This window comes from Vicugna pacos, unplaced genomic scaffold, assembly GCF_048564905.1.
Source record: "Vicugna pacos unplaced genomic scaffold, VicPac4 scaffold_20, whole genome shotgun sequence".
Taxonomy (NCBI): domain Eukaryota; kingdom Metazoa; phylum Chordata; class Mammalia; order Artiodactyla; family Camelidae; genus Vicugna; species Vicugna pacos.
Window position 1 is genome coordinate 16,629,056 of NW_027328741.1, and position 144,179 is coordinate 16,773,234.

Below are 144,179 nucleotides of genomic sequence, written 5' to 3' on the forward strand. Positions count from 1 at the left end.
ACTTGCCCAGTCCTGTTGAAGTCGACATTATGGGAGACACAAAGAGAAGCTGGCCGAAAATATGGCTGCACGGATTGAGGAGAGATGCGAACACATTGATGATAGATGTTCTGCTACAATAGAGAATACTGGCCTGGAGACAGCTGTAGAGGATAGCAGGCTCGAAAGGCATTCATGAGACATATTGAACCTCGCTGATACTAGCAGAAACATACGGAGGGCCACCGAGGACTGGAGGAAGTTCCTCAATTCTCTGCTCCAAGAACGGGTCCAAGATCCCTGACGACTAAAGAGAAGAGATGGCAGAGATGATAAAAACGCTCATGTTCTTGAAAGAGGTCAGATAATCCACACGACCCAAGGGGCAATTCCAAGCCATTCAGATCAAAGTGCACCAAGCCCAGGTAAGCCTTTTCCAAGGTTTGGGCCTAGCTATCAAGCACTTGCTCTTCCCTCCCCACCACTCAGGCATCCATTTTGAGGGATCAGTACCTGAGCTGCAATGAAGACAGTAAGAGAAGAGCAAGCCCCTCCTAGAATCAGAGTTCCTCTAGCTTCATCCTCTGTGAACAACAGGGAACCCCATAAAGGTCAAATACTCTCGTATGAAATAGATAGGAATTGAATACATACCTCCCACAAAGAAACGATGGCCTTCCACTAGATTCAGCAAATGCTGGGTTTATGTCTTCTCTGGGGTGAAGGGAGTGTGGTAAGTGAAAGGAATCTTTGACTGAACTTGAATCTGTATTAGGCCTCCGTTTTTCAAGACAGTCTAGGTAAATATTAGAAATCAGATAGTGAACTGAACTGTAAAAGTCGTCAGTGACATGAAAGACACAGCTTATGTGGACCGTCTTTCAATTGAGTCAAGACCCCGGGGGCAATCTATCATGGGGGTGCAGACTTGGTTGCATTCAAGTGCCTTACCCAACAGGATCGGATGATTAAGCGTTCTCATCACTGATAGAAGAACACCTGGTTCTCAGTAGCCTAGCATAGCTGCAGCAGGGTTCTCATAGCTATAATGCCTCTAGGTTCTTTGGATTCAAAGCTCAATGTATATATTTAGTTCGTTTCCTATTGTATTTTCCTTGAGAGGGATGTTACACCTTGAAATGCCAACATTGACCAGTAGGTGTCATCGGGAGTAAAGGGCACCACATGCACAAATGAATCCAAGCTTGGGGGTTATTTCATGTTTCCATTAGTTATTTCATGGTTCCTGTTGGTTTCGGAGGCTTCAACAGTAAAGAGTTGACATGACCCCTTTAACAGTTTGGACTGCTAGTTTGCATTCTTTCTGTCTATGTTTTCCTTAGAGCTAACAAAATGTTACCGAAATTGACAAGTCTGGCTTCTAGGTCGATTTAGTATGTTTCAGAAACTAACTTCATTTTCGTATAACTCCCAAAACATTTCTATAAATTCTATTAAATTTTTAAAGACTGCAAATGAGATATCAACACAATGTCAAAACTGGATTCTTCGGACAATCCCTCCCACCACGGCTGTATAGAAACAAAGAGATAAAAAAAAATCACATTTCTGTGAAATGTATCTGGAAAGTGTTGATTCATCGATGCCCAGTTGACAGAGAAGCAGTGCAACCTGCGCTCACTCGCTCCCATGAACACAGCAATGGAAACATCCACTCACCCAGCCCTTGGCACAGGACACTTGCCGAAGAGAGGTCTGTTACTTCCAAAGACAGGATGAGGCCTCAGAACACCTGGAAGCAGGAGAAGGAAAAGCAGGGAATGGATACCAGTGCATGGTCTGAGCCCTGTTGATGGAGCAGTAAAGGTGAAACTCTCTTTAACTTGGACGCACACTCTCAAGCGGACAGGAGACATGGGACTGAAGGTGATGCGCTGAGTGTTAGAAGAGTGCACAGCAGATGCTTGGCTGACAGAACTCAAAGAATCCAGTGCAAAGTATCCCCACAGTTGATTCTGAGACCAAGCTCCGAGCTGCCAAATTTGAGGTAGCAGAGGCAGCGTTCAGGGAGGGTTAGGGCTACGGATGATGGCACACGCTGAGTCTCAGGGATCTGGAGTGCGTTGTGGGATGTGGTGGGTCCTATCAAGAGAGCAAACCGACCTGGGACCACAATGAGCAAGCAACCACCCTGGCGCGCGCAGTTGAATTTATCGATATGTCCCATGGCCACACCCAGTGCATCTGCAGGACCAGAGACCAATTTGGCATTTTGCCAATAGAGCATGTGTGGGGCTGAATCAGAGATATTGTGCATCGGGTCTGAGGGATCCAGGGGGCCTTGGGTTTGAATTCAGAATGAAAAGCCTTAGGATCTGCTACATTCATAACCTGGGCTGTGATTATGGTTTGGTTTGAGGCACAGGATGTGCAACAGCTCTGTGGTTGCCTTCGTGCACCCGTGCCACAAGGATGAGAGGACAAGGAAGTGTGGTCCAAGACCACAGCGTGAGAAGAGGAAGGATTTCCTTCAGTTTATCTCTCAAAAGCGGATGCTACATTTTGGATGGCACCGGCACGGTTCGGCAGCGAGGACACCAAGTTCGGGCTGCGGGATCATTCCAGCAGGCCCTGATGTGTGACATCCATAGATATGCTTCCACTGGTGTTTCTGTAGACAGAGAAGCTCTTGGAAGAACTGGTTTCAGTGGGACATTCCCGTGGCACTACAAAGCACAAGCTCACTCACACTCTGCTCTTCTGGAAACACTCCAAAATAACATAGAGTAGAATGCAGAGCTGAGAACCTTTAGAAGCTCCATTTCCACCAGAGGAAGTGTCCTGTGCTCTTTCAGATTTGTGAGATAAGCGTAATCAAATGGAGGTTATCTTATTCGAAATAGTATGGGGGGTTCATCACAACAAAGGCAACACCAGCAATTGGAGATAGACCAGACAACACACACAGGAACAAGACATGGCATCAATGTCTAGGAAAATTTCTCCTCACAGAAATCCCATGCAATTGTGTAGAGCCAAGAGTCTAAAATTTTCACTTAACCAAGCCCTAGAATTCTACATTAGATACCTGAAATTACCTGACCAGTAGAGATGAAGAAATACAGTAAAAGGAAAAGGAAGTACCATTTTCAGTTCCAAAGAGATTGAAGGCCCTAAAGATAAGCTTTCAGACAAGTAGACTGCAAAACGCTCTCCAGAGCAAGTATTGAAAATGGAGGTGAGGGAAACACTGAAGAACAACAGTGTCTCAGAATCACAAAAGGCAGAATACCAGAAAAGGGGAAGAGAAAGCCTAAAGACGAGCCAAATAATCTCAGAAAACTCAGTGGATGAGAAAATCTCAGGGCTAGCATTCCGTCCTAAGCAGACGAGATATTGCAGAGGGACGCGTGAATGACTTTGAAGACAGGGGAACAGAAATCCCTCGGTCAGAAGCACACATAGGAAAGCAAGTGCAAACCAATGAAAACATTGCTGTTGAATCCTGGTTGAAGACAAGGCATGAAAGACTAAAATTCGAAAGAGTCCCAGATGGAAAAGCAAGAGATAAAGAAACAAACAATGTTTGAAAAGTTATGTGTAGAAAAATCAGACTGAAACTTGCTGAAAGCCAAGATAGAATCATCTATGCGAATTCAGGAAGTACACAGCGTCCAAAAGAGGTGGAATCCCAATAGACTTAGCAGCAGCTGTATGATCCAAATCAACAAAGTTCATGAGCATCCCAGTGATTTAAAATGCGCCTGGAGGAAAGCAACATAGTCACAAGAGAACCTCCAGAGGGGTTTCAGCTGCTATATCAGCAGCAATATTGCAGGAAAGGGAGAAGTGCCAGGACATAGACCATAGCTTGAATGGCAAAATGCTGCCATCTAGGGTAGCCTATGCCACATGACCACCATTTCTAATAACAGCAGAGCTAGAGAATGCCACAGGCCTACAAATCTTAAAAGAATTCAGCAGTTCGAAACTTATCCTAAAAGAAAGTTTGAGAATTCTCCCCTGAAGGGATAAGCAGCAAGATTGAATGGAAAGAAGAAAACCCTTATTGGAAATGCAAGAAGAGCATGAGTGGAAAAGAAGAAATAAGAAGAACGCAAGGAGGACATCAAAACCCTAAAGATGGGAGAGGGAAGCAGGAAATCATAGGGGATTGGAAGCACTATCTTAAGGGAGTCAGCTTATATGACTCTCTGTTGGAAGCAAACGGAGAGATGCATGGCCTGACGTGTTTGCAAAGCAAACGAGAAGCAGACCAAGAAAGAATCAAACAAACAAACAACACAAAAAGGGTAGGGTAACATGAATATTCAAAAGAAATTACTCAAGGTGATGTCAAGGATCATTCAGTACGCATCGACCCAGTATCGCGGCTTGAATGTACTCAGCACACCTGTATTCGGAAATCAGAGGCGTGCATTTATATTCGTAAATATTGATTCATATGAGCATATCGTGACCTAACCCAAATGCCGATTTGGAATCCAATGGATTCCTAGTCCGTGATAGAGACTTGCAAGTCTTCCAACAGGATGAATGAATGCCATATTTTACACTACGTCGAGAAGAAATGGCACAAGCCTATAACAAGGAAAAGTAGCTCCGCAAAAGTGTACTAAGATCAAAAGAATCAGGCAGTAAAGTGCACATTGGGGATTGTATCATTCCTAGGAATTTCAGCCCACTTGAAACAAATGGATAGATGTCCCGTGAATGCGGGTGTTTCAGCAGAAATCAACCGACGGCTATGTATTGCGGGTGTGCCCATATTACAGGAACAATAGTTTCCCTTAGGGGGTCTCTGTGTACTGTGAACTGTTAGAAAGTTTAAAGACGTGTGAAACATTCAACTGAAAATGGACACACTTCCCTCCGTTGCTACAGTGCATACAGATCTGAACAAAAGGAAAGAGGGAAGAACAAAGGCCCATGGGACGCTAGTGGGTAGAATCACATTTACCTTAGGAACCTCTCGTCGGATGCAGCCCCTCCCCCAACACTGACAAGATGCAGCAGCCATTGGGGATGGCAGTTAGCGGTTGGATTCCAGGTGGAATGTTGGTGTGTACCGCGAGGCTTGTTGTGGCTGGTGGATCCTAGGTAACCGGGCAGAGTTCTGTGGGTGGATCAGTGCGATGGAGGGGCTGCCGCCCTCTGTGGAGCTTGGCTTAGGTCTTTGGTCCGGGAAGCTGTGTCAGTTCGAGATACTGCTGCTGCCCAAAGACCTGAGTTCACGGGTCAGTTTCCAGAACCTGAAAGGGCAGACAGTGGAAGATCTGCCTGTCTTCAGCTTACTGGAGAGGCTCCGAGGCCCTTTCAGACTTGCCCAGTCCTGTTGAAGTCGACATTATGGGAGACACAAAGAGAAGCTGGCCGAAAATATGGCTGCACGGATTGAGGAGAGATGCGAACACATTGATGATAGATGTTCTGCTACAATAGAGAATACTGGCCTGGAGACAGCTGTAGAGGATAGCAGGCTCGAAAGGCATTCATGAGACATATTGAACCTCGCTGATACTAGCAGAAACATACGGAGGGCCACCGAGGACTGGAGGAAGTTCCTCAATTCTCTGCTCCAAGAACGGGTCCAAGATCCCTGACGACTAAAGAGAAGAGATGGCAGAGATGATAAAAACGCTCATGTTCTTGAAAGAGGTCAGATAATCCACACGACCCAAGGGGCAATTCCAAGCCATTCAGATCAAAGTGCACCAAGCCCAGGTAAGCCTTTTCCAAGGTTTGGGCCGAGCTATCAAGCACTTGCTCTTCCCTCCCCACCACTCAGGCATCCATTTTGAGGGATCAGTACCTGAGCTGCAATGAAGACAGTAAGAGAAGAGCAAGCCCCTCCTAGAATCAGAGTTCCTCTAGCTTCATCCTCTGTGAACAACAGGGAACCCCATAAAGGTCAAATACTCTCGTATGAAATAGATAGGAATTGAATACATACCTCCCACAAAGAAACGATGGCCTTCCACTAGATTCAGCAAATGCTGGGTTTATGTCTTCTCTGGGGTGAAGGGAGTGTGGTAAGTGAAAGGAATCTTTGACTGAACTTGAATCTGTATTAGGCCTCCGTTTTTCAAGACAGTCTAGGTAAATATTAGAAATCAGATAGTGAACTGAACTGTAAAAGTCGTCAGTGACATGAAAGACACAGCTTATGTGGACCGTCTTTCAATTGAGTCAAGACCCCGGGGGCAATCTATCATGGGGGTGCAGACTTGGTTGCATTCAAGTGCCTTACCCAACAGGATCGGATGATTAAGCGTTCTCATCACTGATAGAAGAACACCTGGTTCTCAGTAGCCTAGCATAGCTGCAGCAGGGTTCTCATAGCTATAATGCCTCTAGGTTCTTTGGATTCAAAGCTCAATGTATATATTTAGTTCGTTTCCTATTGTATTTTCCTTGAGAGGGATGTTACACCTTGAAATGCCAACATTGACCAGTAGGTGTCATCGGGAGTAAAGGGCACCACATGCACAAATGAATCCAAGCTTGGGGGTTATTTCATGTTTCCATTAGTTATTTCATGGTTCCTGTTGGTTTCGGAGGCTTCAACAGTAAAGAGTTGACATGACCCCTTTAACAGTTTGGACTGCTAGTTTGCATTCTTTCTGTCTATGTTTTCCTTAGAGCTAACAAAATGTTACCGAAATTGACAAGTCTGGCTTCTAGGTCGATTTAGTATGTTTCAGAAACTAACTTCATTTTCGTATAACTCCCAAAACATTTCTATAAATTCTATTAAATTTTTAAAGACTGCAAATGAGATATCAACACAATGTCAAAACTGGATTCTTCGGACAATCCCTCCCACCACGGCTGTATAGAAACAAAGAGATAAAAAAAAATCACATTTCTGTGAAATGTATCTGGAAAGTGTTGATTCATCGATGCCCAGTTGACAGAGAAGCAGTGCAACCTGCGCTCACTCGCTCCCATGAACACAGCAATGGAAACATCCACTCACCCAGCCCTTGGCACAGGACACTTGCCGAAGAGAGGTCTGTTACTTCCAAAGACAGGATGAGGCCTCAGAACACCTGGAAGCAGGAGAAGGAAAAGCAGGGAATGGATACCAGTGCATGGTCTGAGCCCTGTTGATGGAGCAGTAAAGGTGAAACTCTCTTTAACTTGGACGCACACTCTCAAGCGGACAGGAGACATGGGACTGAAGGTGATGCGCTGAGTGTTAGAAGAGTGCACAGCAGATGCTTGGCTGACAGAACTCAAAGAATCCAGTGCAAAGTATCCCCACAGTTGATTCTGAGACCAAGCTCCGAGCTGCCAAATTTGAGGTAGCAGAGGCAGCGTTCAGGGAGGGTTAGGGCTACGGATGATGGCACACGCTGAGTCTCAGGGATCTGGAGTGCGTTGTGGGATGTGGTGGGTCCTATCAAGAGAGCAAACCGACCTGGGACCACAATGAGCAAGCAACCACCCTGGCGCGCGCAGTTGAATTTATCGATATGTCCCATGGCCACACCCAGTGCATCTGCAGGACCAGAGACCAATTTGGCATTTTGCCAATAGAGCATGTGTGGGGCTGAATCAGAGATATTGTGCATCGGGTCTGAGGGATCCAGGGGGCCTTGGGTTTGAATTCAGAATGAAAAGCCTTAGGATCTGCTACATTCATAACCTGGGCTGTGATTATGGTTTGGTTTGAGGCACAGGATGTGCAACAGCTCTGTGGTTGCCTTCGTGCACCCGTGCCACAAGGATGAGAGGACAAGGAAGTGTGGTCCAAGACCACAGCGTGAGAAGAGGAAGGATTTCCTTCAGTTTATCTCTCAAAAGCGGATGCTACATTTTGGATGGCACCGGCACGGTTCGGCAGCGAGGACACCAAGTTCGGGCTGCGGGATCATTCCAGCAGGCCCTGATGTGTGACATCCATAGATATGCTTCCACTGGTGTTTCTGTAGACAGAGAAGCTCTTGGAAGAACTGGTTTCAGTGGGACATTCCCGTGGCACTACAAAGCACAAGCTCACTCACACTCTGCTCTTCTGGAAACACTCCAAAATAACATAGAGTAGAATGCAGAGCTGAGAACCTTTAGAAGCTCCATTTCCACCAGAGGAAGTGTCCTGTGCTCTTTCAGATTTGTGAGATAAGCGTAATCAAATGGAGGTTATCTTATTCGAAATAGTATGGGGGGTTCATCACAACAAAGGCAACACCAGCAATTGGAGATAGACCAGACAACACACACAGGAACAAGACATGGCATCAATGTCTAGGAAAATTTCTCCTCACAGAAATCCCATGCAATTGTGTAGAGCCAAGAGTCTAAAATTTTCACTTAACCAAGCCCTAGAATTCTACATTAGATACCTGAAATTACCTGACCAGTAGAGATGAAGAAATACAGTAAAAGGAAAAGGAAGTACCATTTTCAGTTCCAAAGAGATTGAAGGCCCTAAAGATAAGCTTTCAGACAAGTAGACTGCAAAACGCTCTCCAGAGCAAGTATTGAAAATGGAGGTGAGGGAAACACTGAAGAACAACAGTGTCTCAGAATCACAAAAGGCAGAATACCAGAAAAGGGGAAGAGAAAGCCTAAAGACGAGCCAAATAATCTCAGAAAACTCAGTGGATGAGAAAATCTCAGGGCTAGCATTCCGTCCTAAGCAGACGAGATATTGCAGAGGGACGCGTGAATGACTTTGAAGACAGGGGAACAGAAATCCCTCGGTCAGAAGCACACATAGGAAAGCAAGTGCAAACCAATGAAAACATTGCTGTTGAATCCTGGTTGAAGACAAGGCATGAAAGACTAAAATTCGAAAGAGTCCCAGATGGAAAAGCAAGAGATAAAGAAACAAACAATGTTTGAAAAGTTATGTGTAGAAAAATCAGACTGAAACTTGCTGAAAGCCAAGATAGAATCATCTATGCGAATTCAGGAAGTACACAGCGTCCAAAAGAGGTGGAATCCCAATAGACTTAGCAGCAGCTGTATGATCCAAATCAACAAAGTTCATGAGCATCCCAGTGATTTAAAATGCGCCTGGAGGAAAGCAACATAGTCACAAGAGAACCTCCAGAGGGGTTTCAGCTGCTATATCAGCAGCAATATTGCAGGAAAGGGAGAAGTGCCAGGACATAGACCATAGCTTGAATGGCAAAATGCTGCCATCTAGGGTAGCCTATGCCACATGACCACCATTTCTAATAACAGCAGAGCTAGAGAATGCCACAGGCCTACAAATCTTAAAAGAATTCAGCAGTTCGAAACTTATCCTAAAAGAAAGTTTGAGAATTCTCCCCTGAAGGGATAAGCAGCAAGATGAAATGGAAAGAAGAAAACCCTTATTGGAAATGCAAGAAGAGCATGAGTGGAAAAGAAGAAATAAGAAGAACGCAAGGAGGACATCAAAACCCTAAAGATGGGAGAGGGAAGCAGGAAATCATAGGGGATTGGAAGCACTATCTTAAGGGAGTCAGCTTATATGACTCTCTGTTGGAAGCAAACGGAGAGATGCATGGCCTGACGTGTTTGCAAAGCAAACGAGAAGCAGACCAAGAAAGAATCAAACAAACAAACAACACAAAAAGGGTAGGGTAACATGAATATTCAAAAGAAATTACTCAAGGTGATGTCAAGGATCATTCAGTACGCATCGACCCAGTATCGCGGCTTGAATGTACTCAGCACACCTGTATTCGGAAATCAGAGGCGTGCATTTATATTCGTAAATATTGATTCATATGAGCATATCGTGACCTAACCCAAATGCCGATTTGGAATCCAATGGATTCCTAGTCCGTGATAGAGACTTGCAAGTCTTCCAATAGGATGAATGAATGCCATATTTTACACTACGTCGAGAAGAAATGGCACAAGCCTATAACAAGGAAAAGTAGCTCCGCAAAAGTGTACTAAGATCAAAAGAGACAGGCAGTAAAGTGCACATTGGGGATTGTATCATTCCTAGGAATTTCAGCCCCCTTGAAACAAATGGATAGATGTCCCGTGAATGCGGGTGTTTCAGCAGAAATCAACCGACGGCTATGTATTGCGGGTGTGCCCATATTACAGGAACAATAGTTTCCCTTAGGGGGTCTCTGTGTACTGTGAAATGTTAGAAAGTTTAAAGACGTGTGAAACATTCAACTGAAAATGGACACACTTCCCTCCGTTGCTACAGTGCATACAGATCTGAACAAAAGGAAAGAGGGAAGAACAAAGGCCCATGGGACGCTAGTGGGTAAAATCACATTTACCTTAGGAACCTCTCGTCGGATGGAGCCCCTCCCCCAACACTGACAAGATGCAGCAGCCATTGGAGATGGCAGTTAGCGGTTGGATTCCAGGTGGAATGTTGGTGTGTACCGCGAGGCTTGTTGTGGCTGGAGGATCCTAGGTCACCGGGCAGAGTTCTGTGGGTGGATCAGTGCGATGGAGGGGCTGCCGCCCTCTGTGGAGCTTGGCTTAGGTCTTTGGTCCGGGAAGCTGTGTCAGTTCGAGACACTGCTGCTTCCCAAAGACCTGAGTTTACGGCTCAGTTTCCAGAACCTGAAAGGGCAGACAGTGGAAGATCTGCCTGTCTTCAGCTTACTGGAGAGGCTCCGAGGTCCTTTCAGACTTGCCCAGTCCTGTTGAAGTCGACTTTATGGGAGACACAAAGAGAAGCCGGCCGAAAATGTGGCTGCACGGATTGAGGAGAGATGCGAACACATTGATGAGAGATGTTCTGCTACAATAGAGAATACTGGCCTGGAGACAGCTGTAGAGGATAGCAGGCTCGAGAGGCATTCATGAGACATATTGAACCTCGCTGATACTAGCAGAAACCTACGGAGTGCCACCGTGGACTGCAGGAAGATTCTCAATTCTCTGCTCCAAGAACGGGTCCAAGATCCCTGACGTCTAAAGAGAAGAGATGGCAGAGATGATAAAAACGCTCATGTTCTTGAAAGAGGTCAGATAATCCACACGACCCAAGGGGCAATTAGAAGCCATTCAGATCAAAGTGCACCAAGCCCAGGTAAGCCTTTTCCCAGGTTTGGGCCTAGCTATGAAGCACTTGATCTTCCCTCCCCTCCACTCAGGCATCCATTTTGAGGGATCAGTACCTGAGCTGCAATGAAGCCAGTAAGAGAAGAGCAAGCACCTCCAAGAATCAGAGTTCCTCTAGCTTCATCCTCTGTGAACAACAGGGAACCCCATAAAGGTCAAACACTCTCGTATGAAATAGATAGGAATTGAATACTTAGCTCCCACAAAGAAACGATGGCCTTCCGCTAAATTCAGCAAATGCTGGGTTTATGTCTTCTCTGGGGTGAAGAGAGTGTGGTAAATGAGGGGAATCTTTGACTGAACTTGAATCTGTATTAGGCCTCCGTTTTTCAAGACAGTCTAGGTAAATATTAGAAGTCAGATAGTGAACTGAACTGTATAAGTCGCCAATGACATGAAAGACACAGCTTATGTGGACCGTCTTTCAATTGAGTCAAGCCCCCGGGGGCAATCTATCATGGGGGTGCAGACTTGGTTGCATTCAAGTGCTTTACCCAACAGGATCGGATGATTAATCGTTCTCATCACTGATAGAAGAACACCTGGTTCTCAGTAGCCTAGCATAGCTTCAGCAGGATTCTCATAGCTATAATACTTCTAGGTTCTTTGGATTCAAAGCTAAATGTATATATTTAGTTCGGTTCCTCTTGTATTTTCCTTGAGAGGGATGTTACACCTTGAAATGCCAACATTGACCAGTAGGTGTCATCGGGAGTAAAGGGCACCACATGCACAAGGGAATCCAAGCTTGGGGGTTATTTCATGTTTCCATTAGTTATTTCATGGTTCCTGTTGGTTTCGGAGGCTTCAACAGTAAAGAGCTAACATGAACCCTTTAACAATTCGGAATGCTAGTTTGCATTCTATCTGTCTATGTTTTCCTTAGAGCTGACAACATGTTACCGAAATTGACAAGTCTGGCTTCTAGGTCGATTTAGTATGTTTCAGAAACTAAATTCATTTTCGTATAACTCCCAAAACATTTCTATAAATTCTATTAAATTTTTAAAGACTGCAAATGAGATATCAACACAATGTCAAAACTGGAGTCTTCGGACAATCCCTCCCACCACGGCTGTATAGAAACAAAGAGATAAAAAAAAATCACATTTCTGTGAAATGCATCTGGAAAGTGTTGATTCATCGATGCCCAGTTGACAGAGAAGCAGTGCAACCTGCGCTCACTCGCTCCCATGAACACAGCAATGGAAACATCCACTCACCCAGCCCTTGGCACAGGACACTTGCTGAAGAGAGGTCTGTTACTTCCAAAGACAGGATGAGGCCTCAGAACACCTGGAAGCAGGAGAAGGAAAAGCAGGGAATGGATACCAGTGCATGGTCTGAGCCCTGTTGATGGAGCAGTAAAGGTGAAACTCTCTTTAACTTGGACGCACACTCTCAAGCGGACAGGAGACAAGGGACTGAAGGTGATGCGCTGAGTGTTAGAAGAGTGCACAGCAGATGCTTGGCTGACAGTACTCAAAGAATCCAGTGCAAAGTATCCCCACAGTTGATTCTGAGACCAAGCTCCGAGCTGCCAAATTTGAGGTAGCAGAGGCAGCGTTCAGGGAGGGATAGGGCTACGGATGTTGGCACACGCTGAGTCTCAGGGATCTGGTGTGCGTTGTGGGATGTGGTGGGTCCTATCAAGAGAGCAAACCGACCTGGGACCCCAATGAGCAAGCAACAACCCTGGCGCGCGCAGTTGAAATTATCGATATGTCCCATGGCCACACCCAGTGCATCTGCAGGACCAGAGACCAATTTGGCATTTTGCCAATAGAGCATGTGTGGGGCTGAATCAGAGATATTGTGCATCGGGTCTGAGGGATCCAGGGGGCCTTAGGTTTGAATTCAGAATGAAAAGCCTTAGGATCTGCTACATTCATAACCTGGGCTGTGATTATGGTTTGGTTTGAGGCACAGGATGTGCAACAGCTCTGTGGTTGCCTTCGTGCACCCGTGCCACAAGGATGAGAGGACAAGGAAGTGTGGTCCAAGACCACAGCGTGAGAAGAGGAAGGATTTCCTTCTGTTTATCTCTCAAAAGCGGATGCTACATTTTGGATGGCACCGGCACGGTTCGGCAGCGAGGACACCAAGTTCGGGCTGCGGGATCATTCCAGCAGGCCCTGATGTGTGACATCCATAGATATGCTTCCACTGGTGTTTCTGTAGACAGAGAAGCTCTTGGAAGAACTGGTTTCAGTGGGACATTCCCGTGACACTACAAAGCACAAGCGCACTCACACTCTGCTCTTCTGGAAACACTCCAAAAAAACATATAGTAGAATACAGAGCTGAGAACCTTTAGAAGCTCCATTTCCACCAGAGGAAGTGGTCTGTGCTCTTTCAGATTTGTGAGATAAGCGTAATCAAAATGAGGTTATCCTAATCGAATTAGTATGGGGGGTTCATCACAACAAAGGCAACACCAGCAATTGGAGTTAGACCAGAAAACACACACAGGAACTGGACATGGCATCAATGTCTAGGAAAATTTGTCCTCACAGAAATCCCATGCAATTGTGTAGAGCCAAGAGTCTAAAGTTTTCACTTAACCAAGCCCTAGAATTCTACATTAGATACCTGAAATTACCTGACCAGTAGAGATGAAGAAATACAGTAAAAGGAAAAGGAAGTACCATTTTCAGTTCCAAAGAGATTGAAGGCACTAAAGATAAGCTTTCAGACAACTAGACTGCAAAACGCTCTCCAGAGCAAGTATTGAAAATGGAGGTGAGGGAAACTCTGAAGAACAAAATTGTCTCAGAATCACAAAAGGCAGAATACCAGAAAAGGGGAAGAGAAAGCCTAAAGACGAGCCAAATAATCTCAGAAAACTCAGTGGATGAGAAAATATCAGGGCTAACATTCCGTCCTAAGCAGACGAGATATTGCAGAGGGACGCGTGAATGACTTTGAAGACAGGGGAACAGAAATCCCTCGGTCAGAAGCACACATAGGAAAGCAAGTGCAAACCAATGAAAACATTGCTGTTGAATCCTGGTTGAAGACAAGGCATGAAAGACTAAAATTCGAAAGAGTCCCAGATGGAAAAGCAAGAGATAAAGAAACAAACAATGTTTGAAAAGTGATGTGTAGAAAAATCAGACTGAAACTTGCTGAAAGCCAAGATAGAATCATCTATGCGAATTCAGGAAGTACACAGCGTCCAAAAGAGGTGGAATCCCAATAGACTTAGCAGCAGCTGTATGATCCAAATCAACAAAGTTCATGAGCATCCCAGTGATTTAAAATGCGCCTGGAGGAAAGCAGCATAGTCACAAGAGAACCTCCAGAGGGGTTTCAGCTGCTATCTCAGCAGCAATTTTGCAGGACAGGGAGGAGTGCCAGGACATAGACCATAGCTTGAATGGCAAAATGCTGCCATCTAGGGTAGCCTATGCCACATGACAACCATTTCTAATAACAGCAGAGCTAGAGAATGCCACAGGCCTGCAAATCTTAAAAGAATTCAGCAGTTCAAAACTTATCCTAAAAGAAAGGTTGAGAATTCTCCCCTGAAGGGATAAGCAGCAAGATGAAATGGAAAGAAGAAAACCCTTATTGGAAATGCAAGAAGAGCATGAGTGGAAAAAAGAAACAAGAAGAAGGCAAGGAGGACATCAAAACCCTAAGGATGGGAGAGGGAAGCAGGAAATCATAGGGGATTGGAAGCACTATCTTAAGGGAGTCAGCTTATATGACTCTCTGTTGGAAGCAAACGGAGAGATGCATGGCCTGACGTGTTTGCAAAGCAAACGAGAAGCAGACCAAGAAAGAATCAAACAAACAAACAACACAAAAAGGGTAGGGTAACATGAATATTCAAAAGAAATTACTCAAGGTGATGTCAAGGATCATTCAGTACGCATCGACCCAGTATCGCGGCTTGAATGTACTCAGCACACCTGTATTCGGAAATCAGAGGCGTGCATTTATATTCGTAAATATTGATTCATATGAGCATATCGTGACCTAACCCAAATGCCGATTTGGAATCCAATGGATTCCTAGTCCGTGATAGAGACTTGCAAGTCTTCCAACAGGATGAATGAATGCCATATTATACACTACGTCGAGAAGAAATGGCACAAGCCTATAACAAGGAAAAGTAGCTCCGCAAAAGTGTACTAAGATCAAAAGAGACAGGCAGTAAAGTGCACATTGGGGATTGTATCATTCCTAGGAATTTCAGCCCCCTTGAAACAAATGGATAGATGTCCCGTGAATGCGGGTGTTTCAGCAGAAATCAACCGACGGCTATGTATTGCGGGTGTGCCCATATTACAGGAACAATAGTTTCCCTTAGTGGGTCTCTGTGTACTGTGAACTGTTAGAAAGTTTAAAGACGTGTGAAACATTCAACTGAAAATGGACACACTTCCCTCCGTTGCTACAGTGCATACAGATCTGAACAAAAGGAAAGAGGGAAGAACAAAGGCCCATGGGACGCTAGTGGGTAGAATCACATTTACCTTAGGAACCTCTCGTCGGATGCAGCCCCTCCCCCAACACTGACAAGATGCAGCAGCCATTGGGGATGGCAGTTAGCGGTTGGATTCCAGGTGGAATGTTGGTGTGTACCGCGAGGCTTGTTGTGGCTGGTGGATCCTAGGTCACCGGGCAGAGTTCTGTGGGTGGATCAGTGCGATGGAGGGGCTGCCGCCCTCTGTGGAGCTTGGCTTAGGTCTTTGGTCCGGGAAGCTGTGTCAGTTCGAGATACTGCTGCTGCCCAAAGACCTGAGTTCACGGGTCAGTTTCCAGAACCTGAAAGGGCAGACAGTGGAAGATCTGCCTGTCTTCAGCTTACTGGAGAGGCTCCGAGGTCCTTTCAGACTTGCCCAGTCCTGTTGAAGTCGACTTTATGGGAGACACGAAGAGAAGCTGGCCGAAAACATGGCTGCACGGATTGAGGAGAGATGCGAACACATTGATGAGAGATGTTCTGCTACAATAGAGAATACTGGCCTGGAGACAGCTGTAGAGGATAGCAGGCTCGAAAGGCATTCATGAGACATATTGAACCTCGCTGATACTAGCAGAAACATACGGAGGGCCACCGTGGACTGGAGGAAGTTCCTCAATTCTCTGCTCCAAGAACGGGTCCAAGATCCCTGACGTCTAAAGAGAAGAGATGGCAGAGATGATAAAAACGCTCATGTTCTTGAAAGAGGTCAGATAATCCACACGACCCAAGGGGCAATTCCAAGCCATTCAGATCAAAGTGCACCAAGCCCAGGTAAGCCTTTTCCCAGGTTTGGGCCTAGCTATCAAGCACTTGCTCTTCCCTCCCCTCCACTCAGGCATCCATTTTGAGGGATCAGTACCTGAGCTGCAATGAAGCCAGTAAGAGATCAGCAAGCCCTTCCTAGAATCAGAGTTCCTCTAGCTTCATCCTTTGTGAACAACAGGGAACCCCATAAAGGTCTAATACTCTCGTATGAAATAGATAGGAATTGAATACTTAGCTCCCACAAAGAAACGATGGCCTTCCGCTAGATTCAGCAAATGCTGGTTTTATGTCTTCTCTGGGGTGAAGGGAGTGTGGTAAGTGAGGGGAATCTATGACTGAACTTGAATCTGTATTAGGCCTCCGTTTTTCAAGACAGTCTAGGTAAATATTAGAAGTCAGATAGTGAACGGAACAGTAAAAGTCGCCAATGACATGAAAGACACAGCTTATGTGGACCGTCTTTCAATTGAGTCAAGCCCCCGGGGGCAATCTATCATGGGGGTGCAGACTTGGTTGCATTCAAGTGCTTTACCCAACAGGATCGGATGATTAAGCGTTCTCATCACTGATAGAAGAACACCTGGTTCTCAGTAGCCTAGCATACCTGCAGCAGGGTTCTCATAGATATAATGCCTCTAGGTTCTTTGGATTCAAAGCTAAATGTATATATTTAGTTCGTTTCCTCTTGTATTTTCCTTGAGAGGGATGTTACACCTTGAAATGCCAACATTGACCAGTAGGTGTCATCGGGAGTAAAGGGCACCACATGCACAAGTGAATCCAAGCTTGGGGGTTATTTCATGTTTCCATTAGTTATTTCATGGTTCCTGTTGGTTTCGGAGGCTTCAACAGTAAAGAGTTGACATGACCCCTTTAACATTTCTGACTGCTAGTTTGCATTCTATCTGTCTATGTTTTCCTTAGAGCTGACAAAATGTTACCGAAATTGACAAGTCTGGATTCTAGGTCGATTTAGTATGTTTCAGAAACTAACGTCATTTTCGTATAACTCCCAAAACATTTATATCAATTCTATTAAGTTTTTAAAGACTGCAAATGAGATATCAACACAATGTCAAAACTGGAGTCTTCGGACAATCCCTCCCACCACGGCTGTATAGAAACAAAGAGATAAAAAAAAATCACATTTCTGTGAAATGTATCTGAAAAGTGTTGATTCATCGATGCCCAGTTGACAGAGAAACAGTGCAACCTGCGTTGACTCGCTCCCATGAACACAGCAATGGAAACATCCACTCACCCAGCCCTTGGCACAGGACACTTGCCGAAGAGAGGTCTGTAAATTCCAAAGACAGGATGAGGCCTCAGAACACCTGGAAGCAGGAGAAGGAAAAGCAGGGAATGGATACCAGTGCATGGTCTGAGCCCTGTTGATGGAGCAGTAAAGGTGAAACTCTCTTTAACTTGGACGCACACTCTCAAGCGGACAGGAGACATGGGACTGAAGGTGATGCGCTGAGTGTTAGAAGAGTGCACAGCAGATGCTTGGCTGACAGAACTCAAAGAATCCAGTGCAAAATATCCCCACAGTTGATTCTGAGACCAAGCTCCGAGCTGCCAAATTTGAGGTAGCAGAGGCAGCGTTCAGGGAGGGATAGGGCTATGGATGTTGGCACATGCTGAGTCTCAGGGATCTGGAGTGCGTTGTGGGATGTGGTGGGTCCTATCAAGAGAGCAAACCGACCTGGGACCCCAAAGAGCAAGCAACCACCCTGGCGCGCGCAGTTGAAATTATTGATATGTCCCATGGCCACACCCAGTGCATCTGCAGGACCAGAGACCAATTTGGCATTTTGCAAATAGAGCATGTGTGGGGCTGTATCAGAGATATTGTGCATCGGGTCTGAGGGATCCAGGGGGCCTTGGGTATGAATTCAGAATGAAAAGCCTTAGGATCTGCTACATTCATAACCTGGGCTGTGATTATGGTTTGGTTTGAGGCATAGGATGTCCAACATCTCTGTGGTTGCCTGCGTGCACCCATGCCACAAGGATGAGAGGACAAGGAAGTGTGGTCCAAGACCACAGCGTGAGAAGAGGAAGGATTTCCTTCAGTTTATCTCTCAAAAGCGGATGCTACATTTTGGATGGCACCGGCACGGTTCGGCAGCGAGGACAGCAAGTTCGGGCTGCGGGATCATTCCAGCAGGCCCTGATGTGTGACATCCATAGATATGCTTCCACTGGTGTTTCTATAGACAGAGAAGCTCTTGGAAGAACTGGTTTCAGTGGGACATTCCCGTGGCACTACAAAGCACAAGCGAACTCACACTCTGCTCCCTGGAAACACTCCAAAATAACATAGAGTATAATGCAGAGTTGAGAAACTTTAGAAGCTCCATTTCCACCAGAGGAAGTGTCCTGTGCTCTTTCAGAATTGTGAGATAAGCGTAATCAAAATGAGGTTATCCTAATCGAATTAGTATGGGGGGTTCATCACAACAAAGGCAACACCAGCAATTGGAGATAGACCAGACAACACACACAGGAACAGGACATGGCATCAATGTCTAGGAATATTTGTCCTCACAGAAATCCCATGCAATTGTGTAGAGCCAAGAGTCTAAAGTTTTCACTTAACCAAGCCCTAGAATTCTACATTAGATACCTGAAATTACCTGACCAGTAGAGATGAAGAAATACAGTAAAAGGAAAAGGAAGTACCATTTTCAGTTCCAAAGAGATTGAAGGCCCTAAAGATAAGCTTTCAGACAACTAGACTGCAAAACGCTCTCCAGAGCAAGTATTGAAAATGGAGGTGAGGGAAACACTGAAGAACAACAGTGTCTCAGAATCACAAAAGGCAGAATACCAGAAAAGGGGAAGAGAAAGCCTAAAGACGAGCCAAATAATCTCAGAAAACTCAGTGGATGAGAAAATATCAGGGCTAACATTCCGTCCTAAGCAGACGAGATATTGCAGAGGGACGCGTGAATGACTTTGAAGACAGGGGAACAGAAATCCCTCGGTCAGAAGCACACATAGGAAAGCAAGTGCAAACCAATGAAAACATTGCTGTTGAATCCTGGTTGAAGACAAGGCATGAAAGACTAAAATTCGAAAGAGTCCCAGATGGAAAAGCAAGAGATAAAGAAACAAACAATGTTTGAAAAGTTATGTGTAGAAAAATCAGACTGAAACTTGCTGAAAGCCAAGATAGAATCATCTAGGCGAATTCAGGAAGTACACAGCGTCCAAAAGAGGTGGAATCCCAATAGACTTAGCAGCAGCTGTATGATCCAAATCAACAAAGTTCATGAGCATCCCAGTGATTTAAAATGCGCCTGGAGGAAAGCAACATAGTCACAAGAGAACCTCCAGAGGGGTTTCAGCTGCTATCTCAGCAGCAATTTTGCAGGACAGGGAGGAGTGCCAGGACATAGACCATAGCTTGAATGGCAAAATGCTGCCATCTAGGGTAGCCTATGCCACATGACAACCATTTCTAATAACAGCAGAGCTAGAGAATGCCACAGGCCTGCAAATCTTAAAAGAATTCAGCAGTTCAAAACTTATCCTAAAAGAAAGGTTGAGAATTCTCCCCTGAAGGGATAAGCAGCAAGATGAAATGGAAAGAAGAAAACCCTTATTGGAAATGCAAGAAGAGCATGAGTGGAAAAAAGAAACAAGAAGAAGGCAAGGAGGACATCAAAACCCTAAGGATGGGAGAGGGAAGCAGGAAATCATAGGGGATTGGAAGCACTATCTTAAGGGAGTCAGCTTATATGACTCTCTGTTGGAAGCAAACGGAGAGATGCATGGCCTGACGTGTTTGCAAAGCAAACGAGAAGCAGACCAAGAAAGAATCAAACAAACAAACAACACAAAAAGGGTAGGGTAACATGAATATTCAAAAGAAATTACTCAAGGTGATGTCAAGGATCATTCAGTACGCATCGACCCAGTATCGCGGCTTGAATGTACTCAGCACACCTGTATTCGGAAATCAGAGGCGTGCATTTATATTCGTAAATATTGATTCATATGAGCATATCGTGACCTAACCCAAATGCCGATTTGGAATCCAATGGATTCCTAGTCCGTGATAGAGACTTGCAAGTCTTCCAACAGGATGAATGAATGCCATATTATACACTACGTCGAGAAGAAATGGCACAAGCCTATAACAAGGAAAAGTAGCTCCGCAAAAGTGTACTAAGATCAAAAGAGACAGGCAGTAAAGTGCACATTGGGGATTGTATCATTCCTAGGAATTTCAGCCCCCTTGAAACAAATGGATAGATGTCCCGTGAATGCGGGTGTTTCAGCAGAAATCAACCGACGGCTATGTATTGCGGGTGTGCCCGTATTACAGGAACAGTAGTTTCCCTTAGTGGGTCTCTGTGTACTGTGAACTTTTAGAAAGTTTAAAGACGTGTGAAACATTCAACTGAAAATGGACACACTTCCATCCGTTGCTACAGTGCATACAGATCTGAACAAAAGGAAAGAGGGAAGAACAAAGGCCCATGGGACGCTAGTGGGTAGAATCACATTTACCTTAGGAACCTCTCGTCGGATGCAGCCCCTCCCCCAACACTGACAAGATGCAGCAGCCATTGGGGATGGCAGTTAGCGGTTGGATTCCAGGTGGAATGTTGGTGTGTACCGCGAGGCTTGTTGTGGCTGGTGGATCCTAGGTCACCGGGCAGAGTTCTGTGGGTGGATCAGTGCGATGGAGGGGCTGCCGCCCTCTGTGGAGCTTGGCTTAGGTCTTTGGTCCGGGAAGCTGTGTCAGTTCGAGATACTGCTGCTGCCCAAAGACCTGAGTTCACGGGTCAGTTTCCAGAACCTGAAAGGGCAGACAGTGGAAGATCTGCCTGTCTTCAGCTTACTGGAGAGGCTCCGAGGTCCTTTCAGACTTGCCCAGTCCTGTTGAAGTCGACTTTATGGGAGACACGAAGAGAAGCTGGCCGAAAACATGGCTGCACGGATTGAGGAGAGATGCGAACACATTGATGAGAGATGTTCTGCTACAATAGAGAATACTGGCCTGGAGACAGCTGTAGAGGATAGCAGGCTTGAAAGGCATTCATGAGACATATTGAACCTCGCTGATACTAGCAGAAACCTACGGAGGGCCACCGTGGACTGGAGGAAGTTCCTCAATTCTCAGCTCCAAGAACGGGTCCAAGATCCCTGACGTCTAAAGAGAAGAGATGGCAGAGATGATAAAAACGCTCATGTTCTTGAAAGAGGTCAGATAATCCACACGACCCAAGGGGCAATTCCAAGCCATTCAGATCAAAGTGCACCAAGCCCAGGTAAGCCTTTACCCAGGTTTGGGCCTAGCTATCAAGCACTTGCTCTTCCCTCCCCTCCACTCAGGCATCCATTTTGAGGGATCAGTACCTGAGCTGCAATGAAGCCAGTAAGAGAAGAGCAAGCCCCTCCTAGAATCAGAGTTCCTCTAGCTTCATCCTCTGTGAACAACAGGGAACCCCATAAAGGTCAAATAATCTCGTATGAAATAGATAGGAATTGAATACTTAGCTCCCACAAAGAAACGATGGCCTTCCGCTAGATTCAGCAAATGCTGGGTTTATGTCCTCTCTGGGGTGAAGGGAGTGTGGTAAGTGAGGGGAATCTTTGACTGAACTTGAATCTGTATTAGGCCTCCGTTTTTCAAGACAGTCTAGGTAAATATTAGAAGTCAGATAGTGAACGGAACTGTAAAAGTCGCCAATGACATGAAAGACACAGCTTATGTGGACCGTCTTTCAATTGAGTCAAGCCCCCGGGGGCAAACTATCATGGGGGTGCAGACTTGGTTGCATTCAAGTGCTTTACCCAACATGATCGGATGATTAAGCGTTCTCATCACTGATAGAAGAACACCTGGTTCTCAGTAGCCTAGCATAGCTGCAGCAGGGTTCTCATACCTATAATGCCTCTAGGTTCTTTGGATTCAAAGCTAAATGTATATATTTAGTTCGTTTCCTCTTGTATTTTCCTTGAGAGGGATGTTACACCTTGAAATGGCAACATTGACCAGTAGGTGTCATCGGGAGTAAAGGGCACCACATGCACAAGGGAAACCAAGCTTGGGGGTTATTTCATGTTTCCATTAGTTATTTCATGGTTCCTGTTGGTTTCGGAGGCTTCAACAGTAAAGAGTTGACATGACCCCTTTAACAGTTCGGACTGCTTGTTTGCATTCTATCTGTCTATGTTTTCCTTAGAGCTGACAAAATGTTACCGAAATTGACAAGTCTGGCTTCTAGGTCGATTTAGTATGTTTCAGAAACTAACTTCATTTTCGTATAACTCCCAAAACATTTATATAAATTCTATTAAATTTTTAAAGACTGCAAATGGGATATCAACACAATGTCAAAACTGGAGTCTTCGGACAATCCCTCCCACCACGGCTGTATAGAAACAAAGGGATAAAAAAAAATCACATTTCTGTGAAATGTATCTGGAAAGTGTTGATTCATCGATGCCCAGTTGACAGAGAAGCAGTGCAACCTGCGCTCACTCGCTCCCATGAACATAGCAATGGAAACATCCACTCACCCAGCCATTGGCACAGGACACTTGCCGAAGAGAGGTCTGTTACTTCCAAAGACAGGATGAGGCCTCAGAACACCTGGAAGCAGGAGAAGGAAAAGCAGGGAATGGATACCAGTGCATGGTCTGAGCCCTGTTGATGGAGCAGTAAAGATGAAACTCTCTTTAACTTGGACGCACACTCACAAGCGGACAGGAGACATGGGATTGAAGGTGATGTGCTGAGTGTTAGAAGAGTGCACAGCAGATGCTTGGCTGACAGAACTCAAAGAATCCAGTGCAAAATATCCCCACAGTTGATTCTGAGACCAAGCTCCGAGCTGCCAAATTTGAGGTAGCAGAGGCAGCGTTCAGGGAGGGATAGGGCTATGGATGTTGGCACATGCTGAGTCTCAGGGATCTGGAGTGCGTTGTGGGATGTGGTGGGTCCTATCAAGAGAGCAAACCGACCTGGGACCCCAAAGAGCAAGCAACCACCCTGGCGCGCGCAGTTGAAATTATTGATATGTCCCATGGCCACACCCAGTGCATCTGCAGGACCAGAGACCAATTTGGCATTTTGCAAATAGAGCATGTGTGGGGCTGTATCAGAGATATTGTGCATCGGGTCTGAGGGATCCAGGGGGCCTTGGGTATGAATTCAGAATGAAAAGCCTTAGGATCTGCTACATTCATAACCTGGGCTGTGATTATGGTTTGGTTTGAGGCATAGGATGTCCAACATCTCTGTGGTTGCCTGCGTGCACCCATGCCACAAGGATGAGAGGACAAGGAAGTGTGGTCCAAGACCACAGCGTGAGAAGAGGAAGGATTTCCTTCAGTTTATCTCTCAAAAGCGGATGCTACATTTTGGATGGCACCGGCACGGTTCGGCAGCGAGGACACCAAGTTCGGGCTGCGGGATCATTCCAGCAGGCCCTGATGTGTGACATCCATAGATATGCTTCCACTGGTGTTTCTATAGACAGAGAAGCTCTTGGAAGAACTGGTTTCAGTGGGACATTCCCGTGGCACTACAAAGCACAAGCGAACTCACACTCTGCTCCCTGGAAACACTCCAAAATAACATAGAGTATAATGCAGAGCTGAGAAACTTTAGAAGCTCCATTTCCACCAGAGGAAGTGTCCTGTGCTCTTTCAGAATTGTGAGATAAGCGTAATCAAAATGAGGTTATCCTAATCGAATTAGTATGGGGGGTTCATCACAACAAAGGCAACACCAGCAATTGGAGATAGACCAGACAACACACACAGGAACAGGACATGGCATCAATGTCTAGGAATATTTGTCCTCACAGAAATCCCATGCAATTGTGTAGAGCCAAGAGTCAAAAGTTTTCACTTAACCAAGCCCTAGAATTCTACATTAGATACCTGAAATTACCTGACCAGTAGAGATGAAGAAATACAGTAAAAGGAAAAGGAAGTACCATTTTCAGTTCCAAAGAGATTGAAGGCCCTAAAGATAAGCTTTCAGACAACTAGACTGCAAAACGCTCTCCAGAGCAAGTATTGAAAATGGAGGTGAGGGAAACACTGAAGAACAACAGTGTCTCAGAATCACAAAAGGCAGAATACCAGAAAAGGGGAAGAGAAAGCCTAAAGACGAGCCAAATAATCTCAGAAAACTCAGTGGATGAGAAAATATCAGGGCTAACATTCCGTCCTAAGCAGACGAGATATTGCAGAGGGACGCGTGAATGACTTTGAAGACAGTGGAACAGAAATCCCTCGGTCAGAAGCACACATAGGAAAGCAAGTGCAAACCAATGAAAACATTGCTGTTGAATCCTGGTTGAAGACAAGGCATGAAAGACTAAAATTCGAAAGAGTCCCAGATGGAAAAGCAAGAGATAAAGAAACAAACAATGTTTGAAAAGTTATGTGTAGAAAAATCAGACTGAAACTTGCTGAAAGCCAAGATAGAATCATCTAGGCGAATTCAGGAAGTACACAGCGTCCAAAAGAGGTGGAATCCCAATAGACTTAGCAGCAGCTGTATGATCCAAATCAACAAAGTTCATGAGCATCCCAGTGATTTAAAATGCGCCTGGAGGAAAGCAACATAGTCACAAGAGAACCTCCAGAGGGGTTTCAGCTGCTATCTCAGCAGCAATTTTGCAGGACAGGGAGAAGTGCCAGGACATAGACAATAGCTTGAATGGCAAAATGCTGCCATCTAGGGTAGCCTATGCCACATGACAACCATTTCTAATAACAGCAGAGCTAGAGAATGCCACAGGCCTGCAAATCTTAAAAGAATTCAGCAGTTCAAAACTTATCCTAAAAGAAAGGTTGAGAATTCTCCCCTGAAGGGATAAGCAGCAAGATGAAATGGAAAGAAGAAAACCCTTATTGGAAATGCAAGAAGAGCATGAGTGGAAAAGAAGAAACAAGAAGAAGGCAAGGAGGACATCAAAACCCTAAGGATGGGAGAGGGAAGCAGGAAATCATAGGGGATTGGAAGCACTATCTTAAGGGAGTCAGCTTATATGACTCTCTGTTGGAAGCAAACGGAGAGATGCATGGCCTGACGTGTTTGCAAAGCAAACGAGAAGCAGACCAAGAAAGAATCAAACAAACAAACAACACAAAAAGGGTAGGGTAACATGAATATTCAAAAGAAATTACTCAAGGTGATGTCAAGGATCATTCAGTACGCATCGACCCAGTATCGCGGCTTGAATGTACTCAGCACACCTGTATTCGGAAATCAGAGGCGTGCATTTATATTCGTAAATATTGATTCATATGAGCATATCGTGACCTAACCCAAATGCCGATTTGGAATCCAATGGATTCCTAGTCCGTGATAGAGACTTGCAAGTCTTCCAACAGGATGAATGAATGCCATATTATACACTACGTCGAGAAGAAATGGCACAAGCCTATAACAAGGAAAAGTAGCTCCGCAAAAGTGTACTAAGATCAAAAGAGACAGGCAGTAAAGTGCACATTGGGGATTGTATCATTCCTAGGAATTTCAGCCCCCTTGAAACAAATGGATAGATGTCCCGTGAATGCGGGTGTTTCAGCAGAAATCAACCGACGGCTATGTATTGCGGGTGTGCCCATATTACAGGAACAATAGTTTCCCTTAGTGGGTCTCTGTGTATTGTGAACTGTTAGAAAGTTTAAAGACGTGTGAAACATTCAACTGAAAATGGACACACTTCCCTCCGTTGCTACAGTGCATACAGATCTGAACAAAAGGAAAGAGGGAAGAACAAAGGCCCATGGGACGCTAGTGGGTAGAATCACATTTACCTTAGGAACCTCTCGTCGGATGCAGCCCCTCCCCCAACACTGACAAGATGCAGCAGCCATTGGGGATGGCAGTTAGCGGTTGGATTCCAGGTGGAATGTTGGTGTGTACCGCGAGGCTTGTTGTGGCTGGTGGATCCTAGGTCACCGGGCAGAGTTCTGTGGGTGGATCAGTGCGATGGAGGGGCTGCCGCCCTCTGTGGAGCTTGGCTTAGGTCTTTGGTCCGGGAAGCTGTGTCAGTTCGAGATACTGCTGCTGCCCAAAGACCTGAGTTCACGGGTCAGTTTCCAGAACCTGAAAGGGCAGACAGTGGAAGATCTGCCTGTCTTCAGCTTACTAGAGAGGCTCCGAGGTCCTTTCAGACTTGCCCAGTCCTGTTGAAGTCGACTTTATGGGAGACACGAAGAGAAGCTGGCCGAAAACATGGCTGCACGGATTGAGGAGAGATGCGAACACATTGATGAGAGATGTTCTGCTACAATAGAGAATACTGGCCTGGAGACAGCTGTAGAGGATAGCAGGCTTGAAAGGCATTCATGAGACATATTGAACCTCGCTGATACTAGCAGAAACCTACGGAGGGCCACCGTGGACTTCAGGAAGTTCCTCAATTCTCTGCTCCAAGAACGGGTCCAAGATCCCTGACGACTAAAGAGAAGAGATGGCAGAGATGATAAAAACGCTCATGTTCTTGAAAGAGGTCAGATAATCCACACGACCCAAGGGGCAATTCCAAGCCATTCAGATCAAAGTGCACCAAGCCCAGGTAAGCCTTTACCCAGGTTTGGGCCTAGCTATCAAGCACTTGCTCTTCCCTCCCCTCCACTCAGGCATCCATTTTGAGGGATCAGTACCTGAGCTGCAATGAAGCCAGTAAGAGAAGAGCAAGCCCCTCCTAGAATCAGAGTTCCTCTAGCTTCATCCTCTGTGAACAACAGGGAACCCCATAAAGGTCAAATAATCTCGTATGAAATAGATAGGAATTGAATACTTAGCTCCCACAAAGAAACGATGGCCTTCCGCTAGATTCAGCAAATGCTGGGTTTATGTCCTCTCTGGGGTGAAGGGAGTGTGGTAAGTGAGGGGAATCTTTGACTGAACTTGAATCTGTATTAGGCCTCCGTTTTTCAAGACAGTCTAGGTAAATATTAGAAGTCAGATAGTGAACGGAACTGTAAAAGTCGCCAATGACATGAAATACACAGCTTATGTGGACCGTCTTTCAATTGAGTCAAGCCCCCGGGGGCAAACTATCATGGGGGTGCAGACTTGGTTGCATTCAAGTGCTTTACCCAACATGATCGGATGATTAAGCGTTCTCATCACTGATAGAAGAACACCTGGTTCTCAGTAGCCTAGCATAGCTGCAGCAGGGTTCTCATACCTATAATGCCTCTAGGTTCTTTGGATTCAAAGCTAAATGTATATATTTAGTTCGTTTCCTCTTGTATTTTCCTTGAGAGGGATGTTACACCTTGAAATGGCAACATTGACCAGTAGGTGTCATCGGGAGTAAAGGGCACCACATGCACAAGGGAAACCAAGCTTGGGGGTTATTTCATGTTTCCATTAGTTATTTCATGGTTCCTGTTGGTTTCGGAGGCTTCAACAGTAAAGAGTTGACATGACCCCTTTAACAGTTCGGACTGCTAGTTTGCATTCTATCTGTCTATGTTTTCCTTAGAGCTGACAAAATGTTACCGAAATTGACAAGTCTGGCTTCTAGGTCGATTTAGTATGTTTCAGAAACTAACTTCATTTTCGTATAACTCCCAAAACATTTATATAAATTCTATTAAATTTTTAAAGACTGCAAATGGGATATCAACACAATGTCAAAACTGGAGTCTTCGGACAATCCCTCCCACCACGGCTGTATAGAAACAAAGGGATAAAAAAAAATCACATTTCTGTGAAATGTATCTGGAAAGTGTTGATTCATCGATGCCCAGTTGACAGAGAAGCAGTGCAACCTGCGCTCACTCGCTCCCATGAACATAGCAATGGAAACATCCACTCACCCAGCCATTGGCACAGGACACTTGCCGAAGAGAGGTCTGTTACTTCCAAAGACAGGATGAGGCCTCAGAACACCTGGAAGCAGGAGAAGGAAAAGCAGGGAATGGATACCAGTGCATGGTCTGAGCCCTGTTGATGGAGCAGTAAAGATGAAACTCTCTTTAACTTGGACGCACACTCACAAGCGGACAGGAGACATGGGATTGAAGGTGATGTGCTGAGTGTTAGAAGAGTGCACAGCAGATGCTTGGCTGACAGAACTCAAAGAATCCAGTGCAAAATATCCCCACAGTTGATTCTGAGACCAAGCTCCGAGCTGCCAAATTTGAGGTAGCAGAGGCAGCGTTCAGGGAGGGATAGGGCTATGGATGTTGGCACATGCTGAGTCTCAGGGATCTGGAGTGCGTTGTGGGATGTGGTGGGTCCTATCAAGAGAGCAAACCGACCTGGGACCCCAAAGAGCAAGCAACCACCCTGGCGCGCGCAGTTGAAATTATTGATATGTCCCATGGCCACACCCAGTGCATCTGCAGGACCAGAGACCAATTTGGCATTTTGCAAATAGAGCATGTGTGGGGCTGTATCAGAGATATTGTGCATCGGGTCTGAGGGATCCAGGGGGCCTTGGGTATGAATTCAGAATGAAAAGCCTTAGGATCTGCTACATTCATAACCTGGGCTGTGATTATGGTTTGGTTTGAGGCATAGGATGTCCAACATCTCTGTGGTTGCCTGCGTGCACCCATGCCACAAGGATGAGAGGACAAGGAAGTGTGGTCCAAGACCACAGCGTGAGAAGAGGAAGGATTTCCTTCAGTTTATCTCTCAAAAGCGGATGCTACATTTTGGATGGCACCGGCACGGTTCGGCAGCGAGGACACCAAGTTCGGGCTGCGGGATCATTCCAGCAGGCCCTGATGTGTGACATCCATAGATATGCTTCCACTGGTGTTTCTATAGACAGAGAAGCTCTTGGAAGAACTGGTTTCAGTGGGACATTCCCGTGGCACTACAAAGCACAAGCGAACTCACACTCTGCTCCCTGGAAACACTCCAAAATAACATAGAGTATAATGCAGAGTTGAGAAATTTTAGAAGCTCCATTTCCACCAGAGGAAGTGTCCTGTGCTCTTTCAGAATTGTGAGATAAGCGTAATCAAAATGAGGTTATCCTAATCGAATTAGTATGGGGGGTTCATCACAACAAAGGCAACACCAGCAATTGGAGATAGACCAGACAACACACACAGGAACAGGACATGGCATCAATGTCTAGGAATATTTGTCCTCACAGAAATCCCATGCAATTGTGTAGAGCCAAGAGTCAAAAGTTTTCACTTAACCAAGCCCTAGAATTCTACATTAGATACCTGAAATTACCTGACCAGTAGAGATGAAGAAATACAGTAAAAGGAAAAGGAAGTACCATTTTCAGTTCCAAAGAGATTGAAGGCCCTAAAGATAAGCTTTCAGACAACTAGACTGCAAAACGCTCTCCAGAGCAAGTATTGAAAATGGAGGTGAGGGAAACACTGAAGAACAACAGTGTCTCAGAATCACAAAAGGCAGAATACCAGAAAAGGGGAAGAGAAAGCCTAAAGACGAGCCAAATAATCTCAGAAAACTCAGTGGATGAGAAAATATCAGGGCTAACATTCCGTCCTAAGCAGACGAGATATTGCAGAGGGACGCGTGAATGACTTTGAAGACAGGGGAACAGAAATCCCTCGGTCAGAAGCACACATAGGAAAGCAAGTGCAAACCAATGAAAACATTGCTGTTGAATCCTGGTTGAAGACAAGGCATGAAAGACTAAAATTCGAAAGAGTCCCAGATGGAAAAGCAAGAGATAAAGAAACAAACAATGTTTGAAAAGTTATGTGTAGAAAAATCAGACTGAAACTTGCTGAAAGCCAAGATAGAATCATCTATGCGAATTCAGGAAGTACACAGCGTCCAAAAGAGGTGGAATCCCAATAGACTTAGCAGCAGCTGTATGATCCAAATCAACAAAGTTCATGAGCATCCCAGTGATTTAAAATGAGCCTGGAGGAAAGCAACATAGTCACAAGAGAACCTCCAGAGGGGTTTCAGCTGCTATCTCAGCAGCAATTTTGCAGGACAGGGAGAAGTGCCAGGACATAGACAATAGCTTGAATGGCAAAATGCTGCCATCTAGGGTAGCCTATGCCACATGACAACCATTTCTAATAACAGCAGAGCTAGAGAATGCCACAGGCCTGCAAATCTTAAAAGAATTCAGCAGTTCAAAACTTATCCTAAAAGAAAGGTTGAGAATTCTCCCCTGAAGGGATAAGCAGCAAGATGAAATGGAAAGAAGAAAACCCTTATTGGAAATGCAAGAAGAGCATGAGTGGAAAAGAAGAAACAAGAAGAAGGCAAGGAGGACATCAAAACCCTAAGGATGGGAGAGGGAAGCAGGAAATCATAGGGGATTGGAAGCACTATCTTAAGGGAGTCAGCTTATATGACTCTCTGTTGGAAGCAAACGGAGAGATGCATGGCCTGACGTGTTTGCAAAGCAAACGAGAAGCAGACCAAGAAAGAATCAAACAAACAAACAACACAAAAAGGGTAGGGTAACATGAATATTCAAAAGAAATTACTCAAGGTGATGTCAAGGATCATTCAGTACGCATCGACCCAGTATCGCGGCTTGAATGTACTCAGCACACCTGTATTCGGAAATCAGAGGCGTGCATTTATATTCGTAAATATTGATTCATATGAGCATATCGTGACCTAACCCAAATGCCGATTTGGAATCCAATGGATTCCTAGTCCGTGATAGAGACTTGCAAGTCTTCCAACAGGATGAATGAATGCCATATTATACACTACGTCGAGAAGAAATGGCACAAGCCTATAACAAGGAAAAGTAGCTCCGCAAAAGTGTACTAAGATCAAAAGAGACAGGCAGTAAAGTGCACATTGGGGATTGTATCATTCCTAGGAATTTCAGCCCCCTTGAAACAAATGGATAGATGTCCCGTGAATGCGGGTGTTTCAGCAGAAATCAACCGACGGCTATGTATTGCGGGTGTGCCCATATTACAGGAACAATAGTTTCCCTTAGTGGGTCTCTGTGTATTGTGAACTGTTAGAAAGTTTAAAGACGTGTGAAACATTCAACTGAAAATGGACACACTTCCCTCCGTTGCTACAGTGCATACAGATCTGAACAAAAGGAAAGAGGGAAGAACAAAGGCCCATGGGACGCTAGTGGGTAGAATCACATTTACCTTAGGAACCTCTCGTCGGATGCAGCCCCTCCCCCAACACTGACAAGATGCAGCAGCCATTGGGGATGGCAGTTAGCGGTTGGATTCCAGGTGGAATGTTGGTGTGTACCGCGAGGCTTGTTGTGGCTGGTGGATCCTAGGTCACCGGGCAGAGTTCTGTGGGTGGATCAGTGCGATGGAGGGGCTGCCGCCCTCTGTGGAGCTTGGCTTAGGTCTTTGGTCCGGGAAGCTGTGTCAGTTCGAGATACTGCTGCTGCCCAAAGACCTGAGTTCACGGGTCAGTTTCCAGAACCTGAAAGGGCAGACAGTGGAAGATCTGCCTGTCTTCAGCTTACTAGAGAGGCTCCGAGGTCCTTTCAGACTTGCCCAGTCCTGTTGAAGTCGACTTTATGGGAGACACGAAGAGAAGCTGGCCGAAAACATGGCTGCACGGATTGAGGAGAGATGCGAACACATTGATGAGAGATGTTCTGCTACAATAGAGAATACTGGCCTGGAGACAGCTGTAGAGGATAGCAGGCTTGAAAGGCATTCATGAGACATATTGAACCTCGCTGATACTAGCAGAAACCTACGGAGGGCCACCGTGGACTGGAGGAAGTTCCTCAATTCTCTGCTCCAAGAACGGGTCCAAGATCCCTGACGTCTAAAGAGAAGAGATGGCAGAGATGATAAAAACGCTCATGTTCCTGAAAGAGGTCAGATAATCCACACGACCCAAGGGGCAATTCCAAGCCATTCAGATCAATGTGCACCAAGCCCAGGTAAGCCTTTACCCAGGTTTGGGCCTAGCTATCAAGCACTTGCTCTTCCCTCCCCTCCACTCAGGCATCCATTTTGAGGGATCAGTACCTGAGCTGCAATGAAGCCAGTAAGAGAAGAGCAAGCCCCTCCTAGAATCAGAGTTCCTCTAGCTTCATCCTCTGTGAACAACAGGGAAACCCATAAAGGTCAAATAATCTCGTATGAAATAGATAGGAATTGAATACTTAGCTCCCACAAAGAAACGATGGCCTTCCGCTAGATTCAGCAAATGCTGGGTTTATGTCCTCTCTGGGGTGAAGGGAGTGTGGTAAGTGAGGGGAATCTTTGACTGAACTTGAATCTGTATTAGGCCTCCGTTTTTCAAGACAGTCTAGGTAAATATTAGAAGTCAGATAGTGAACGGAACTGTAAAAGTCGCCAATGACATGAAAGACACAGCTTATGTGGACCGTCTTTCAATTGAGTCAAGCCCTCGGGGGCAAACTATCATGGGGGTGCAGACTTGGTTGCATTCAAGTGCTTTACCCAACATGATCGGATGATTAAGCGTTCTCATCACTGATAGAAGAACACCTGGTTCTCAGTAGCCTAGCATAGCTGCAGCAGGGTTCTCATACCTATAATGCCTCTAGGTTCTTTGGATTCAAAGCTAAATGTATATATTTAGTTCGTTTCCTCTTGTATTTTCCTTGAGAGGGATGTTACACCTTGAAATGGCAACATTGACCAGTAGGTGTCATCGGGAGTAAAGGGCACCACATGCACAAGGGAAACCAAGCTTGGGGGTTATTTCATGTTTCCATTAGTTATTTCATGGTTCCTGTTGGTTTCGGAGGCTTCAACAGTAAAGAGTTGACATGACCCCTTTAACAGTTCGGACTGCTAGTTTGCATTCTATCTGTCTATGTTTTCCTTAGAGCTGACAAAATGTTACCGAAATTGACAAGTCTGGCTTCTAGGTCGATTTAGTATGTTTCAGAAACTAACTTCATTTTCGTATAACTCCCAAAACATTTATATAAATTCTATTAAATTTTTAAAGACTGCAAATGGGATATCAACACAATGTCAAAACTGGAGTCTTCGGACAATCCCTCCCACCACGGCTGTATAGAAACAAAGGGATAAAAAAAATCACATTTCTGTGAAATGTATCTGGAAAGTGTTGATTCATCGATGCCCAGTTGACAGAGAAGCAGTGCAACCTGCGCTCACTCGCTCCCATGAACATAGCAATGGAAACTTCCACTCACCCAGCCATTGGCACAGGACACTTGCCGAAGAGAGGTCTGTTACTTCCAAAGACAGGATGAGGCCTCAGAACACCTGGAAGCAGGAGAAGGAAAAGCAGGGAATGGATACCAGTGCATGGTCTGAGCCCTGTTGATGGAGCAGTAAAGATGAAACTCTCTTTAACTTGGACGCACACTCACAAGCGGACAGGAGACATGGGATTGAAGGTGATGTGCTGAGTGTTAGAAGAGTGCACAGCAGATGCTTGGCTGACAGAACTCAAAGAATCCAGTGCAAAATATCCCCACAGTTGATTCTGAGACCAAGCTCCGAGCTGCCAAATTTGAGGAAGCAGAGGCAGCGTTCAGGGAGGGATAGGGCTACGGATGTTGGCACACGCTGAGTCTCAGGGATCTGGAGTGCGTTGTGGGATGTGGTGGGTCCTATCAAGAGAGCAAACCGACCTGGGACCCCAATGAGCAAGCAACCACCCTGGCGCACGCAGTTGAAATTATCGATATGTCCCATGGCCACACCCAGTGCATCTGCAGGACCAGAGACCAATTTGGCATTTTGCCAATAGAGCATGTGTGGGGCTGAATCAGAGATATTGTGCATCGGGTCTCAGGGATCCATGGGGCCTTGGGTTTGAATTCAAAATGAAAAGCCTTAGGATCTGCTACATTCATAACCTGGGCTGTGATTATGATTTGGTTTGAGGCACAGTATGTGCAACAGCTCTGTGGTTGCCTTCGTGCACCCGTGCCACAAGGATGAGAGGACAAGGAAGTGTGGTCCAAGACCACAGCGTGAGAAGAGGAAGGATTTCCTTCAGTTTATCTCTCAAAAGCCGTTGCTACATTTTGGATGGCACCAGCACGGTTCGGCAGCGAGGACACCAAGTTCGGGCTGTGGGATCATTCCAGCAGGCCCTGATGTGTGACATCCATAGATATGCTTCCACTGGTGTTTCTGTAGACAGAGAAGCTCTTGGAAGAACTGGTTTCAGTGGGACATTCCCGTGGCACTACAAAGCACAAGCGCACTCACACTCTGCTCTTCTGGAAACACTCCAAAATAACATAGAGTAGAATGCAGAGCTGAGAACCTTTAGAAGCTCCATTTCCACCAGAGGAAGTGTCCTGTGCTCTTTCAGATTTGTGAGATAAGCGTAATCAAAATGAGGTTATCCTAATCGAAATAGTATGGGGGGTTCATCACAACAAAGGCAACACCAGCAATTGGAGATAGACCAGACAACACACACAGGAACAGAATATGGCATCAATGTCTAGGAGAAATTGTCCTCACAGAAATCCCATGGAATTGCGTAGAGACAAGTGTCTAAAATTTTCACTTAACAAAGCCCTAGAAGTCTACATTAGATACCTGATATTACGTGATCAGTAGATTTGAAGAAGTACAGTAAAAGAAACAATAAGTACCATTTTCAGTTCCAAAGATATTGAAGGCCCAAAAGATAAGCTTTCAAACAACTAGACTGCAAAACGCTATCCAGACCAAGTGTTGAAAATGGAGGTCAGGAAATCACTGAAAAACAACAGAGTCTCAGAATCACAAAAGGCATAATACCAGAAAAGGGGGAAGATAATGTCTGAAGACGAGCCAAAGTATATCAGAAAACTCAATGGATGTGAATATATCAGGGCTAAAATTCAGTCCTTAGCAGACTAGATAATGCAGAGGGACGCGTGAATGACTTTGAAGACAGGGGAACAGAAATCCCTCGGTCAGAAGCAGACATAGGAAAGCAAGTGCAAACCAATGAAAACATTGGTGTTGAATCCTGGGTTAATACAGGGCATGAAAGACTAGAATTCATTAGAGTCCCAGATGGAAAAGCCAGAGATAAAGAAACAAAAAATGTCTGAGAACTTATCTGTAGGAATATCAGACTGAAACTTGCTGAAAGCCAAGAAAGAGTCATCTATGCAAATTCAGGAAGTACACAGCGTCCAAAGGAGGTGGAATCCCTATAGACCTACCAGCAGCGGTATGATTCAAATCAACAAAGTTCACGAATATCCCATTGATTTAAAATGCACCTGGAGGAAACAACATAGTCACAATGGAACCTCCAGAGAGGTTTCAGCTGATATCTCGGCAGCAATATTGCAGGACAGGGAGGAGTGCCAGGACATAATTCACATCCTGAATGGGAAAATGCTGCCATCTAGGGTAGCCTATGACACATGACCGCCATTTCTAATAACGGCAAAACTAGAGAATTCCACAGACCGGCAAATCTTAAAAGAATTCAGCAGTTCAAATCTTATCCTACAAAAATGGTTGAGAAATCTACCCTGAATAAAAAATCAGCAAGGTGAAGTGGAAAGAAGAGACCTTTATTGGAAATGCAAGAAGAGCTTGAGTAGCAAAGAAGAAACAAGAAGAATGCAAGGAGGACATCAAAACCCTAAAGTTGGGAGAGGGAAGCAGGAAATCATTGGTGATTGGAAGCACTATCTTAAGTGATTCAGCTTATATGACTCTCTGAAGCTAACCGAGAAATTCATGGCCTGATGTTTTTGCAAAACTAACGGTATGCAGACCAACAAAGATTCAAACAAACAAACAAACAAGCACCAACTGTGAAAGGAACCATGATTATTCAAAAGAAAATACTCAAGGTGATGTCAAGGATCATTCAGCACGCATCGACCCAGTATAGCGGCTTGCATGTACTCAACACACCTGTATTTGGAAATCAGAGGCGTGCATTCATATTCGTAAATATTGATTCTTAAGAGCATATCGTGACCTAACCCAAATGCCGATTTGGAAGAAAATAGTGTCCTAGTCCGTGATATAGACTTGCAAGTCTTCCAACAGGATGAATGAATGCCATATTCTTCCCTACGTAGAGAAGAAATGGCATAAGCCTATAACAAAAACAATTAGCTCTGCAATAGTGTACTAAGGGCAAAAAAGACAGACAGTAAAGTGCACATTGGGGTTGGTTTCATTTCTAGGAATTTCAGCCCCCATGAACCAAATGGATCCATGTCCTGAGGGTGCGGGTGTTTCAGCAGAAATCAACCGACGGATATGTGTTCCGGGTGTACGGATATTATAGGAACATAAGTTTCCTTTATTGGGTCTCTGTGTGCTGTGAACTGTTAGAAAGTTTAAAGACGTGTGAAACCATTAACTGAAAATGGACACACTTCCCTCCGTTGGTACTGTGCATACAGATCTGGACCAAAGAAAGAGGGAAGAAGAAAGGCCCATGGGATGCTAGTGGGTAGAATCACATTTACCTTAGGAACCTCTCGGATGCAGCCCCTCCCCCAACACTGACAAGATGCAGCAGCCATTGGGGATGGCAGTTATCTGTTGGATTCCAGGTGGAATATTGTTGTGTACCGCGAGGCTTGTTGTGGCTGGTGGATCCTAGGTAACCGGGCAGAGTTCTGTGGGTGGATCAGTGTGATGGAGGGTCTGCCTCCCTCTGTGGAGCTTGGCTTAAGTCTTTGGTCCGGGAAGCTGTGTAAGTTCGAGATACTGTTGCTGCCCTATGGCCTGTGTTCACGGGTCAGTTTCAGAAACTTTAAGAGCAAACAGTGGAAGAAATGCCTGTCATCTGCTCACTGGTGATTCTCCGAGGTACTTTCAGAATTGCCCAATCCTTTAGAATTTGACTTTATAGGAGACACGAAGTGAATCTGGCAGAAAAGATATCTGCACGGATTGAGGAGAGATGCGATCTCATTGATGAGATTTGTTTTGCTACAATGAATAATACTGGCATGGAAACAGCTGTAGAGAATACCAAGCTTGGAAGACATTCATGGACATATTGAGCCTCGTTGATATTGTCATTAACATGTGGAATGTGAACGTGCACTTGAGGAAGGTACTTAATTCTCTGCTCCAAGTACGTGTCCAAGATTTCTTCCATCCAAAACATAAGAGAAGATAGAAATGATAGAAGCTCTCATGTTCTTCGCAGATGTCTTGAAATTCCAAACGTTCCACTGGGCATTTACAAACCACTCAGACGACCAAGCACCAAGCCCTGCTAAGCCTTTTCCCAGGGTTGTTCCTTGCTCTCAAGCACTTGCTTTTCCCTCCCCTTCACTCAGTTATACATTTCAGAAAATCAGCCCTTGAACTGCATTGAAGCCAGTAGGAGCACAGGAAGACCCTCCTAGATTCAGAGTTCTTCCACCTTCACATTCTGTGCACAACAGTGAACTCCTCCATGGTCAACTACTCTGGACTAAAATAGGTTGGTTTGAATTCTTAGCTCACACTGTGAAATGATGACCTTCCCCCAGGTTCAGATCATGCTGGGGTTATATCTACTTTGGTGTGAACGGTGTTTTGTAAGTGAGTGGATTCTTTGCCTGAATTTGAATATTTATTTATCCTCAGTTTTTCAAAACAGTATTTGTAACTATTATAATTCTGTTATTGAAATGAAGTGTAATTGTTGGCATAGATATGTAGTGACACATTTTTTGTGGACCATTTTTCCCTTCAGGCATGTACCGGGTGCAAATATGTGGTTGCCATATTTGTCAGGTTTAATTGTGTTTCTCAACATAATTGGATGATTAAACATTCTCATCTTTCATAGAAGAGCACATGATTCTCAATAGCCTAGCAAAACTTTTGCAGTGTTCTCGTATCTATAATGTCTCTAAGTGCTATTGAAACCAAGCCTATATAAAAATACATTGTTTGGATTTCTTTGTGCTTTCCTAAATAGTAATGTTGCCCCTTGAATCACCAACATTGACCAGTATGTGCCATTATTAGGAAAGGGCACCACATGAACAATGGAAACCCATGGTTGTGGTTGTTAATGATTCTAAGAATTATTTCATTTTTTTTCTTAGTGTTGGAAGCACCAAGAGAAAAGTGTTGACCTGCCTCCTTCATGACTTTTGGCTGCTAATTTATATTTTCTGTGTATTTTTCTTATTTGGGTATTTCAAGCTGATACCTAAATATGGCAACTCTGTATTGTAGTTAGATTTAGTATATTTCTAAAATTATCTTTATTTTGATACACTTCCCATAGTATGTAATTCAATTCTGTTAACTATTTGAAAGTCTGCAATGGAGGTATGTACACATTGTCAGACTTGGAATCTTCGAAAACATCCTTCCACAATTGATATAGAGAAAAATATCTAAACAAGGATCAAGTGTCTGTGAGTTATGTCTAAATTGTGTTAATTTATCTATGCCAAACTGGCAGAGTACCAGTGCAAACTTCACTCACTCTCTCCCATATATACAGCAAGATAAACATCCACTCTCCCGGCCCTTGGCTCAGGATCCCTGCTGAATAATGGCCAAACATCTCTTACTTCAAAAGTCAGAAAGAATTCTCATGTAACCTGGAAAGAGTAGAAGGCAAAGTAGAGAATGGAAATCAGTACAGGTCCTGACCTTTGGTGAAGGAGCAGTAAAGGGGAAACTGTTTTACTGGGATGCACACTCTAAAGTGGACAGGTCATTTAAGATGGAAGACGATGCGCTGAGGGTTAAAAGAGTGCATAGTGGACGTTTGATTGACATAACTGAAAGCAATAATCACAAAATTTCTCTGCAATTGATTCCCAGACCAAGACTGCATCTGCCAATTTTGAGTTAGGAGTGCCTGTGGAATCTGTGTGTTAGGGGTGTGGCTGATGTCACAAATTTATTCCCAGGGGTTTGGAGATTGTTTTGGGCTGTGGTTGGTACTATCTAGAGAACAGATCTGCCTGGGTCCTCTCTTAATATTAAATCTGCTGGCATATGTGTTGTGGATTAGCTTAGTAACCCAGGGACTTTGTCACAGTCTTTTCACATCCACAGTATAATTGCTCATTTTCTCCATAAAGGAGAAATGGTCTCAATCAGAGCCATCTTTATCTGGTTTCTAGAATCCAGGGCAATTTAGTGTTGAAATAAGATTCTATAGCCAAAAGATCTGCAACTTTCATAGGCAGGATTGAAATTTCTTATTGTCCAGTGCAGAGGTTTTTGAAATGCTCCATGCTTGCCTTTGAGTTCCCATGCCTTATTGACAAAAGTTCTTGGAGCAGAGATCTGATGGAAAATAGGAGAATTTGAAGCCTTTCCATCAACCTTGCCTACCACATGCTAATGCAACTATAGTTGTGGTGCTGACCCAGTACTACACTAAGGACCCAATTGTGGCACTGCAGGATTGTTCCAGCAGGTTCTAATGCGTGACATCATTAGATTTGTTTCCACTTTTATTTTTGTTTGCAGAGAACCTGAGGGAACACACTATAAAATTTTGACTTTTCCGTGGCAACAGTGAGGACGAATGCACTTTCATGAGTGTGTATTGGAACAATTCCCTCTCCACATATCCAGCCTGCAGCCCAGAAACCATTTGGAAACCTCTATTCCAGCAAAAATTAGTAGTCCCAGCACTGTCAGAGCTATGATAAACATTTAACCAAAATGACACTCTGCTAACTTTACTAGAATAGGTTATATTCACCACAACAAAAACCGCAGTAGCAATCATAGATATAACAGGCAACAGACACAGAAGGAATGCATGGCATCATTACATACCAAAAACAATCCTCACAGCATTAAAACTAAATGTGCACAGAAATGATTTCACTTACAAAAGCCGTTCAACTCTATAATAGATAACTGGTAATCCTTAACCCATAGCGATAGAGAGATATAATAAAGTTAAAAGAACTATTCCAAATTTTCAAAAGACAGGAGTCTCCTGAAAGAACATCCAATGTATTAGACCCCCAAAATTTACTAGAACATGACTTGAAAAGGGAGGACATAAAACACTGAAGGAAATCTTGAGTCTATGAATACAAATGCAGGCTAGTATAAATGGAAAGAGAAACACTTTAGATGAGCCAAATATAATCAGAAAACTCAATGGTGAGAATAGCTAAGCTAAAGACAGTCCAAATCGGACTAGATAATGCACAGGAACAAATAAATGACTTAGAAAACAGGATAACCGCAATCACTCAGTCAGAACACGACATAGAAAAGCTAGTGAAAAGCAATGCAAGCAATGCAAATGAAATCTGGGATAAGAGAAAACATACCAGTGTATGACTCATAGGGATCCCACATGGAAAAGAATAAAGACAAATGGTTTGAAAAGGTATTTGAAGAAATCAGACTGAAATTTTCTTAAACCAAATATAGAACCGGCTATCTCAACACAACAAGCACAGAGCGTCCAAGCATAACGAACCCCAGTAGGCCTACAAAAATATATATTCTAATTTAAATGGCAAAAATTGATAATAAGGAAATGATTCTAATTGCACCAAAATAGAAACAAGTGTATTGCAAGAGAACTTTTTAATGTCTTCAGCTGATTTCTCAACAGATAGATTGGTATTTTTTTCTTCCCTCTTTCCTTTTGTGTTGATCTCTATTCCAAGAACTGATGAAAGGCAGATTCCTTCAGTCTAAACAAGATGAATGGGCAGAGATTCTAAAAGTGTTCAAGTTCTTGGAAGAGGTCATCAGAATCAACACATCTCAAGGGGCTTTTTCAGACAATACAAGAGACCATGCACCAAGCCCTGTTTATCCTTTTCCCAGGAGTGGGCCAATGTATTAAGACTTGCTGTTCCTTCACACTAAACCAGCCATGCAGGTATACCCTCAGTCTGCTACTGCAGGAGAATTAGATCCAGGTCCAATTTTACCAATACTGTAGGGAGAACCTGAGCCTGCTACTGCAGGAGACACAGCACTTTGTCCCATTTCACCAATCTTTCAAGGAGACCCTAAGCCTACTCCTGCTGGAGACTGAGAGCCGAATCACATTCCACCAGCTGCATAGGAAGACCATCATGCCTTCACTTGCAATGGATCCAGGAATGTGTCCAATTACACTAGCCTTGTAGGGAGACCTTGAGCCTGTTCCTGCAGGAGAAACAGATCTCTGTCATTTTCCACCATCCCTCCAGGAAGATGCAGGGCCTCCTCCTGCAGGAGACTCAGGAATTGGTCCAATTTCACCAGTCCTGCAGGAAGACTCTGAGCCAATTCCTGCAGGAGACCCAGGACTGGGTCCCATTCCATCAATCATGCACTAAGACCTTGAAGTGGGTCCAATTCCACTAGCCTTGCTGGGTGACCCACAAGCCTGATCCTGCAGGAAAATTAGAGATATGTCATATTCCAGAAGCCCTGCAGGAAGACTGAAAGCCTGCTTCTGCAGGAGACCCAGGAATAGGTCCAAATACGCCAGCCTTGCTGGGAGAGCACAAACCTGATCCTGCAGGTGATACACAGTGAGGTACAATTCCAACAGCCCTGCAGGGATATCCTGAGGCCACTTCGGCAGGAAACACATGACTGGGTCACATTCCAATACCCCAGAAGGGAGACCGTGAGCCTGCTACTCCAGGAAACCCAGAACTTAGTCCCATTCCACCAAACATGCAGTCAAACACTAAGACTGTATCTGCAGAAAACACAGTGCGGGTCACATAACACCAGCCCTGTAGTGAGACTACAAACCTGCTCCTGGGGGAGACCAAGCCATTCACAGAGAATATGAGCCAGCTCCTGCAGAAGAACAAGAGTTGTGTGACATTCTACCAGCTCTGCAGGTAATCCATAGGCTTGCTCCTGCAGGAGACAGACATCCCAGTCCAATTCCATCAGCCTCTCCAGGGAGAACCCCAGCCTCCTCCTGCAGGAGAGCCAGAACTAGATCCCATTCCACCAACCCTGCATGGAAACACTGAGCTTGCTCCTGCAGCATACCCACAGCCAAGTCATATTCAACAAACCCTCCAGGGAGACACTGAGCCTGCAATTGTAAGAGACCCAGGACTGGGACCAATTTCAACAGCTCTCCAGGGAATCCCTCACCTGCTCCCATAGGAGACTAAGAGCCATCAGTTCTGGTGGGGTCCCTGAGCCTGCATCTGCAAAAGAACCACAGGGTGGAGTCACATTCCACCAGCCCTGCAAAGAGAACAGAACCTGCTACTGCAGGAGACACAGGACTAGGTCCCATCCCACCAACCTTGCAGGGATACCCTGAGCCTTGGACCAAGGAATGGGACAAATTCTGCTAACCTTCTAGGGAGACCATGAGCTTCTCCTGCAAGAGAACCAGAGATGGGTCATATTACAGTATTCTTCCAGGAAGACCCAAGGCCTGCTCCTGCAGGAGATGCAAGAACAGGCCCAATTCCACCAGCCTGAAGGCAGAGTCCAAATCTGTTCTGGCAGGTGACCTAGAGAAGGGGCCCATTCCACCAGCCCTGCAGGGAGACTCTGAGCCTACTACTACAGGAGACCCAGGAATGGGTCCCACTAAACCAACCCTGAAGGGAGACACAGAATCTACACTTGCAGGAACCACAGAGCCAGGACACATTTAATCAGCCCTGTAGTGATCCCTGAGCTGGGACCAATTACACTATCCTTGCAAGGAGACTCTGTGCCTACTCCTGAAGCAGAACCAGTGATGGGTCATGTTCCAACAGCCCTGCAGGAAGACCTGGAGCTGCTTCTGCAGAAGACTCAGGACAGGGTCTGATTCCACCATCCCAGCAGTGAGAAAACTAGCCTGCTCCTGCAAGTGACCAAGGTCTGAGTCATATTCAACTAGCCATGCAGGAAGGACATAAGCCTGCTGTTGCAGGAAACTCAGAACCATGTGCCATTCCAGCAACACTGCAAGGAGACTCTGAGCCTGCCCCTGCAGGAAACAGAAACCCAGTCACATTCCACAAGCCCTACAGGGATACCAGAGCCTGCACATGCAGGAGACCCAGGCCTGGGACCAATTCTACCAACCCTGTGGAAAGACCCTGAATCAGCTCTAGCATTAGACTAAGAGCCATGTCACATTCCACCAGCCCTACAGGTAATTTATCAGCCTGCAACCTACACCTTCAAAAGACCCAAGAATTGGACCAATTCCAATGGCACTGCAGGGAGACCATGAGCCATGTCCAATTCCACTAGCCCTTCAGGAAGGTCCCAAGCCTACTCCTGCAGGAGAACCTGAGATTCGTCATGTTGCAACATGAGCCTGCTCCTCCAGGAGACCCAGGACTATGTCCCATCCACCAGCCCTGCAGGGAAACCCTGAGTCTGTCCCTTCAGGAGAACCACAACTGGGTCAAATTTCACTAGCAATGCAGGGAGACTTAGAGCCTACACCTTCAAGACACCCAAGAATTGCAACAATTCCAGCAGCACTGCAGGGACACCATTAGCCAGGTCCAATTCCACTAGCCCTGCATGTAGACCCCGAGCATGCTCCTGTAGGAGACCCAGCAATGGGTCTCATTCCACAAGGCTTGCAGGGAGAAACTCTTCCTGTTTCTGCAAGAGACCAACAGCTGAGTCACATTTCACCAGCCCTGAAGGGAGACCCCAGTCCTGCACCTGCAAAGGACCTAAGACTGGAACAAAATCGACTAGCCCTGTAGGGGGACCCTGAGCCTGCTTCTGAAAGAGAATCAGAGATGGGTCATATTCCAACAACCCAGCAGGGACAGTCCAAGCCTGCTCCTGCAGGAGTTATAGAGCAGGGTGAAATTGCAAAACCTTGCAGGGACACCCTGAATCTGCTGCTGCAGGAGAAAAATGATGGGGTCTCATTCCACAAGCATTACAAGGATACCCTGAGCCTGGTCTTGCATGAGATCCTGAGCTGGCTCCTTCAGGAGACCCAGGACTGTGTCCCATTCTAACAACCCTGCTGGGGAACCCGAGCCTGCACCTGCAAAACACACAGGACCGTGTCACATCCCACCAGCTTTGCAGACTGTAAGACTAGCCCTACAGGAGACCTAGAACCAGGTTACATTACCAGTCCTGCAGGGAGACCCTGAGCCTGATTTTGTAGCTCCCCCTGCACCTACACACATACTTCTATGAGACCCAGAGCCAATTCAGGCATCACCACCCCTACGGGCTGAGATGTCTCTGCAACCACCAACACTGTCATCTAATTCTAAGAATCAACCCACTCTCAGACCCGAACTTTACTTCCCTTCTCCTGGCATCATTTTTGTTTCTTTTTTCTGTCATTTCCTTGTTTTCTTTCATGTCATTTAGAGTACCATCTATTTTTATGTTTTAAGTTTACCATAATAAAATTTAGATGTTTTTCCATTTTAAATTGTGCAATTCAGGAGCATTAAGTGCATTCACAATGCTGTATAACCATCGTCACTGTCTAGTTTCAGACTGTTTCTTTCCTCAAAATAAAACCCCGTATCCAAAGCACACATTCTCTTTTCTCCCTCCCCCAACCCCTGACAAGCCCTAATCCTCTTTCTCTCTGTGTGTCTTTCCCTACACTGGATGTTCCCTATCAATGAAATCATACAAAAGATGGCTGTTTGTGTCTGCTCTCATATTTTAACAAGGGATTGGTGTTTTTTTTTTTACTTGAAGTAGCATTTTGGTTATTTCAAAGGGAAATCCAGGTGGATTAAATATGAGATATACAAAATGAATATTTTTAGAAACTATGTGCATAATCTCGAGATAGGCACTGCTATTCTATGTGTGAAACCAGAGCCAGGAGGGAGATGCTTAGCTCTTCCTGTGGCAAAACATAACCTAACAAAATAAAAAAAAATAATAATCAAAATCCATGAAAGACAAACCACAACATGGAAATATCATTTTTCATAACCTAAAGTCAGAGAAAGGTTTCACATCCCTGTGGTCCAAAAATATCTTGAAACACTGTGTTCTAAACAGAAACAGAACAAACACATGCAATTCCAACAAGAGGCAATGCAGGTGGCCAGTGTATATTAGAGATGCTCGACCTCTCAAGTGAGAATGCAAGATGTTCACACTTCGGAGACAGCATTGGTCAACATCACACTGGCAGGCCTTTAGCCTGGTGACAACCAGCTCTAGTGACAACATGAGGAGACAGAGGCCACAGTAGATCCCCTGGAGGGAAGAGTGAGCAGACTCTCCTCTCTGGGAGAACAGTATGCAGGATGCATCACAGTTCCACAAGTGCACCACTTTTCGAGCAGTGCTAATGCTTACCGTTGATCATACTAAAATTCTTGCACAATTGTTCAAAGATGTCTTTTCAAGGATGTTCATCACAGTCCTGTTTAAACTACTAGGGAAATGGAAGCAACACTAATGTTCATGGATAGGGGGTGGGATTCATCAGTTCTGGTTCAGATGGAGGAATGATTGTTGTGCAGCTGGAAAAATGAGTGCTAGGTCTTTACCTGATGTCAAGGAAGCCCTCAGTTTGGATGCCTGTTAATCCATCATCTACATCCAAGATGCCATCTCTATGACCACATATGTGTCAAATCATCATAGATGTAAATGAATCTTGTGGTGTGTGAGAGACAGAGGCAGAGAGAATGAGAGAGATAGAGACTGAGAGATGTTCACCAAACCATTAATGACGGTCACTTCTGGGAGTGGGATTTGCAAATCTCTGCACTTTTCCTTTAGGCAACATTTCAAGCGTTTATAATGTATCTATATTGCTTTACTAATTCTAAGGTATTAAAAGCATATGTTACTTGAGATTCATTCATATTTCATCTATAGAATAAAGTTTATTATTTTTATTTTAAAATATTTGTTACAAGTACAATCAGCATTTATGAGAGTAAAATGATAAATTCTAAAGAATTAAGAATCAGATAAAGAACAAAACTTTTTGGTGACTCAGACACAGGCCAGCTATTTGGCAGTAAATGGCAGGGTGGGACAGGTTTCTCCAGAAGGTTGTGTATGTTCTGAATCAGCATCCAATAGAGGCAAGGAAAAATTACAAGACATGTACGTTGAAAACTACAACAGCTTGTTAAGAGTAATTAAGAAAGACCTAGCACTATTTTAAAATTTGAAGGAGCCAAAATGGCAGAGTAGACAGACTCACAGCTTGACCTCTCCCACAAATACGCAAAGAATTACATCTACAAAAACATTGAATTGCACAGAAACCTCCTGAACTCTGGTAGAGTGTCTTTTATTTTGAAATACAGGAAGATTCTCACAAAATATGGTAAGGAATAAAAAGAGAAAAGAAAAATTCAGTGCAGAACTGATCCTGCAGGGAAAGAGTAGCATAGGAAGAAAGGCACACTCACACTGGGACACAACCTCTCTAGCTGGGAGATCAGCTAGGAAAGAAGCAGAGCTTCCAAGGTTTGGAGGAGACAGTGGCAACTGCATGGCAGGCAGAACTGGAGAAAACTGACACAGAGGGTCCCTGTGATGACCAGCCCTAGACATGAGCTAGAAGGGATGAGCCAGAACTGGCTACTGGAGTCAGTGAAGAGCCCAGGCAGAGGGCTGGGTCACACTGCAGACAGGCAGCCTCAGGAAACTAGAGGGCAGTGTGAGCTCTGGCTGTGTGTGTGTGTGTGGAACAGAACAGACTGAAACTCTCATAAAAAAGCACCGATGTTGGTATAATGGGGGAGGAATGAAACACAGCTGTGCCAAAGTCACTTTCTCCACTTGGCTCCATTGTTGGTGTGTTCTCATGAGAAGAGAAATGGGGCTTGGTGATAGGCAACACTTCTGCACAAAGGCAGAGCTGAATGTTGACTCCATACCCTGTGCCATTGCAACTTCACAGGCAGGAATGAGATTTGTTTACAGCCCCAGGCAGAGAGGGTGGATTTGCTGTATCTGGTCACTTTGTGGATCCACACCTCTGAGACTTACAGGCAGTGAGTGGAGTTCTGACTCAAGAAGGGTGGCCAGTGAGGGTATTTACAACAGGGTGGTGTATGGTTCCATATGTGGGTGCGGGATTAGGGTTTGAGCTGAACCTGTAGTGGACCACAAATTCATGTGTGTGACTGCACACTTGCTAAGGCAGGTCCAAGGGACTGACACTGCTGGATCTGCACTGATGTTTCCTGGGGCTCAGAACCTGAGGGGCACCAGAGTAGGTGGCTGACATTCCCATAGCTAAGGCAGGGATAAAGCCAACATCAACAAATTGTACTTTGTAAGTCTGCATAACAAGTGACAGGCAACACCACAGAGAGAACTCCCCAGTGAACATCTTCTGCCTATTCTTCTTCACAACTGAATTGCTCCAACCCTGCCTACTACATATCACAGCTCAGAAACGGGTCTAAAAGAAATACATAGAGCCAGAGAAATATAAGTAAAATAAAGAAGCCGAGGAACCACTTTCAATTAAAAGAACAAGAGAAATCCCCTGAAAGAACAATCAGTAAAATAGACTTTGATAGTCTACTAGACTTCAAAAAGGAAATGATCAACTCACTGAAAGAAATAAAAGAGACTATCAATAGAGACAGAAAACTTTAAAAAGAAAATTTAAACTATAAAGAAGAGCTAGTTAAAAATAGAAAATTCAACTACAGGCAATCAAAAGAAGACTAGATAATGCAGAGGAATGAATAAATGGCTTAGGAGACAAGATAAAAGAAATAACCCAAAAAGAACAGCAGACAGAAAAGTCAATAAAAACCAATTAAAGCAAGATAATATAAAGTGTGCCAGCCTATGCATAATGGTGAGTCCCAAAAGGAGAAGAAAGTGAAAGGGGGATTGAAAAGTTAGTTAAAGAAATCATGACTGAAAACTTTCCAAACCTTAAGAAGGAAAGAATTATCTAACTACAGGAGGCACACAGGGTCCCAAACAAGGAGAAACCAAACAGACCTACACCAAGACATATTATAGTTAAAATGGTTAAAGTAAAATAAAATATTCTAAAGGCAGTGAGAGAAAAACAAAGTGTTTGTTACAAGGGAGTCCCATAAGCATTCAGCAGATTTCACTACCTAAAATCTTCTGGCCAGAAGGGAGTGGCAAGATGTATTCAAAGTCCTGAATAAGAAAAAGGCTGCAAACTAGGATATTCTATCTAGAAAGACTATCCTTTAGAACAGAAAGAGAGAAAGATTTTCACAGACAAGCAAAAACTAAAAGAATTCAGCAGTACTAAATCTATGCTAAAAAACAATTTGAAAGTTCTAATCTAAATAAAAAATAAACAGGAAGCTATAGAAATTAAGAAACCATAATTGGAAATGCGATAAATACAGTGAGTTGCAAGGGAAAACATGAGGATATAAATAAGTCAGTAAGTCAATAAAGAAAACAAGAAGGCAAACAAGAAAGAGAGAATAGCAAAATCATGAAAGGTGGAAGAGGAGAGCAAGAGAATATATATTTTTTCTCTTTTTTTTCTTTTTTCTCTTTGTCTTCTTTCTTTTTAGGATGCACTTGAGCCCACATGACTATCAACTAAAACCAAACAGATGAAGTAAGGGGTTACCATACTTGAATGACAAGATAACCACAAATCAGAAGTATATAATAGAGTCATAAAACCCAAAAAGAAACCAAGCTAATAGAAAAGGAATTTATCGAACCACAAAAATAAAAATAATTAAAAGAAAGAAACAAATAATTACCAAAATCAACTGGAAAACAAATTTCAAAATAGCAATAAACCCACATCTATAAAATAGCTACTATAAATGTCAATGGACTAAATGTTCCAATCAAAAGAAAAAGAGTGAAGGAGGAGGAAAGATGGTGGAGTAAAAAAGATGCTCAGAGCTCACCCTCTCCCACAAATTCACCAAGAGTGACATCAACAGACACACCCACCACCCAGAACACCTGCTGAACTTTGACAGAATATTGGCTTCTTCAAAAGATAAAATTTTCCACAAATCTGGTGGGAGAACAGGAGAAAAGAAGAAAAAGGAAAATAGTTCTGGACCATTCCAATGGGGAGGGAGCTGCAAAGGAGGAATAGCATTAATACACTGGGTCTCTCCAACTCCATTGGCCAGTTCAGCAGGATGGAGATGGAACCTCACAGGCTCAGATCTGTATAGAATAGACTTTGACTGACAGAAATAAGTTAATGGGGCACAAAGGGTCCCAACGATCCCCAGCCCTAGATGCGAACCAGCAGGTGTGGGATGGGACAGGCTGTCTGAGTTGAGCAGAGGACTTGGGCTGACTCTACAGAGGAAAACTTGGGGGACTGCAATGTTCTGTGTGCCATGGCTGGGAGAGTATACAGAATAGCCTGGGTCCCCCATAAAATACAAAAAAAAAAAGGCAGAAAACACTGCTGGTGTGCCCTGGGGGGAAGGGGAGCCATAGCCTTTGTGTCCGCAGACCCACAGTGCCATTATTGGAGACTTCTTGGGAGAAGAGAGTCAAGGCTCAGCCATAGCCACCATATTTTCTGGTGCATGGTTCCCAGGTAGAGGAGGGGTCAAAACCCGAATCCCTACCTAGGGGCTCCACAACCTCATAGGTGGGACTGAGATTTGTTTACAGTCCCAAGAAGAAGGGACCATTACACACCGATGCCTCTCTGAGTTGGCTCTTCTAAGACAAATGCACAAGAAGCAGTGTTCTGGAACAGAGCAGGGGTGAGGGCTAGTGCAGCTGTTTCCTCTGAGTCCACCTACAAAGCATGGACCTAATGCGGCAGGGGAGCTACCTGCCAACTACCTTGCACAAGTGTGGTCCTGGGACCAGGCATCTGGTGGGGGGTGCAGACCACCCATTTACTGATGCTGGGACACAGACCAGGGGCACGACTAGACGGCCTCTGGAACCAGCAAGTGGAGTTTTCACAGCAGGATATGGGCAGGAGTGTGACAACCTGTGGAAAAAAAGGAGCTCCTGCTCAATAGCCAGGGCAGATTCAGGCCACCAGAACACCAGCCACACCACCAACAAAGGGGATAACAGGCAAAAGGCGTGGAAGGAAGACTTGGCAACCACCCATAGTTAAAAATAACCTTATGACAAAATTATTAAGAGTGTATATTCTTGCAGAAAGGCCAAGATAGTGGAGTAGAAGGATGCTTGTATCTTATCCTCTCCAATAAATTCACCAAGACTGACATTCACAGACACACCCATCCACTCAGGACATCTGCTGAACTTTGATAAAACATTGCCATCTTCAAAAGACAAAATGTGCCACCAATCTGGTAGGAGAAAAGGAAAAAAGAAGGAAGAAAATGCAAAATGGCTTGGGGTTGGTCCTTTGAAGAGGGAGCAGCAAAGGAGGGATAGTGCTGGTTGACTGGGTCTCCCTCTTTCCAATGGAGAGGTCAGCAGGATGGACAGGGAACCTCTGAGGCCCAGATGTGTACAGAACCACCCTTGACTGACAGAATTAAGTTAAATGGGCACAAAGTGTGACAACAACCCCCAAACCTAGAAGTGAATCAGGGATGGGAAGGGACAGGCTGCTGGATCCAGGCAGACTCTGGATGACTGTACATAGGTAACCCTGGGGGACTGCAGTGTGCTGTGGACATCTGCTTGGATTGTATACAGGTCAGAACAGCCTGGGCCTCCCATAAAATAAGAAAAAAAATAAAGCAAAGCAATATTGCTGGCTTGCCTGGGGGAAGGGGTGTTTCGTCCTTTGTTTCTGCTGACTCATGGCAACATAACTGGTGATTTCTCAGAATAAGAGAGATGAGGCTCAGCCACAGCCATCATACCCACCCAGGCAGACATGGGGTTGAAACCTGAATATGTACCTGGCAGTTCTGCAACCTCATAGGTGAGACTGAGACTTGTTTACATCCCCAGACATATAGGAAGTTTCTGTCCTGGTGCCTCTACGAACTCACACCTCTAAGACAAATGAACAAGGAGCAAAGTTCTGGCAAAGAGCAGGGACTAGGGCTGGTGTGGCCATTTGCCTCAAGCCCACCCACAGAGTGTGGAACAGATGTGGAGTGGGGAGTTGCACTGAATATGGGAGCAACCAACCCAACTATTGTGGAGGACTGCTGCACCTGGACACGGCATTGGGAAGGGGCACAACCTGCCCACCTACCATGCAGGAGTGCAGCACCAAGATGCAGCACTGGGAGGAGATGTGACATGTCTACCTACAGGCACTGGGAGCAGCACAGACCAAGGGTGTGACCAGAGGGTCTCTGGAAACAACGAGCTGAGTTCATGAAGCAAGGCAAGGGCAGGAGCTGTGACAACCACAAAACAAAGAGGAGTCCCCATTCAATAGCCAGGGTAGGCTCTGGTTAACAGGTTAATGGCCACATCATTAACCAAAGGGATAACAGACAAAAGGCACAGAAGTAAGACTTGGTAACCACACATATTTAAGAAGGACCTCTTGATAAAATTACTAAGGGCACACAATCTCCACGGGAACATACTCTTTTCTTTTTCTGTTCCATTTTCTTTTACTTTTTAAATGTTACTTCTTAAATAATTTTTATATTTCTATTTTTAATCCCTTTTAAAATTTTCTTTTAAAATACTTTTATTATTATCTTTCAATTTGTCTAATTTCATTTTTATCCTTGTTTTTTTCTTCTGTTGTGATTATACTCTGTTGTCAAATATTTTTTCTTCCTTTAATATTTTAAAAATTCATCCCAACTCAATTGTTATCTTGTTTCAATATGTTCTTCTGTTATTGATTATACTGCTTTTAAAACTAATTTCTTTGTGCTTAGTTTTATTTCTGCATCCATTTTATATAAATAAGTAAACTCTTAAAAGACCACAGTAGATAATTGATACTCCATAAGCCATAGTGCCACAGAGATATAAGCAAGATAAAAAAGCAGAGCAACCTGTCTCAATTAAAAGAACAAGATAAACCCCCTGAAAGAACAATCAATGAAATAGACATTGATAGTCTACTAGATGATTTCAAAAAAGGAGTGATCAAAGTACTGAAGAAACTAAAAGAGATTGTGTATAGAGACAGAGAATATGTCAAATAACGAAATTGAAACTCTAAAGAGGAGCCAGTGAAAATTGGAAAACTCATTTGCTGAGATGAGAGTTGAGGTAAAGGATGTAAAATGTAGGCTGGATAATTGAGAGGAATGAATATGTGACTTAGAAGACAGGACAACAAAACAGCTGAGAGACAACAAATAAAAACCAATGAAAGCAATATAAGGGACCTATGGAATAACATAAAGCATGCCAACCTACTCATAATGGGGGTCTCAGAAGGAGAAGAAAGAACAAAGGAGATTGAAAAGATATTTGAAGGAATCATGACTGAAAACTTCCCAAACCTAAAGAAGGAATCAGATATCCAAGTACAGGAAACACAGAGCGTCCCAAACAAGGAGGACCCAAACAGACCCACACCAAGACATATTACAATCAGGATGACCAGGGTTGAGAATGGGAAATGATTCTAAAGGCAGCAAGAGAAAAACAAAGAATGAGATACAAGGGAACCCCCATAAGACTTTCAGCTGATTTCTCTACAAAAACAGTAAAGGCCAGAAGGGAGAAGCAAGGTATATTCAAAGTCCTGAATGAAAAAATGATGCAGCCTAGGATACTTTATCCAGCAAGGGTATCCTTTAGAATAGAAGGAGAGATAAAGAACTTCACAGACAAGCAAAAACTAAAAGAAGTTAGCAACACTAAACCTATGCTAAAGGAAATATTGAAAGACCTACTCTAAATAGAAAAGAAGCAGGATGCTACAAAAAGGAGAAAACCATAATTGGAAAGGTGATTGCTACAATGAATTACAACAGAATAAACATGAAATCATAAAAGAGGGCATCTAAATCATTAAGGGTGGGAGAGGCGAGCAAGAAAATATACAGGTTTCTCTCTCTCTCTCTTTCTCTCTGTCTCTCTCTCTTTTTTGTTCTTGGTAGGATGGGTTTGAGCTTATATTACTATCTGTTTAAAACAAACAGATATAGTAATGGGTTAATATATGTACAAAGTAGGTTAACCACAAGCCAAAAAGTTACAATAGAGTCACAAAACTAAAAAGACACCAAGATAATAAAAAGGAAAATTATCAAACCACAAAAAGAAAAAGTAAGGAACAAAGAGGAAATACAAAATGAACTACAAAACAAAGTTCAAAGTGTAATAAACACATTTCTATCAATAATTAATATAAATGTCAGTGGACTAAATGCTTTAATCAAAGGACATAGAGTGCAGAGTGGATAATAAAGCAAGTATCTACAATACGCTGTATAGAAGAGACCCACGTTAGGGAGAAGGACACACATAGATTGAAAGTGAGAGGATTGAAAAAGATATTCCACACAAATGGAAATGACCAGAAAGCAGGAATATCAACAGTGATTTCAAATAAAATAGACTTTAAAACAAAGATTATAAAGAAAGATTAAGAAGGATATTTTATAATGATTACAGGAGTCATAGATGAAGATATTTCACTCATTAACATATATGAACACAACATAGGAGCACCTAAATACATAACAGATAACAAGAAAATACTAACAGATAAAAAGGGAAAATTTGATCGGAACACAATCACAGTAGAAGACTTTAACAATCCATTAACATCACTGGACAGATATTCCATACATAAAATTAATAAGACAACATAGAAATTAAATGATACAATAGAACAATTTGTCTTGGGTAATATTTTCAGAACATTATATTTCCCTAAAATAGAACATACATTCTTCTCAAGTGCACATACCACATTTTCTAGGATAGATCATATACTTTGTCACAAAAGAAGTATTAACAATTTGAAGAAGATAGAAAATATTTGAAGCAACTTTTTCTGACCACAATACCATGAAACTAGAAATGAACTACAGAAAAATAAAGGAGAAATAAATGACAGTATGGAGGTTAAACAACATACTACTTTAAAAAAAAATGGGTGGATGATGAAATCAAAGAAGAAATAAAAAACACATTCAGACAAATGATGATGAAAACACAACCATACAGAACCTATGGGATCCAGAAAAGGCAGTGCTTAGAGGGAAGTTTATAGCGAGAGAATCAGGTCTACCTCAAAAACGAGGAACAACTGCAATAAACAATCAAACTTACCACCTAAAAGAATTAGAAAAAGAAGAGCAAAAATAACAAAAGTAAGCAGAAGGAAGGAAATAATAAAGATCAGGGAGGAAATAAATAAAATAGAGATATAAGAAACATTTGAAAAAATCAAGCCAAGAGATGGTTTCTTGAAAGAGTAAACACAATTGACAAAATTATGTTCTATGCTGGAAATTGACACAACAATGCAAACTGACTATAACTCAATAAAATAAAAATTAAAAAAACAAATATATTAACAAAAGAAAAAAGAAAAGGTAGTTTCTACTCACCAGACTGGAGGAGGGGACTGCAACCCATGCGGGGTCACACCCCATGGGAAAGCCTGGGGTCAGGATCGGAGGAGCAGGGTGCTGTGGACATGATCTGTCACAGGGTTTCTGCAGGAGGGGAGTGTGAGGCATGTGAGCAGGCTGAGGACTGGCCATTTGAGTAAGTTCATGGGCTCTGTGGTGGAGGGGCTCCCCCAAGTTTCTGGACTTGACTCTGGGTGAGTTGGGCAGGTGGACAGTGGCTCAGTGTGAGTCCAAGTCCAGTGGAGGAGGTAGTGAGTTAGATCTAGAAGGACTCCTTCTGGGGTGGGAGGGCCCACAAGGGAGGCAGGAGGCCAAGTCCAGGTGACTGAGAACAGGGTGTGTCCTGCACAGGGCTGCAGGGCAGATGAAAGCATCCAGTCTACAGAAGGTGGAAACACGGTCCATACAAGGGCTCAGCTCAGATGTCACCTCCTCAGAGGAGCCTTCTCTGCCTGCACAGTCTACAGGGACAGCCTCCTCCAAGCACATCTCCCCAGCAGACACCTGCTCCATTTCCTGCATAGCATTCAGGACACGGGCCCCTGCTCCGTACCCAGCCATGGTTCCGCTGCCCTGAGGAAAAGCCCTCACAGGAGCCATAAAGCCCTACACGACCTGGGCCCCACCTCTCTGTCTCCTCTGGCACCACTGTCTCCACCTGGCCCTCTTCTCCTCCACTCCTGCACTCCTGACTTCCCCCAGCCTTATGTGCTCTCCAGAGCACAGGTCCCTCCTAACATGCTGTGTGTGCTCACTGTGTCTAATCCACTGCATGCCTCCCACCCAGGTCAGTAACCAGCACACAGTAGGGCTCAGTAAGTAGAGTATGAATGACTCTTACCATGACTGCTGGGAAGGCTTTTGTCTGTGGCCTACAGTGATCACACACCCGTCACACAATCTCTGAGGTCCTACTGTGTTGGGTGGGTTCCAGATACCGGGCACAGCAGGTAGTGAAGCAGTCAGGTCTCCATCCACATGCAGCAGACAGCCTGGTGGGGGACACAGAGAAAATTAAGTAAAATATATACAATGTCCGGAGGTGATATGTTCCATGGAGAAAAATAAGGTCAGGGAGGACATTTGAGCAGATTCCTGGAGGTGTTTAAGAAGCAGGGGGAGAGAGAGCCTGGCTGAAAGAGCAGCCATCCCAAAGGCCCTAAGGGCAAAGTGGGATGTATGTGGAGGGTCTTAGTTATCCGTGTGAGTTCTTAGTCCTGCCTTGAGTATGTATGTTGCTTTCATTTGTAAACCTTGATTTCACCTTTATAGCAAATTAACCTGCATCATCAGTCTGCATAATTTAGTCAACTCTGTTTCAGGTGTTGTGGGCACAATGGCAGGCTAATTACTTGGGTTGGTAAAGAATTACCAGCGTCTGAGAAGGGTTTAGGAAAGTTCAATAGGGACACTGCTATAGGCAACATCAGGCCACACAGGCAAGAGGTGCCTACACGAGAGCCAATGTTGAGTGTGTGGGGTCTGTTATTGGGGGGGTGCTGTGCACACAAGGAGGAGGGGGCTGCATGATCAATTCATGCACAGGTACCTTGTTGGTTGTGAGATCTGTCAGGGGCTTCTCTGAACAAAAGGCTTTACCAATTTAATAAGGGAAGGATGTGAGTTCTCTCTTCCTGGGGCAATGAGGTTTCATAGGGTAAACACACAGCAAGAGAAGATGTTTTATAGCTTGTGGAAATGCAGGTGTGCAAAGGGTCCTGCAGTGGGGAGTGGGAGGTAAGGGGCCACTGGGCTCTAGGCACACAGAGAGCCCATGGGTGAGGGTGTATGACTCTGAAGAGTGCCTGCTGGCTTCACACCAGGGACTTTATGTGGAAAGAGGAGAATCTAGGTTATCGGCACGTGTCTACTCAGTGACCTCCCTAAGCCTAACTCTGTCAGGCACCAGGTGGCTATGAAATGAACATGAAGGTCCCCACCCTGAGGACCCCAATGAATGAACATCTTGATATCCTCAAGCCCCTTCCCCTGCACCACCGCCCCACCACATCTGGGTCTCAGGCTTTGACCCTGACATCAGTGGCATCTTCGTTCCCTACATCCAGCTCCTCTGGACATCTCTGTGATGAGCTGTTCCATGTCAGCAAGCCCCAAACTGAGCTCTGCCTTTACCCCATGTTTGCTTCCTTCCTGTGAAGCCCCTCGTGAAGGAGCCACCACTAGCAGGATCCTACAGCTCTGAGGCTCTGCCTTCCCCACCCCTCCGATGTCTCCCAGCCCATGATCCCCTATGGAGGTCCCTATTATCCTCTCCCTCCCACATCATTCTTGGGATGCACACCAAATCCCTCTTCACAATCTCCCACAAGACAGGTCCAGGTCCACTTGGGGACACTGAGGTGACACAGGCGGATGTTGCTGGGAATGAAGAGCAGGATACTTTAGCAGAGGAGAGGAAAGGGCTCTAAATCCACCAGAACACACGCTAAAGTGGTGGCAAGACACCCATAAAGGGTGAGGCAGGCATCACACTGCAGCCCCGCCCTCTGCTCCCCCAGGGTGCCCTGTGTTTCCTGCTTTGGCCTAGGGGACTCCCCCCTCACTCTCTGTTAGAGGGGTGCCCATCCATTCATTCACACCCTCATTAACCATGTACATGGGTCCTGCTCAATGCCAGGCCTCAGCTAGATGACAGCTCATCCTTGGGGACACAGCTCAGATCTTACCTCCTCCATGAAGCAGTTCTGGATTCCCACCCCCCCTGAAGCTCCTCTGGCCTCAATTGAGACCACTAGGGCTGTGACCACACTCTGATTACATCCCAAGTCTGTGATCTCTGTGAAAGCCCTGGGCCCAATGTAGAAAGAGACTCAGAAATATGGGGCCAAAACGGGCTAAGAAAAATGTTACTAGTTCTCTATTACAGAGAAGGGCACTGAGCAGAGAGAGGGCAGTGTCCAACCAAAGCCACAGAGGAGGGTCTCAGTGAGCCCTCCCATGGCCCTGTTACTAGTTCTCTGTTACAGATGAGGACACTGAGCCACAGAGAGGGAGCAGAGCCCTGCTATATCCTTGGCCCCACGACCTGTGTCCTTTATGACTAGCTCCATGCTGCCAGCAGGGGTGTGGGCCTGGAATGGACGTTGAAAGCAGCCTGACCCCCAGGCCCCCTTCATACACAAAGTCAGTCTCAGGAACACCCCTCAAGACCTACCCTATACCCCTGGGATTGGGACCTGATTGCTGTTCCTGGAAGCTGTCTGGGTTTCCCTGTGAATTGCCCCAGGAGGTGCTTGGGACAGCCACAGGGCCCCTGAGGCTTCCTGTCCCCAGCTGAGCAGCTCTGGTCCCCTTGACTGTCCCTGGCCCAGGCCTGATTACACAACGTTTTGGCCGGGTAGCCAGCTGTGGAGATGAGGAAATGGGGGCAACATGCAGATACACGCAGAGGTTCAGGTATTCACTCAACAATCACTGATTCAGGCTTTGCAGTGTGGCTGGCCTGGGCCCAGGCCTGGGTGTCCAGTAGTGAATACAGTCAACCCCTTGAGCCTTCTGGGAAAGCAGTCCTCAGAGAAACGGGCCCTCAGTGCAACCACCCTGCTCCCCATGAACAATCACACTGAGATGAGGCTGCGGCCATGGGTCCCAGTGGAGGATGAAGGGAGGAGGAAAACCCAGAATGGGCACTTACCATGAGCCTGGACACTGGAACCAGATGACCTGGGCTCTGTAATCTGGGGTGGTCACCTCAGCTGTTCTCTCTGCGCCTCAGTTACTTCTGCAGAAATGGGTGATAATGCCTGTCCCTGCCCCACAGATTTTCATGAGGAGTCAGTAAGCTTCTCTAAGGTGTTTAGGACAGTGCCTGGCTATGGGTCAGGATCCTGCTCACCTCACAAGAGTCTGTCCCACTTTAAAGATGATAAAGTCAAATCTAAGGGGGTTATGAGACCAGCCTGGGCTAGCCCCCTTCTCATGGTCTGCTGTCCATGTCTCCTGCTTTTACATCATACCTCTGCCCCCATATCCACCCAGCAAAGTAGGTGCTGAGAATCTGAGCAAATCAGAGTATGAATGGAGGCACACCCTCTCCCCATCTTGGGCACCTGGTGTGGTGGGCAGGTTGGGGATATCGGGCTCCTCCAGACTGTCCAGGAGGCCCAGCATGTCGGTCACCTCATTTCCACTCAACACGGAGTAGGTGTGTGGCCAAGGGCCAGAGGGCGCTGGAGTAACCCAGGGTGGGTGGATGCTAGGTAGGTGTGGGAGGCACAGAGTGGCCCCTGGAAGACAGTGTCCAGGCAGCCAAGGTGCAATGAATGAGGGTCCCCAAAAGGGGCAGAGGACAGAGTCCAGCCTGGACACCACCCCCTGCTGGACCCTGATCTGGGGTGAGAATTGGGACAAGCCAGTGCCCCTCTGGGACTCTACATCCAGCAAAGAGGTGAGGAAAAGTTAAGGAGACCGTGCTCCCTGTGTGAGGGCGCTGCTTCCGGGATCCTGGAGGTTCCATAGACCCTTGTGAAGTGGCTGCTGTTTGCAGCCCCATGTGGGCAGAAGAACTGAGGCAGGGAGGACAGAGTGACTCAGGACAGAGCTAGGATTCATCCAGGAGTGTGTGCTGAGCCTCTTGCTAAGAGCAGCCTCTGGGCATCATGGACTCAGGAAGTGTCTTGTCGTCCCTCTTAAGGCTCCTGGCATGTTAGGCAGGAAAGGTCCCAGTGCCCATACCTGGGCCTCTCTGGGTGATTCTGACATGTGGGATCATGATGGTCCTGAGAAAGGAGAGAGAATGTGGGCTGGGCGTCAGGTCTGCATCAGACCCTAATGATGCCCCTAATGTTGTGTGACTTGGAAACTCCCTGACCTCTCTGTGCCTGGCTTTCCAGCCCTGACTCAGAGGACTGCTGTGATTGGCACACAGTAGGACCTCAATCAGAGGAAAAAGCCAGCCCTTCCCCAGGAACCTCTCCTCTTACATTCCCAAAGCTAAGCCCATGTTCCACACATCACCAGAGCTGAAACTTGACAAACAGGGCAAGTGAAATCCAGCAACTCCTCCCTCCTGCCTGAGGCCCTTCCCTCCTCAGTGACAGTGGCTCTGAGCAGGTCTCTGCATCCCAGAAGTCTGAACTGAGCCTTGTGACCTGGAGGAGTCCCTGTTCCACACAAATTTGTTTCCAGGTCCTTCCAACAAGACACAAGATCACCTGGTCAGTGTCTTAGCTACAAGGTCCTCCCTTTGCAAATTGCCCCATCACACCCGGGCTAGATGATGTGAGTTCCAGAGCACATGACCATCCAAATGATGACTTCAGGGAAACATCCCTGCCCACACTGCACTCTTCAGAGCCCACCTTCTAAATTAAGGGGTAGTGACCCACGGTTGTGCACACTTTTATCAGAACACAGCCCTCACCCACCCACCATTGGAAACACGTGAGAAGCAGAGATTCCCAAGTGCCTGGACCCCTGTCATCCAGAAAGCAGAGGGTAGGATAACAGACAGAAGGGGAGAAAGTACTTTCAGACTATATATCTGATAAGGGGTTAACACCCAAAACATATAAAAAACTCTTACAATTCAACAGCAAAAAACAAGCAATCTGATTTAAAAAGTGGGCAGAGGAACTGAATAGACATTTTTCCAAAGAAGGCACACAGATGTCTATCAGGTACATGAAAAGGTGCTCAACATCACTCACCATCAGGGAAATGCAAATCAAAACCACAATGAGATACCCCCTCTCAACTGTCAGGGTGGGTGTCATCAAAATACAAGAGATAACAAGTGATGGTGGTGGTGTGAAGTAAAGGGAAACTTGTGCAATGTTGGTGGGAATGTAAATTGGTGCTATCACTCGGGAAAAGAGTAAGAAGGCTCCCCCAAAATTTAAAATTAGAACTTCCATATGATCCAGCAAGTCCACTGCAGGAAATATATCCAAAGGAAATGAAATCACTATGTCAATGAGACAACTGCACCCTCATGTTCACTGTATCATTATTTACAATAACCAAGATATGTAAACAACCTAAGTGTCCATCAGCAGATGAATGGGTACAGAAAAAGTGATGCATATATATGTATATAAAATGGAATCTTATTCAGACATTAAAAAAGTGAAATACTGCCATTTGTGACAACTTGGGTGGACCTTCAGGGTATTATGCTAAGTGAAATAAATAAGACAGAAAGACAAATACCTATGATCTCATTTATATGTGGAATCTACAAAATAAACCGAAACACATAGAAACAGAGATCAGGTTGGTGGTTGCCAGAGGTGAGTCAGGGGGTGATTGAAATTCGGGAAGATAATCAAAATGTACAAACTTCCAGTTAGAAGATAAACAAGTCCTGGGGACATAATGTACTGCAAGGTGACTGTAGTTAACAGCACTGCGTTGTGCATTTGTTAGTTAAGAGAGTACCTCTTAAAATTTCTCATCACAAGGAAAATAGTGTGTCACTATGGGTGATGACAGACGTCAAGTATAGTTAATGAACTGATCATTTCACAATATGCACATGTAACAAGTCATTTTGCTGCACACCTAAAGCCAACAAAGTTATGTGAAAATTGTATCTCAGGAATACTTATGTCAGGAAGCGGGGGTGCGAGCCTGGACTACCTACTGCAGGAACTGCCTTTGCCCTCCAACATCAGAGGGTGGTAGTTGTGACAGAGACTGTAGGTCCCTCAAAGCCTGGAATGTTTACTGTCTGGACCTTCACAGGTAGAGAGTGCAGACCCTGCCCTGGAAGACAGTGGTCATGGCAGCAACAAAGGCCTGCCTGTATGCAGGCTCAGCCCAGACAGCTCCTATGCTCTGCTGTCACCGCATTTACTTCCCTCCACACCCTCAGAGGGAGAGGCTTCAAAGTTCTCATTTTACACATGAGAAAACTGAGGCTCATTTGCTTTGAATTATTGACAAAGTGGTGGGAGAAGCTTTGAACTCCAGTGTTCTGATTTCAAAGCCACATCTCAGTCCTGATTTTTAGAAGGTGGAGGTCCAGGCACTGGGGACCCTCCACCTTCCTCACTTGTAGTCGTACTCCAGGGCTGCCACCCCCAAGGCGTCTGGGTGAACACATTTAATCCGTTTACTCTGCACCAGGTGAGCCCTTGGCTGCCAGTCTGTTGTCACTGCCTGAAACCAGCTGAGGTTTTACAAGTGAACCATCACCCCCTGCCAGCCCACCTGCCCTGCCATGTGGAGCAGACCCCTCCTAGCCTGGACATTCTAAACCCTTAGCTCACACATTTGCACAACTGCATCAAAAGGGCCCTACTCCCTGTGTGGAGATATCGACAAGGGGAAAGGAGGGGAGTTTGGGGTGGCCGCTTACTGTGAAGGTGACACATGACAGGGACATGTTCATGTCCATAATGGCACTCAATTTGAAGCTTAGAACATGGTCACAGCGAGGGGTAAAAGCTGAGAGGCTACAAGGCTGCCTAGAAAGAGGCTTGACTATTGAATTGTAAATGTGTAATTTAATTTAAACATTAGCCCCCTGGGTGATAAGAATTTGCCCCTAAGGCCAGAATTGGCCACCTGACCCCTGGGAACCCCTCAATTCCAGGATGTAATCATCTGAGTATGGAGGGGGCTTAAATTGGAGTGCTGTCCTCTCAGTCATGGTGCACCTGCCCACGTGTGCACCCATGATCTGCAGTGCTCACACATCAAGGAGGTCCAGGTCATAAGGAAGGGATGACAGACTGTGAGGTCACACGTGTGCCCCTGCAGGGGTGAATGTTGTATAGAGAAGAGCCCCCCACTCTCACCTCCAGGAGGGGTGATGGAGGGAACAGGACTCCTGAGCCCCGAGGCTTAGCAAGCATCCTGGCTGAGGGTGGGGAGGCTGTCCACTCCGAAGTCATAGGTCAGATGGTAGATTGGGGTCCCACCCCCACATCTCACCAGTGAGAACGTCTAGTCTGTTTTCTCTGTAAACTGGAACCCAGTCACCCTCACCCTCAGAACTAGGGGCAGCCTGTGTAAATTACAACACAAAGCCCTGGGCTGTTTCAGGTGCCCGGGGGTGTCCAGCCCCCCTAGGCCCGGCAGGTGGGAGAGGAGTGGTGTGGGTTAGCAGGTGTGACAGCAGAGTTGAGACTTGGCTGAGTGAATGCACTCTAATATCCAGGAACTGGGAGCTACCAGTAGCAAATCTGTTCACTGAGGCCATGTGTACTCTCCCTTGTCATTTACAATCCCCTGTTTGAACAGAGGCCTCTGGAGTCTATTTGCCACATTGTTGCCTGTCACCTCACTGTTGCAGTTCCAGGGTCTCCATTTAGCCAGCTTGAAGGAATAGTCAAACTTTTTCTTAAAACCAGTGTCAGAAAACCAAAGTGGCTTTAAGAAGCAAACAGGGCAGGAGAGAATGACTTACCTAACTGAGACGTCCACAGGGAGATAGCTTCAGGCAGGTCTGTACCTGGTGCTCAGTGACATCAACAAAAGTCATCCTTCCCCACCTCTGGGCTCTGCCACTGGTGTCATCTTCACATGGCTCTGCCTTTATGAAAGCAAGATAGTCACCAACTGCCACAGGCTGACATCACCACCCCTCAACTCCCAACTGAAATAGAACTTCTCTGCTCCCAGGATTCCAGCAACTAGGCCTGACCTCCGTGGAGCCTGATTGGGCTGGTGCCCAGCCTTGAGCCAATCACAGTGGCCAGAGAGGATGGAAAATGCTGATCGGCCAGATCAAGGCCATGTGACCATCCTCTTCAGGAAACCTGTGAGCTGTTCACCTGTTTCCAGCTTGGGAGAGTGTGATGTCTCCCAGAGGATTCTGCTTCTAGCACAACCTGCTGGTGGCACAATGAGCTGGAATGAGCCTGTCTGCTTGGTGACAAGTGACAGGTCACTTAGTGGTTCCTTGCTCCAGGGAGGGAGGCATGTCCACACAGTATTGGGGCTTCAGAGCCAGAATGTAGTAGAAAAGCCTCCTGGTCTCCCAAAAGGTGGGAAAGTGAGCAGTGACACTGGAAAGGCACTCCTCTCTGTGGCCCTTGGCTTTCTCCTTGTTACAGTGGAGAGTGCAGTGCTGCCCCTGACAGCCCACTTCCCTGCTGGGAGGCCTTTGCAACAGGTGGAGAGTGCTTGGAAAAGCCCATTTATTCTGAGGAACTGTTATTGCTCCTGGTGGGATTATTATTTTCATGTCACTTGTGAGGTGGGCCCTGAGGGGTCCCTGATCTGGGGGCACAGACACCCACAGAAAATTGGCCCAGTATTGCTGTTCATTCAACAATGTCTTACCAAGCACCTACTGTGTGCCAGATTCCCAGGGTAGAGCAGTGATGTTGACAGCACAGGTCCCTGCCTCACCTCATCTCTGCATCCCAGGTGGGGTCACCAGATTGGGAGTTCAGGAAGCAGAGGATGTGGCCGAAGCCTTGTGGGAACCCCTGGGTTTTTCTCTGTGCTGAGGACCCAAGCAGCACACCGGTTGTGGGACTCAGTACCCGCAGGACCCAGCATTGATGGGTAAAGGAGAGGGGCATTTCTACAAGCCCATCCTCACTAACCCCAGGCTCTGGAGGGCAGCTCCAGTCTGCTCAAACCCAGGGGGCATCTTCCTCCATCCTGATCACCCTCTGGTATTACTCCCCGCTCAGATGCAATTTTCCCTGTGGTAGCTACACTCAGAATATGTGTTTGTTTCTCTCCCATGTGGTTAAGTGGACTTCAGATGCATGATAGCGATGGAGTGGCTAAGCCTCTGGGCAGATTGCTGGGTGACCCGTGGAACTTGCTGCACATGGTGAGCTCCCTTCTGTCAACCAATGGGCCAGGCCCCACCACTGTTCTGTCTGTTCTACCTCACTTAATCTGCACAGACACTCTGTGCGGGACATCCTGTTATCCCCCATCTCTGCTAACCGTGGGTGGACAAAGCTTGGGTTTGAGAAAGTTGCCCAGGTCACATGGTTGACAAGTGCGGAGCTGGGGATTTGCACCCTGGTCCCAGGAGTCTGGATCATGGAAAGGGCTGGGTGGGGCAGCTTATTGCAAAGGGAAGTCCTGCCCAAGCCCCTCCCATGAGAGCCCACCCAACAGCACATCACGGAGAGTCAGCATTTCCTGGACCAGATGGACAGAACCTCAAAACTTCTTTGCAGATAGTTTCCATGTTCTTTTGCAAGCACAGAAAGGCTGCAGACCAGGGAAGGATAAGGCCAAGAGTGTTTTCACTGGGGAGAGTGAAGGACAAGTGTGAAGACACACAGCACTCCCAGCAGCCCTCTCGGCAGAGCCTGCCACTGGGTGAGCAGCTACCGTGACTACCTACCATAACCCTGTGAGGTTCATGCCTGTACAACTCTGCCTGTGAGAAGAGCAAAGTGAAGCTCAGAGAGGTGTGGGGACATTCCAAAAAGAAACAGATAAGGTGGGATCATCACCACCATGCTGTGCAGGTGTCACACTGTCACACTGCTCATGCATGGCCTGCTGGGAGTAGTGAAGGCCTGATAGGAGCACAGGAACACTGTGGTGAAGGTGACGTTTCTACCTGGGACAGCTGGTACCGGGGACTCTAGCTGGTTCTTCATTGTGCCTGCTTTGAGTGTCAGCGTGTTGCAGCCTCATGTAGGGGAAGGGCTGTCTCCTTTCCACACCGGTGCAAAAGGAAGAGCATGTACACACTGGCATCACCATAGACCACCGGCAGGATCAGGATCTGGAGCTCAGAGCAGAAACTGCCAACACCTCAGGAACTGGTGCAAGAGGAGGACCTGAGTGCCCCCTGAAATATTTCTAGTTTTAAAAACATACTTCATTAGGGGGAAGTGATAAACAGTTGATCCCTTCAAAATATTCTGTTATCCAAGGAACAATAGCACCTCAGCATTGTAAGAGGTTTAACTCAGTCATCAATAACCATCACTATAGGTATGAGAAAACAGAGTGTTAGGAGTTACAAAAGGGTCTCAAGATCATGCAGGTCAGAACTGAGAACCATCCAAAGCATGTGCTGCATGATAGCCTCTCTAAGCTACCTGAGGCTTGGTCTGCTCCTGACACAGGGCAGATGGTTCTGAGAAAACCACACTCCTCAGGGGACCCCAGGGAGTTGACAGAGTTGAGTTTGGGTTCCTGGTCATCTTCTAAGTCTGGAATTTTGAGATTCTTCTGCACCTGTCCTTCCTCCAGAACAGAATCTGATTCAGGCGGGATTCCAAGGACTGAGGCATGTGCCAGGCAAGAGAGCAGGCATGGCTGGATGAGAGCATCACCAGTGCCATTAAAAAAGAGGCCAGGGCACTGAGATTTCCATTGATTTAGCATCATGGCTGGGAGGGGTCATGTGTTCTACAGTGAGTTCCGAGTATCCTGCACCGCCCTCGAGGACCTGCAGGGGGCGAACGAAGCCAGCGTGTCTTAGGTGGCGGTGCGCATGCGCAGTCCGCGTCAGCAGCCAGCGTCTTCCCTGGGGGCGGAGCTTGCTTTCCTCAGGGCTGAGAGGGCGGCGCCAAGGAGGCTCCTGGACAGCGCTGCCTGCGTGTCTGCGGGAGGATGCTCCCCGCTCTCTGTCTGAAGTTACGCCGGTTTCCCACGGCCTGAGCCCGCTTCCTGCCGGGGTGTGTGTGAACCTGACCGAGCTGGGGCCCCGGCCAGCAGGGCAGGAGGGGACGGGTGCGCTGGCGGGCCCGCTTAGACTATTCTCCTCGCCCGCCGGGAGCGGGTGAGTGTCCGTGTCCATCGGGGCCGCTGGGGTGTCCGCGCCCCTGGTCCTCACCGCCCGGGTCCCCCCTTTCTCCGTGTGAACGGAGGTGTGTACACCAAGGGTCAGGAGCGGGGATGCGGGTGTGAGTGTCCGTGTCCATCCGGGCCGCGGGGGTGTCCGCTCCCCTGGTCCTCACCGCCCGGGTCCCCCCTTTCTCCGTGTGAACGGAGGTGTGTACACCAAGGGTCAGGAGCGGGGACGCGGGTGTAATGGGAAAGGGGCTGAGAAAGTACTGAGAGTTAAAGAGAAGTGTGTAAAATTACATTATGTTAATTTTTATATTTTAAGTGTGTCAAAGTCAGAGTTTATCATGCTTTTACTTTCTTGTCTTTAAAGGAATGCAATCATTTAGTTTATACTTAAAATATGCTTCTCAGCTTATCTCATTTTCAAGTCAAAATACTGCCACGGTTGACATTTTCTCATAATACAGTGACAATCTTAAACATGTGTGAATATAAACTCATTGAAAAAATCTTGCAGTATTCCATGGTGAGTTGTCTTCTTAAAAATAATATCCAGGCCATTGCTAAATTATTACAAAAATATAAATTTTTTGAAGCACTTTTAGAAGTTCCACACACAGTGGTATTTTTAAAACACCAACCACTGCATAGTGCTTAAGATCATTTAAGATGAAATATATTCAGACCTAAAACTTTAGAATACTCAAAAGGCAGGGTAATGGCTGCTTTTTCATTGCAAATACATTTTTTTCTTCATAAGTGCAAAATACGAAGGTATTCAGCTAAATTTTGTATATCTTAATTCAAAAGGTGAAATTAGAATATAATCTCCTTATTTTTTATTTTAAGGCTATTTCCCATAAAAATTGGTATTTTTATCTGTAGGACCTTAATTGTCTATTCATTTGTTTTTTTCTTTTCGTTTATTTTCTTTAACAGAGAGTGCATTCTTGTGTCTTGTTAGAGTTTTTAATTCTCCTAACTTATTCCAAGACTTTCTGACACTGATAGTAAATAATGGGAAAGGCCTTATAGTAACTGCATCTTTTCATGTAGTCAGGATTTTTTTTTTTTTTTGGATAACTTTTTTTTACAATTTCCACTTGGTTCACAATATTATCCCATTATGACAACTCAATAAAAAATTGTAATCTGTTTACACCAAGACACTTATGTCAGCACAGTGCTTTTGCTGATATGATTTTACATTAGATTATAATATAATATTTGATTTGATTTACATATAGACTAATACCTATTTTATATATTTACACACATATATGAATATCTGCTAAATGTCATTAATTTGCATGGGGTGGTAGCTGATAACATGTGATCTTTCTGACCATTGGCTATTCTTATGTGTGTCTAACGTACTTCTTAGAACAGATACTAGAACATCACACCTCTCATTATACAGTATTTTAAAGGTTATATTTTATTTTATTTATTTTTAAACATTTTTTATTGAGTAATAGTCATTTTACAATGTTATGACAAATTCCAGTGTAGAGCACAATTTTTCAGTTATACATGAACGTACATATATTCATTGTCACTTTTTTTTTTTGCTGTGAGTTACCACAAGATCTTGCATATATTTAAGATTCCACACATGAGTGATCTCACATGGTATTTCTCTTTCTCTTTCTGTACTGCTCCACCATGAATAACATTCTTCAGGAGCATCCATATCTCTGCAAATGGCGTTATGTAGTCAGTTTTTGTGGCTGAATAGTATCCCATCATATAAATATCCCACATCTTTATCCAGTCATCTGTTGATGGACATTTTAGGCTGTTTCCATGCCTTAGCTGTTGTAAATAGTGTAGAAAAATCAGCTGAAAACCTTATGGGGGTTCCCTTGTAACTCACTCTTTGTTTTTCTCTTGCTACCTTTAGGATCATTTCTTTATCCTTGAATCTGGCTATCTTGATTAGGATATGCCTTGGTGTGGGTCTGTTTCGGTTCTTCCTGCTTGGGACCCTCTGAGCCTCCTGTGCTTGGATATGATTCCTTCTTTAGGTTTGGGAAATTTTCAGTCATGAGTCCTTCCCATACCTTTTCAATCCGCTTTGTTCTTTTTCCCCTTCTGGAACTCCTATTATGCATACATTGGCACAGTTTATATTACCCCATAGGTCCCGTATATTGTTTTGTTTTTCATTTGTTTTTCTCTCAGCTGTTCTGATTGGGTGCTTTCTGTTGTCCTGTCTTCTAGGTCACTTATTTATTCTTCTGTATTTTCTTGTCTGCTTTGCACAGCCTTTAGGTCAGCTCTCATCTCAGCCAATGAGTTTACTAATCCTACCTAGTTCTTCTTTATAGTTTCTATTTCATTTTTGATACATTTTATATACCTAAACACTATTTCTTTTAGTTCCTTCAGTACTTTGATCACTCTTTTTTGAAATCTTGATTTAATAGACCATCAATGTCTATTTCTTTGTTCATGCTTTCAGGGGATTTCTCTTGATCTTTTCATTGGGAGTGGTTTCTCTGCTTCTTCACATTGCTCATATCTCTCTGGCACCGTGGCTTAAGGAGTAGCAGTTACCTACTTATCCTGGAGATGGTGTGCCCTTAATGATTTTATCGAGAGGTCTTTGTGTCTTTGCCCTGCTTCATGAACTCAGCTTGCTGTTTCATAGGCCTTCTGTTGGCACCCTCATCTGTGCTGCTCTCAGTGGCTGTTGGCCAGCAGATTGTGCCCCCTCCTAACACTAGGTCAGGAGCTGAACTCTTATCCAGTGGGTGGGCAGGTCACTCCCCCTCCTGATGCCACAGTCAGATGCTGTGCTTACGGGGAAGCAGGTGGGCAGATCACACCCTGTCCCAGCACTGTGGTCAGGTGCTGTGTTCCTGCCAGGAAGGTGGGTGGCTGCCCACCTGCCCTCTCCTGGTGCTGGTCGCTCCGCTGCTCTGTGCAGCTGCCTGCTCTGCCTCGGGTAGGTGGTCTGTAGGTGGGCTCAGGGAAGACCACGGAACAGCCCCGCCTACGCTCTGTGCCAAATCTGAGCTCCTTGTTTCCCTTGGCGGCACAAGTTCTCTGAGGTGTCAGGGTAGAAAAATCCTCTCTGCCTCAGGCTATAAACAAGTCTCAGTCCTGCCTAAAAGGTTGTGGGGCCCCCACGTGCAGATTCAGGTCTCAGCCCTGCCCCCGCCCTGGCAATATGCACAGGAGGAGATGGTAGCTGTGGCTGAGCCCTGCCTTTCTTCTTGCGAGATGTGCCAGTAATGGCACAGGTCTGAGGAGACAAAGGCTTCAGCACCCCTCCCCCAGGGCACATGCCTGCTTATAGTTTTGTTTACCTTCTGAGTTAAAATTTACCTGACAATGAAATGTATAAATTAGGCTTTTGAGGTTCATCCTTGTATCAGTAGTTGATTCTTTTTTATTGTTGAATTGTATTCCATTGTTTGAATATACTATCATTTGTTTTATCCATTCTCCTACTGATAAATACTTAGGCTTTGGATATCTTTTTTTGCAAGCAAACATTTTTTTTAAAAAATGCAAATATAATATACATGCTTACATGTGAAAATATCTTAAGTATACAGCTCAGTGATTTTTCACAAAGTAAACACATCTATGTAACCTTCATCCAGTCAAGAAACAGAACATTGCTGTTCCACTTTGGGTTTCTTCCCAGATACTATGGCACCCCTTTGATGGATTCACCATCCTAAATTCAGCCACCATGGATTGGTTTTATTGCTTTTGAAATTTTTAGTCCCGTACATTCCACTCAACATTATGTAAGATTCATCCACTAGTGTTTTCTGTAAACTAGTATATTTATTTTTATTGCTTTAAAGTATACAACTTGTATGCATGTGCCACCACTTATGGTTATGTATTTATTGTTGACAGGTGTTTGGGTCATTTTCTATTTGGGGCTATAACAAATAGTGATTATGAGAATTTTCTGGATGTCCTTTTGTGCTCTGATGTAGAAGCTTCTGAAGGGTACACAGGGAGTGTGTGTTTGTATGTATGTATATGTGTGTGTGTGTATATATGTACACACACACACATATACATATATAACTTTCATTCAAAAAGCCTACTTTCAAATTATTTGTAAGAATTTATATTCCCACTGGCCATGTGTAAGAGTCCCCATTGCATGTTACCCTCACCAATGCTTCATATCACTTAACAACTAACTATTCTAGTGGATGTCTAATGGTGTTCCAAGTGTGGTTTTAGTACGTATTTTTATTATTACTAACGAGCTCAGCCACTTTTCATAGCTTATTTGGATTTTTCTTTTTGTGTGTGAAGCACCTGTTCAATTTTTTTGCACATTTTAATATTGAGGTTTTGCCTTTTTCTCCACTGGTTTTTGTTCTCTATATGCCCTAGATACAAGTCTTTTGGTGGATATAGATATAGCAAATATATTTTCGCACCATGTGGCTTTTCACTTTCTTAATGGTATCTCTTGATAAAAATAATTCTTAATTTTACTGAAGTCTAACTTAAAACTCTTCTTTTATGTTTAGTGCTGTGTCCTGTTTAAGAACTCTTTGCCGCTTCAAAGTCATTAAAATATCTCCTACACTATTTTCTAGATGCTTTATTTTGGTGGGGGATTAGGTTATTTATTTTAATGGAGGTACTGGGAGTTGAACCCAAGACCTTATGCATGCTAAGCACACATTCCACCTGAGCTTTACCCTCCCCCAGATGCTTTGCTTTTTGTTTCAAATTTATTAGATTTATAATCTATCTAAAATTACTGTTCATGTATGGTACAGGGTTTAATTCAATACTGTTCCATTGGTCTATATGTCTAACTTTAGGTAGTTATCACATAGACTTAATATTGTTTTATAAGTTCTTTAACATTGTTCTTTAATATCAGCTTGGCTATTGTTGGCTCTTCAAGCTTCTCTATGTATTTAGAATCAGCTTGTCAAGTTCTACAAAGAAACAGTAACAACAATTAAGTTTTGGGGATTTTGATGTGCACATATAAATCTTTGAATCAGTTGAAGGGGAACTGACATCTTTAAAATGTTGAACCCTCCAATCCATAAATTTGGATTACCTCTCCTATACTTATTTTTATCACTGCTGTTACAAATTATCACAAATTTTGCAGCTTAAAGCAACACAAACTTATTATTTTATGATTCTGTAGGTCAAGTCAGGAACAGGTATCACTTGGCTAAAAATCAAGATGTCAGCAGGGCTGTATGCCCTTCTGTAAGTCAAAGGAAGAATATATTTCCTTGTCTTTTCCAGCTTCTAGTGTTCACCCACATTTCTTTACCCATGACCCTTCCTCTATCTTCAAAGCTAACAGCTTTACAGCTTTCTAATCCTTCTTCCAAAGTCATATCTTTCTGACCACATCTGGGAAAGATTTTCAATTTTTAAGGACTCCTGTTGTTAGACTAGGCCCATGTAGATAATCCAGGCTAATCTCCCTGTCTCAGAGTCCTTAACCTGATACATCTGCAAAATACCCTTTGCCATGTAAAATAACATATTCACAGATTTCAGGATTAGAACATGGATATAGGTAGGGGTCAGTGTGGTGCACTATTCTGTTTATCAAACTGTTTAACATTTGATACTTTCTGACAAACGTATAAGATAGAAGATCCTGGTCATGTTTAGAATGCTTCCTCTGCAAAATATTGGGCACTGAGTTTATTTGAAAGGACTGAAAATAATATTACCACAGGAATGGTTTCCTAATTCTACTGACATTTACTTACTTTATACTTAAATACCCAAAATGGTCAGCCAGGAGTGGGATCTTGGCAAATAAAATAAAAGTATAATTCAAGCTTTTATCACTGAATTTATTAGCTAATTCTATTTTAGAAACAGACAGAAAATAAAACAATTTAGAGTAAGCCTGCTTGCTTATATATTAAGTGAAAATAAAGTTTTAAAAGCATGTCTGAATATGGGATAAAGTGAGCATCATAAAATGTAATGTTAATATTTAGTACCTGGAAATCTCAAACTCCCAATTTATAAACAAGTTCATACTGTATAGCACAGGGAACTATATCCAATAAAGTTTTGTAGTAACTTATGGTGAAAAAGAGTATGAAAATGAATATATGTATGTTCATGTATGACTGAAGCATTGTGCTGCACACCAGAAATTGACACAAAATTGAAAACTGACTATATATATATATATATATGAAAGGACTGAAAGGACTATATATACCAAGAAAAAAATTAGATTGCTAACCAATAAAAAATCTGTCAGTAATATAATGCTAGAAACCCTGAGACACAAAAGAAAATTTCAGGCATACATCTGTTTATAGAGTCATAGAAAAAATAGTGCCTATGCAAGTCCCTGATAAGCATGAGAAAATAGGAAAGGCAATATAAAAGTTCAAAATGCTTTGCTATGTAAGAGCTGCAACATGACTCAGACACAAACTTCAGTGGTCAAAATATCTATATAATTAATGATAACTTAAAGTAATTGAGGGCATCATTTTAAATGAGATAAAAATAGCTGCTCAATTTTCGTATTACTAACCAAGTCATTTCTGTTTATAGTAGGTTTATATTATTTTTATATGTATTTATATTTTATAAAGACATATCAACTTAGATCCTGGCAGATAACTGACAGTGGAGCAACTGATTGATTTAAATGGGCATCACAGGCTTATCAGATTTCATATGCTTTAAATATACATTAGATATTAGCTGTCAGGAAGAGTTCAATTTTCATTTATTCTAACATAGCTGTGCCACAGGCAGGTTACTCTGTATTCACAATGGAGGATCATGATAGATATGAAGATATCAAGCCTTATTGATCTTCATAGGGGTGCTTTTATAAGAAAAGGAGAATAAAATAAAAAAAAATCTAAAATACTACTTTTTTTATAGTGTTCTAACAGTTATATCTTTTATTTTTTAACTGAGTTATAGTCCATTTACAATGTTGTGTCAATTTCTGGTGTATAGCACAATTTTTCAGTCCTTTATGAATATACGTATATTTGTTTTCATATTTTTTCACCATGAGCTACTACAAATTCTTGAATATATTTCCCTGTGCTATACAGTATAAGCTTGTTTATCTATTCTATATATACCTGTCAGTATTTACAAATCTTGAACTTCCAGTCTGTCCCTACTCACACCCCTCCCCCCTGTAAAATACCATTAAATCAACATATATTTTTGAAGAATTATGAAAAATGGGAAACTATAAGTTGTTTCTTTAAATTGGAGCAAAGAGAACTACTTTAACTGGAAAAATACTTAAAATCTGGCAAGTTTTATGATTTCATGTTCACCCCTGACAGCTTTTCTTTCCTCCTTTCTCCTTCAATCTTTATTGGACCTTCTAAAGAATTAAATTACAAAAAAGAAAAAAAGAAAGAAAGAAAGAAAATTAAGAAACAGCTCTGCATCTAAAATAACCTCCTAACTGGAAAGATGGTATACTTTGTGAAAAATTTACAGCTGCCAACTTATGATCTATGTCTCTGTCCACACTGCCTTACTTGTTAGGGAGGGTCTTAAAAAAAAAGTAAAGAAAAATAGCAAATTATAATGGCTTTTACATTTTAAATGCTTTTCTATGTGTCTACAATCTGCTCTATCATGAGTTATTAAGATAAACATTATCAGCTATACTCTACTTTCCTATCATGCACATTGTGACTCTAAGAAGCACGCACGCTCTAACTTACCATCTGCAGGTGGTGTACAGGTTAATGCAGTTCTTTTGACAATATATGGTTTTGTAGTCTAGTTGTCTAACTACTACATAATGGAAAAGATGTAGAACTACTGGTACCACTGCCCTCGGTCTCTGTCATTTACCTTAAACATACCTGGAAAAGTAGATTCAAAAACTCATTGGCAAGAACATTTTTCACACTCCAGATCTGATATTCTTCTAGAGTTAAGATGGCCATTCTGAAAGAGAAACAATATTTAAGAATATCTTAAATCTTCATTTTCTTATATTATTTGAATTAAATTTGTTTTATTAAACTTGCAATGGTCATTTGTCTGAAAGAAAACTAATGATTTAATGTAGATGCTGTGTATTCATCCGAAAGTAGGCCAGCAAGAATAAGTTCAAAAGTAACCAAACTCTGAAGTAGTCACTCATAACGTGGGCAATTTATCACCAAAAATCTTCCTCCAGTAAGACCTGGGAAATAACTCACAGTATCTTCTGGTTCAAGGTGAAGTTTACTAACAGAACCCACAAAAGGTTCTGGGTAGAGAAAAAGGACTATTTACTAACTTTGAAAGCATTTTTCCAAACTCTTTGGATTATGCCCTTTGACCCTAACAATTTTCTAAGATCTTTAAAACATCTGGCAATATTATTAGACTTCTTAAGAGATTTAAAAGAACTAAATATATATAATAAATGAGTATCTATATTAACATTTCCTCAAAATAAAATGTAACATTATTTTCACAAGTTGAGTAAAGCAGTATTTTTTTTTTTGGTGTCAAAGTGTACCAAAAATTACATTTATATACAGTAGACAATATTTCTTGGCAGGCAAAAATATAACCAAATGCTTCTTACTTCATGTTTTGAACAATCACCTTAACAATCCTAGATGAATAATAATGTTCTTAGCGTTTATTACTTAATTATATTTTTATTATCTAATGATTTATTATTTAAAGATATTTAATAATATTTACTATTAATGATATTCATGTATTCATTCAATATATATTACCATTTATTACAAGAAAAGATTTTAAAGCACTGTGATGGTAATTAATGGCTTTCATGATGCAACTTCCATTGAAGTATATTAACACCAATGTAATGGTACAAAATAATGGGTAATATTGTCACCGTCTAGTCACCAGTGAATATGGGTAATAGGTTTGGTTGAAAGGTCCAAAATCTATTCTAAATTTTTACCATTTCATTATTATGGTTACACGGAGATGGAGCGGCTAAATGATCTTTTTTTTTAATGTTCAAAAGTACAGCCATAAGAAGAAACTCGGTCTTATATAAAAATAGACAGCAATGATAACCTCCATACTTATCAAACACCCAGAAGAAAGGCGATGGAAATTGTATCTCTACATAAGGTATTTCCTAATAGAAACTTTCCTGTGTTTCTGTTTTCATATATACCAAATAGAAATGGCTACCTTAGTTTTGGGCAGAAAAGTAAATGAAGACGGTTATCTGAATTGCCAAACAAAGATCAAGCCCTGAAAAATTCATTTCTATTATTTATTTCTATTGAGTGTCAGTTAATAAGACTATGATGATTTCTTCTGGATTTGTGATTGAAAAAAATGTTACTTATTTTTCTAAGCCTGTGTAAGGCCACTATGGTCTACATCCTACCATTTGCAACTTGGTACATGTCAACATTTGAATAGAAAGGGTCAAATTAACTCATATGTGTCTCACATATATGGATTATCTTCAGTTTCACAGGGATACATAGACATTAAGGCAAACCTATTATAATATCTTTAATAAATGTTTTGAAACTAAAAAAATTCAAGGCTTTATTCTTTGTAAAGTACATGCTTGTTTCTGCTATTATACACTTATTCTGGCTGCTATTAAAGACCTTAGGACAGACCCTCACCAATATTATTGAAAAAAAAATTTAAAAACTATATACACCACCCAGATTGAGATGAAAAATAATTTCCATCATCCCAGATATCCTATGCTCCTTCTCAGTTAACTCACCCATCTCCAAAATCACTATTGTAACACTTATTAACATTAGTTCTGTCTCTGTTCTAGAACTTCATATAAATTAAATTGTACAATGTGTTCTTTTATTGTGGCTTCTTTTGCTCAATATAAGTTTTGTCTTACCATAATGTATTAAACTGGGAGAAGTAAAGATTATAAACTACAGATGGCAAGGGCTGTCTCTACTTAATTTTTACAAAATGCCTAGCTTATAAAATATAATGTTTTTATGTAAATAACACTTAATGGAGTTGTTTAAAGGTCGAATGGGCTTTCCTTAGGGACAACTTGGAGTTATTGTAACCACAGGTCCAAATAAGCATTTAGCAGGGATGATGCAGAAGAGATTCAAGTATGTATATGTAACGTATGTATACCAATTCAGAATATAATGTATTTTTAGAAAAGAATAAATTAGTCTCTGCTAGACTCACCTTTGTGGTGTCATGTGCATTCTATGTGTCTCTACAATGTTGGATAGATCCACAAGTAATTCCTTTAAAACCAGAAACCCAAATCAGTAGTTAGGAAAGAGAAGGTATCATTTTTATTAGACAGTAGCTGAAGTATAAAATATTTTTTCGGTCAAGTTTTGTTTTTTTTTAATTCCAGATATAGATTGCTTGTTTACCTTAAAAATTTATGACAATTTTCCAGTGGTTTCATTTTTTTTTTACATAATACATTCAGTTTATTAAATTTTCTAAGGTAAATTCTCTTCCCAATTTTGCATCTTTGGCTATGAATATTTTGAGTAGCATAATATAGAACCTAGAAGTAGTAAGAAATCTTTTTCTCAACCTCTTTTAAAAAATTCTTCACTCTATGTTCCTGTTGGAAGTTTACATGCAAGAAGATGTATACAATCAGACTTTACCAGGGTATCATCGGTGCAGTTGTCCTTCCAGACCTCTGTGCAACCACGTGTCTCTCAGTTCAACCCTACAGAGAACTCCATCACCATCAACATCAAATACCTTGAAGCAAACTAAAGAAAAGAAACTCTTATGGAGGAAAATTACTTTTATATTCTGAAGTATAATACATTTTATTACAACCTGCCCTAGTGAAATTACTTAGTTCCTCAAACAACTACATTCTGGATTAAGTTCTTATTTGGAGGAGATTGTGTCATTAAAGTCCTTTGAACTTGTAGGAATTCCTGTACACTTCACAAGTCTCTCTCCTTATATAATTAGCCAGCTTAGAGAACTCTATCCTTCATCTAAATCTAAAGTTAAATTTCTTGCAAACTGAAAAAGAAGGGCCAAGTTACTATACAATATCTCACAGATTTTGAGAAGGTAATTCAAGCTTTTAAATTAATTTCTAATATTTATAACTGATCACTTTAGAGTTGATTCTTACAATGCTGAAAATATTCCATCTACATTAAGAATCAACAAAAAGCTGGTACAGTCAGCTCCCCGTATCCATTGGTTCTGCATTCACAGGTATAAACAATAGATCAAAAGTATATATGTATATGTATATATATATATATAAATTTTCCCAGAAAGTTCTCAAAAGCAAAACTTGAATTTGCTATGCACTGACAACTATTCACATATCATTTACATTGTATTTACAAATAATTACATTGTATTAGGTACTAAAAGTAATCTAGAGATGATTTAAAGTATACAAGAGGATGTGCATAGATTATATGCAAATACTATGCCATTTTACATAAGGACATGAGCATCCATGGACTTGGTATCTGAGGGGGTCTCAGAACCAATCCTCAGCAGATAATGAGAGATGACTGTATAAAGATTTTGCCTCTCCAATGTAATTAATGTGCACCCAATATTTTTGCCTAAGAACAATTTCAATTCTTCAATGAAGTTTATATACAACAAGCTAAAAATCCAAAATATCAGCACTTTGCTAATTAACATCAATATCAGCAAAATTGCTAGTTAGTCTATTTGGTTAACTTCCACTAGTCCACTGGCAAAAAAATAAATTAAAAAAAATATAAGACAACAACCTCAATTGAGAAACAAAGACTTCAGCCTCTTTAATACCAGAACTTTAATGTGAACAAATAATCTATCACAAAGCCAGGTTAGAGTAATGGTATACTATCAGGGAAGATAAAAGAAATCTAAATTTTTAAGATTAAATAATTATCTACTTCACACACCCATGTAATAATTATGCTATTAAGTTAACTGAGTGCATCACAGTACAACATTATTAAAGAATATTGAACTATTAAGTATCATACCCAAAATATGCAGTATTTGTGAAGCTGTATTTTAGAAAGATGCAGAGATAATGACCCTAGTGAATATGTAAGAATTAGGTTCCAATTAAATGTAAACTGCTGCATTTTCCTAAACAAATATGGTTAAGATTTAGGAATGTAATATGCTTATAAATTATGCCATAATATTTTAGATAGGTTTAAAAGATAAATTTAGTATTTAATAAAATTGTTTTATCATAAGTTTAATTTTGCTAATAAAATATCAATATAGACAGTGATAGAAAATAAGTTGAAATTCAAGTTAAGCAAGACAAATTTTCTATATAGACTACCAGAAAATATTTTCTATATGCTTAACATTTTCAAACACATCATGACTGATGTAGTTCATTTATCATGAATTGTACATTTATCTGGAAAATCAACCATTATTAATAACAAAGATCTTAAATTACTCCACAGTAAAAAAGAATAGATGATTGAACCTTTACACTGACGTCAGTAAAACCTTAGCAAGAGATTGCTATTTGCAAAAGGGATGAAAATTCAAGCCTTAATCAGATGATTTTTTACATGAATGGATGCTAATTTTTTTCTCTGTATAGCTTCCAAATTTTGTGATGTTTAACACACTTACATTTCTGTCTTTCAGCCAGAGGTCCTCTGCAACAAGCTGATAGCCCACAGGATATCTCCTTAAAATCTATGTGGCTGTCATGATTTTCACCAAAAGCATTAAATAAACCTGTAAAATAGGAACACAGACAGAATAAATCACAGCCAACAAACTTTCTGTTAATAATGACATGCCTATGAAAGGAGGCATGACTCGCATAAACTGATTTAGTTTTTAAAAGTTATCAGTAGTTTCCACTGTCTTAGGAAGTTTTTCCCCCACCCCCTGGCATAATTATAACCAACATTTAACTTCCTAGAAGAAAATACTATCATTTAGTGTTTGGTTTTGTCTGCATACCTGTCTCTATCTTATATTAATTCCAAAAGTCAAAAGTGATTGTAGAATGTAAAAAATAAAAATGTATTTTAAAAATTTAACTGGAAAAATGTCAGAGACCACAATTATCCTAATTTGGAAAGACTAAGAAGAAAAAGGAAAAAAGAAGAAGAAAAGTTGAACTCTATCAAAGATATACTGTGTTGTTATTAATGAGATTCATACAGCTCCTTCATGAAGCAAAGAAAACTAACACACTATATTATAAGAGACAGAAATTCTGTACTGCAGTCTTCATTGTACCACTTAATCTGTATAACTAAATATATTAAATTTCAGAAATAAAGGGCAATTTATAATCTAATCCTGTGGTTTTTAAACTTTTCCTAAAAAATAAATGGAATCATTTTATTTTCAAATGAAATGATTTCTCAATCTCTAATTATAAAAAGTTAAAAACATAACTGCACTGCTGAAGTGGAAACCCTGTCTGTTCTAGCTCCCCTAACAAATAAATATTTCTAAAACACACTAGAAACCTGAAGAATACAGACTGTCTATTTCAAGAATCTAATTCTGTGCCCTCAAAGAGCAGAAAATTGAAGCTAAGAAGTAGTTACATGACTTGCTAAAAGTAAGAAATTTTTTTTAAAAAGTCTGAATCAGAAGAAGAACCCAAGCTTTCAGATTTCAAATACAGTTTTTGTGATTATCACCCACAACTGCTCCTTGTAAACCTCATTTAAAATATATATATATATATATATATATATATATATAGTAGTGAAAAGTTTAGAGCTAAGTGGGGACCTTAGAGATGGTCTAGTGGTTTCTTAATTTTTTAAGGGTGGGGGAAGTATACAGCAGTGGAACCTTCTTCTATATAAAAGAAATACAATAGACACTCCTCAGCTGAGGAAGAGGTGGGGTCATGTGTGGAAGCTAGAGCTTTGCCTATTCAGTGTCCACCACCCTGACCCTGCACCAGATGCTGAGGCACCACACTGGAGCACACTTTCATAATGATTGTCTTGGTCAAACTGATTTTATATATGAGAATATTCAAGTGCAGAAAGGTAAACCGACTTACACAAGGCTCCAAAGGTGGAACAAGGCTCAGGTGTTTAGCAAAGAACATTTGTAGAAAATAGAAGGATTCCCACCTTCACTCAGAGATGGACGAATTGGTGGTGAAGCCAATGGGCCAAATGTCTCTAAATCAAATCATCCAGTTCAGGATTGAGCCCTCAGCAACCAATAGCATTTCTCCAGATGAATGATGTCTGATTCTTCCACTGACAATCAAATCAAACAAGATTATAAAATCTCACTCTTCTCTTCTGGACAATTAATTAGTTCATCCTGATAATGTAACTTCTAAATACACATTTTAATTTCCCAGTTAAACTGTTAAAAAACTACCTAAAACAAAAACTCTGAAAGACAAATATATTGTATCTAAAGTGGCATGAAAATTAAATTCAAATTAATGTAATAGAGGCTTTAGAATGGGAAAAAATTTGCAATTTCCCATTAAGCAGGCTGTTTAATTCCAACATGTAAAATAATAAACTAAGATACTTATTTTTTGCTTCCCACACTTTTATCTGTATACCCTTTGGTGATTTTAATCTCTATCTTGGATTTGAAAATTCTTGATCATAGTCTCTCCTGGCTACACAGGTAACACACTAATAGCAGAAACTATGTTTGATTTATCCTGTCACTATGGTAACCACTTACACATTTAATACTTATTAAATAAATGTACAAAGGGGATAGACCTAAGCTTCTCCTTCTTGGCCCTAAAATTCTTACTACCCCTCCTATAAAGGCAGGAGCCTCCTCTGTAGGACAGAGAGTAAATGTATCTCATGAGAAGGATTCCCCAACAAGGGCTGTCTTTTCAGCGTGCTTTTAGATGTTTTTATGGGACATTTCAATAAAAGGATCAAGGACCTAAGCTTCCCAGTATGGTGGGCGTTGTGATGGGCATGGGAGGATGCTCACTTGGGAGGATGAGATGTTAAAGACACTAACAGTGAAAAGGACAGGGCAAGATGAAGGGCGACTGGGAAACAGGACCACAGAGATGTGACATCTACTTCCCACTGTCATCTAAGTGATACCTACTTGAAAGAAACATTTCTACAGTTAAATTCTATAATGGGGTTATTTAAATGAAGCACACATATACTCAATGAGTAGATCACATAATTTTTAGAGATTCAGAGTGCAGTAGCATTTTCAGAGTAGTTTTTACATCAATAACTAGTATTTATAAATTCCTGTGTGCTAAACAAGTATGTGGAATTATTTCCATTTTGCTTTTAGACTTACTACAGCTTAACGTATTCACTGCACTGATACAGAGTAATTTTTCTAATGAATAAAAATGATAATGTACAACCTTGTTAAAGATTCTTTAATTTCACCATCACCAGATTTATGAACATTTAGGCCTATGTGTCAGGCCCCGTTTCTTACCAGCTTTTTCACCAACACCTTACATTGAGGTTATATTGCATTACCCAGAGGTCAGGAAATGTTCTTTCACACATCCACATCTTTATTAGGTCCTGTGTCCTCTGAGGAGAAACATTCTCCCCACTTTCACATCCTTCCATTTTACAGCCTAACCACTAATCCTTCTCTAAACACCTTCTAATGCTTTCCAACCTCACCAGCTACCCTAGGATTTTAACTTCTCTCTTCTGCAACTGTCCTCCACTGTATATAGTATCCAATATTCAAGTGAAGTATGAGTCCTCATTTACAGGTCTGTGGCCTCTCTAGATTACAAAGTATTTGGATTCAGTAACCTTGTCCTTTTATCACTTTTGCTGCTAGAGTTCCTTTCATAGGACCTGATACATAGTAACCACACAATAAATACTTCCTGAATGAATAAATGAATGAATGAATGAATAGCCAAGGCAATCTTCACAGCCAAGGCTTCCCCAACCCAGCTCAGTATTCTTTCTGTTATATCAAAGAGACTCTGCCCCATGAAACAATAGACCCTGCACATTTTAACAAATGTATACAATTATTAGGAACTATTATTAGAACAGAGACTAGCACTACTGTTCTCATAGTTATGTCACATAAGTAGTGTATTAAAGCTCGTTCTGATTTCTTGTTTATACAAATCAGCTATGTCTGTCACCAGTTTAAATATTAGTAATTTAGAAAACAAAAGTTATTGATTTATCTACTCATCAGAAATCATTACAACAGATCTATTTACATACCTCTTCTGTCAGTTTATATACCAACTGGAAAAGAAGGGGTGTACAGTCAACTCTGAGAGTATAATTGCCTGCAAAATAAATAAGAGAGAATTTTAATACCTCCAAATGGACTACAAACCTGTATTTAATTCTAACTTTATTTTCTAATTATAAACAATATATAACAGATTTCAAATTCAAGGCATCATTCCTGGAGAATTAAAAATAGGGTGGACCTTACAGATTATCATATTCAGTGAAGTATGTCAGACAGAGAAAGGCAAATATCACATTCTATCACTTATATGTGGAATGTAAACAAACAAAAAAATGATACAAATGAACTTATTTACAAACCAGAAATAGACTCATGACATAGAAAAGAAACTATGGTTACCCAAGGGGAAAGGGGGAAGGGAAGAGATATGTTAGGAGTTCAGGATTAACAGATATACACTATTATATATGAAACAGATAACCAACAAGGACCTACTGTATAGTACAGGGAATTATATTCAGTATCTTATAATAACCTATAATGGAAAAGAATCTAAAAACAATGTATATGTATATGTATATGTATATGTATATGTATATGTATATGTATATAACTGAGTAACTTTGCTGTACACCTGAAACTAATATTACAAATCAAATGTACTTCAGTAAAAAGAAATAAATAAAATTTTAGAATAGACAGATAGGTAGGGAGATAAATAGTCAGGCAGATAGTCTGGCTAAAACTAAAACACAAGGTGGAAATAACTCTTCAGGAGCCAGAGAGGCTGCAGCACACACTCAGGATAGGAGACTGCAGAGGCGGACTCTGCTGCTAAGGCTGCAGCTCCTGCAGTAAAAGTAAGGGTCATTGCTCATTACGGCAGCAGTACCTAGGGGTCTTTGGCAAAGGAAGTGGTAAGGCCATAATGTTCATGTTTTTATTCATTTATTCAATTCAATATGAAGACTTTAGACTAGAGCATGTCAGTAACTAACATGTGTCCTGTGACACTTACCTAGAAATAACCATAATACGATGAAAGCCTACAGATGCACATGCCACATGTCAGGGTCAAAAGGAAGTTTGTAGTGGGTGCTTATTTCAGAGTTGTTCCAATACATACAGGAACTATTTCTGTATGAAATATTTTAGCCCAACTTTTAAAAATAGCTCCACAGGAAGAATGTCAAAAGTACTAAAGTTTTAAGTAGTAATCCAAGATAGGCAAATGGTAAATATACTAAAGAAATTAGGATCAATAGCTTAGTTATGAATCATATTGATTCATTTGAATCATAATAATGTTCTCTCTGGTAAAATGGAGAAATGGAGGTATTATTGAGGCATCTCATAGAAAGAGGATAATCCTAGTTTATGAGTTGGAGTTGATAGACTTAAATACTGGTATACTATTTAATGACAATCTGAAATAAAATTTACCTTCTGTGTATGAGTCTGCATTGATATATGCAACCTCTCTCTCCTGGAGTGTTTTCACATTCTCCTGTAGTTGAAGCAAAGCAGTCACTTAACTCACAGCATTTACAATTTTGGAAATACAAGCAAAACAAATTAATTCAGTAAAAGAGTGGTTTGCAGATACCATTATAAATCAAACACCTATGCTTTTGACCATAATTTTAAGAAAATGCTATTAACTGGTTGATAATATTAATGCAATTAAAACAAGAAAGAAAAATATTAGTGATGCTGTAGCCACTGTTAATAGCAACAGCAGGGAGACCCAGAGGAAAACTGCCCCTGATCCCTTGCACCATAATATGAAGGGGGAAGGCTCGGAGATGCTCAGCCTCACCCTGGATCTACTGGAAGAGGACTGCTCAAAGTAAGGCCTGGAAATCTGTATTTTTAAAAGGTGTCTCTGGAAATCCTTACAGACATTAAAGTATGAGATCCCTTGATGTTGGGGATCCAAGTAACTTTACCATATTAAAAGTGAGGAAGTTGGAAATTTGATTTATCAAGAATTTTTTGAAAGAGAAGATATTGATGAAAAAGAAAAATATAGGAGGGGAGGATAGAGAAAAAAACTAGAGGGAGAGAAGAGTGGCTATTAGGACAAAGACAAGACATTTCTCACACATACATGCACACACGCACACACATTCTAGAAAAATACAGCAGAAGAAGACTAATGCCATCACACAACATGGGAATATGCAGAGAGAACTCTTTTCTTCTCTCTGTTTCTCTCTCTCTCTCTAGCTTGCTACCTTATAAAAGCAGTTACAGTAAAAACATTTAAAGCTGTGAGTGGTCATCCCACAAATGAGAATTCTCACCTCTGCGCTTGACCACATGGGATAGATGACAGCTGATTCTGCGGCAGAGTATCCATTATGACAGAGCTACAGTAGAAATAAAAAAGATTCCTTAATTATATGTAAAGGTAAATGTGCTGCTGAATATGATCAAGAAGCTAGTAGAAAATGGGAAACAATATTCAAATTGTCTTTTAACTCACATGAATTTAAATTAATGCAAGGCATATTATCTTGTATCTTGGATTTATTTTATCTGTATTTTAAGCTGCTTAAATTATAAAAAGACACATGTATTTCTATATACATGTGTTCACAAGAAATTACATATTTCTAAAAGTAAATGACCTTAATGAATAAGCTCTGATTCATCTAAATAAGTGTATTATGAAATGCATGTTCATAACAACAACATAATAATAAGACTTTGCCATATAAATGGAATCAAATGTGATACAAGTAAATGTGATTTTATTCCCATACTTATTTGATTCATATTATTATTTTAAAGTATGCAGAAATGAGTCAGAAGGAAAGCATTTTAAAAACCATTCACAATAATAAGAAAGATATGACATTCTTTAAATCAATTCTATAAAATTTGGACTCATAAATGAACAAAACAGAGGATAGTCACAGGAAAGTGCTTTTTGGTGCGCCTGCCTTTAAAAAAATACACAAGCCTACCTTGAACATGTGAGAACTTAGAGTTACTGGACAGAGAGACTAAGGGAAGAAGATGAAAGAAGGGGGTCTATGAGAGACACTTTAAAATAAAGCATTAAGAGCCAGTGACAAATGAAAATTAATCATAATTGAATTAAAAATAAATCCTTGAAATTTTAGAGTAATTCAATTTACAAAATCATTGTATTACACTCCCCAACCAGGCACTTTTGTAAATGGTAAAATATACCTATGGTTACAATTTAGTGTTGAATCCATAAAGGAGAGACTATAATCAGAGTATAGTCATCTAAAAAGAGCATGTTGTTTTCCTGGATAGAAGAAATCCAAGGAAACTGTAAAAACTTGAAAATTAATGCCAAGGATCTAAATCAGATTTTCAATAGGCTAATTCACTTGTCAGAAGCAGCTTCCTAGGTTTGACTATTTTCTGAGCTTACAGATTTTACTTACTTATCACAAAAGCAATATAAATAGAAACTAAAATATTTTAAAAATAATGAAAAAATTGGTTTGTGCTTAGTAATTAAGAGGTTGTTCTGTTTTGCCAAACTGATGTAAAAGCAAAAACAAACTCTATTTCTTAAATTTTCTTGTTTTTATCCAATTTAAAACAGTATCAGGTAATGGAACACATCTGTGATTACCCTGAGATACATGTTGACCAAGAAGATATGTTTACTGTCTTAGTTACCTCAGCCCATTTGTGGAACCCAGAAGTCCAAATTTTTCTGCATCCCAGCTGGCAAAAATGGCAGTTCTTCTCAGTCTTCAGCTTGAAATCATTGTTAACATACATGGTTAGGTACATCTGCCTAAAAACAAAGGAAAATTCACTGAAGTCACTTTCTGTCATCACTTGACATGGAAACATTATTTACCTCTACTAATCAGTTTTCCAAAATTCTGGACAACTTCTTATAAATCAGCAGTTCCACTGGTTAGGTCAATACCTCCAAATACCCAGAAGTCCTGATGATCTCCCAGAATAACACATCTGTCTGGAAAGGAAGGCATTCAAAAGAATGACAACTTAGAATGTATTATAAAGAGCAGTAATTTATGTTTTTAAATTAAACTTCCTCCTGCTTGAGTTTCCTCCATAGAAAACCATCAAGGTACTGTCTCCTTTTAGAATTTACCTTTTTTTCCCCACATTTAATTATATCACATCAACCAGGAAAAAATATTAAGAGTTGATTAAGATTTACCTTCTCTTACTCCTGTAATCTTTGTAAAAACAAAATGTTTTAAGACATTTTAAAAAATTCACCAACTCACCAAGTTTCACAGATCCTCAGGTAGTTCTGATTACATCATAAATGCTTGCGACTTTCTTGAAGTTATGAACATGCATTTTAACCTTCCTAGAATTTCACAAAGGGAACAAATTACTTCACATAGAGCATTATGTCTAACAGGTTCCTTCCAATGTTTTATTATAAGTCTCAGAAGTACAGAAAACTGTTTAATAAGATGATAAATTCCCATATGCCCACCACCTAAATTCAATCATTGTTAATACTGTTGAACTATTTGCAAGCGAGTTGTGCAAATCATGACAGTTGTCTCCTATGTATTTAAGAATGCACCTTACGGTGAAATCAAATAAAAAAATCAGTATTTTATATTTTTCCTCCCTCATAGCTCTATTGTTGGTATTTATTTAAACTCCAAAATTATTACTCAACATGAAAAAGAATCTTGTTCTTAGCAATTTTTTTTTTTTAAAAAAATGTGTATTTGTCCATTTAGAGCTCAAATCAATTAAGGGATATAAGCCCCAGGTGCTTTTTTTGGTATTTTGACCAGGGAAGATTTCTGTTTCTGACTTTTCTCTTAAACTGTTACTGAAGCTACATGCTCTGTTTTCCTTGTGTCTGTATGTATCTGTTTATAAATCACATTTTTCATTGTGTACCTCTAGAGGGTATTAATACATGAGATAATAAAGTCTCCTATGTTAAAGGAACTCTGTTCTAATTGAGTTAAATAAACACTTTTTAAAAATTCTTATAAAATAAAACTGAACTTCTAATACCTTAAGAGTTCTGAAATTTTAAAACAAGCTTCTTACAGAACTTATAAAATACTTGCAGAATCCAAATTCAAATTGCTAAGGCAAATCATTAATCAACAAGGCTCATTCAACCATTTTAGTTTAATAAAAAACAGCTATCTCCTCTCTGATTCATCAGTGTGAAGTTTCCCTTTCCCTCTACATTTCAAGCCAGTCAAACTAAAGTTCTGATCATGCCATGCTCTTTCCCAGCCCTGCACAAGCTGTCCTCTGCAGCTGGCGTTTACTGCCTGTCTTGATTCCGTGGAAAACTTACTGTTTGTGTAAAATTAAGCTCAATGAGCACATGTTCTGTGGTCATGCCTCCTTAATACCAGAACTGTCTGGGGTTAGTAACGGTAACGACTATGATGGTAAGCGCACGGGGCCATGTAGCAGTTACGCGTTCACCACTGTGACCACTTAACCCTCCCCCGCAGAAGTGACCGGTGAACTTCGCTCCTTTCCCCCTTCTCACCTACTCCTTCCCTTAAGTTAACCTAGTATTTTGCATATACAGTGTTTTGACAGTTATCTGAAACACTGTTTTAAACCGTCAGTTGAAAAGGGAAGACAAAATGTTACACCTGGCCCAGAGGAGGAGAGGGGTGGGGAGTGGCTCAGAGGAAGACGAACAGGACGCGCGGCCCCCGATCACAACACAGCCCTGTTCCTTCCCGAGTTTCGCAGCCGGGAAAGCAGAGGCGTGGGGCCCGGACCGCTTCGGGGCCTTCGTGGGAGGCCGAGGGAGGGACGGAGACCCGCGCAGGGCTGGGGAGGGGCCCGCAGGGACTCACCGTCTGTGCAGCGGCTCCTGACCCACAGCTGGGCGGGCGGCGGTGGCGGTAGAGGCTGCGGTGCCGGCTGAAGGGGCTGAGGCGGCATCGGGGGCGGTACCGGCTGAGGCGGCTGTTCCGGCTGAGGGGGCCGAGGCGGCGGCGGCTGTGGTGCCGGCTGAGGGGGCTGGGAGGGCGGCGATGGCGGTTGAGGCTGCGGTGCCAGCTGAGGGGGCTGGGCGGGCGGCGGTGGAGGTTAAGGGGGCTGGGCGGTCGGCGGTGGCGGTAGAGGCTGCGGTGCCGGCTGAAGGGGCTGAGGCGGCATCGGCGGCGTTACCGGCTGAGGCGGCTGTTCCGGCTGAACGGGCTGAAGCGGCGGCGGTTGCGGTGCCGGCTGAGGGGGCTGGGAGGGCGGCGATGGCGGTTGAGGCTGCGATGCCGGCTGAAGGGGCTGAGACGGCGTCGGCGGCCGTGCCTTCTGAGGCGGCATCGGCGCCGGTACCGGCTGAAGCCGTGGCGGCTGCGGTGCCGCGTGAGGGGGCTGGAGGTTCGGCGGCTGCGGTGCCGGCTGAGGGGTCCGAGGCGGCGGCAGCTGCGGTGCCGGCTGAGGGGGCTGGGCGGGTGGCGGTGCCGGCTGAGGGGGCTGGGCGAGCGGCGGTGCCGGCTGAGGGGGCTGGGCGGGCGGCGGTGCCGGCTGAGGGGGCTGGGCGGGCGGCGGTGGCGGTAGAGGCTGCGGTGCCGGCTGAGGGGGCTGGGGGGTCGGCGGCTGCGGTGGCAGCAGTGGAGGTACCGGCTGAGGGGGCCGAGGCGGCGGCGGCTGCGGTGCCGGCTGAGGGGGCTGGGGGGTCAGCGGCTGCGGTGCTGGCTGAGGGGGCTGGGCGGGCGGCGGTGGCGGTAGAGGCTGCGATGCCGGCTGAAGCGGCTGAGACGGAGGCGGCGGCCGTGCCTGCTGAGGCGGCATCGGCGCCGGTACCGGCTGAAGCGGTGGCGGCTGCGGTGCCGGCTGAGGGGGCTGGGCGGGCGGCGGTGGCGGTAGAGGCTGCGGTGCCGGCTGAAGGGGCTGAGGCGGCATCGGGGGCGGTACCGGCTGAGGCGGCTGTTCCGGCTGAGGGGGCCGAGGCGGCGGCGGCTGCGGTGCCGGCTGAAGGGGCCGAGGCGGCGGCGGCGGCGGTATCGGCTGAAGCAGCGGCGGCTGCGGTGCCAGCTGAGGGGGCTGAGGCGGCGGCAGCTGCAGTGCCGGCTGAAGGGGCTGAAGCGGCGGCGGTTGCGGTGCCGGCTGAGGGGGCTGGGAGGGCGGCGATGGCGGTTGAGGCTGCGATGCCGGCTGAAGGGGCTGATACGGCGTCGGCGGCCGTGCCTGCTGAGGCGGCATCCGCGCCGGTACCGGCTGAAGCGGTGGCGGCTGCGGTGCCGGGTGAGGGGGCTGGGCGGGCGGCGGTGCCGGTAGAGGCTGCGGTGCCGGCTGAAGGGGCTGAGGCGGCATCGGCGGCGTTACCGGCATCGGCGGCTGTTCCGGCTGAGGGGGCCGAGGCGGCGGCGGCTGCGATGCCGGCTGAAGGGGCTGAGACGGCGTCGGCTGCCGTGCCTGCTGAGGCGGCATCGGCGCCGGTACCGGCTGAAGCGGTGGCGGCTGCGGTGCCGGGTGAGGGGGCTGGGGGTTCGGCGGCTGCGGTGCCGGCTGAGGGGTCCGAGGCGGCGGCGGCTGCGGTGCCGGCTGAGGGGGCTGGGCGGGCGGCGGTGCCGGCTGAGGGGGCTGAGGCGGCATCGGCGGCGGTATCGGCTGAAGGGATGAAGCGGCGGCGGCTGCGATGCCGGCTTAGGGGGCTGAGGCGGCGGCGGCGGCTGCTGGAAGGACTTGAGGGACTCGAAGGCCTTCACCATCTTTTCCAGGGTCGCCATGGCGGCCTCCCGCCACGCGGGGACAGCCCCCGTGGTCGCCGATCCTACCGGCGTCTCTGGTCAGCAGCGGTGGCAGTGAACGGGGCTCGGGGCCGCCAGCAGTTGCGGACCCCAAGCGCGCGGCCATCTTGGAACCGTCCGGACAGTCCCCGCGGCCCTGCGTCCTGCCATGCTCCGCCGGTGGGGCGGGGCCGGGCCGCGGGATTGACAGCCAGAAGCAGCGGCCTCCGCCAATGGCTGCCTCGCTCGCCCCTTGGACTCAAAGAGCCGCCACGGCTGCTGGAGTTACTGCCGTTCTTCCCGGCGATGGACGGGGGGTACTGCACGGGGATCGGGAGGGCGGTTCGGGGGCGGGGTTGCAAGGCACGGCGAGGAGGGTGGGGAGGGCGGGTGACTTGTGATTGAGGGTCTCTATTGGCGAGGGGCGTCCCCGGATGACGCATAGCATGTGGCAGGGAGGCCGGGCAGTGGGCTGGGAGCCCGAGACCCCTGCGGGGCGCTTGCCCACCCCGCGGCGCGGGCGGAGGGCCGGCTCGCCGGACAGCCTGCTATAATATGTTGACTGTTACATATTTGGCCTTACCCTTGTTAGTAGCCTCAAATCACTCCTTGTTCACCTTCAGGATCATTACCATAGATATACTTCTGACAATCCTCGTACTTAACTATGTTCCCTCATGCTACAGGGGCATGCACATGCTATTCTCACTCTTAGAAATAATCTTTTACAGATCAATCCCCTACTCCCCTCAAGGGATTTGACTATCTAATTCCAATCACTCTCATTGCTCAGCTAATTTGTGAATTCATAAAGCCCATTACATTAACATAATTCCTTAACACCATGTAATTCTCCTTTATCACAATTATTAAAGTATACTTTATAATAACATAAAAACTCTTCCATGCATGAAGGTTGATATTCAACAATTAAGTTCACTGTATGAAGTTGTAAGTACATATACTCTATATTATGAAAAATGTTAAGGAATTACATACTATAGTTAAATTCATTCATATTTTTTCATAGAAATATAGAAATATTTATTCCAAGTTGGATCATCACTATATGTGTTTGTGTATATATGTATATATCTTTCATCCTTCATTCACATTATAAGTTCTGATAAAATATTGCCAACAATTAACTTTTATACCAAGGAAGGAAAGAGGAAGGAAGGAAAGAAGGAAATGGAGGGGTTTTAGAACTCTTGAGATTGAGACATATTAGATAAAAACTCAGATCTGTACATTTGTATATGATAATTATTTTCCTGAAATTATATAAAAACGCAAAAAGAAAACTGAAAGCTAAATATAAAATTATTTACAACCCAAATTTGAGGTTAATTTATATCTTCAAATGATATGCATTTTTTAAATTTAATACTACACTGTTCCATTGCTATAATCAAATTCATAAACAGAAAACTATATATGATATATAATCCTCTCACCATTTATAACATCTCTGAAAGCATTTTTGAAGTAGAATATTTTATATTTAAAGTTTTTATCATTAGAAAGGCTTTGAATATTTTAACACTATTAGATTTAATTTACTTCATCGTATTATTTTTTCCAATACATGTGAAATAATATCTTATATGGTTTTGATTCATTCTTTAAGTAGTTTGTTAATATTGTGTAATAAGTGAATTCATGGAATATTGTTATAGAGTTAGACATTTTTATTTGAAGATGTCATCTTTTGTAGTATAATAATAAGGCCATTATTGTAGGAATGTGAAGGAGTTAGACATTGCTTTTAGTAAAATCATCACTCTAACGGGCATATTGGCAATAGCAGCATGCGGTTAAGATCATGTCAATTTTTTGTAAATCTTTAACAAATTTTGAAATCACTCTGGTTGCTTGCAAATTTATAAAACACAATTACTTAGTGGAAGAACAAGGCTGTAGTCAGTGCATGACAAAGGAATGCTGCTTAATAAATAAGTGAGAAGAATTAAGTTTAATTCAAGGAAAGCAGCATTCTTAAAATATTTTGAATTGATTCGAGAAACAGATTTTATGATTATTTAGCAGAGCTTATATAGACATTTATGTGTGTGTATGTATCCTTCATCTCTGTATCAATTCAAATAAGATTTTGCCAAAAAAATAAATTTTAGAGCCAAAAATACCAATCAAAAAGAAAGAAAAGAAGAGGGAAGGAAAGCAGGAAGGCAACTTAACATCAAAAAATTTCATCATTATTTAGAGTAAAGATCTATATCAACTAAACATTTGTATTGTGACCTCCACATTCCACTAAAACTTATGCCATTTACCTACAAATATAAGCTTTTATTTGCTTCTACAATAAATAATACATAAATTTAATGAAACTGCAGCTCAAAAGACGGAAATAGCATTAGAAATTCAGTCATCCAGTGCAGTAGCTAAAGCATGGGTATGACCTGACTCTAAGCAATCAGAGAACAACCAAGAAAATGTGCCAAACTGTTGGATATCCAGATTTGTTCCCAGGGCAGGGAAATAGGCATATCAAGATAAGTAAAAGAATATACCATGTTTAAAGCTTAATTATAATGCAAAATAGATATATATCTATATCTATTTCAAAATGTTAAATTTAAAAGTGGACCAGAAAAAAAACAAAAAACAAAATTACTTCTATAGAGAAAACAAAGGATAGCCTTGTCTTCTTCTATTAAAGACTGACTAGCCACCAAATATTATGGAAATAGCTATAAAGCTTTAAGAAAAAATATTATAATTCTATAATTGTGTTACCACTAATGTTGTTATGTTTGTAGTTAAGCCAAAGTAATACCAAGACATTCAAAGAATCAGAAGGAATGGTAACTATATATTTATCCTAAAAATATATATATAAATACTAAGTAAAGGATACATTTTTTAAAATTTAAGAAGTACGATATGATTATATAAATGCTATGTTAAAGGGTATTGAATCTACAGGTAGACAAAATAAGGATCACGTCTATTTTGAAAATATTTCAAAATAAATGCCAATAAATAAAAGTAATTCTTAAAATGATACTTCCGTCTAACTTGTTTGATTTTGTAAATGCGTGTTACTTTATATCAATTTGCATTATTGATTATTATATGGTTAATAACACAGATACAATTAAAAGAAAATTATAAAAAAGTTGAGATAGCAAAAATAACTTTCTTTTCTAATATTTACAAATAAAAGATTTAACAGTGAATTTTTATCAATCATAAGTCTTTATATTTTAAGTATAATATAAAATTATAATGGAGAAAAAAGTAAGCAAAAAATGATTCAAATAAAAATGTTAAGGGGAATAATCGTTTATAACATTTGCCAGCTACCTCTGCTTGGTACTATAACCAATCACAAGCCACTGTAGCCGCTGACCTCCATCACTCCCTAAAAGTTCACAGTGGAGATCAGGAATGGAGCACTTTGTGCTGTGGGGAAACTGACAAAATAGAGCTTCAGAGAGATGTTTTCAGGAGAAGATTTTATAAGCCCCAATTTTTGCATCTCCTTATATCTAGAAGAGCACAAAATTCATTAATGGTGACGTCTGCTCCTCATAACTGGCAAAAGAACTCAATGTGTGTTTGATTGCACGTAATCCCCTTCACTAAAATTACATATATAATATTGAATTTCCCCCTGCCTGCCTCTTCAGAAAAGGTCCTCAGAGCCATCTGAGGTGCTGTCTCCTAGATTATAGTCCTCATTTTGCCCCAAATAAAACTTAATCCACAACTCTCATGTTATACAATTTTATTTTAGTAAACAGCATGTATATTAAAATAGTTCAAAACATTGATGTAACAATTGGTGAAAAGATACCTCTGCCTATATAATTTCAAATTGAAATAAAAAAAAAACTGGGCCACCATGATAATGAATCTGTGTAAGGAGAGACATTTTCAGCATGATGAAAGGAAGATAAATCACTCTAAGCTTAAAACTATGCATCTGGACAAATTAGCAGTTGTGAGAGTAATAACCAAATATACTTCTAGAAATAAAAAGGATGAAATAAAATTTACACCCAGACATCTTCACATAGAATTTCTGGAGGATGTACTTCAGCCCAGTCTGCTTGATGATCCATGAACTGGTCCAACACAGACGGGAAGGAGACCATAGAAAGAAGCAGAGCCCTGCAGCTTAGTGGGCAGCAGGTTTTATCAGCAAGATAACTTAATTATGAGACTTGTCTTGAGCAGCCACAAGAGTCTCCCTGCAACCCCACCAGAATCTTAAAAGTTTATATAGAAGCCTTAAAATACTGTCCGATGGTCTCGGCAACAAGCACATTACTGTCGCAAGGCTGAGTACTTGGTGGGACTTCTGCAGGGAAGGCAAGCGAAACACATTCCAGTAGTCATGTCCTCTTGATGATCCCTTCAAGACTGATCCCTATCAGGTATAAGTAGTGGGGAAAAAGAAGAAAAGGAAAACAGAGTTAATGACTTCTTGGATATGTAAAACATTTTAAAATTTCTGTGCAAAATTTATAATTAAAATAATGAGTATATTTTTAATGATAGCATTCTGGAAGTCTCTATATCAAAGATTAAATTTAGTTAATTATGGGCTTGTGAGTAATATTTTTTCTGTTTCTATATTTCATAATCTATATTATTCACTAAAGATTTTTAATAATTTAATTACAAAGTTAAAATCATTTCAAATGTATAAATAAAGAGATATTAGAATGGTTATTTTAATAGAAAAATTACAGTGTGAAGCATTAAAAACAATGTAACAACATCAGTAAAGCTGAGTAATTATATTTCTTATGGTTTTCACAAATAAAATGTTACTTTGTTATTAATAATTATATTTACAGTCTTTGAAAACAATCAGGGATTCTCAATATAGAATGTCTAATGTTCATAAAGCAAAATTGTGTGCATAATTTGATTCTAGGACAAAAATATACATATATATAATATACACACACATAATACCCAGGAATTACATACAAAAAAGAATGTTTAATTCTTTATTTGTTACATTACAGTAAGATTTGATTATATTTTTTATTTGCATTTCTAAATTATGAAACATTTGATACATACAGGTTATGATTATAAAATATTTATCCATTACTCTACCACCCAAACTGAGAAATAAAACATGACATTTCCAATATATTTACCCTTGCTCATTTATGTTGCTTAAAACTAAAACTGATATAACTACATTTTATAGTAATAGGTATTTCTTTCTGGTGTTTCTTTTTCTATATTTTTATTTTCAATAATTTTTGCAGCATGTTTAAGTGTTCCTCTTGCAAATATCCTAGAGATTCCCCCCAAATATCTGAGAATTTATGCATTTTAATGTCTTTTAATAGGGAAATTGACTTAATTTAGGCTTATCCATATGTATTATTGACTAATTTATTTATGACTTTATTTTGTTTTCCACATATAACTTTGTTCATTAATTTTCTTTTTTTTGAGTGACTTTCTTTTGTTTTTCCTTCAGATGCGTTTTTCAGGCATTAAACACCTCATTCATTATACCACTGAAGATAATTTCATTTATTTCATACTTGTATAATATTTTGGCCTTTTCTAGATTTTAAAATTCAGGATGACTTTTCTACAAAACATACATTTCAAGAAGCTGTCTTCTAATCCAGTTTTGCCAATATTATATAAAAAACAACCTGTTTATTGTTATTTTCTGATAGTTATTATTCTATCCTACACAAGGATAGTTAAATTTTTTCTAATTATATATTTTTATATATATTTTCTACTTTATATCAAGAAAATAGTCATGTTAACTGTTTTTTATATTATAAGTTCATTATGGTATTTTGCTCCATCTTTGGAAATTAGTTTCTGCTATTTAAAGGATTATCTAGTCCATATTTTGACTTTGTTCACTTTACTTTTTGATATACCATCAAAGGCATGATCAATGAAAGGAATAATTTCTAAGCTGAACTTTAAAAAAAATTACAATTTGTTTTCTTTGCAAAAGACATTGTCAAAAGAATGATAAGACGCCACAGATTGGGAGGATGCATATTCAAAAGATATATCTGATAAAAGGCTATTAGCCAAAATATACAAAGAATTCTAAAAAGCTCAACAATAGAACATTAAACAACCTGATTTAAAAAATGAGCAAATTACCTGAGCAGATACCTCACCAAGGATGATGACAGATAACAAACATACGAAAATATGTTCAGCATTGTATGCCATTAGGAAACTACAAATTAAAACAAGAAGATACTACTACATACCTATTAGACTAACCAAATGTAGAACACTGACAACACCAAACATCCTGCCAAGATGTAGAGCAACAGGAACTCTTACTTATTGCTGATGGAAATACAAAATGATTAAAACAGTTTGGAAAGTAGTTTGGCAGTTTCTTACAAAACTAAATGTGCTCTTACCATAAAATCCTTCAAGTCTACTCTTTACAGTTTACCTAAAGGAGCTGAAAACTATGTCCACATGAGAACCTACACAAGGATATTTACATCAGATTTGTTTGTAATTATCAAAACATGGAAGCAACAAAAATATCCTTCAGTAGGAGAATGGATAAACCATAGAACAATCAGACAATGGATTATTATTCAGTGCTGAAAATAAATGAGCTATTAAGCCATAAAAAGATAATATAGATCCTTAAATGTATAATGATAAGTGAAAGAAGCCAATCTACAAAGGCTATGTATTATATGATTCCAACCTCATGATATTCTGGAAAAAACAATACTATGGAGATAATAAAAAGATGAAAAGTTGCTAAGTGTTATGAGAAAGGGAACATTGATTAGGTAAAGCATAGAGGATTTTTAGGGCAGTGAAACAATTGTGTGTGGTACTGTAACAGTGGATAAATACCATTGTACACTTGTCCAGACACATAGAGTATTCAACACCACGAGTGAGTCCAAAGGTAATTATGAGTGATTATAATGTGCCAGTGTAGATAAGTATATATTTATATATGCTGCTGGGTCCTATAGATCCCAGGACATGGGCTTTCTCTGGGAAGAATGATTGTTGCATCAGGGTCTTGGTCCTCTCACATATGTAGATATAGGGTAGACTGACAAAAAAAGAATGTCTGGATACTGAGAAACTCAAAATTAAAGTGAGAAGATTTACAATAATAAAAACCAACTAATCCCTTGAAGATTTCTAGATTAATTAGACAAAAAAGAACAGGGAGGACTTTCTTATAGAGTTTCCAACCTTTGTCTAACAATTTGTACACCTCACAGAATATATATTTTTAAATGTACATATAAAAATGACAAAAAATAACTATATAGTAAGTCAGAAAGGAAGTGTCCACAAATTTCATGATGCTAAAGTTGTACTATTTTCATAAAAATAAGTAAGATAAAATTTAAACAACAAAAATGGCTAATTGTCTGGCTAACTGAAATTTATCAACCTTCTTTTTGAAATTAACTAAAACATGTACTTTATTATTAAAGCCCTTAATGTGCTTTTATTTTATCCTATTTACCTCTCTTTCTTCACTACGGAGTATCCTGAGATTTTAAAATGCATTCTCCTGCTTTTCTTTATAATTTCTTGAACACACTTATATATCAATAAAATGATATCATTTAGTTTAAGTTGCCATTTATATTTATTAAATGTTATATTGTTGTTCAATTTCCCCTGAAACATTCTCTTTACTGCAATTTTTATATTTAGAATTATTAATTTTTATAAAACTGAAATTTTTAGAATGCAACTTAAAAATTACTCCATTAATCCATTTTCCAAAAAGTGGATGTTTGAGTTATTTACGATGTTTGATTACTATAAGCAATGATGTTATAAACATACTTGTATATTTATCTTGGTGCACACTGAACACAGGCAGAAGGTTGAAGGTAACTTAGGAAAGAAATTGCTAGAGTTTGTGTGTTGAAACCTTTAATTTATAAGGATATTATAATTTTCTGAAGTTAACGTAATAGAGGAGAAAAAATCTGACTCTATATTAGATCTCTTCCTTTAGCTTTGACCACTGTGCCCTGTTTCCTAGGCTTGGTCTTGCTAGCTTTGCACTCACATAAAGATAACAAGCTGTAGAATAGAGAATAACATTTGTTTTTTGGAGGTTTACAGGGACACCATGAACTGCCCCTCATGGACAGCTGCAAGAACAAAGAATTTCTACAGCAAGATGTTTGCAACAACCTACCATACACCTTCCCTTGTTTTTTATTTGTTTGTTGTTGTTGTTTGTTTTTGTTTTTGTTTTGTATAAAAGAAGCCTGTATTGTGACTGGACCTGGATGGTTCTCCAAGACATTATTCAGCCATCCTCTCGGTCTGCCAGCTTTCCAAATAAAGTCGCTATTCCTTGCCCCAACACCACATCTCTTGTACTTAAAGTTTAAAGTTTAAACTTAAAGTTTCATGTTTGGGTAAGTGTTTTTCTAACTTTTCTGCTAAGTGTTACTGCCTAATATTTATGGCTGGAATTTACACTCACCTAAATTTCTTCAAGAATAACTTGACTATCATTGGCTGTGTCTTTTTCCATATAAATTTTAGAGTAAGTTTGTTGAGTACCATTCAAACCTCTGCCAGCATTTAATCATAGAGATTAAATCTGTGAATCACTTTGGTAAGATTTTATATGGTTAAAATATAGGCTTTCCATATTCATGAAGAAGCTATATTTCTCCATTTACTTTTGTATCTTTAATGCATTTCCACACAGTCATATTTTTTTTCTGATGGCTCACAAGACATTTACTTGGTGAATTCCTTTTCTTCATATTTTCTGTGGTTAAAATTGTATCTGTTTATTGTATATCTAACATTTTGTTTCTAGGCATAGAAATACACCTGATATTTAGTCCCTGAAAACTACTCTTTTATATTTATTTTTTTAAACATAAACAGTTTAGATTATTTCTTTCAGATTCTAGTAAATAATACATTTGATTCTGTTTCTTACTAAGTTCTTATGTACCTCCCTTACAATGATGAATGGAAGAGGTCATAGAGGATATTGTTATCTTGTTTCTAATTTTGAATTTAATGTTTTTACCTTTTTTGTATTAATCACAATAGTTTACTTTGGGTGTTTTTTTTTTCCAGATATTCTTTGTCAGAATAAAGAAGTTCTTTCATTTCTTGTTTTCTAAGAGCTTTTTATCAGGAATAGTATTGGACTTTAATCACGTACTTTCTCTGCATCTTCTGAAATGATCAATTGCTTTTCCCCTTGTAGTTTTGTAATCTATTAATGTGCCATAATACATTAATTTATTGTATACAGGCAAACTAATTTGCATTGTTGGAATAATCCCATTTATTTTTACAGGTCAATTTTGCCTACAGATTCATATTTTTCTACTGTATTTACTTATTTTTGTTCTGTTATTTTGTGTGATAGTAAATATGAGACAGTTTATGCTTTAAGAATTAAATATGCAATGCTGAATCTCACTTTTTTCATAAGGGGTACCTGAGCTCAAACTATTTAAATTGTGAGTTATGAACAAGTAACATTTAGTCAACCTGTGATGAAAGAGTCATGGTGAAAAAACGCCCACTATAAAACTTTGTAAAGTGAACGCTAGGTCCTTGCTTCACCTAATCCACATAACTGGATATTTACATTTGCTTTTCTCACAGGAGGGTACATCCTTCTTTTAATTTTATATTTATATATAATATGCTGGAAGGAGCATATTCTTGTCAGAGATTTTATAGTTACTAAAAATTTAATCTAATTTTAAGGGGGTCGATGTCAAAGTGTACCAAATAACTACTTCCAGAGATTTGAGGTGTGACCATAATCACTGAAAATACACAGTTAATTTATGCCAAATGACTTTCTATTATTAATGTACATATGTACATGAAAAGGTTGTTTTAGTAAATTTAGTACATTATACAAGGACTAACAATACAAAGGTCCCTAAACATTTAAATTTTCATTAGTAATATATTTATGTGTGATCATTGTTTTAATCACGTAATACTATTTATTGCTCATACATGATATACCAAAATCATGAAAGACATAGCTCTAAGGACTAGAGGTGTATAATATAAAATAAGAGTGTGCTTTATTTTAAGGAGTTAACAGTTACATATTAATGGCTTTAAGTCTAGCATATATTTCTTTCTCTTAGTGGCCTTGAATTTTTATATTTACATTGCCTATTTGTCATTTTTTGAGCCAACTCAGATCAAACACAAACACAACTCTAAAAAATTACCTAAACACACTGACACAACTTTTTTTTTAAATCAAGAAGCAACTCCATCACTGTCTTCCATGTTTATGTAAACTGGTTAACTACACAGGGAGCTTACAGGGCCTTCTGAGGAGAATAATTTGCCTATACTTTGATGATCACTTAAGAAATTGTCATGGATACATTTGGTAGAATATAATCATTCATATTATTACATTTATACCATTGATGTTTTCACTGTTTCTGCCTTTGTTGCTTGGTTCTTAAATTATAGTTAAATAGTGATGAAGCCTCTGTTTCCTTAAAACAGGGAACACATATTTATACTCCTGTAAATATTTTTAAATAGAAGATCTAAAAAGAAAAACATATCTGATATTGCAATCACTGTAAAACACAGATTCATTTGTGTCTGTCAGCTATGGGTCTGCAACAAAACATCCCATAACTTAGAGGCTGATAAAGATAAATATTCTTATGCACTGACTAATTGTTCAGCTGGGGTTCTAACTCAAACTGCTGACCCACTAGGCCAGCTCTGCTGAGACGTCTGATGCCCTCACTTTTGTTTAGTTCTAGGACATGGGTTCAGTTCAGGTCTAATCTTAAGTGCCTTTGATTTGTTTGAAACCAATCAGCCTACTCAGCATGTCTTCATGGTAGAGGTAGAGTACAAGAGAGAAAGCCCAGTGCATAGGCACATTTCAAGCCTTGGCTTGCATCACATCATATCTGCTGATAGCCTAAGGGCCAAAGCAGGTTACAAGTTCAAGCCCAAAAGTAGGAGAAGATAAATACTCCTCATGTGGAAATATAATGGCAAAGGATATTCTAATATGCACCATAACCTTCCCTGACCTCCACTCAAAAGTTCCCCACTGAAAATTAGAAGCTTAATTGTAATGGTTAGTAATTTTAAAAAAGATCTTTTTTAGAAAAAGGACTCTATATTAACACTTTCTATATCACTGACATTTAAGACAGTGCTGGTCACATATTAGGCACTCTCTAAATGTTTACTGGCTAGCTGGCTGGGTGACCTGGTGTCAGACACATAGACATGTTATCAATATAATAATGTCCAACTAAAAGAAAGTTACATTATTGTACCAAGAACTGGATTGTCTTGCCCACGCAGTTTTTAAAAAATATGCATATAAAATACAATATACAGTATAATTCACTCAATTCACAATATGAAACACAACAATGAAGGTAATATTCCCACTTGATATTCCCCGTTGACATTCTCTGATGTATTAACTCTCCTGGAAGGAGTTGCATTAATTATTAGATATTTAATTAGATTTTCACTAATGGTGTAAACACAATATGAAAATTGACTTTGATTTGCATTGTCATTTAGATTCATTAATCAACTGAGAGATATGAACAATCATGGCAGGAGACTGAAACTTCAGCATTGAGGGGTTTTTAAAATATGCTTGGCATCATTAGATGAACATATAGTCTCGATTACAGAATGTGAAATTCCATTAAATTACCCCATATGAGTCAATGCCCAGAGGACCATTTTTGATCAGGGTAGAATAACTCATTCTCTAGGACCTTAGGATGGAAAATTTTATATTTTAATGAAAAGTAACATCATGAATACTCTTTATTCCTTCACTGTAAAAGGCAGGAACTGTTATTCCCCTTCAGTAAGTATAACAGTTGCTTGAAAGAATAAACAAACTTTGAATTTAAAAACTAGAAAAATTCTTTGTTTTTGTTTTTGTGATTTAGATTCCACGTATGAGCGATCTCATATGGTATTTTTCTTTCTCTTTCTGGCATACTTCACAAAGAATGACATTCTCCAGGAGCATCTATGTTGCTGCAAATGGCATTATGTTGTCAGTTTTTATGGCTGAATAGAATTCCATTGTATAAATATACCACATCTTCTTTATCCAGTCACCTGTTGATGGACATTTAGGCTGTTTCCATGTTTTGGCTTTTGTAAATAGTGCTGCTATGAACATTGGGGTGCAGATGTCATCCTGAAGTAGATTTCCTTCTGGATACAAGCCCAGAAGTGGGATTCCTGGGTCATATGGTAAGTCTATTCCTAGTCTTTTGAGGAATCTCCACACTGTTTTCCATAGTGGCTGCACCAAACAGGACAGAAGTAGACTCACAGACAGAGAATACAGACTTGTGGTTACCAGGGGGGTGGAGGGTGGGAAGGGTAGACTGGGATTTTAAAATTGTAGAATAGATAAACAAGATTACACTCTATAGCACATGGAAATATACACAAAATGTTATGATAACTCACAGAGAAAAAAATGTGACAATGAGTGTGTATATGTCCATTTTTGACTGAAAAATTGTGCTGAACACTGGAATTTGACACAACATTGTAAAATGATTATAAATCAATAAAAATGTTAAAAAAAGAAAATAAAAAAATAAAAAATAATAAAAAACTAGAAAAATTCTGTACTTTTTACTTATTTTGCCAGTGTTTTTCTTTATAATTATTAGTAGTAAAAAATCACAAAGTCACTTGGGATCTATTGTCCACCCCCTTTTTTTTTAGTATTGGCTAAATGAGCTAACCCTGCAAAATACACATTATCTTTGCCCACAACAGGCATGTGTGTGTGTGCCCCCACATACAGAACACAATATATCCACACACCCTCCTTACTACTATTTATTGTAGTATAAAATCTCCTAAGTTTAGGACCAAAGTCATTGTTTTGAACTCTATGTCTCTGATGAAAACACAGAAATGAATCCTTCACTGCCTCTCCTATGAAACAGTCATTGTCAAACACTTGCACTGCTCTGTAACTACTGACTACATGTCTTTCACTATCTTAATAAGACCACATACTCCCAACATCAGGCACTGTGGTTTGAACCTCAGTCTATATACCGTGTACATAACAAGGCCTAGCCCAGATTTGTTTAAAATCTGTTTTCTGCAATAGGGCCATAGGTTTGATTGGGATAGTCTCTTGCAAATTCTCCTTTGATTTTTGTTTAAAATGAATTTCTAATTCCTCAGTTGTCTTAGTTATGATAAGGTTTGCAAACCCAAATGAATTTGGAACACACCATAATCAACATTTGTATGAATGAATCATAGAAATATGTGCACAATTGGTAAAATATATACCACAGTGGTTGGTGTAAGTAGTCAGTTGTATTACAAAAAACAATAATAAAATAAAACAGGCACATGAATAGTTCAGTAAATTATACAAAAAGTTTATTTATGATCTACATAATTTTTCTTACTTTGGGTAATTTTCTATTTTATCTATCAAATGATAGGATTAAGAAAGATAATTTTGAAATTTCTCTTCATTTCCAAGAAAAATATAGTAGAACTTTAGAAATCTATATATTAATGGCATTTGCATTTATTTATACACAGTTCCTATGTGTTTCTGGCTAGAAGTAGAAATTACTGGCTTAAATGTGTGCTGGTTTCCACTGTTCACTAGCTAAAATTGAAGTAAATAACTATTAAAAATAATAACTATTTAAAATTCAAAGTACTGAATTTTCTTCCAACTAATTTTATCAGAGCAGCAGTTACATAAGATTCAAATCTATATTTATATTTTTCTTGGTAGTACATGAACTTCAGAATTCCATGTAATAGAATATGTAAGCTATCCACCTCTTTGTATGTGTCATGAATATTAAATTATTAATATATTATCTTAGAAGTTAAAAGTAAGGATTTAGTTAACAAATGATTATTGAATTTTTTATGTAAATTTTGTGTCCTGCACTGTAAAAATTTGAAATCTACAATCATAGACTATAGAACAAGCAGATATACACAAGACAAGTTAAGCCCACACTGTTTCAAGAGGCTTCTATTTTTAAAATGTATTAAATATTTATTTTCACAGATTGATGTGTTTAGGCAAATCGTTTTAAAATATGTTGTCACAATTACTTTGGAAACAACAATAATTTTTATCACTATCCTAATTTTCAGTGTATATTCACATGTGATTCCAACAACTATGACACTGAGTTGCTGAAGCAAAATCAAACATTTTAGAAATAAAGAAATTAAAGTATAGGAAAATTAATTGACTTGCAGCAATTTTTTGCACTGTCATCTTGGCTAAGCTAGAATAGTTTACAAGAATCCCCTATCCTGTATGATACTTTGTTAACTGGCTCAAATAAGAAATTCTTTTTACAAATTTTGGAAGGGGAAAATAAAGCAGCTCATCTGAAATCTGTTATTTTAGAGGTACGAGTAACAAACAAACAGATACATGTGGATTCTAGCTAGTTCTTGCTGTCTTTCTCTCCACACCCACATCATCTTCCCAAATGAAAATCTTGCTGACCAAGAGCCACTGAGACCCAACAGATAATTGGAGACAGCAGCTTTCCATAATCTTTTCCACCTTTGCAGACCCACTTGGGCAGCCCAAACTGCTTTATTTCAAAGGGTTGGATATCGTCTTTTCTCTGATCCTCCAATTCTCCCTTTTAGAAATTTATGACCCCAGCAATACACACAATTTGGGGAAGTGCTATCACATATCTAACCCTTTTTTACATAATACTCATACTTTTTTTTCATTTTCAGATTGAATATGACTGAGACATAACTTTGATGAGATCACACTGTTATTAAATGTCAGTATTGAAAATCAAATATTTCTTACTATATCTCAATCTTGAAAGAAAAAATATTTCCAAAAAAAAAAAAAAGAGGATTTGTTAGGGTATGTATTTACTCAAAAAGAATTTGGGAGCAAGAATAAGAGGTTTCAAGAGAGAAAGAAGTGAGAAAAAAGGAGATAATCTAGCAGGAGAGAATAATTCATGCTTAAGAATGTTTTCATGGTACCCAATGCTAACTGCCAGGTGGCTGGTTATATCAGAAAATACTGGTATAATTGATAACATGGAAAACTTTCAAAGTTTCATGCTCTTAAATTTCATTGAGGATAAAAATGTCCTGATTTTGTATATAGGCTAGGTATACTCATATGTGTGTGTGTGTGTGTATGTATGTGTGTGTGTGTACACACACACACACACACATATATATATCTCCAAATTTCAGTTGATTAAACAACAAAGATTTAGAATTTACTCAAGCAAAGTCTGTATCCAGATAAGAAGCGAGATGAACTGTTCCAAAACCAGAAACTCAGTGATTCAGAACAAGGAAATTACCACCATCTTGAAGCAACACCATATGGAGCTTACTGCCTCCTCATGGGCATCTCAGAAAAAGAGGCACCTGCAGAGCCATTGCTGGGTTTTCCATGTTTTGTGCCAAAACTTATACATGTAAATTTGACTCATGGCCATTGGACAAAGCTAATTACATGACCTCAATTATCTTCAAGTGGATAAATAATATAGTCTTGCTTGTGCACAGAAAGGATACTAATGAACACTGATAATAATTTTTCCATAAAGCTTAATATTTGAAATATTTGACTTTGGCATAGGGCTTTATGATATTGGGTATATTATCTGTTAAATTATCTGTTCCTCAATTTTCTCACTAATAAAATGGAAGGCAGTAATATTCCACTATTAGAACAATTAGGGAATCAAATGCAGGCATATAGCACTCAATAATATTAAACATTATCAAAATCATCATTATCATCATCATCATTCTCTATATCTCTAGTCTTTGACAACATGTATCACTGAGGCTGATAGATTTTGACAAAAAAATAAAATATTAGAGTTGAAAAGAATTTTAGAAATTACGTACTCTGGTCCTGTCCTTTCATTTATGAGAAAAGAGATGTCCATCAGTTAAGTGACCTTCCTGGGCCCAAATCTCCTTAACAGCAAAATTGAAAAAAGATGTCTAAGTCCAGTGTCCTTTTTTCTCAAGATAGGGAAATTAGAACTTTCTATCAAGCATAGACTGAAGATATCCAACTCTTTTGTATATTGCTAAATCTGTTCCATGTTACCTTTGCCCATTTTACTCCATCGATTAATTGACATTTTGTAATTAATTAAAATCTTCCCAAAGGTGCAAGCTTAATGACTTTATAAGCATGGCAGAAATATGTTGATATAGTAAAGTGCTTATTGCCTGAGCAAATGCATTTTACAATTTCTAAGAACTAGTCACCCAAGGAAATTTTGCTTACTGTGCTAAAAATTAGGGATATTCATGGGGGGAAATGAACAAGAAAAAATTAAAAAGAGAAACTGTTAATAGATAAGTTTACTTAAAATATTTCATTATTGAAAGAAAGTAGTATTTGACTTATAATGATACAAATGATTTTTTATTCTCCCATTTCCATCAAAACAGAAAAAAAGATGCTATTAGAATTGTATGGATCAATAAAACCTTACAGAACACAAAATAAAGAATATAACTAACATTCTTGCCATTATGAACTTTCTTTGGGGAAGAAATTTGTACCATCTGGAAATATATGAATAAGACAGAAAAGGCCAGGTGACAAAAACACATAAAATTGCTTAATAAATGGATAAAACTTAAAATGCTAAATGCCAAAATGTCAAAATTCCACTTCAAGTTTAGAAATGCTATTTTAAAAGACATTCCAAAGCATTTTACCACTTTTCTATGAAATCAAAAATTCCCTTTTAATCACCTACAGATGCACAAGGACCTCATTTAGACTCACAAAAAGACCAACCAAGAAATATGTTTGCTATATCCATGGCATGTTGCTGACACAAAAGAGAAAAAAAGAGAGTGATGACTTTGTGTGTGTGTGTGTGTGTGTGTGTGTGTGTGTATGCATGTGTTTGGGGAGGGGAAGGAGGTTTGAAGGTGAAGTAGACAGGGAAAAAGAGGCTTTGATTATGGTGTTTTAAACTTAAGAGATAATAAAAACTCTGATGTAAATTTACTTAAATCTGCAATGTTTCATCATTACAAAGAATGGAAATCAAAATGCATTAAGATTAAAGAAACCTAGATGCTAAAAATAGATAGATGTTTTGCATAAATGAACTGCATCTAAAAACTGTTATTCTCATTAATGTGTATTAAGAAACACAATTTCAATTTATTTGTCAATTATTCCTGAGTTAAATAAAAAATAAAATTAAAAAGTCACAATACACTCTGTTATATCTTTCAGAACAGAATGGGTCTTTAAACAGAACAACTTTCAAGCAATGAATTGGGGGAAGTACATAAGGCAGAAGTCAGAAATGCTAGGTAGGAAAGTACTGTAGTTGACCAGGAGAGAATGTAAAGTGTTATAAAAAGCTGGATTTATTGAAGAATTTTTAAGGAGATAGAATTGATGGGCTTATGTACTATTTAAAATTAGGACATGAAGTTGACAAATATAGATTGACCTTCATTCAAGATTCTTGCTGGAGTAACTGAGTCAAAGGAGTGACTTACAACAATAGAGAGAGTGGGGAAGAGACAAGAAGATAGGGAAATTCACCAAGTGTAGTGAATTCAGTTTAAGATATGTTGGGTAATCTGTGCCTGATTTTAGAAGGCATATGCAATTTCGGTATATAAATGAGTACTAGTTTAAACCACAGATTTTGATATTATTCTAAAACTGTATATAAAGGACGATCCTCAAGAAGACCAGCATTTTAGGCATTATAGGGGATGGTAAATTCAAATTTTTTAGAGACTCTTAAAGAATCATAATAAAGATGAAAAAGCCTGGAAAGAATAGTGGATTTGATAAAGAAAAGAAAAGGCTATATATTAACCGATGAGGCCTGCAAAATACCACAAACTAAGTGGCTTAAGCAGCAATTTATTGATTAGGATACTAAAAGTCTGAGATCTAGGTTTTAGTGGGGCTGATTCCTTCTAGGGTTTCTCCCCTAGTTTCTGGTGGTTTTCTGGCAGTCCTGAGAATTCCTTGGTGTGAAGAAGCATTGCCCCAATCTCTACCTTCATTTTCACGTGGCATTGTCCCTGTGTCCATGTGTATTCATGCTCTAATATTCCCTTATCACAGGGACTCCGGTCATATTAGGTTAGAGGCCCACACTAGTCCAGCATGATTTCATCTTCACTAATCACACCTTCAACAGCTCTATTCCATATAAGGTCACATTCTGAGGCAGCCAAATTTTAGACTTCACATACAAATTATACAGGGACACAGTTCATTCTATAACAAAATTCTTGCTCAGTGGTAGAGTGCATGCTCAGTATACACAGGATCCTGGATTCAATTCCCAGTATCTTCATTTAAAGACACAAACAAACAAACAAATGATAAATAGATAGATAGATAAACAAATAAATAAATACCTCCCCCATCAAAACAAAATTTAAAAAATATGATCACAAGGAAAGTCATTTTTTCTAACCAATTTCAATTGGTGGTATAGGCTGATGTTGAAAATCATTTACTTAGTTTAAAACGTAAACTAGAGACAATAAATTTAAACTCATTTAAAAAGGCACTTGGATTTGAAGTGAAGGCCAAATATAAAGACACGGTTAGAAGAGGGAGATTGATCTTGAATTAAATATGAGAAAAAGATAGATGTTCATTTTTTTATTTAATTTGGCCTACCTTGAAATTTCTTTTGAGAAAGTATTCTGTGGAGATAGACCTGGGCTGCCTGGGTCTATTTCTGGAAGTAGCATGGTCTAGCAGAATGAGTAAGAGATTTTGAGTCACAAGATTCACTGTGTGGTTCTGGATCTGAAATCTAAACTGTGCAACTTTGAACATGTTTACTGACCTCTCTCGGACTCACTTCTCTTCAATTGTAGATAATAGCATTCCTGTACCAGAGTGTTATGAAAATTAAATATTATAATGTTGTCTAAATGCACTTTTATCAAAATATTATATGTGTATAATTTTTTTATATTGTCAGCATCATTTTATACTGTCTAGCTATAAAGCTTTTATAAACATTTAGAAAATGCAGAATTTGACTTCCTATGATTACCAGAGCATAAGAAGGATTGTTAGAAACATAACCATCTTTCCAAAATAGTACAACTTTTTGTCTTAAAATACTAAAGGAATGTATTACTATAAAAATGTGTTGTATTGTGGCAATGGCAGAAACAAATCTTAAGAAAACTTTGTGAACATCACTCAAGACACAGAATGTGCAAACCAAATGGGCAGCAAAACAGAAATATTTTTGAATTTAATAAAATAGTACAATTGCATTCTGGTGCATGGACATCAACCCACAGGAAATATTAATAGCTATTATACTCACATTTATAATTCAATAAAATGTAATTTTATATCCTTTTTAAAATCAGAAAACACTAATAAGATGGATTGATTAAATTAGATGTGAGTAATGACTATGATGCCATTGAGAAAATGGTAAACCACAATGTTGTTTCAATCACAAAAGCCCTCGGTGTTTGCTTCCCCAAAATAAAGCAGATAGTGCCCTTTAAAGATTGATATGAAAATTTTGAAATTGTGAATTTTCTCATGTTAAAGTGCTCTTTTCTATACAGTGAATTAAAATGTGTTAAATTTATATTCTATTTACCTGTAACATCAGGTTGTCTGACAGACTATAAGACTGCATAATTTATCCAAAAGTTTAATTGAATTAAACTAAATATCTAAGGAGATATAATATATATATATCTATATATATTATAATATTATATATATGTATATGTATATAAAAATACTAAAAAGTAGCTTATTTTTTGGGGGGTGCACATTGTAAGAGGAGTAGAAATCTATCGTGTCATATTCCAGAGCATTCTGTGCCCACCATCCCCTCCAGCCATCCACAGGTAGTGTGATTGCCCTGATCACCTACTCCAATTACCCCGCAAGCAAGCTTCATGTAAGGAGCATGACCTCAGTGTTTCACATACAAAAGGGAAACTTAAATCTTCTTAGTGCTGTACTTAGACATTTACACTGAATCTGTCATTCTAGCCAGTGGCAGAAATCTCCAGTTGAGTATGCTATGGAGTTTCCTATTGAAACACTCATCTTCACCCAGCATCTTCATAATGTGTACATGTTAGTGATCAAAATGCTCAAGTACACTTCTACAAGAAAGTACATGTATTGAGGAACACATAAAAAAAGAAGTACCCTAAACTCATTTGCCTTATTGATTGAGTATATTTACATGTTGTCTCTTTCCCGAAACAAGTGGAAACATTTCTTCTTCTACTTTCCCTTTGAATGCAAATTACTAAGGATTTATCTCCTGGAAAATGGGAAGAATGTATTACTCACCTCTACAGTAAAGTGTATAGTATAATACATTATAGTATAATATAATATGTAGCATATATGTTATAGCATGTATAACATAACATATTCTATATGTGGCATGTGTATGTGTGGTAAAGCTGTTCATGCTGGTTGTTGAAATACTTGTCATATTCTCATTGTACTATGGGTGCCTGGGGGTCTGTAACACATCACAATTTTATGTATATTTTGTTCTCTCCTAAAGTAATTATCAGGACTAACACAGATCTTCATATGCATTAAGTCCGATCAAAATTTACTCAATGAATAGTATCATCCAAATATATTTAAAATAAAATACAACTACCTGTCCCATGCTCTAAGCTTAAACTTAAAGGAACCAAAAATAATTATAACAATCTCATAACATCCTGAAGGCCTTCAGTGTCGAGGACAGAGAAGTGTCTAAAGTTTCTTTAGAACACAGTTCATCTCTTTCACAATAGATCAATTTTGCTTTTGGCATCTGATAGTTTCTCCTCTGAATGAGCAGCTGACTTACTGAGAGCAAGTGACGTTAGAGCAGAGGAAGGCAGGACACAAATGCTTACTCTTGATTCTGAAACTCACTTTTCTTTTCTGTGAGACAAGGGTTGAGAGTCATAAAACTACAGGCTTATAAGAGGATTTACACTGATTCTTCGTTAAAGGAGTTGTGGGCCAGACTGCCAGTTTTCTATCATTCAATGTCTGCTGCTCCTTTCCTGGGTAGAAATGATAGTTGTTCTTATCTGGGAACATTTCCCAGCATGACTTGTAGCTAGATTTAGTGACTAAATTGTAGTCAGCCACATATAAAAGTAAGTGTTACTTGTTCTTTGAGTACAATTTTAAAGGGTTTCAATGCCCTTCTTCATCCTTCTTCTTTTCAGCTGCCCCGGATACATATGCGCTGGCTTGAGGACCAGCATATTGAAAGAACTTGAAAATGGAATCCCACCTCCACCCTACTGCCCTCCTTAACAGAAAAGCAACAGGACTGGTTCCTGACATTGTGCCCTGTGGAGCTGTCATTACAGCTTAATCATTCCACTCACCAGAGAACTCGACATATCACATCACATGTCTTAAGACTATTTAGGATGATGGCACACATTCCAAGCCAACTTTATGATTTCCTTATTGGTGATCTCCTACTATTGAAAAGTAAAATGTCCTCCCAAAGTTTGTTTTCTGACGTTGGTTAAGTGTCCACTATCAGATTGCCATTCTCCCCTCTCTTTTCTCATGTTCTCCTCTGAATGGATAGCCATCCCTTTGTCATCATTTTGTCTAGTTTTCTAATATCCTAACCATTCTCTTAATTTGCAGTTCCATCTCCTGTATACAAGGAACATTATTCTGGAAGACACTTCCCTGAAACATGAGTTTCAACAGAAACTTGGGGGCAAGGGTTCTGCCCATACAGTGAGAACAAGCAATTATAACCTTAAGAGAGCATGGGAATTCTGATGTCACTACTCCATGATTCTTTATTTTCAGTCAATAAATAACATGTACCTCTAATGATGGCTGTATGGTCAGGCAACTCAAGATGGCTGCTCTCTATACATCTCCTGCTTGACTGGTGCCTGCTTCACCTACACACAACTCACATGACTGATCTTCCTTCATATTTGCCCCAGGCCCCAGCTAATGACTGTTCTAGATTTAGAGCAGAACTCACCACTATGCTTATCATAGGGGTGGTAAGAGCCATGACCCTCTGCTGATTACCCTGGTAACCAATGAGCCAACCTGACATCAACTCCCCTATAACTGGTAACCTTTCCTTCCCCACCACAAGCAAAGACTGCCATCATGTCCTGCCCTCCAGCTCCCACACATGGCAGGATTTTGCTCCAGGACTTTGCTTCAGATGTGCAAGATCACCCTAATCATTAAACTATTGATTATCTCTGTTGCTGACTCTGGGCTTTTTCTCAGGTCTTGAAGCTGGGCAAGTACAGGGCTTGTAGACCTGCAGGGTGCAGTCCAGTGCTGACATAGCTAATTAATATCCTCACATAAAACACTTTGTTTTTATAAACATAATGTAACTAGTAGCCAAATTGGGTTCAAAAGAATAGAAATACATGGAGATCAGAAGCAACCTTAGCTCTAGGGTCCCTCAGTGGGATATCATGTTACAGCACAAGGCTTGTGGGGAGAAATGAATAGCAGGCACAGCTTTGTCCATCTCTTATCTAATTCTCAATAGTTCCTTCCGCTATTGGACCAACCTGGGATGTGTCTATGTCCATCCAAATACTATCCCTTTCTGAAACTCTTATGAAAATTTCAGTGCAAAGTCATGTTAATTATGATGTTTCACTCATGATGCCACTTAAACATATCATCATCTTGCATTGTTTCAAAATATTGAAAGTATGTAATTACTCTAATTATTTATGTTGCCTTATTTTAGTTGTAATGGCTATATGTTTTTCCAGGTTTATTTTCTTCAATTGTAAAACTGTCTGCTCAAGCAAAGTAGATCTACCCTGTGTTTCACAATGATACCCTGTACACTTTGCCTTCCCAAAATGTTACTTTAAATATTCTATTTGAAGAGTTTTCTCTCTCTTCTCACTCTGTGTGAATAGTGTTCATCCTTCAAAAAGCAGTCAATGCCGGTGACTCCAAAAGTGTCATTCCTCTCACAAAAGAGTATCTGACCTTGTGACTATGCTTATTCTCAGAAAAAAACATGAATTTGCATAATTTGTTTGGAAGTTTCTATATACAGGTATATCTTATTTTATTGTGCTTCACTTAACGGTACTTTGCAGATATTGAGTTTTTTCCTTACAAGTTGAAAGTTTGTGGCAACCTGGTCTCTGGAAGTCTATCACTGCCATTTTTCCACATTGTATCTCTCTGTCACACTTTGGTAATTTTACCAGTATTTCAAACTATTTCATTGTTATTATATTTGTTATGGTGACCTGTGGTCTTTGATGTTACTACTGTAATTGTTTCAGGGTGCCATGAACCCCACCCACATGAGATGAAAACCAGATTCACAGATGATGTGTGTGTTCTGACTGCTCCATTGACTTGACTGTTCCCCCCTCTCTCTTTCTTTTCTTGGGCCTCACTATTCCCTGAGACACAATAATATTTAAATTAGATGAGTTGATAAACCTACAGTGGCCTCTAAGTGTTCAAGTGAAAGAGGAATCAATCAATGTTTCACTATCAATTATTATTTATTGTTATTTTAAGAAATTGCCAGACATCTCAACTTTCAGCAACTGCTAGCCTGATCTGCCAGCATCGAGGCAAGACACTCCACCAGTAAAAAAATTATGACTCACTGATGTCTCAGATGATGCCTAACAGATTTTAAAGTATTTTTAATTAAGATATGTGTATTGCTTTTTAGATATAATACTATTGCAAGCTAAATAGACTACAGTGTAGTATAACATAAATTTTATATGCACTTGGAAACCAAAAAAATTATGTGGCTCATTTTACTGTGATATGTGCTTTATTGTAGTTGTCTGGAATTGAACATGCAATATCTTTGAGATATTCCTGTATACCTTTTTCTATCATGTATCTAATTATGTCCCTATGAATCTAGTTTCATATCTACCTGTATATCACTTAGTTTGTAAATGCTAAGAAAGTTAATACAATTTTAGGTACCACTTCACACCTACCAGGATAGCTATCATTAAAAAAAAAAAAAGACAAGCAATAACAGGAAAGAATGTGAAGTAATTGGAAACACCATACATTGCTTTGAGTCGGGGGGATGTAAAATAGTGAAGCCAATTTGTAAGGCAGCTGGTTCTTCAAAAAGTTAAAGAAAGAATTATCATATGATCCAGCAACTCCACTGTTATGCCCAAGAAAATTTTAAAAATACGTTCAAAAATTTGTACACAAATATTCACAGCATCAATATGCATGATAGCCCCAAAATGAAAACAAGCCAAAGTCTATCAATAAGAAATTGGGTAAATAAAATGTGGTAAATCCATACAATACAACATTATTTGGACATAAAAAGAATGAAGTTCTGATTATGCTAAGTGAAAGGAGTCATACACAAAAAGCCATATATTGGATTCCATTTATATGAAATGTTTGGAATAAGTAGGACAATAGAGAGAGAAAGTAGGTCAGTGACGGTCAGGGGCAATAACCAATTGATATATGGTTAAATAGAGGACTGACTAAATTATAAATAATAAGATAAAGGGGTACTTTGAAAAAATCCAATCCAATTTTCCTCTTTTTGTTTATTATTTTTGTTGGCCTTCTTTATCCCTTTTAAATTTTTTAGTTTCTTTCTTTCTTTCTTTCTTTCTTTCTTTCTTTCTTTCTTTCTTTCTTTCTTTCTTTCTTTCTTTCTTTCTTTCTTTCTTTCTTTCTTTCTTTCTTTCTTTCTATTTTCTTTCTTTCTTTCCTTCTTTCTTTCTTTCTTTCTTTCTTTCTTTCTTTCTTTCTTTCTTTCTTTCTTTCAACTGAAGTAAAGTCAGTTTACAAAGTTGTGTCAATTTTTGGTGCACAGCATAATGTTTCTGTCATATATGTATTCATACATATATTTGTTTTCATATTACTTTTCATTTTAGGTTGCTACAAAATACTGAATATACTTCCCTGTGCTATAGAGAAGAAGCTTGTTGCTTACCTATTATATATATAATAGTACATATATCTACAAACTCCTAATTTATTCATTCCCACCTCCTTTCACCCTAGTATCCATAAGTTTACTTTCTATGTCTGTGAGTCTTTTTCTGCTTTGTAAAGAAGTTCATTTGTGTCTTTATTTTTAATTTGTTTTAGATTCCACATATGAGTGATATCACATATAATTTTTTTTTTCTTTCTGGCTTACTTCACTTAGAATGATAACCTCCAGGTCCATCCATATTGCTGCAAATGACATTCTTTTATTCTTTTTATGGCTGAGTGGTTTTCCATTGTATAAATATTCCACAGTTTCTTTATCCAGCCATCTGTCAATGGACACTTAGGCTTCTTCCATGTCTTGGCTACCTGTATATATTGCTGCTATGAACACTGGGGTGCATGTATCTTTTTGAATTAGAGTTATCTCCAGATATATGCCCAGGAGTGGGATTGCTGGATAATATTGTAACTTTATTTTTAGTTTTTGTTAAGGAATCTCCATATTGTTTTCCGTAATAGCTGTACCAATCTACATTCTCACCAGCAGTGTGTGAGGGCTCCCTTTTCTCCACACTCTCTCTTGCGTTTATCATTCATGGACTTTTTAATGATTGCTTTTGGTAGTGTGACCATTTTAACAATATTAATTCCTCCAATCCAAGAACATGGGATATCTTTTTATTTCTTTGAGTTATCTTTAATCCCCTTAATTAATGTTTTCTAGTTCTCCTGATAAAAATCATTCCCCTCCTTGGTCAGATTTATTCCTAAGAATTTTTTTTATTTGGATGAGATTTTAAAAGAGATTGTTTCTTTATTTTCCTTTTCTGATATTTCATTGTTAGTGTGAAGAAATGCAACTGACTTGTCTATGTTAATCTTGTATCCTGCTACCTTGCCAAATATTTTATCAGCTTTATTAGTTTTAGTGTAGAGCCTTTAAGGTTTTCTATATATTGTATCATGTAATCCACATTTAGTGACAATTTTACTTCTTCTCTTTGAATTTAGATTCCTTTTATTTCTTTTTCTTGTCTAATTGCTCTGGCCAGTACTTCCACTACTCTGTTGAATAAAAGTGATGAGAATGGGCATCTTTGTCTTGTTCCAGATTTTAGAGGGAAGGTTTTCACCTTTTCACTGTTGAGTATTATGCTGGCTGTGGGTTTGTTATAAATAGCTTTCATTATGTTGAGATATGTTCCTTCTATGCCCACTTAGGTAAGAATTTTTATCATAAATGATTTTTGAATTTTATCAAATGCTTTTTCTGCATATATTGAGATGATCATGTGATTTTTGTCCTTTCTTTCGTTGATTTGGTGTATCACATTGTTTGATTTGTGTATATTGAACCATCCCGGTGAAGAATCCAACTTGATCATTGTGTATGATCTTTTTATGTGTCATTGGAGTCTGCTAATATTTTGTGAGGGATTTTTGCATCTATGTTCATCAATGATATTGGCCTATAATTTTCTTTTTTGGTAGTATATTTACGTGGTTTTGATATTGGGTGATGGTGTCTTTGTAGAATGAGTTTGGTAGTATTCCCTCCTCTTCAATCTTTTGGAAGAGTTTGAGAAGGATCAACAGGAGTTCTTCTTTGTATGTTTGGTAGAATTCCCCAGTGAAACCAAATGTAAATTATCTTTGCATTCTTCATAGGATGTGTTAGAGCCTTTATGACTACCACTCTAAAGCAAATAGATATACTAATGGGCTAACATAATTAAAAAACTGGGTAACCACAAATCGAAAACAGGGTACACAGACCTACGGTTGATGCCAAACACATCCCCAATGTGCACCAAATCTCCACTCATTTGTCTTAGAGGCACAGTTCTACAAAGGCACCAGGAGACCAAATCCACCACCTCTGCCTGGGACTAAAATGACAGTCTTGCCTGTGATGTTGCAGGGCCCCTGAGTAATGGTTCATGTTTCAGCCCCTCCTCTGCCCAGAAGACGAGCACCAGCAGTTGTAACGCTCCAGAGCATGCTGAGAAGATGGTTGTGACTGAACCCCGCCTCTCTTCTCACAAGAATGCTCATCAACATTGGTGCAGAGCAACACCCTGTGCACTAGTAGAGATGGCAGCTATGAAGGTTGCAATGCACCCCTCATCCCACATGCAATGGTGCTTTCTATGGAGGGACCCAGATTGATTTGCACTCTCTTCTAGCCACAGCCCGCACCACACTCCAGGCTCCTGAGGCTGCCTGTGTGCAGTCAACCCCAGTCCTCTCCCCAGGCTCATCCGTGTAAGCCTGAGTTCCAGCAGCCCAGCCCAGCCTGTCCCCACTGGCATGCATCTTAGGCTAGGATTCAAAGTGACTCTCACTGCTGGTTTCTCTTAGTTCTTTCTGCTAAGCAGCTGTTGCTGCCTCCTCTGAACCTCTGAAGCTCCTGTTCTGTCCCTGTGGATCTCCTTGCTGGAGAGGGAGCTTCCCAGGGTGAGGGCACTATTCTTTCTATGCTGCTCTCTTTCTGTGAAGAATATCATGCACCAATTTCCTTTTTCTTTCTTTTTTTTCTCTACCTGGTTTTGTGGGGCTTTCCTTGTATTTCCAAAGTAAGAGAAATTATGTCAAATTTCAGGAGTTATTCTGTGTGAATTGTTCTGTATTTGTATATAATTTTTGGTGTGTTCATGGGACAGGGTGGGCCATGTGTCCTTCTACTCTTGTCATCTTGTCAATCCCTTTTCTGGTTTCTAATTGCCATATATTTTCTTAACAAATAACACCAACTGTAAGTGCATAGCAGTTATATGACTGTCCACTGCTGAGCTCCCTAAAGAGTCTTAAAGAATGTGAATGGATCTACACTTAAAAGTGCAAGTTTTCAATCTTTGATCTCAATTTTTCAAAGGCATTCCTTGCAGTTGCAGTCAGTGCTTGGCTGTGTGGCTGAAATGCATGAATTCAGTCGGTGAGTTTATTGACGTTGAACAGCAGGAACTTGTAAATACAGACAGTTGAAATTGTCAGTTTACTGATAAACCCTTGCATGGGTAAGCAGTTGAAAGTCCCCTGCAGTCAGCCTTGCAGAGCAATCTCTAGTAAAATGGTAGAATTTCTTAACTTTTTCTCTCCGTTTTCTGCCCTAAAGAAGTCAAATACAATTCCTTGGTTTGACCCATTTTAATTATTCACAAGAAGTACCATGCACAAAATTTTGCAAATGTTGATTTAAGATTAATATAAAATAAGGAGAAACAAAATATGAGGTCAAGCTATGGCCAAAGGTGCTATTTTAAATACCAACATCTAAAATATAATATGGAAATATCCTATCTTTTGTTTCTAAAGTTATTAAATGGAAATAATTCACCTTATCCCACAGGAAAACCACATAACATTCAGATATGAAGATACAAATATGTCTAATTCCTTTTTAAGACTCAAATAAGCTGAATCATCTATAGAAGCAAGTACTGATATTGCCAAGTACTGCACTTCTTTCCATTAAGGCTTTTTAAAATATGCTCATGACAGGTAGCTGAAGTATATTTTAAGTTAGTGTGTTATTTTTTCTTTCTAATTTGTTGGTAGAGATTTCATATCCTTTCACTCATATCAATTTTTATTTAACATGCAAAATCATTGCAGGGGAATGAGCAAACTGCATAAATGATGGTCATTTATTTAGATGGCCAAACTCCCTTAGCCAAGCACTTCCCTTTAGCATAGTTTAATTTAGTATAGTTTAATTTTGTACTGAGAAACAAAGCTGACCTTATGCTTGTGTTTCAGAATTTGCATTTATGCAAGTTTAGTAAAACAGGAATAATTCTATTTGTATTATATTATCACAACCTTTCAAAAGTGTATCTCAAAAAAGTAACTATTTTTATTATTAAGAGATATCCCAACAAGACGTCATTAAAAATGACATCGAGAACAGACTGTGAAATAAATATTTTAAGGAACAATTAGGCCCTTTGTCCCATTCAATTTCTTGCTGATTAATTTTAACTACCATTAATTGAATTTATCTTCAGCATGCTGAGTAAAAAATACCTTAAAATCAAATGTTTTGTATAGGAAATATTTTTTCTATTTCTACTGTTACAATGGTGAAATAAAGAGACATTACAACCTGAGTTTTTGCTGGTGATTATCATAGTTACAGGAAAGTGGGTAAATGATAAAAATAAATAGTAGTAAATATTTGTTTAATCAGTCTATGTTTAAGTAACTTTTGTTGTCCAGATATAATAAAAAGTCAATAGTTTAAAGTCCTGTTTCTTCCTTCATTATTTATGTGTTCACAGGAAGTTTATTTAATATTCTTAAACCTTGATGTTTTCACCTTGGGAAAAAAAAGCTAAAATGAATTCTGGGTACAATAGAGCCAGTGTTGGAGAATTAAGGAAATAATTTATTTTAGGGCCTGACATGTAACAGTTTGACTACAAATCGTTCCTTCCTTCCCTTCTTTTTCTCTTTAACTCCCTCTCATCTTCCTCTCTCCCTCTCTTCCCTACTTTCTTCTTATTCCTTCCTGAATTTAATAATCAGACTTACTAGCTAGCAGGACCATTTTACTACCTCTGTAGATCCAGTCATCCACAATTATAGCCATCTTATTCCACATTATATTAGTGTGATAAGCACACATATAGATTACTTTTATCAAATATGCAACTTATAGTTTTGATTTTAAGTTAATTAGCTATTTAATTCAGATTGTCCATCATTTCTTAGAAGTCACTGAGTATTCTTTCCAACACTTAAATGAGATATGTAACCAATGGAATTTTTTCAACAGAATAGTGAAATTGAATTTTAACAGTGACATGCAATAGTTTTGTGGATATTTATTGGTAGAATTTTGTAAGATCTCTTCTGTAATGTATACAGTATTTACATTTTTCCACCTGTCAAAGAACTCCAGGATTTGATAAGAGAAATTCTAATGGATCATGTGTTAAACTGCATTGGTTGCTTGATCCTTATAAAAGCATGTTTAATCATTGCTGTTTTTGGTAGTGGCTTTACCAAAAATTCTGACAAATTTAATTGTGATAGTTAACAAATAATTGATAGATTATGTGTTATCATATAACATAGAATGAATAATTGAATACAAAAAATTCAACATGACTACTTCTACTCTATTGAAGTGTTCATATTGACAACTACCATCTCCTTGCACAATAGTTGCATTTAGTTAAATGTCTTGAAAAACATTATTTGGAAAACTCAAGGTCGTCGGGAGCCAGAAACTTTAATGTGCAATTCATTTTCACAATTTATGGTTCTAAGAGAGTTGCTCCAAGTCAAGATGAGGGAATCTGTTAATCAAAATTGGCAGAGAGGTACAGAGAGGATTGCTTCCAGGTAGTTTTCTTTTTTCAAAGACACACAGGCATTGTGTGAACAAGACACTTCTGTTGTATTTGTTTTGAATTAAGATTTTATTGATGATTTCTGATCAAAATAATTTATACATTTTAAACTTGCACTGAATGAAGGGAAAATCTGCACAAGATGGATTGGTTAGATTGAACTTTGTATTCTCTTTTGACAAGTGTGTGTCCCTATACTTTTGCATATAGATCAAAAACAATATTTCAAAGCATTCTCGCCAACAGCAAGCAGATCTCCAATTTAGAGTGTCTTGTCTTGCTTTTAATTTGCGTTTAGAGTGTACCTTATTCTAGTTGGGAAGTTGTAGTCTCACTTCTGTATGTGGAATAGTGAAGCTGTTTATATATCTGAACTTGTTATATGTTGGTATCATTGTGTCTGTTGGGGACTGGGAAATAAAAAAGCTTAATAAATTGATTCAATATTGAGTGTGTTTGAATTTAATGAAACCTAAATTGTACTGATTAATTCTCAACACTATAATTACAGGTTAATTTCAGATCACTGAATTGTTTTACTTATATCAGGGCATCACAGTTAGGTTAGAATGATATGTTGTAATATTTTGGATACAGTTATTTTGGTTTTCACACTAATTAAAAGTTTTACCTCCATCTCTGCCAAGGACAAAGGGACAAGAATACAGTTTTTTAGAAAATGATACATTTGTAGACCATTTGATGTGTCCATAGAACTGCATGAGCATTTGCTTATAAGAAGGAATTATGCTCCTCTTTTTACTGTACAGATTAAAGACAAGTCAGGAGAGAAAATATTAATACAGACAATGAGAGGGCAAAAGCAATATGATTTGTTAATTACTACAGGAATGTAAAATAAAGGTGAAAATGTACATCAGTGAAGGTTAAACTAAATCTTGAATTGTGAAACAAGCTATAACCATGTAATTAAGCTGAACTATTTACAATTGTTCAAATGCTTTAAATTTTTTTAATCTCAAATCTTTACTCAGAATGTTCTTGCCTGTTTCCTATTAGCATGTTATTTATTTTGAAGATTTTTCAGAAATGCTCCATATTATCCTACTGTAACTCTCCTCTGAACTACCCTCAGTAGAGTTAAATGTTTCTTCCATTGTGCTCCCTTAGTAGATAGTACATACCTTTATCATATAACTATTCAGATACTTGTTTATCTCTTCAGCTTGACCTTAATCCCCTAGAAGTCAAAGCTTTTTCTAATTTTTCCATATCTCCATTTCCTAGTGCATGCTCCCAGATTTTATTCCTCTATTCAAACCTTACTATTGAATCTATACTGGAAGTATCTTCTCAAGACACTCTTTGGGGAACCTGTTTTTATGACTTATACTATCAGCTCAAGACATCTCTCATTATACCTCTAACTTCAATCTGATCACCTCCTCTGAAGTTTGACCTATACTCAGCTTTCCGTCTGACATCTCTGCTTTAGTGCCAGAAAAGGTGTCTCTAACACATTTTGCAAACTCATCTCATTCCTTCCATAAACTATGTCCCCTGTTTTGCTGCTTAAGCTCAGGTTTAGGGGTCATCCTTGATACTTCTGTATTCCTTAGTCCTCACATAAAAAATATCACCAATTCCTGATTAGTACATTTCCAAAAAACACCTTCTTGATCTTCAACATCATGACCACCACCCAGCATCTTCTAATATCTTTCTCTCCTTTTATTCACTGAATTTCAGTTGCACTGGACTCTGGTGTACTGAAGACTGTGACTTTTACCCATCTCAGTACTTAAATGTGATGATATTCTATCAGAAAAACATGAATTTGAATTCTTGGGCATGGCTATATCCTTCTCTTCACTCAGCTCTCAGGTTGATTTACTTCTTTTAAGGAAAATACTGGGCTACAAATTCTATATAAGAATCTGCTACCCTGATTGTTTTCTTACAGAGAATTTGTCTCTTTCTTAGTGCTTAAAATCTCATTATTTTGTATTCAGGTCTGCCTTTATTATATAATATTCATTTCCCCATTCTAATTTAAAAAACACAAAGATAGTAATCATCTCACCATTATGTACCAAACATGTAGAACAAAGCCAAGCACATAAGAACACCATAAATATTTGTTAAAAAGATGAATGCATAGATTGAGAAAGAATCAAGAGAAACACCATAATCAGAAGGATAGAGGGTGCTATAATACAAGCTTCATGGAGGGAAGCATATTTTGTTTTATACATTATATCCCTTTGTCTAAGGATATTCTGATGTGTTATATGTATTCAATATTTGTTGAATAAATGTTAGAATTTAGAAAGCAATGCCTAAAGCAGTTTTGAATGACAGCATCAATGTCAGGATATAGATTCAAGAAAAATAAAATTAAATTCTTCCACATACATGAGACACTTCAGTTTTTACAAAATTTCTGCTAACTATATTCACTGCCTTATCAATCAGTGAATAAAAGGGGTAACAGCAGTTTTTTGTGTCACTGTATAAGATAATGTAATCAAGATAATGAAGAAGCAGAAACAACTTAAAATCAAGGAACACAGTAATAAATGGATTAATTAACAAAATGACTTTCATGGAGAAGAAAAAATAACAAAAAGCACTCATTTTAAATTTTGATCTGTAAGTAACAAAAGCAAAAACAAGAATTTAAAGAAAAAAATTAAGTATGCATTTAATGGTATAAAACTTCTATTAATATTGGTTTTCTGTCACTTCATACAGTAGTTATCCAACTGCAAAACTGCAATAACAGCTTTCACATTTATTTCTTCTTAAAGTCTATGCTTTAGGCTAATTTCTCCTATCCCATTTCTGTTTCTTTTCACTCTTTCCAGAAGGCAATGGAAAAGATTTCTAAATAACTACAGCATTTGCCCAGTTCACAATGGAGGAAAAAATGAACAGCGTAAGGAGCTAAAAATCATCTATAGTCTGAGTTTTAACTTTCAGATGATAAACAATACTCAATCTATTCTAGATTCTATTTTAGAAAGAACGAGAGGAGTAAATATTATATAATTAAATGCCCATCCAAATAAATTTCAGAAATACACATAAATAGATTTTTAAAAAAGTTATCATAAAAGCATAATTTAAATTACAACTTAAAAAAGGCTTAAATTTAATCCAATTAAGCTACACATAACTTAGTATAAAGTTCAGTGTGAGGATCTTATTAAATAAGTGTTTTTTCTAAGTCTTCTCAAAAAGCAAGAACATTATATTTCTTTCCATATGCTTAATGATATTTGTTTTGTAGCGTACTCTGATAGACACTAAAAAAATTCCTTTTATGGGCCCCAAGATTCCTGACATCACAAGGAAATGATTCATTTACAACTTGGGTAACAGATGAGTTTTTTAAGCACTGATTTGGGGCTATTGTTAATAACAAGGTACATGAAAGCTTCTTTATAAAACTAAAATTGTATAATAAGGGAGGGTTTATTATAGTAAATGGTAAATGTATAATGTAAGTTTTTTCATGGAATCCCACACTTGGAACCTGGGCCTATTTTTTTCCCTTTGAATAACAGATTCTTCCCTAAATCATTTGAAATCTGTTCCCTGTAAATTTTAAATAGGATAACATTATTTTGTTATAATAGAGTAGTGTAAATTTAAGCACAACCATTCTGTTTCAATTATAGAAGTGTCATTGGGATTTCATTACACAATTTGAAAGACTGACAGCAAAAACCACCTGCATGTTCCTGATCTGGTAAGGAAGGCCTGGCTCCTCTAGACCAGGGTTTCTGGACTTTGGCATTATTGCCATTTTGGATGGGATTGTGCTTGTGTGTGTGTCTGTGGTGGGGGGGAGTGAGGAGGAATGCTGACTTGTACATTTTATGACATTTAGCTGCATCTTATATGAAATCGCAATAGCATTTCACTCCTAGTATGACAATCAAAAATCTTTCCAGATCTTACCAAATGTCCCAGGAGAGAATTACTCAAGGTGGAGACCTACTGCTTAAAAAAAAAAAAAAAAACTCTGAGCAACCCACCTAGCCACTTAAAAGCATAATCCTTCAGCCTCTCTTCCTTGGAAACCTGGTGGAATCAGTGCTGCAGCTGTCACCCATTCCCTACGAAAATCACTGCCTTTGTATGAAGTAGTAAAGCTGAGATATTGCACTTAAGAGCTCACTACCAAGCAGTGAGCAATCTCCTCTCTACAAACATCATGGACTCAAGTCAGGAGCCCTTTATCCCTTGCCCTCTTCCTCCACCCTCTAAGGTAGATGGAGGTAATAACCAGATGTGCTTTATTCAATCTATGGTTTCTGCTAATAGCCACATTAGAGAAATGAAGCTGCTCTTGTTGGTTTAAAAACTGATCCCCATACATAGAGTGCAAAGAGAGACTGAAGAAAGAGGCAAACCACTCCAGACTGGTATGTGGCAGGTTTAATAAGCATGGGAAGTTACACATGAGGTTTGTCTTGGGTGGCTATGGGACAAATAGACTTCTGAACCTGCCCACCAGAATCTTAAAAGTTTATTTGGAGGCCTTTACTGGATTCAGTCACATGTACTTTCCAGATTGTCTCCATCATACATTGCTTTCTCAAGGCTGTGTCCTTGAAAACAGCTCCAGCTGTGGGAGAGGTGGTCAGAAGGTACATGGCAAGGGCAGAGGAGAGGGTGAGGAGCCTCTGATTGGTGGGTCCAGCTCATGAGTCAGCTGAAGTCACATCCTCTCATTGATGACCTCCAATAGCTCTTTGTTTCTTTTTTGAAGTTCAAAGATCAATCTTTACCTAAGCTTTTATTAAGGACCTGTGTGTGTTAATAAGCCAGGCCTGTTGACATTTTATATCTATTTAAAAGACCATGGTGATGTGTCCTTCCATAGATTGTGATCACATGTAACCATAGGTCCACAGTTTCTGCTCTGGAGAAAATAATAAATAGGAACAGTGCAGAATCCCACCTTTAGATGAGCAGCTAACTTCAGAGGTGGCTGACAGAGGACAAGGTCAATAAGCAGGCTAGTACACTCTCATCCATCCTCTCTAAGAAAGAAGCAACCTCAGCTCAGGGTCTCTAGAATTTCTAACAGGTGAAGAAAGCCACATTCTGGCAGAAGGCATGAATAATGAACTTAATATCTAGATCTCACTTGATATTTTATTTGTCAAGGAAAACTTATCGAAATAATTTTGTCCAATTCCTGTTGATCAGTGATGTATCAGTTATTTTGTGTTGAATAAAAGAAACACCAGGAAACTTAACAACTTAAAAAGATAACCACTACTTCTGTCAGGTTCTCTAGGTCAAAGCAAGTCATAGACAAGCCCAGATTCACAGAACTGAGAAGCAGATTTCATCTCTTGAATAGGAGGTGCTGTAAAATATGTTAGTCATTTGTTTTGTAATTTTTCTTAGATGTTCTGAATTTCATTAATTTTGCAGTTAAAACAATTAAATGAGGTGTTTTTCAAAGTAAGAAAATATCCTTAATTTTGGCAGAAGCTATGAAATTTATAATATGGATTTGCACAACGTTTATAAATGATTCTATTTGAAGAGCAGGCATAGACAATTGTATTTTATAAAGCACCAAGCCCAGGAATGAGGTACTGCTTCTAGGAAAATTGACTGCAAGCCTTTTTCCTACTTATATCTTTTTCTTCCTTTGTTCTTTCCAGTCAAATTCTTGATACATGAATGTCTTCAGGTGGTAGAATAGAAGTAATTTTTTAAAATAACATTAAATAAATATTTTACTATATCCTCTTACACAGTTTCCTGTAATATTAATCTATAGGTTTATTCACTTTTAGGGGAAATCATGATTCCATTAATGTGCCCAGGATCTTTTAAAGAGTGTTTTCAGTTCTTATTCAGATAACAGATGCTCCGAGGCTATGTAAACTACATAACTTTCTCTCTGCCATGCCAACAATTATAAGCACTTTGCTTATGGCTTATTTCTGTAGCTTTTAATATATAAAAATTCTAAATTATATGATTTTATATTTGGTGTCTGTGTATTTGCAAACATACTCTTCACATGGAGATTTTGCTTATAAGCTTAAAAATGACCGAAATATTCATATAAAATTATAGATTTAGGAGCCCTATAAAGTTTGCTATTCTATGATCATATATATATTACATATTTTTCTCTTAAAAAGATAAGATATATTACAAATGTACTCTAAGACTGTAGATCTAAGAATAAAGGCTTATGCCACAAAGAAATAAAGCACAGTAGGAAAAAGGACATGAAGAAGGGATATAAGAAAGATTGAAGCCATTAAGTAAGAAAGGACAGTAGAAAAGAGGATGAGGAGGAGAATGATATAGAGTAGTTTAAAAAATAACAAAAAAAGTATATGTTTTCTTTCCTCTTTTTCATAGTTTTATGTGCTTTTATTGTTTTCAGAGTAAGCCACACAGTAAAGGAAAACCCACATTCTATTGCTGAATACTCAAGCATGCTTTGAAAGTAGCCATGGTTTAAACTGTGTGGGACAGCAGAATAATTCGATGGACTTGAGCTCAGGTCTAGTCCTACCCCGACATTTGCCATCTGAAATGAGCTGGGGAAGCCTCCCTGAAACTCATTTTCTTCAACAGGAAATTGAACATGATAATAGTTCCCTGTTAGTGTCAATGTAAATTTTGAATTTCTTTTTTTAAATGCAATCTTTTCTTGAGGTGAGTAGGGGCCAAGGTAATTTGGTCTGTTTTTTTGGTTTGTTTGTTTAATGGAGGTCCGGGATTGAACATAGGACCTCGTGCATGCTAGGCATGCACTCTACCACTGAACTCTACCCTACCCCTCAAATCTGAATTCTTGAAAAATTAAAATATGTACAGAACAGTGTAATAGTCCAATAAAGGGTAGATATTTTACAAATATACACCAACATATTTTTGAGGAACCACTTTTTATTCTGTTTCTGGTATACAAGAAATTTTTATATTTGAAATAAATAAAATATATGCAGATACTTGAGAAGTCAACCTCCCAACCTTTACTCAAACTTTAAGCAAATATGTCTAGATTGTTTAAAACTTCAGGGATGTCAAAAAATTTCAGTTGCATCTTGTTTATATTTGTTTTTTGACAAAATCAAGAGTTTAAAAATGTTAGTGTACAGTTGATTCACCAATACTTAAATACTTAAAAAATGCTTTTTTCCTCTGGTTCATCTGGACTGGAACTCAAAGCTTTCACAATTCAGTTCTCGCATTGATTCCTTTGGATACATTTCTCTGACTTCTTTAAGTACCTGGTGTCCTATCTCTGTGTCTAGACAACTTTTTCATAAGACACAAGATGTTGGAGTAGTGTGTGTGTGTGTGTGTGTGTATGTATGTGTGTGTAAAACCTTTTAGAAATTATCTAATAGATAATATCACTGCCTTAGAGAAAATGCTCCACTGAAGATCAATTGCAATTAGCAGAAAACCTAAGACTTTTTCATGGCCAAATTGAGCCCATATTATTCCTTCACATCCACCCCATAAAACTTGTCATTGTTTCCTTCAATCCCACTAACATTTTCTCCTCTTTTTCTCTCTTTCTCTCTCTCTCCCCCTCTTCCTTCCTTCCTTTCCTTCTTCAATTCTTTAGAAACCTCAAGCCACTATCCTCTTTGGAAATTAAGCCTGACACTCTCTTCTCCCAATATCCTGTTGTGGCTGAGTGTCCATTTGTCAAACCCCAGCTTGAACTATAACTCCCTAAGAGAAGCCATTCAGAATGCTAGCTCTAAATTAGCCATGAAAACTTCCTCACTCTATACCTCACCCCCTTATTTCTTCTTTACTTTTTTTTATTTTTTGCATTCTGAAATTACTTATTTTCTTTCATTTAGAGTGTCTCTCTCCCAGTTAGAATGTAAGTTCTTGGAATGCAAAAATTCCACAGCCCTTTAGTATAGAGAAAATGTGTGATGAATACATAGTATATATATTTGAATGACTAACCTTTTGAATCAATAGATGTATGAATATATAAATAAGGGCTGGAGAGGGGACAAGGAGACACACTCTGACTTACTCCATTCATAATTGTTTCCTAAAGAATGGGTGAGTGATATATCTCCTGGAACATGTCTAAGTCAGCGTTACACTCCTATGTGTGTGTGGGAAGGAAGTTTATTATGACATCACTGAGTGGCTCACTCGAATCTCCTTTTATCCTGAAAATGTTTAGATATATATCTGCTGTGCTACACACAGAAAAAGTGATAGAGAAAACTGCCCACCACTTGGTTTACTCCCTTCCAAGTCCATTATATTTTTCAATTTAAATATGAGAGATAATCAATACACTGGTTGCACTCCAGATGTTTTTAAGAAAGTAAACTGTAAATGTGATATGACCTGAGATTGAAAAAAGAAAACTGTGTGCAGAGGGATCAGTGAATTTCAGTGCCGTCACTGAGCAGAAGTAGCAAGAAGGATTTTGAAAGCAGGGAATGCACCTTTTTCCTAGGGGCATTCTAAGCTTTGGGCAGTTTCTGCTTTTTTTCTCTTCCAAAAATATTAAATGATCTTACCAATGTTATTCATCTTTCTTACAGTAATTATATTTTACATATTTACCGTGGCTGATTCTACTAGAACCTGAGCTAACCTACCACAAGGAAATCATTCTGAACAGAGACACAGTAAATTACCACAAGGTATGGGTTAAAGCAGTTTCTGAAAAAAGTATCTATTTTACTCAGGAAAGAACTTAAAGGGAAATTGGATTAATTCTATTAAGGAAGCAGAAAATGTTTATTTAGTTATCTGCTTAGACATCAGGCATATAATGTAATTATAGATAGATATGCACGTATATGTATATAAAGTCCTGCTCTTCTTTCTTCAAAAATCCTAGACTTTCTATGAAGTCTTTTCTATTAGCTTCATTACATTCACCCTTTTATTCATTTATCTATAAATAAAGTTGTATTATAAAATTACCAAATGCCAGGCACTAATCTATAGTAGTGAATTCACAGGTCCTTAGCCTCACAGAGTTTACACTGTATTGGAAATTATTAGCTGGCATTTAAGAGCACTCCTGATACTCCAGCAGTCTTAGTTCTTTGGTGGGCATTATGTTAATATCATTTCTCATTCAAAGGACAAGGAGATGAAGTCTCATACCATGCAAATCACTTCTTCAAGATCATCAAGCTAGTAAGCATTAAATATGAGATTTAACCCCATCCAGGTTGCCCATGCCCACGAGTCCAGCTGCCATGCTAACAGACTCACCTTTTTAACACATATTCTTCTAATACATATTATCTATGCTACTCACATGTTTCCTTGATTTTTTAAGTAAACTTAATATTTTAATGGTGAAAATAGAAAACAACACAGAAATTTGGAAAATGGAGAAAATATTCATATTGACACCATGTTATAACTATTATTCTCTAAATATTCTCATGTTTCTATCTGTTAACACTTGGAATCATAGTTCATGAGCAATTTCACCTCTTGTCTTTTCCTTTTTATTATAATGTTTCTATTATGTTACATGCAATTCACATACATTTTATTATAATGTTTCCACAATGCTACACAGAGTTCATAATCATTACTTTTAGAGGCCACTTAAATGTCTATTGAGTTGATATAGCATAATATAATTAATAATCTCATTGGTAGATATTTTACTTCACTGCAGGGAAGAACCACATAAAAAAGGTCTTTAGAATTTCAATTCAAGTTAAATTGAACATGTACAATTGTTTGACATCTTTATGGTAGCTAGCCTTCCAGGTACTGATATGTCTCCAAAAATGCACTTCAACAAACATTTCTTGTAGCCTAACATTCACCACTCCCTGCGATAGGTCTTAAAGATGTCTAATTGGTGGGAAACAGTCTCTAAACTTAAGAAGCTTCTAAATCAGTCACAGATGACAGAAATCCAAAACAGTATGAGCAAGAACATATCAAAATGCAGCAAGTCTAATAATGTGGTGTGATGAAAATGGATGTGATAGAAAGGGCTTTGGAAAAGGTGATATTTACACAGAAATCTGAAAGGGCGGTAGAAATTAGTGGTTTAGGATGAGCCTGCTTAGGCTGCTATAACAAGATACCACATGTTGGGTGGCTTAAACAACAGGCACACTTATTTCCATACCATTCTGGAGGCTGGCAGTCTGATATCTAGTTGCCAAAAGGTTGGTCTCTGGGAGACCTCTCTTTCTGCCTTGTAGATGATGATCTGCTCTCTGTGTCTTCATATGTCCCCTTTTTTGTATGTACATGGAGAGAGACCCGGTATCTTTTTCTCTTTTGATAAAGACAGAAGTCCTGTGGGATTAGGGTCCTACCCTAATGACTTAATTTAACTAATTACCTCATAAATGTCCTATGTATGGCCACAATTACATTGGGGGTTAGGACATCATATGACATCATATGAATTTTAGAAAGACACAATTCAGTCCACAACAAATAAGCAGAAGTGTGGAGATGAGAAATGAGTTAAATCCTGTGGAAGGGAAGGGATAGATAGATAGGTAGGTAAAGTTCATCAATAATACATTTAGAAAATTGTTTTAAAAATTTATGATGGGGAGAGAAGAAACTAGTAAAATAACTGCATACTATCTTAGAGGAGATTAAATTGAAATTTCCAGCAAAATTAACAATCACAGTTTGAACAAGTCGCTTAAAACAAGAAAGGAAATCAATTATTTAACAGCATTTTTAGTTTATAGATTTGCTTCTAGTTAGGGTCAAGAATGAATAATTAACTTAGTTGATTACAAAATCATTCTGAATAATCTGCTCATATTTTTAAAGATAATATGAAAACTATAATCTTAAAATGTGAGAGAAGAGAATATACAGAGAGACAAAAGAAGATTGTTAACAAGAAATATGTACCTCCAACAGAAGCCTCTAAAGAAATTAACTAAACCTTTGTCAGGGCAGGAGACTGGAATAAGATTATAGACTCAGATTCCTCTTTTGACCAATATTTGGACAAACTTTATCAGATTGATAAAGATGGAAAGATGACATCTGCCTTAAACTTATTATCTAATAATGATGTACAAATGTTTTCAAAGGCTGTCTGTATTTCAATATATGAAATCTCTTTCTTTATTATGGGAGTTAGAGTTCAAAAAATCTTCCTTTGTGGACTCACAGTATATGTTAATATGACAGCTAAATTTTTTACATATTTTTAGAAAACGAAAGTGATTTATTAAATACAATTTTAAAAATTTGATTTATAAAAGAGCTGGAGGTGGCAACCCACAATAAATTAATCTATTGTGAACTATGAAAATATTAATCAGCTTGATGTAAACATCTGTGGTTCACAGAAATGGCCTGGAATTATTTATCAGTGTCATTTCTCCTTTCTGCCTCACCTAACTCCACTTAATGACAGGGACTCGCATATCTTTGTCATTACATAGGGAATAGAATATGTGCCGAAACATACAGCTCAGGGTTTAAAAGTTAAATTTCATGAATATTTATGAATACACTGTCTAGTATACAAAAATTCTAAAATACCTGAATGATTGAGATTTAGCATTCAACTTGACAGAGTGAGAAAATGTTAGCTTTAAATTTAAAATAAAATAACTACCATTTCTTAATCTGTTAGACTGTACTAACAGCTTTACTGCCCCTATTTAATTTAACTGTTCAAAACATTTTATTTAAAAAATACTGAAGAATGCATGGAAATGCAAATTGATCGTAAGTTACAAAGCCAGAATTTGAAATCGAGTATATCTGATTCAAGATGCCATGTTCATTTTTCTCATCTGCAAAATTGAAAAAACATATACCATGTCCTCCTTAACTCACATTATATTGAGGTTCAAATGTAAGAGTGAAAATATTGTAAATTGTGACATCTAAATAGTTGTACAATTATTTATTTAGCTATGGGTGATGGTTGCTAGTACAAGCTAATAACAACTTAAAACTCATATATATGTGGATAGTTGAGTTAGAATGAAGTTCTTCAGTGGATTAACAGGAATTAGTGAAAACTAGTTTTGTGGTTGTTAAGTTCATCAAATCATTGAAGAAGAAGTGTTTGAAAAGTCCTTTAAATCACATAAAGAAGGTAGATGTTTGATCCAATTCCAAATCAATATCCCTTCCTTCTTTAAAAATATATGTCTAATTCCCAGCTCACTTTACCAATATTTTCCCAAATCTTTCAAACCTCTATGGCATTCTTCTCTGGTGTTTCTATATGAAAAGCTTCCTGGATGTCTGTTTTATATTGTTCTAGTACTTATCCAAATATTCATTTTTAATTAACATTTCCTATCTCTGTTTCCTAAGGCTGTTATGTAACTGTGTCTATGATACCAGAGAGATCACGGACTTTGCTTCTGTAAGTCACAAAACCCTTCAACTAATTATCCTGCAATTAGCAATGCACAATGAAGAAGTAAGTTCTTAATATTTGCTTGTGGTTGACAAGTATCATGACAATGCAATTTTCTGAAAAGTTTACCAGCTCACTGGGAGTGTTTAACAACCTGGGGCCTGACATAATGGACCATATTGCATTCATATCTAACATCATGAGGCCCACTATAATATAAATGATGAAACTAAGCAAATAGATAACTGATAGAGACTTTATGCATGGATTAATGTCTTTGAAAAATGTTTATAAGTGTATTTGTACCTCCAGTATGTCTGAAAAATGTAGGTAATAATCTACCTTCTGGAACAGCACTGAATATATATATATGTATATGTGTGTATATAAATATATATATGTATATGTGTATATATGTATGTGTATATATGAATACATTTACTTAGTTTCACATCCACACATCCACAAGCAAACATACAAAATATCCATTATATATATTTGTAAACTTATATAGAGGACTTCCTTTTTTATTTGTGAACTATTCACGTGGTATCTTATTTTTAAAACACAATATGCATATAAGAAAGACTGCATTACACATATCCATATGTAGGAGCCTAAGCGATTGTTGATCTTTTTTTTAAATAGGACTATTATTCCATGATCTCTTATTTCTAAATCCAGAACTCTCTTCCCTACTGTCCTATGAAGGGGAAAGTGGAGTGTGTGTTGGAGAGCAGTAGATGAGAGGCCTTAGTAAATCAAAGAATGAAAACTCATCATTTTGTCCTTAGATATGTGACATACAATTTAACCACATTCATCATAGGAAAAACATTCAGGAAAAATTTTAAGTCCCCTAGTTCCATTTGTTAAAGGTGATATAAGTTGATCTTTTTTATTGCTTTATGTTTTTTTTTTTGAAAAATGAATTTTCCTCATGGAAGAACTTTGCCCTGCCTTGGAAAACAGCTTGCCATCAAACATGTTCACCAGATATTTACAAGCTTGATGCATTAAAGGGAAGGATGTTTGCATACAAATCTTTTCAAATTTTCTTGGATGTAATGCCAGAAGGGTTTGATTTGTATGAGATTCTACTTGATGGAAAGCAGGGCAGAGCTATCACATGGTTCCCAGTAGGCTTACACCCAACAGCATGAAAACTTGAAAGTCTGCCTGTATTAGCTTATGTGATGACTGCAGAGCTCAATCGCATTTAAGATTTAATATCATTGGCAAGATGCCTCCAGCAGCCACCGAATAATATGGAGTAAAAATGTCTTAATCTCCAAAAGATTGCTGCCTTGTGAAGTAAATTACTCTAGTTACATTAACAAGTTACCTAGGTACAAGGTGAGAATATAAAATCTTAGAACTTAACTCTGGTTCATATATATTCAAAAGGTAGCAGGATAAAAGCAATGGATAGACTAAGAAGAAGCAGGGAGAAATTTGTGATGTTTGGACACCAAAGAAGACTGAAATTTATGAGAAAGAAGTATCAACCTAGTGTAAAAAGTCGGGTCTCCTTTGGCTCTAATAGTAAGTTTGTCATTTATAAGTAGTGTGATCTTGCACAAGTAACTTAAATTCTTTACTTCTGTTTTCTTGATTGTAAAATTAGATTAATAATGAAATCTAGCTCATGGAATTATCAGGGAGGCTTAAAAGGACAAAATACATTAAATTATTAGAACATCTAGACTTTTATACTATAGTTTGATGTTATTATCATTATCAAAGTCACTAAAATTAGGAATTAAAAGTGATCATTTTCTTTACTTTTCTATGTGTAACTTCTATTGTTACCACAATTTCTTTATTTCTTAATGCCTACATTCAGTTCAAGCTCTAAAGAGAAAAGACTAAAATTTTTCTATTATTTTAAATGGTTAATAACATATTCTTTATAATGGAACAAAGTCTCTTATTCTTTACCCTAAAATGACCCACTAAAATTTAAACTGTGAGTTACAGAGAATTTGGTAAATCTAAAAACTCACCGTGCTTTTTATTTTAACAACATTAAATTAAGATGAATGCAAAGATTCTTTAATCCGGAAATAAAGATGAGAGCTGCATCAGTACATATTTGGAGATTGAAGCCAAAAAATTAGTAATTTTGGACATTAGGAAATTTAAATCCTAGGACATTATTTAAGAACGTACAACTGCTAGACTGACACTAAAACACAAACACTGGTGTGGAGGCTACCAATTGTAAAGCTAGTATTCATAAACACTAAGAACTTCTCTCACAATACTTTGATATTTTTTTCCCTAAAGTGTGACCAAGGATAGAGTATTTATCGAGACTTAATTGTGATAAATATCAGGATTATGTGTTTTTCTGAAATCCATCAATGAAACATAATGAAATAATCTATAACCACTGATTTAATATTTCCCCTGTTATTTGATTGTGAATATGGGGGGTGGAGAATAAAATTTAATAAAATTTCAATCACATAGGTGCAATAGCATTCAATCTCAATATCCCAAACGAGTTGTTCAAAACAGATTGTCATATATCAAATCACTGATATGCTCATCCAGGACAATGACCTTAGCATTTGTCATCTTGTCACTCGTAAAAACCCTCAAGACCTTGAGGCAGAAATGTCCATTTTCCTGCCCACAAAGGCTTGTCTCAGATAGGTTGATTTAAATTCTCATGTATTTAGAATCAATTGGAGACTTTTCAATATAACTAAAATTATATAGCAGTTTTGAAAAGAATTTTGCTATCAGAGGAAACACAGCAGTAATGAGATAGAGAAAAAAATAATAAAAAACCCCTTGCATTTACTTGGCATTAGTTTTGGCTATTTAGATTCTTCTTTCAAAGGATGTCCGCGATAATTATTTTTCTTTGTTTTCCTTCGGATTGGCTCTTCATTTGACAATGACTGTGTAAGCTCTATGTTTTGAATATGTGCATGATTGACAACAGCAAAAGGGGAAGAAATGGTCACTTAACTTGAAACTCCACAGGAAAACAGGACACTCATATAAAGATGATTTTAAGAGCTGAATATATGTTATTCTGTTTGAAAATCATTGTACTGAGAGAATTTTAATAACATTTTAATTAATGTGTGACGAGAAGAAAGTCTGCATTTATGGTACTTGTACAATATTAGCTTTGATTTTACGTCTTTTAAAAATATATTTTCTACAGTAACATATTTGGTTCATTGACAGTCATTTATATTACTCATTAGATGATAATATATGAATGAAATTGCAGTTAAATGCATAAAACATTGCTACATGAGGCAAAAATTCTAAAACAAATGTATTAAAGCTGTCTCCCATTCTGTCTGACACTCCAGTTGATCTCTGATATTTAGGTTACCATGACAACATGAAATTTGTGTACTACTTAGCATTTAAGAATTTATTTTTAATTTTTATCCTTATTTGATTTTTTAATATATTTAACGATAATTTCTCATAAATTTCTGTTTTATATCAAAATAATAAAACATTTGAGCACCTTAAAATGTTCTAATAAGTTATTATAAATATTATTTTAATAAATTATATAGTTACTGTTTATGAGTTACAACAAATTATATAATTAATAAAAATATATAGGTATTAAGTTTTCTGACAAATTATTAAAATACTATAATAAAAGACACAAAAAATTATGGCAAATGTTTTTCCCTTCTTTATTCCTAATAATAAAATTAATCCTAAGAATTTACAGCAGCCCTGATATTTAATAATTTAGTCCATACACACACATGCAGACACACATACACTCACACACTAACACACAAAATTCATATACTGGCCAATGTTAAGGGCTCCTTTTTAAGAAGACAGTGTCATATCTAACACTTGTTTGGTTGTTTTGGTGGTTGAAACTCTCCCAGTAGGGACTTTGCTTTATTTGTAACCCTCTTCCCAAAATGCAATCACAAGGAAATGATTGATTCAACTGTGGCTAAAGAGTTTATGAGTGATTTGTTCACAACTTATTTCTATTTTTCATTTTGTGAAGATCAATGGAAGTCAGCAGTTGTGATACTTAAAAATCTAAAAAGCATTAAGTGCACCACCACATAGTAGGTCCAGAAATGTTCCTATGTGTGTTTATCAACTTTACTTATACAAAATCCTACAGCAAAACTCCAAAAAAGGGCTCCATGTTTTCACCTCCTGCTCCTGGGAAGGCGGTGGGGATACTCAGCCTGAGGGGCAAATCATATTAAAATAAAAGTTAAAGAAATGAAGAACAATCTTATACAAGGCCCAAAATAATATAGACCTTGTTTAGAACTATTACGTATTAAAGGACATGTGAAAAGGAAGAACAACTACAAATAAACAAACACACTTTGACCCAACAGTCTGTCTTTCCTTCCCACTTATCTGTTAAAAACCACAAATAAACTTAATAAGGATATCAGTGTTTTCAGATGGCACCTTAAACTCAGGGAATGACCAATATTCAGCCCAATTGGCTTAGTTTGCTGGAGATTGTCTTCAAAGAGAACATAAGAGAAAATACTTGGTGTTTCAGGGAACATTATTTCTTCCTGATGAAAAGGGAGAGTAGTAAGAAAGATCTCCTCTGCACACTCCTTCCTTGCTGCTTTCAGATGTTGTTAACTGAGGATGTGATACTGAAACCCCAGCACCATCTGATGAATGGAGGAGTAGCCAGAATACTCAGCAGAATGCTTGAAAAGGATTCCATCATTCCATCACTGGAGCACGCTCTGTGAGATTCTCTTTTTCTAAAATCTCTATTAAAGGAAAGCATACAAGTGCCTACAGTAGAAGCCAAAATTATTCAGATTTTCTACAACTTGAAGACAACACATCCTCACTGATTCAGATGCCCATTTGGAAATCAGATTCAGGATTACACATATTTGTTGATTTTCTCCATTCTCTTATTCCACTAGAAAGCAGTTTTGGTTAATTTGTGAAACAAGAAAGAATTTGAAGCCATAGGAAATATATAAATTATGATGGCTATAGAATCTGCTTGCCCTCATTTTGTCCATTTGTAATTTTATCTGGTACCCTTCTTTTCTCTATTTTACTTACTTTTACTGCTTCATTTTCATGTGCTTTATGCAATCAATTAACAATTCATATTACCATATTTGGTTGGGCAAGATAAGAAATGATTACCCATGCTAATCCAAATAGCATAACATTCAACTATCAGTGAGTACACATATATAGCATAAAATTTTGTGCCTTATGTTTATTTTTGCAATTATGCTCTGTTTACCATGATATTAAAATTACTTTGATGCCTTCTACTGGTGCCAATTGAGGACAGAAAGAGGACAAAGATAGAACACATTCAGGAAAAAGTCAGATAATACCACAAAAATGCAATAAATTAGAAAGCTAGAAGGTGAATAGTAACTACTTAATCCAGTTCCATTCATGAGAAAACTAAGATGAGAGACACAAAGCAGTATCAATCCCTTGTGGTGGTATAGTCAAGAAATGAATCCAGGTTCCTATTTACTGACATGGTCCTCTCTTAATTGCAATACATGGCATGCTTTCAAATGGAGCATCTTGGGTGTCACATAATTTTCCCTGTTGATAAGCCAAGGCAAGTTAGCCTTACCTATGTAAAGTATTAAATGAAGGATGGATGCAGAAATGAGCTAACAAAAGAGTGAAACTAAAAGAACAATTTAATTTAATTCAAAACAGTACAGATAGATTTTCTTTTTAATCCTCTCTTCTCCCAATTCCCTGTTTGAATACTTCTTCTGGGCATTATCTTATTTAATTATTATTATTTGTTGATGTCTTCTTGCATCTGTATGTATATTTTTTAACTCTGGCCTTTCTATTCATGTATAGGCCAGGCATTTTTTCTAGGATCTAGGAAGATTGTGTAAATAAACTGACAAATTGCCCCTTCTCATGTATCTTTCACTCTAATGTGAGAAATAAATAATAACAAATAAATATATAACTTAACATTGGGTATTTTCCATGTGCCAGGCCCTGTTTTAAGCCCCTTAGATAAAGTAACATTATCACTATCAAGGTACTATTATTAGCCTCATTTTTAGGGTTATGGAAACCAGAGCACAGAGTGGTAAGGTAAAATTGCTCAAGATCACATAACTACTAAAAAGTAAAACCCAGAAAATATGGCTCCAAAAAATCTGTACTCTTAACCACTATGCTGTGACAGTTCTCCATGTAAGAAGAGTTCTGAAAACAAATTAGAGTTTAACTTGTTAAGAGAAAATAGAATGAATGTTTGAAAGGTGAGAGAGTTTTTATTTAATGAAATAGAGGCATGCACCCCAATGTTCATAGCAGCAATATATACAACAGACAAGACAAGGAAGCAACCTAAATGTCCATTGATAGATGACTGGATAAAGAAGTTGTGGTATATTTATGCAATTGAATGCCACTCACTGATTAAAAAAAAAAAGAATAAAACAATACCATTTTCAGCAACATGGGTGGATCTGGAGATTGTCATTCTAAGTGAAGTAAGCCAGAAAGAGAAAGAAAAATACCATATGATATTACTCATATGAGGAATCTAAAAAAAAAAAAAGAGAAAAGAAAAGAAAAAGGAAAAAGAGGGCACTAATGGACTCATCTACAAAACAGACACAGATTTTCAGACATAGTAAACAATCTTATGATTACTGGGGGAAATGGTTTAGGAAGGGATAAATTTGGAAGTTTGAGATTTGCATATGGCAACAATTACATATAGAAATAGATTAAAAACAGATTTCTTTTATATAGCACAAGGAACTATATTCAATATTTTGGAATAACCTTTAATGGAAAAGAATATGAAAATGAATATAGGTATGTATATATGTATGACTGGGACATGATGCTGTACACCAGAAACTGATACATTGTAACTGACTATACTTCAATTAAAAAAATGAAATAAAATAAAAAAATAGGAGAGCCTCAATGAGAAGATAAGGGAGTTAGCCAAGTAACTAGATGAGAAATAACTTCAAAGCGGTCTGCAAAGGTAAAGCCTTACTGTGGGATGTGCTTCCTGTGGTCAGGGCATAATCAGGAAAACACCTTGGATGATCTGCAGATGGCGGATGAGTCAACAGAGCGAAAATTGACCAGATCATGTCAGACTTTTGATTGCAGTATGTTTTTTATGAGTAATGAAAATATTTTGAGGAACTCTGAGCAACTAAGTAGCACATTCAGATGAAAAGGATTAGTTAGCCTGGGAAATAGCATATAGGCACTAAAAGTGAAAGAAGAAGAATCAATAAATATTTGAGCTTTAACAGCAGAGTTGGTGAATGGTGGTCAGTTTTTTTTTTTTTTACATTTATATTACAATTTCCTGGACACTGAATATGAGGGGTGGAAATAGCCTAGAGTTGTCTGACTTCAAGTTTTTTGACCTTAGCCCACTGGTAAATGACAGTGCCAGGTACTGTAGTCGGGAAGCCTAGGAGAGAAGCAGATTTGAGGGTAGGGTAAACATGCAATTTGTGAATCTGTAACTTTGAGACACCTGTTTTTCCTACATTGTTTTGTGTGGTAGCCTCTGGTACTTAGCAGAGACAAAATTTTACATTTTATTTAATCTACTGAAGTTAAACTTAAATTTAAAGCTGCTACTCAACTCACTGAAAAATTTTCCTTGTATTTGGATCAACTTAGGTTGTGACTCTACTTTCTGAACTGCAAATTTTATAAAATCCAAATACAGATCAAGTAATTGATGAAAATCTAGTATCTGAATTGGATATCTTTTAAGTGTAAAATACATGCTAGTTTTCAAAAATTTGAGTTGAGTACCCCATAAAATATATTGTCTTCCATTCATTGGAGATATTGAGATTGGAGATACACATTTTGAAAGCATCAGTAAAAACACGATGTTGAAGCTTTGGAACTTAATCATTTGATTCAAGAATGTGGTTAGCAAGGAGTAACATCTTCCCATGGTTTGACAATGTGATCATGGTGAGCACCTGGCTTCTTCAGAGGAGGTCTGGTTTGCTTATCTGTGTTCAGGAGTTGGAGGATGGGTGGGGAAGGAAGGGAGAGGAAGGAGAGCTTTTATCCTCTTTGTTTTCATACAATCTTAGAAATATAGCTAGATGCTTAGATTTAGTCCTTTTCACCCACCGTTCTTCAGTACATCTAGACCAATTTTGGCAAGATAAAACTAACCCTCAAATCATTTAGCTAATTTTGAAAAATTTTCCCAGAAAAGTAGTGATTAATTAAGATTAGGATTTAAATACATTTCAATGTATAATTCAGCAATGATTCCATTATCCTCAGGGTGACCAGATGCCCAGGTTTTCACAAGCCTGCTCTAGTTAGAAGCTTCTTGTTTGATTTAATTATCAATAGTGTTCCTTTTCACCCTAAACTGTTTCCTGATTCAGATGATATATTATATATTCACCCAAATTATTCTACTGTTTTTCTTTAGTCTGATGAATCAAGGTTTTTTTGTTAGTTTATTTCATCTGGTTTTCTGTTTTTGCCTTTATTTTGTTTTTTGGTTTTGTGCTTTACTTTGTTTAATTTCACATTTTTATTTTATATTACCTAATACCTTTCTTATTGTTTTCTGTTCATCTCCACCACATTACTTTATATCAGGTCAGCATCAATTCTTACTTGGATTATGCAATCAGACTCTTAAATAGTGTTCCTGCCTCCTCATCTCATTACTCTAATCCTATCAACACTGCAGGACTGATTTTTCTAAACTACTATAAAGGAAGTAAATGTGAACGATTCAGAATTGCAGAAAATGAGGAGATTAACAAAAGAAAGACAGAACTGGAGGTGAGACCAGCCTCACAATGTGCTGACATTTAAATCTGACCTTGATAAAGAGACAGACATTTCCCCATGGGGGTGAAAAGTGAAAAGAAAAGACAGAGACTCTGATAAGGAAGAAAAGAAGGTAAAAGCAGGAGAAGGTTGTAGACCTTCCTGACATAGGACTGTTCAGTTTATGCTTTCCTGCTACAAAGCTCTTAAACATTTTTTTAATCTATACTCAGAAAACATTTTTTGCAGAATAATGTTAATTTTTTAAATAAATGCATACTAAATGCACTATAAAATGTGATAAATCAACAATGTGATTCCAAACAAAGACACACTCAAAAATGAAAAGAGGTTTCTAGTGACAAATTGTCTAGCTTGTACAATGTCACTTGGGGCATCTTTGAGTCACTTGCCGTGTTTTGATGGACCCCAAGCAATTTACATTCCCCTACCTATGCCAATCAACACAAGTAAAAATGTAGCATTTTCTGCAACTCCTCTATCTGTTTTGCATGTGCAATATTTCCAAGTATTTTAAAATCCTCTCTAATATAGCCTTTATCTTTTCCTAAGCATGATTTCTGTGTTGTAACAGTATTTAAGGGCTGCTTGTTTGTTTGCCAGAATAACTGGCACACTAAAAGACTGGAAACATAAACAAAGAATAATGTAACTTTCTAAGAATGATCCCTTTGCTACTTTTATCTACCAACCACAAGTCATTTATTCATTTTTTAGTGAGGCCAGCACACATTCAGTAGAATACATTTTATGGAAATAATTTTCTAATTAATAATTTGGTGTTTTAAATAATTATATTTATGACCAGAGATTCTTAGCATGTTAAAATGCTAAACGTAGCCACTTCTTCCAAAAATACACACCAGGTTCATGCCATCATTGAGGTCACTTTCACTAGGGCATGGGTGTAATGAGGTAGGCAGAGTAATTGGGAATTGGGAAATCAGAACAAGAATCTTAATTCTGCTAAGAAGATCCCCAGAATAGGGACTTTCTTTTATTTACTGCTGTGTTCTAGCGTCTAGACCAAAGCCTGACTTTTATTAGCACTAAATAAGCACTGATGAATGAACTCAAGGATACCAAGCACAGCAGTTCTTCAGTTTTCTCATCTGATGTTAAAGGGTCATATCAAAGAATTCTGATGTTTCTGTTGCATCCTATATTCTATAGTTTAGCTAACAAAACAATGTTAAATGTTATTTTTGTTGCCTATCATTTTCCCTATATCATTCTTTCTTCCTTCCTTTCCTTTCCTTCCTTTTCTTCTCTTTGCTTATTTCTCTTTTGTCCTCTCCATCTTTGTCTGTTTTCTTTTTTCTCTTTTTTCTTTCTTATTAACACCTTAAATATAGTAGCACTGAATCTTTTCAAGTTTAAATAGCATGAGTGATCTTTGCTTAGAATTAGATGACAAGTAGTGGTCCAGAAAAAAGGAAACAAGGAGCCCTTCTATGCCTTTCAGAGAATGCACAGAACATAGGAAACACTTCTTTTCACATAGAAAAGGAAAAGCTGTCAGCCCTGAGACACAGGGAGGTGCTGAGATACAGGTAGAAATGATTGATTATTAACTCAATTTTTGGCCTATCTCTCCTCCCTGGAGAACAGGGGATGAGGCTGAAAGTTCCAAACTTCTGGTAATGGCTTGGTCTTTCTGGTGACCAGCTCTGATGCTGAAGCTATCCAAAAGCCACCAAGAGTTTACTCATTAGAACAAAAGATATTCTCATCATCCAGGAAGTTACAAGAGATTTAGAAGCTCTGTGTCAGAAATTGGCAGCAAAGACCAAATATATATCCTATGTTTCATATATATTCATACACTCAAGATAAGAAAGTGTATTTAATAATTAAAATAATATGCCTTCAATGAGCATTTTATCTGTATTGTAATGTCAATAACCATAATCACTCATTTGGAAAGTACTATTTTAATCCTTAGTTTTACAGATAAGGAAATTAACACATAAGTTACTTGATTATATCCAGAATATGCCTGAGCCAGAATTCCAATCCACGCAGTTTACTCTAGAGTTTACTATTTTAAACATTTGTACATTTATGTAGTGATAGCTGCAATTGTTTGGATAAAATAATTATGAAATATTTTAAATAAGATTCTTTAGATAAGTGGCTTTTCATGGTTCTACTGCACATCATCATACAGTGATGTCTGAGTTTACCATATTGAATGGAAAATAATAATATTGTTTTTTAAAATCATAAGTAGAAGGTTTGCCGGAAGTGTTAATAATTTCCTGGAAGTGCTATAACACTTGAGTAAAGAAGTTGTTTTGATCTATGTGCTATATTTATTACTTTACAAGAAAGAACAATTCTGAGAATATCAGATAGTGACAATTTAATTTGAATATATCACAAAAACATACATGAGTTTGTAGATTGAATCAAATCTATGTCTGGGGACTCATTAAAATAATTTGTTATCTTTACCTCCTAATGAATTATATGAATAGCAATAATTACATACCCTATAGAACTACCATCAATGACAGTTCATTTTTTTCTATAAAGTAATTTAAGATAAAACAGTTGATCAAAATATTCATATTGATGAAAAATATTTTTAATGTATTAATGTCCATATGCATAAAATAAAACCTTCACGT

At 39.6% G+C, this 144,179-nt stretch overlaps 1 protein-coding gene across 1 annotated transcript; it reads right to left on the minus strand.

The window, feature by feature from the left end:
* Positions 1–31,695: 31,695 nt before the first annotated feature.
* LOC140693822 (N-acetylated-alpha-linked acidic dipeptidase 2-like) lies at positions 31,696–88,400 on the minus strand. Its single transcript, XM_072957447.1, has 17 exons — positions 88,104–88,400; positions 85,942–86,058; positions 84,582–84,647; positions 83,719–83,782; positions 82,299–82,366; positions 80,208–80,339; positions 78,727–78,834; positions 76,752–76,862; positions 76,309–76,370; positions 74,001–74,085; positions 64,976–65,220; positions 62,843–62,968; positions 59,164–59,207; positions 58,124–58,210; positions 55,310–55,460; positions 54,445–54,552; positions 31,696–31,967 (listed from the first exon to the last, which is right to left on the minus strand). The coding sequence occupies exons 2-6, from the start codon at positions 86,056–86,058 to the stop codon at positions 80,292–80,294; spliced, it is 363 nt and encodes a 120-aa protein (XP_072813548.1). The 5' UTR covers positions 88,104–88,400; the 3' UTR covers positions 31,696–31,967; positions 54,445–54,552; positions 55,310–55,460; positions 58,124–58,210; positions 59,164–59,207; positions 62,843–62,968; positions 64,976–65,220; positions 74,001–74,085; positions 76,309–76,370; positions 76,752–76,862; positions 78,727–78,834; positions 80,208–80,291.
* Between the last annotated feature and the right edge of the window lie 55,779 nt (positions 88,401–144,179).

What these genes read in the sequence shown, in the direction of transcription:
- LOC140693822 (XM_072957447.1), bottom strand. Translation starts at nt 86,058, where the DNA reads ATGTACCTAACCATGTATGTTAACAATGATTTCAAGCTGAAGACTGAG. An exon ending in GGTTCCACAAATGGGCTGAG is followed by an intron (nt 84,648 to 85,941) that starts GTAACTAAGACA and finishes TTTCTACTGTAG; the next exon opens with CTCTGTCATAATGGATACTC. An exon ending in CCATGTGGTCAAGCGCAGAG is followed by an intron (nt 83,783 to 84,581) that starts GTGAGAATTCTC and finishes CTTCAACTACAG; the next exon opens with GAGAATGTGAAAACACTCCA.